A 144,179-nucleotide genomic window follows, 5' to 3' on the forward strand; every position below is an offset into this window, starting at 1 on the left:
CAATGCGGGTTCGGGATTTTTAGAATCCTCTGTGGTGCAACGACTCGCACGAGAAAATAATTGAGAAATCAAATATGAGGCTCTGGGTATACCTAAAAGAAGGTATATGTTACCGGACCCCTCGTAGTGTGATAGCTCGCACTTGGTTATAAAGAAAATTGTAAAATGAAATATAAAACCTTTGAGACTCTGGGTATACCTGAAAGACGGTATATGTTACCGGATTCTTCGGGCTCTGGGTACACCTGAAAGATGGTGTATGTTACTGGACCCATGATCTACCTCGGAGAGGGTAGGTGGTACAAGCTTCGTGGACATTCTTGTTTTCGTGAGAGCTAGGCGTCTCACTGGGTCCCCAGTCCACGAAGTTAGGGGACCAGGACTACCAGTGCGTCCTAGGTGGTAGATCCAAGTCTTCTGCAGAAGTACAGGGTGCATCCTAATTTTTGTTCTAGCCACTGGGGAGTTCTCTCTCGGTCACTGACCGTCCCCTTTGGATATCCGTACGGCTAGTCATACGGGTTATTAAAAAAAAAAACACCCGTATGGTCTCGGTCCGCTACGAGGTCTATGCCTGTGCGTACCCACAGGGTAAGAGTAAGATAAACATTAAATATATTAAGTTAAATGAAATACTCATTCTTGAGGAATCGTGAATTGTTGATATGTCTTTCGTAAAACTTGTAGAATCTACAGATTATGCTAATGTGAATAATTGTATCTTTAGTTCAGTCATCTTTTGCACTATATCATGAATTAGAAAGTATAATCATTTTCTTAGAATGATATAAATTTCTATGCTGGTTATATCTGTAGTTGTTGCACATACTTGTACACAGGACACTGAGCACCACATATAAATATAATGCTTCTTACGCAGACAGGGGAGTCTGACCCCTTCTGAATTAATATTTTTCAGGAAACCAATAAAGATGGGCAATTGCAGTCGTCGTTGTGGATGGGCCATGAGACCATATCTTCTTTGGATGTCCTGAGGAACTCTGTCTTCAATAAATTCATTAAATTTGTCATTTATGACTTGTAAAATTTCAAGGCAAGGTTTTAATTCGCCTAATATTATTGAGTCTGTATTATCACCTGTAACTTGCCCAAATTATTTGACTGATGGATTAATAAAACATTTCCGTTGTGGTTTTAGAAAAAAAAATTATTCCAAAATTTTCAAGTTAAATATTTGGGGCGTTACAACTATGGTATCAGAGAGGACAAGAATATATGGTTCACGACCTTCCAGCGACCCTGCAAGAGCTCTGTAAGTATATAGTATATGAATTATGTTTTTATTTCCTGAAGAAATTGATTTATTGTGTGAAAATCGAGAACGTAGATATATTGCTAGGAACATCATTTGATATATGTTGTGATCAAGATAAGCGAGAGACATAAGTTAGTTTGTTGTTCTAATAGATGGCCTGGGAAGCTAGGTGTGACGCTCTTCTCGAATCACTAAACAAGCTAACTAGTCTTCGGAGAACGAATAAACACGGAAGGTCAACCTCGATAGTAATTGCATCAACAACCACAAATGTTAAGTCAGAATAAAGGACGAAGAGTCTTTAGAGAATAGACTAGACTTAAAGATTTTATTATCCATGTTGTCGAGAGCCAAGATGAATATCTGGTTTAAATATTCAATGGAATGATTTTAAGTTTAATACTTGGACTTGTCTAATCTAGAATTCTATACAAGATCATAACAAATACTATCAGGAATATAGGGTCTAACGACTCAAGTTTCGATACACAATGAATATTGAATCATAGTTGACCCAATTGATATATAGAGGTTATATGTATATATATATCACTTTCTAATGGTGAAGGCTATGCCATTAGGGGCTTCAAATAGGGAATTTCGCTTCACTAAATAGGACCCTAATACGAGATGCAGGGTTTATACTTCAATTGGTTTTGAAGTATCATCTAATATAACACACATAGTTAGATACTCCAATCCATTTCATTGGTCTTTTCAACGAATTTCGCGGACGAAATTCCTTTTTTAGGGGGAAAGGATGTAAAACCCGCAAAATTTCAATAATTATCAAACTAAATAAAGGATAAAATCCTTTGAAATAAATACGATAAAATGATATAGATTCGATCCAAATGGATCTTGAATCCAAACTGGATCCAATATCTGGATTCGAATACGACGAATGGATTCATATCCTGGATGGATCCGAAACCCAATTATAATCCAATTGGATCTTAAGGGATCCAAATGGGGTCGAACCACAATCAAGATCCAGAAACGTAGTTAGAAAGTTCAGAAGATCTAAAATATAATTTTTATCCAACTCGTATTTTGAGATTCGTCGAAAACCAGTTTATATATAAAAGAATTTAGTTGCAAGAAGGAGAAACTAAAGAAGAGTTGGTGCAGTGGTCAGGACAATGGACTCACAGGGTAGAGGTCTCAAGTTCAAATCCCTTGAGTGCTAAAACATTTTTACTAAAGAAAACATTTTATTAACTTAAGTGATTCCGCCATAACGAGGTTAAATATAATTTGGTTGCACGAATTTACAACGAAAAATAGTGTAGCACAAGTGGTGGGGCTCGTTACCCCGTAGGTTGATGACCCCGGTTCAAAACCCCTTGTGCATGGATTATTCCTTTTTGCACAAAAAGGGGATAATGTAGGGAAAAAAAAACTGCTATCTCATAACCACCTCCCACCAAAAACGTGTGGGAGTTGGTTTGAACTCCGCTTTTTTCAAGAAATAAGGAAAATCCCACCAAATGGGGGAGGGTACCAATAAAGCAAACAACAAAAGTAGTTAGAGAAACTTGTGTTGAAGGTAAGTGGGGGCAATTTAGGAAATGTATACACCCACCAAAAACGTGGGATGAGGGTTGAGAATTGAATATTTGAAACTCCCCTAAGAAGGGGGGGAATTAAATGAGAACATTAATTATGATGGGGAGCCACACGAGACTACCCATCTCTCTCTCTCTCTCTCTCTCTCTCTCTTGTGTACAACCACCATTGTTGGAAGGTGAAAGTTTTCTTCTTCGTGACCAAGTGTGCTCCAACGTGGGGAAAAAAAAAACCACCATCGTTGTCGGTCAAAGCTTCGAACGAGGTAAGGAGTATTATATTTTATTTGTGCAAGTGTTCGATGTCCTGTAGCACAACCTTGTTGCAGCACCACCTTGTTGCAGCACCACCAAGGTTGTTTGCGACAACACCATCGACTTATGCAGACCATAAGATTATTGAGGCCACTTGTGTTTGGGGTTGAGCCACCTATCCGTCTATATGATGGAACGCAGTGGTCCTGCCAATGGTTTTGGCCATGATGGGCATTGAGTAAGCTGGGTCTTACTGCTACACGCTTATACCCGAGTCAACACTGTGAGTGGGCGTTGATTTGGTTACGCTATATGTATGGGCGTGCACCTGTATGCCAATCACTATGATGGAGTTAAGCATTCAGCAGTATATGCAAGCTGGTTTGCATATTTTGTAATGAATACAGACCAAGACAATTCTGGAAAAAAAAAACGTTAGGTAGAATCTTACCTACGCACAACCTTATGCATGCTGAACATTATAAAATTTCATATATAAAAAAAAAAATTAAAACAATAACAGGCTGAAGGGAGCCGTCACATGCCATCGTGTAACCTTATTGATGCTGGTGTAAAACTACTATACATATAATAGATATATATATATATACAAGAGTACCAGGATAGAAATATATAGATCTTCAAGTTTGTAAGTTCAGAAATTTATATATTAGAAATATAGCACAAACAACTTGTTTCATCCCTGTTGTATCATGCTAATGCACAGGTCGATTACGGTAGTTCTTGTTTAATGAAATCTGCAATTTAGGAAAGCATTAAAGAGGTTTATATGTGTATGACATAGCATTAATTAAATGCTTCTTTTTCTTCACCTATGGCTGAACGTTGGACTGTCATAAAGGTTCTTGTTTTCAATCAAAGAAAATTATGTGCATAGATGTAATTGTAAAAGCATGTATATTAGCTCCTTGTTGTAACATGCATTGTGGTGATTACGTTACCACCATTTAACATGAGAAGTGAAGATTTCTTTTATGCTGTGTATGACAACCAACATATATAGTTAAGTTGGATTGGCATCAGCCATACAACTATCCACCTCGAAGGGGTGTGACTGATGATATTAAAATATATATATATATATATATATATATATATATATATATATATATATATATATATAGTTATCTACCTATACTATTGTTGTTAAAATCGGTTCTGTACATAGGTGCAGGGAGATCGGGCTGGTTCGCTTGTTCCTTGTTGGAGTGAACCCAACCCACTGTGGGGTTAAATCGGATGGTGGCTCCTACCATCGTGTGGGGATAGTAGGCTAAATTAGTAGTATTTCAGCATTGGTGATGAAATTGGCCATGCCAAAGTAGGACTGGAACACCAATCTTTTGTGACGTGTTGGGCTGAATACCGATGCTAAATTTTCAATAGGTATGGGTGTGCCATAGTTAGCGGTGCTGTTATCGTCGTGAAATTTTTCCCCCGCCTTCCCTTCCTTGCGGAAGAGAAAAAGAGAGAAACGCTTTCGCGCCTCAAACTTTGACCGGATTTTGGAAATTGTTTTGAAATACTCGCCTCCGTTTTTGAAAATTGCGGGAAAATCCATGGGATGGGGCTCGACCTGTCGGTACGAGGTTCGACCGTTCCTGCCGCCTTTAACAGGGGTAATCGAACCAAGGACCAAAACTATGCTTGACTTGGTTAAATTATCGAAGTTATGTTCTATCTTAAATGCACAGAGAATTCAGGCATGTGCTATGAGATCTTGGAAAATGCCAGTTGGAAAACATGATGTATGCTTAGAAAACATTTGGAGTTGGAAAGAATCTCTCAGGAAAAAGGTCAATTTCTCAGGAAACTCAGATAAAAAAGGGGTTTTTGAAAACATGAGAAAGTTTATAAAGATGTGAGAAAATCAGGAATAGTTGAAAATCTTGGGAAAATGGAAGTGATTCTTGAGAAAAGATGGACTTTTTGAAAAGGGAAGCACTTCTTAGGAAAATTTGGACTTTGAGAGTTTTCTTAGGAAAATGATGGAAGATTTATAGGAAAACTCATTGGAGAAGGAAATTCAAAACTTGGGGAATCGAAATCCTGGGAATTTTACCTTTTGAAATACTTGGAAATCGATTTTGGATCTTGAAGAAAGATTGGAAAACTCTTTTGAATATCTTAAGAAAATATCATTTTCCTGGGAAAACTGTGGAAAAACTTGTCTTTGGAAAACCGATTTTGAAAAATCCTTAGAATTTCTTGAGAAATCGATTTCTTGAGAATGAAGTTAGTTTTCTTGAGAAAATCAATGATTTCATGATGCAAATGATATGAATGAAAGAATGCACTTTGAAAGGTTTTCTAGGGAAATTTGTTGGAAAAATATGCATTAAGTCAAGATAAATCCTTCACATATCCTGACTGTGGCCATGAATATGTTCAGAATTTAGTTGATTTGATGCACATGATTTTGAAAACTTTGGAAATATGATGTGCATTTTAAGATAGCCTAAGAGTGTAGGCTCAATGTGACTAGTAGAAAGATGATGGATCTGGGTCTCGTCCATATTCCGACTAGGGCCGTAAATATGGATCCCACCGAGTCCATCAACTCCCTAAGAGTTGGTGCACGTGCCGCCATTCGTGAACATCCATAGTGCTTTTGAAATAAAATGCATGAATCATAGAAACAGGATATTGCATAAAATCAAACTATATGATATGCATCCTAGTCTAAACAGAAAATTAAATCTCTTATTCCAAAATTTATATTATTACATCACTAATCAAATGAAATAAATGAAAATTTGCAGACTTCAGCTCCTTCATTTGAATGTCCCTGCCAAACTTGGAGTAAGGTTAGCTCAAATATGTGGGTTTTTCCAAGATTTCCCAATAATATTATGAAATTATTGGATTTAATTGGATATAAACCCTATTCTCATGCTTCCTTGATATTTTGAAATGATGAAAATGCTAGAAATTCAGTGAAAAATAGTTTGAAATTCGGAATTGGGGTCAAAATGACCAAAATACCCCTAAAATTAAAGTTACACCTTTAAAATCAGGGTTTTTGAAGGAAAACTTGGTAAAATTGAGATTTTAAAGTTCAAATTGAATCAAATGATGATGAAATGCAGTAAGAGATATGATGACATGCTGCTAGACACATTAAGACTGTAAAATCAGAATTTGGTATTTTGCAATTTATCAAAAATAACGAATTTCGCTTGTTTTTCGCTTGGATCGGGGTCCTGCGGGACCCTGTTTTGGTATTGTGGATAATCCGAACCTCAAATGGATTCCAAATTGCACCAAATTCGGTATGAAGCATCTACTTACTCTGATAAACAACCTAGAATGCTAAAAATCATGAAATGATATGATTTAAATGCCAAAGTTTAAAGAAAGTTCTAAAATGGTGGATTTTGCCTATGGATCCGAACCAAATGCAATGTCTAATATGATAATGCAAGATTTACACCATGGAAACTTCTGATATTTTGCAGACTGCTAAAAGACCCGAAATGGAACATTTTTGGTTTTTACAGCCTCGGGATTTGAGCCATGGTGAGTTCAATAACAGGGATTTAGTTCAGACAGAGGTAAAAATCACACTAATCTTATGTAAAATGCTAAAAAAATACAGAACGTCCATGGAAATTTATGAAATTAATCAGAGCTATGCATGACACCTACATGAACAACTTTCATGTTTATGACTTTGGCATTTGATCAACGTACACACAGATAAAAATATAACTATTTCTACCTAAACTAACAGAACAGACAAATGTAGCAAAACAGGGGGATGACAAGAAAAATCCGAAGCAGGGATCAACACTATTCTAAAAATTTCAAGCTTTTAGATGCAAACAGAGGACACCACGTACATAACTTTCACTTTTTACAGTTTCGGATTTGGAGCAACACACAAAGAGAAACCATAGACCTAAGTCGATTCAAGATCTCAGAGGCCCAAATTAGGCTCTGACACGTGTACCGACATCTCGGATTTTTTTCAGACATAAAAAAAAATCAGAAAAATCTGATAAAATCATATTAAAAACTAGACATTCTCCCGAGTTCAAAAGTATTTCGGATCGAAAATCGGATCTTCCATGAGGGATATCTCGATTTTACAAGTCGGAAAATGATTTTCAAAACGTATCCCGGGTAACAAAACCCGACTTGCCATTTTGAATGTTTACCGCAGTAAACAAATTCAAATGCCTCCGAATTTTTGGCAAAATTTCCGGGACACCTAAGGGCGCATTCCGTGATTTTTTTGGGATTTTTAATAAAAAACAAATGCATGAAATGACGTGTGGACTGACTGACAAAAACAGAGACCTACTGAAAATAAGCAGAATTGAAATAAAGGCTAAATTAATCCTAATTAATTCATGAAATATGCTAAATGAATGAAATAAAATGCAAATTAAACCTAGCTAACTATATGAATGTTAAAATCATCAAGGAAGCATAATGAAACATTTTTATATATGTCGTTTTATGAGAATAGCTCAATCCATCCCTCGGATGAGCTTTTTCTTCAAACGACTCCCGATTCGGATTATAGAATCACATCAAGGGGAAAAGAAGTGCACCTTGTTTCGTTACGCAGCGTAGGAGCTCTTGAAATGGGCAGCTATCACGAGCTTCCTTCGTCCTTCGCTCCAAGCTTCGGATGGTTCACAAAAATCGACCTCTGTTGGAATCGAATTCGCCACAGCACGAGCTCTACTCCACCTTTCTTCAATAAGCCAAAGGGGGGGGCACGATTTCCAAGGTTCAAAATCAGATGTTAGGAAGGCTAGGTTGGATTTTGCAGATTCACAAGAGCTAAAAAAAATCCTCTCCTTTAGGCTGGGCGTGAACCCTTGTTTTTATAATTTTTCTGAAAATTTTTGAAATTCAAACAGGTTCAATCTGAGCCCTCCATGTGGCGCCATCTCAGGGGGTGCCATCTGGGGGTTTGAAATTCGAATTTGGCTTTTGCAGGGAGCCCTCAGGTGGCGCCACCTCAAAAGGTGTTTTAATTTTTGAGAAAAATAAATAAAAAAAAATGGAAATTTTGTGGGTGAGACACCTCAGCAGGGGGAATTTGGAATTTTTCAAAAGTTTGCTTGATTCTCTCTGCAGGAAACTCCCAGAAGGCGCCACCTCAGAGGGTGCTCTCTTGGAATTTGAAATTCAAACTCACCTTTTGTAGGGAGTCTCCAGGTGGCGCCACCTCATGGTGGGCTACCTTTATTAAAAATAAAATAAAAATAAAAATGGAGCCAAGTGGAGTCCTGGAATGGTGCCACCTCAAAAGGTGTTTGACACATGTCAGAAGGACAGAGCAGTGGGCTCAGAAGGCGCCACCTCAGAGGAATTTGAATTTTGTTTTTTCTGGTGAAAGGAGATCTGGACATGTGGAGGACAAGTGTCAGCTGTCTGGAGAGGCTTTCTCAAATGGCGCCACCTCAGGGGGAAGTTTGAAATTCAAATGGAGGTTGGCCCTGGAGGAATGGAGGATGGACATGTGGCGCCACCTCAGGGTGGCTCCTACAATGCCATGTGGCAAGAGGGAGAAAAAAAAGAGAGAAGGGACATGTGGCGCTCTCTTAGGCCATCTGGGAAATCAGAGCTCTGGATTTTCGCCACCTAGTGCCCTGTTTGAATTTTAAATGGTTTGCTTTTTCTGAAGAAGGCCAGGAGTGACATGTGTCTCCTACTTTTCTGAAAGAGGTAGGGAGAAGACATGTGTCCTCTACTTTTTCTGAAAGAAGCAGAGAATGACACGTGGCAGAGGGGAGAGAAGGTGGGCCAAGCCATGTGGCGCCATCTCAGACAGGATGAAAAAGGTAGGAGTTCTGGATCTGCGCCACCTATGAGGAGATTTGAACTTTTGAATTCTAATTTTTCTGAAGAAAGCAGGAAATGACACATGGCACTTGCTTTTTTCTGAGGAAATGAGGACTTGCCATGTGTCCTCTGCAGGAGACACTCCAGATGGCGCCACCTCAGAGGAGACAAGCCTACCTTTTCTGTAGGAATTTAGGAGTGACACATGTCTCCTACTTTTCTGAGAAAAGTAGAAAGAGACATGTGTCAGGCTACTTTTCTAGAAGGAAGGAGGGGTTGACACGTGTCCCCTGCAGGAGACACTCTAGATGGCGCCACCTCAGAGGAGACAAACTCCACTTTTTCTAGACAGGACAACCTATGACACTTGGCATCTCCTGGTAGTCTTTGAAATGACACATGGCGCAGGATGGATAGGGTGACACATGGCAGACAATTGGGATGACATGTGGCGGCTTCTGAAGGTAGCCCCACACTGACACTTGGCATGGAACTGGGAGGAGAGAGAAAAGACAAGTGGCACCAATCCAGGGGACAAGGCTCCTATATTTTTGGTTTTTTCGAATTTCAAATTTTCAAAAGAAAAGCCTGTGTGACACCACCTCAATGTGGGTCCCACATTGCTTCTTTATTGAAATAAGGATAAAACAACAACTTCTTTTTGGAATTTTCATAAAATCTGGACTAATGGGCAAAACAGGAATTTTGAAAAGAGTTTGCCCTTGTAGGGCGATTTTATAAAAGAAAGATATTTGAAATTGTCAAAAAGGGCAAAATCTGAGGTGAAGTGACTGAAATCCATATTGAAAACTATCCAGATGGTTTTCCTGAGGAAATATTTTGAAATTCAGAGTCCTGGGGGTAAAATGGGAAAAATTGATAATTTTGAAGACCCAGGGTTTTGAAATCAATTTTGAAAAGAGTTGAAATTCTAATCTGGATTGAAAAATTTGAAATCAAGAGTTCTGGACCTCGAAATGACATGCTGTGCAGTGCAGTGATTTGAAATGCTCATGCAATGATATGCAATGTCATGTCTTATGAAATGCAATTTTGAATCAAGACTTGGAAATGTCTGTCTCCTGTCAGGAGTAAAATTTTGAACATCTGAGCTAAAATTAGAGAAATTTTGAGAGTTGCAGATGAAATTTGGACTTTTGCAAGGTCCGGCTCAGAAAATGACCATTTTGCCCTCCAGCGATTTCAGAGGCTGGATGTTGATGCTTGGTGGAAATGTTGGGGAGGTGAGTGAAAATTTGGGGTGTTTACAGATGCCCCTCTTTGCTACTAAGCCGGCTCATGGCCGAGCTTAGTGGCAAAGAAAACACACCAAATTTGGGCTATACGAAAAAAATGCCCCAGTTAGAAGGATCTGACTGGGTGTGAAGAAATTAGCCCGAGGAAGATGGTAGATATGAAGCGAAGAATGGAGAGAAAAGATTCACTCTATGAGAGTGAAGTTCAGGTTTATGCCCTTAACCTGGATGGGACAAAAATACCTCGCATGGAACGAAGCTCAGGTTTGACCCTTAACCTGATGGGACAGAAATAGCTCGCATGGAACGAAGCTCAGGTTTTGACCCTTGACCTGATTGGGGAATGGAATATCTCATCGAAATGAGACTCAGGTTTGTACCCTTAACCTGATCGAGCGGAAGATGAAATACCTCTTTGATTGAGGCTCAGGTTTGTACCCTTATCCTGATCGGGCGGAAAATGGAATACCTCTTTGAATGAGGCTCAGGTTTGTACCCTTATCCTGATCGGGCGGAAAATGGAATACCTCTTTGATTGAGGCTCAGGTTTGTACCCTTATCCTGATCGGGCGGAAAATGAAATACCTCTTTGAGTGAGGCTCAGGTTTGTACCCTTGACCTGATCGGGCGGAAAATGAAATACCTCTTTGAATGAGGCTCAGGTTTGTACCCTTATCCTGATCGGGCGGAAAATGGAATACCTCATCAAAGGAGGCTCAGGTTTGTACCCTTATCCTGATCGGGCGGAAAATGAAATACCTCTTTGATTGAGGCTCAGGTTTGTACCCTTATCCTGATCGGGCGGAAAATGGAATACCTCTTTGATCGAGGCTCAGGTTTGTACCCTTATCCTGATCGGGTGTTGAAATGGAATACCTCTTTGATCGAGGCTCAGGTTTGTACCCTTATCCTGATCGGGCGAAAAATGAATGGAATCCTCGAAGGAAGAGACCATGATGGAACCTTTGGATTTTGCACAATAAATCCAATAGGGTTTTTGCAAAAGGAAGGAAAATGGGGTCCCTAAAGCTTGAAAAGGGATTGGTTTTGGGCGTCTCATTGCTGAGACTAAAATTAGCTTTTGAAATTGCCTTTTGCGGGAAATGATTGGTGGTTCGACCTCGAACCGAAATGGGACTGTCTATGGTGGGACAGTGGGGACACAGGGAAGTGTGCAAATTTGAGAGTTCATGCTCTCAAAGAAGGGAAGGAATCAAGTCCTTAGGAGGGATTTAAAATTGGTGTCAGGATGCATCGAAGACGGATATCGAGCTCTCACTTCATGTCAGGATAGCTAGAAAATATTGTCAAAATGTTGGAAATTTTGCTGTTGATTCAAAATTTTTGAAAATGTTGCACATTTTTGCAAAGATATTCTTTCTTTTCTACCTAAAGCATTACCTCCAAATAAGGTTCACTTCGTAGAATCAAGATTTAGCATCCAAATTGCTTGCGATTGACCTTCTTCAAGGAAGCTATCAATTTCCTTGATATGAGCAGAAAAGAGAATTTGATATTATGAAAGCAATTGATGAAAGAATATTGATAATAGAATTTCACAAAGTTAAAGAGGATTCTTGATAAATTTGGCAGTTTGATATCCTGAGAGCTTCTCTCTTGATAATCTTTCTGCACTCTTTTGACTCTCTGGGTTTTTCTACATTCTCCTTTATTTTGGAGATGTTCTGATTTTTTCTCTCTTTCTTTTTCCTCTCTTTCTCTCTTTTGGGAAGGGTACGTCACAAACTCCTTCAACTTGGAGATGTTTCGATCCTTCTTGGGCGATGGGTTTGGAGATCTTTGGGTGATAGCTGAAATTAAATATCTTTTAGGGATTGTCGAGAGGTTCATCGCATCTGCCTTCATCTCGACAGTGCTTTGGACTTTCCCTGGAAGGATCCGTCACAAACTCCGTCATCTTGGAGATGTTTCGAATCTTCTTTGGCCCCGGGGGTCTACTCGCCTAATTCGCCTTCATCTTGACGACAGGTGAGAGATCCCTTTTGCGGATATTTAATTGCAGCTTAGGTGATTCTGAGGAGACAGGGTTTGGGTGAATTCTCTCTTTTCTAGTACTCAGGATATTTCCACTGCCTCGTCTTTACAAGAATAGCCTTTAAAGATGCGCCATTGATTGTGATCAATATCAATCATCCATGGCTTTTCACTAACATTGAATCTTCTTTTCTGGCCATATCGAGGATTTATCCTTCAACCTTTTGGTTGGTCAATAGAAAGAATTTGAGTTTTGAATCTCTTTTCGCAAAAGCTTCACTCTTTTGGAAGCGATGCTGAAGGTAAATTAAGATAGGGATTAGTGCAATAAAGATTCTTAAATCAACAAATAATTTGATTGACAAATTGACAAAATTTTCTTGAAATCCTTAGTGAAAGTGAGTATTTGAAATCCGGCTCAACGCATCCGTGACGAAAATTCTCCTCTCTTTTTCCCCAAAAAGAGAGACTCAGGCTTAGCCCTTACCTGAATGGGAAATGGGAAATACTCCTCTCTTCCCTAAAGAGGAGGTGTTTGCAAAACGAACTTTCGAAGAGAAATTGAGCTTTCGTCAAAGCTCTCTAATATTAGGCTTCTCTTATGGAAAGGGGGCCGATAATAGTGAGGTCTGAAAATTGGGTCATGAAAGGAACGAGTCCATCACACTCTCCCTGCAAAGAGGGTCTTTTCATGACGAAAAATGGCCTAGTATGAAATTGGGGGGTCACAAGAAAAGCGAGTCTCCGTCGAGTCTCTCCCTTAAAAAGGGTTTCTTGTGTGAAATTGGAAATTGTTTTGCAAACGGTTCACAAAGACGCGAGTCCCTTCAAACTCTCCCTGAAAAGGGGCTAAGTGAACGAATTGGATAGCATGCGAAAAGAACGAGCTCCCTCGAACTCTCCCTAAAAGGGTCTTTCGCAAGAGAAAATGATTGAAATTGGATATTGAGATTGATTGACCCAAAGGTCGAAATTGAAAATTGGAAAATTGGTTGCTGAAAATTGAATGACCCAAAGGTCGAAATTGGATGACCTGACGGTCGAAATTGAGAATTGATTTGACCAAAAAGGCCAAAACTGAGAATTGATTGACCAAAAGGTCGAAATTGGGTGACCCGAAGGTCGAAATTGAGAATTGAGTGACCTAAAGGTCGAAATTGAGAAATGAAGGTCAAAGATTGGAAATTGATTTACCCGAAGGTCGAAATTTGGAAATTGATTGACCCGAAGGTCGAAAATTGGAAATTGAAGGTCGAGAATTGGAAATTGATAGACCCGAAGGTCAAAATTTGGAAATTGATTGACCCGAAGGTCGAAAATTGAAAATTGAAGGTCGAGAATTGGAAATTGATAGACCCGAAGGTCGAGAATTGGAAATTGATTGATCCGAAGGTCGAAAATTGGAAATTGAAGGTCGAGAATTGGAAATTGATAGACCCGAAGGTCGAGAATTGGAAATTGATTGACCCGAAGGTCGAGAATTGAGATTGGTAATTGAAATTGAGAATTGAAAATTGGGTGACCCAGAGGTCGAAATTGGAGAATTGCCTGATTTGAAGATTTAAATTGGAATTTGGAGAGTAAAATATCAAATTTGAGCAATTGACAGACCCTGATGATTGAAATGACTTGGATCAATAAAAGAGAATGATGAGTTCGAGTCAGAGCTCGAATAAAATATAGAGATCACGAGTCGGAACCCGAATCAATAGAGGAAAATGGAAGACTCGAATCCGAGCTCAAATAAGATAATGAGATCACGAGTCAGAACCCGGATCAACAAAGGAAAATGAAGGACTCGAATTAAAGCTTGGATAAGATAAAGAGATCTCGAGTCGGAACCCGGATCAACAAAAGAAAATGAAGAACTCGATTCAGGGTTCGAGTAAGGTAATGAGATCACGAGTCGGAACCCGGATCAACAAAAGAGAATGACAAGCTCGAAAAGATCTCGAGTCGGAACCCGGATCAACAAAGGAAAATGATTTGTTCGAGTCTAGGCTCGAGTAAAGTAGAGAGATCACGAGTCGGAACCCGGATCAACAAAGGAAAATGAAGAGTTCGAGTCAAGGCTCGAGTAAGGTAGAGAGATCACGAGTCGGAACCCGGATCAACAAAGGAAAATGAAGAAATCGAGTCAAGGCTCGAGTAAGGTAGAGAGATCACAAGTCGGAACCCGGATCAACAAAGGAAAATGAAGAAATCGAGTCAAGGCTCGAATAAAGTAGAGAGATCACGAGTCGGAACCCGGATCAACAAAGGAAAATGATTTGAATAAAAACCCGAGTCGGAACTCGGTTTTCCTAAAAGTTGAAAATGTGCCAGCTTGAATACTGGATTTTGAAATAATACCAGTTCAAGCGCTGGGTTTTGGTTCAGTATTGGCGATGATCTTTGGATCATTAGGAATTGTGGTAGGACTGTTTGTTAAAATCCCAATACTGACCGGATTGTTGTTAATGCAAATGAATATGAGTTGATGCATATGAATGCACATGTGCATGAAATGAGGAATTTGTTTATCCTGCATGCATATAGAACAAAATTTTAAAATGCCCCAGTGTAACTGGGAAAGAAAGTTGGATCATTATTTGAAAGAAACAGGAAGGATTACAAGAGGAGAATAAATGTTTCAAGTATAAAACTTTTTCAAGTGTCGAGCATTAATAGGATCTGGCAATTCTACTCCATCGGCATTGATGAGCCGATATGAGTTGCGGGGTAATGCTTCTTTGACAACATAGGGACCTTCCCAATTTGGCGACCATTTGCCGCCAGGACGATGCTTGAGATAAGCTGTGGATCGAAGTACTAAATCATTGACTTTGAATCTTCTTTCGATGATAGACTTCGCATATTGCCTGGCTACTCTCTGGCGATAGGATTGAGCATGCTCTGCTGCTTTTAGCCTTCTCTCGTCGAGTAAGTCTAGTTGCACTAGTCGCTGCTGCTGGTATTGATCAAGAGGTAATTGCAGAAGTGAAGCAAATTTCAAGGCGGGTTTCTGAATATGTAGCGGCAATACTACTTCTGTCCCATAGACCAGCTCTGATGGAGTAGCATTCGTTGGTGTACGAATGGTGGTCCGATAGGCCCACAGTGCATCGTGGATCTTCTCATGCCAGTCACGGCCTGTTTCCACAGTTCGCTCCAAAATACGAATTAAAGTCTTGTTGGTGGCCTCTGCCTGACCATTCCCTTGAGGATAATATGGAGCGGAAAAATGGTGATAGATCTTGAATTTTGAGCAGAATGTCTTCATCTTTTCATTCTTGAAATGACTGCCGTTGTCTGACACAATGTCATGCGGGACGCCGAAACGGCAAAGGATGTTCTTGTGAATAAAAGAGACCACGTGTCGGCCTTCTACTGTGCGGAGACTGATGGCTTCTACCCACTTGGTGAAGTATTCTGTTGCGGCAAGGAAATATTTGTGGCCATTTGAAGCTGAAGGAGTGATGGGACCTACGACATCGAAGGCCCACATGGAGAAAGGCCATGGAGAGACAACAGACTGTAAATAAGTTGCCGGAGCATGGATGGAAGGTGCATGTATCTGACATTGCACACACTTCTTCACATAATGATAACAGTCTTGTTGCATAGTCTTCCAATAGTACCCTGCTCTTATGATTTGCTTGACAAGGGTTTGGTAGCCAACGTGACCACCACAAATGCCTTCATGTGCTTCTCGCACGACTTCTTTGGCTTCGTCTTCATCTAAACATCTGGAATACTCTGAACTGAATCCGCGACGATAGAGGACATTGGCCAAAATGAAGTATCGAGTAGACATACGCTGGATTGCTCGTTGCTCTTTTTTTGAGAGTTCTGGAGAAAATTCGCCAGTTTCTATGAAAGTTTTGATGTTGTAATACCAGGGCTTTTTCCTTTGCTCAGCCTGGTTTACCTGTTCCGCTGGAATGAAAGCAGGTTGGTCAAGTCTGCCAATTTCAAAAGAGCGACAAGATTCTCCATTCTTGAATGCCATAATGGAGCCTAAGCTGGCTAGGCTATCAGCCACTTGATTGAAATCTCTCTTGATATGGAAGAGCTGGAATTCTTCAAACTCGCTGATAAGAGCTGAAACAATTTTCTGATAGGAAAATAGCTTCTGATCTTTGACCTGCCATTCGGCTCGAACTTGATTAACCACGAGTAAGGAGTCGCCATAGGCATGCACTCTCTTAACATTGAAGTCTAGTAGAATCCTTAGACCTTGAATCAGGGCTTCATATTCAGCCATGTTGTGAGTGCATTGAAAGTCTAGCTTGAGAGAAAATGGAATCATCTCCTTTTCTGGAGTGATTAATAGGATCCCGATGCCTATTCCTGCTATATTCTTAGAACCATCGAAAAATAAATTCCAGACTGGAAATTGCAGGGTATTGCAAATTTGCTCATCAGGGAAGTCATCTTCGGCTTTCACTTCTTCGGCCAGGGGAAAATCCGCCAATTGATCTGCAATTGCTTGGCCTTTGATTGATTGCTGCGAGACATATTCTAGGTCATACTGCATCAGTAATACTTGCCATTTTGCGACTCGTCCGCTGAGGAAAGGTTGCTCTAAGATATACTTGAGAGGATTGAGTTTAGACAAGATTTTGACTTCTGATGCTAGCAGGTAGTGTCTTAGCTTCTGACACATCCATACCAGAGCTAGGCAGGTCTTCTCTATTTGAGAGTATCTCTTTTCATAATCTATGAAAGTCTTGCTCACGTAATAAATGGCGTGCTCTATCAGGCTGCCTTCTTTGTATTGTGCCAAGAATCCGCCGCATGCAACTTGATTGACTGAGATGTATAACAGAAGGGGTTTTCCCAATTCTGGCGGCTTCAGGATGGGAGGATTAAGAAGATACTTCTTGATTCGATCGAACGATTGCTGGCACTCGGGTCCCCATTCGAACTTAACTCCTTTTCTGAGTAAGTGGTTGAAGGGCTCACATCTCATCGCCAAATTGGAAATGAATCGCCGGATTGACTGCATACGTCCTTGAAGGCTACGTAGCTCTTTGAGATTCTTCGGGGGTGGCATATCAATGATAGCCTTTGCTTTGGCCGGGTCAACTTCAATTCCCTTTTTGCTGACCAGAAAACCCAACAGTTTGCCTGATTCGACTCCAAAGACACACTTTTGCGGGTTAAGCCTTAACTTGTAAAGAATAAGTCTTTTAAAGACTTGATCAAGTGCTTCGAGGTGATCTTCTTCCTCTTTAGATTTTACGAGAATATCATCAACATACGCATCCATGATTTTGCGCATCTGATCGTGAAAGATGACAGCCATTGCCCGTTGATACGTTGCTCCAGCATTCTTGAGCCCAAAAGGCATAACCGTGTAGCAGAAAGTGCCCCAAGGCGTAGTAAAGGAAGTTTTTGATTGGTCGCGGGCGGCCAACTTAATCTGATTGTAGCCGGAATATCCGTCCATGAAAGAAAACATGGCATGTCCTGCCGTGCTATCGACTAGAAGATCGATGCTTGGAAGTGGATAGTCATCCTTCGGAGTTGCCTTGTTGAGGTCTCTGAAGTCTATGCAGATCCTCACTTTGCCACTTTTCTTTGGGACAACGACGATATTGGCTAACCAATCCGGGTAGTCAATAGTTCGGATAAATCCTGCTTTGAACAGATCTTCAAGTCCTTCTTTGACTTGTTGTTCTATTCTGGGATCCATTTTTCTCAGCTTCTGCTTGACTGGCTTAGCATCCGGCTTTAAGACAAGACGGTGCTCGACCAATTTGGGGTCTAAGCCCGGCATGTCTTCATATGTCCATGCGAACACTTCTTCATGCCGCTTGAGAAAATCTATAAGCCTTTTCTTTTCTTCTGGACTCAGACTGGTTCCGATCTGGAGAATTTTTGGATCTTCCTCTGAACCGATATTGACACCTTCAGTTGGATCTTGTACTAGAGGAGATGGTTCGTCCTGCTTCTGAACTGCGGCGAACTCCGGTAATTCCTGAAGAGACTGATCATATTCCGCACAATCATCAGACTACTTTGCACTCTTGTCATTTTCGGTGCTTGCTTTGATTCTGTGAATTGCTGTCGGCTTCTGAAAGGCCTTGGGATTGAGAACGAGCTTCTTGATTGTCCGAGAGGTCATTCTGAAATTTTGGAGAAGAAATTTTGGTTCAGACAAATTGGCCTATAGTAAGACAAGCAATCATTTGAAGAGAACCATACATAAAATGGCATTGAATGATAAAATGATGAGATAGACAAAAAGGGAGTGGATGGCATTCGGATAGACAAAGAAGCTTGGAATTTTATTGATTGAATGGATCAATGACATTGGTAAAATGAGACATTTATTTGGAAAAGAATAGAAAGGAAATAACAAATGGTCTTCATTGTGCCCTTTTGACAAAAACAGTCTTCCTTGCTGCTGCTCTCGACTCTTCTCAGATCGAGGGGAACTCATCTCTTCTTCCGAGGCTGACGAGTACTGGGATGCTGTGGTTCTTTTGCCTGATCTTGTCTCAACCATCAAATGATATGGATGCTCTCTGCAGGGCAAAAGACTTGATTAGATTTTGAGGGAATTAGATTTTGGAGGAAATATTTGCTGAAAATATGGTAGACAATTTGGAAAAGATGCCCCATTACTAGGGACTGAGTCGTCGTGGGAATCACGACAATTGTGTTGCCATTCCTTCTACAAAAGAAATAAACAACGAAAATATGCCTTGTTACCTAGGCGAGGTCGTCAAACCATACTAGAAAGAAGGAGAAATTTAAAATGAGAAGAATAAGATTTTATTGATCTTGACAAAGAGGTGGGGGACAAACAATTTGCCACCATTCACGATAGTCGGCAGACACTCTAGGACCTGGAAAGATTTTGAGAGAGACAAAGGAATCCCAGCCGTAGCGGGCAGAATGATATGCCCCGGACCATTGTGCGGAAGTGAGATCAAACTCTGCCATAGCTCCTGATAACAAGCGGGCTTCGACGTACTGCTGCCTTTGAGAGAATTGCCGAACACATCTCTCTGGTTGATAATAAGTGCAGAAGAATGGTCCTAACAACTTGAACCGCTTGCCATAAGCGTAGGTATATCTGGGAGGAGACAGCTGCCGATCAAAATAGTCCCAAACAACGTCATCCTCTTGAATGTTGTTGATCATAGACCGGTACTGCGCCACTGGAAGGAGTTCTTGACCATTGTATCTGAAAGAACTTGCTCGGGCTGGAACGTGCTGGAAAAACCAGGACTGAAGTGCGTAGATGCATCCTTCAACTAAAATGGACTCTCCAAGTGAGAATCGAGTCAGACCTCGATAAAGGAAGGCGAGCGCTGCCATGGCTATAGAGAGGCGATTGGTTTGCCGACTTCCCCATCTTCTCATAAGCTGGATTATCCTGATGTCCATGTAGTTCTGTCCATCTGGGAAAAGGGACAGTCCTACAGTGCATAGAACCATTGCATTCTGAATCTTTTCTTTGGCTGTTCTTGAAAGCGAGCTGACTTCGACGAAGGTCCCGTACTGACGGTACAACTCAAGTAGGTCAACATATTCATCTCCTTCTAACTGGATCAGGGGCCAAGATCGGCGGCCTGTCATACGGGCTAAGGAGTCTCGGGGGTCCAAACCCTTGACATTGATAAGGAATTGATGCTCTAATGGGTCGCTTGGTCGACCAGCCGGTTCTGGCAACCCCATGATTTCTGAAAATTCATCCATTAAAACAGTCATCTCTCCCCACGGGAACCAGAAGGTACACGTCCGAGGATTCCATCGCTCCGCCATTGCATGGATCAGGTTGCCATTGATGGTCTGCTTTCCGACTGCTGATGCCAGCTCTAATCCGCACGCGCTCAAATGGTCCGGGAACATTCGGGAAAAGCTCTTTAACCAGGAATAATACCACTGGGGAATGAAAGTTCCGGTGCTAAGGGCTCGATGTTCAGGACGACCTTGTCGCACCTCGAAGGAGATGTGACCTTCAGGAAAGATAGGATCGACTTGACTGGATGCCATCGAACTGAAAGCAGAGAAAGACTCAGAATGAGACTTAGGAAAATGTGGAAATTTTTTGAAAAAAATTTTGCAGGCAGGATAAAAATGCAGCTAGAAATTCGAGATCCAGTAGAATGGTAGAATGTAAAATCGCCTGGAGTTTTGAAAGAAAAGGGATATTTGGGAAAAACCATCCAGGGTTTTAGAAAATAAAGGAAAATATGAGAATATGGATATTTGGAAAGATATTTTTGAAAAAAATATGAGAGAAATAAAAGTACCATACAAACTCACATCCTGCATAGACATTTATGCACATTCAGCACTCCCTAAGAAGCTGACTCTAGATGCATCATTTTGAAAACAGCTGTAGGACCTTAATCCTAACTCTAAGTTCAGATCATCTTTGTCCAATTCAGTTATGCCGATATACCCGAATCGAAATCCGAGGTACGTGGCATAGAATTTCAACTCCGGTTCTAAGGTAAGGTTTTCCAACATCCTTGAGCGCCTACCGATATACTTCGGACTGTGGCCCGCGGTACGTGGTAGGGGGGGGTTAACCCAAATAGGTGGCCCAGTTGTGAGGCTCTGTCCCGAACTATGGTTCTGGAAGAGAGCCCAGCAACGTGAAGACCGGGACAATATAGGTAAGGGAGGTTTTGAAAAATGATCACATGCAAGAAATAGATGGCTCTAAGTCCTAGAGAGATAGACTTTTGAAAATCTTTGAAGAAGCATACATTGTTTGCATTCAGATCCTAAATTGAGGGGAGTTGTATTTAGACCTAAGTCTATGTGAGCATGAAAATTTCTCCTCAATCTGGTCCTACCAAACCATGCCTAAGCTATATGCAATCAATGTCAGCTAGGTCAGAATCTAGGCTCCTAGGCTCACATGATATTGAAAGTAAAGGAGCTGACATTTTGTGAACATAATTTCGATAATTGAACTAAGTCAAGCATAATTTAGGTCAGACAAGAACAGTCCCATCACGGTCGCCAAACCTGTTATCGTCGTAAAATTTTTCCCCCGCCTTCCCTTCCTTGCGGAAGAGAAAAAGAGAGAAACGCTTTCGCGCCTCAAACTTTGACCGGATTTTGGAAATTGTTTTGAAATACTCGCCTCCGTTTTTTAAAATTGCGGGAAAATCCATGGGATGGGGCTCGACCTGTCGGTACGAGGTTCGACCGTTCCTGCCGCCTTTAACAGGGGTAATCGAACCAAGGACCAAAACTATGCTTGACTTGGTTAAATTATCGAAGTTATGTTCTATCTTAAATGCACAGAGAATTCAGGCATGTGCTATGAGATCTTGGAAAATGCCAGTTGGAAAACATGATGTATGCTTAGAAAACATTTGGAGTTGGAAAGAATCTCTCAGGAAAAAGGTCAATTTCTCAGGAAACTCAGATAAAAAAGGGGTTTTTGAAAACATGAGAAAGTTTATAAAGATGTGAGAAAATCAGGAATAGTTGAAAATCTTGGGAAAATGGAAGTGATTCTTGAGAAAAGATGGACTTTTTGAAAAGGGAAGCACTTCTTAGGAAAACTTGGACTTTGAGAGTTTTCTTAGGAAAATGATGGAAGATTTATAGGAAAACTCATTGGAGAAGGAAATTCAAAACTTGGGGAATCGAAATCCTGGGAATTTTACCTTTTGAAATACTTGGAAATCGATTTTGGATCTTGAAGAAAGATTGGAAAACTCTTTTGAATATCTTAAGAAAATATCATTTTCCTGGGAAAACTGTGGAAAAACTTGTCTTTGGAAAACCGATTTTGAAAAATCCTTAGAATTTCTTGAGAAATCGATTTCTTGAGAATGAAGTTAGTTTTCTTGAGAAAATCAATGATTTCATGATGCAAATGATATGAATGAAAGAATGCACTTTGAAAGGTTTTCTAGGGAAATTTGTTGGAAAAATATGCATTAAGTCAAGATAAATCCTTCACATATCCTGACTGTGGCCATGAATATGTTCAGAATTTAGTTGATTTGATGCACATGATTTTGAAAACTTTGGAAATATGATGTGCATTTTAAGATAGCCTAAGAGTGTAGGCTCAATGTGACTAGTAGAAAGATGATGGATCTGGGTCTCGTCCATATTCCGACTAGGGCCGTAAATATGGATCCCACCGAGTCCATCAACTCCCTAAGAGTTGGTGCACGTGCCTCCATTCGTGAACATCCATAGTGCTTTTGAAATAAAATGCATGAATCATAGAAACAGGATATTGCATAAAATCAAACTATATGATATGCATCCTAGTCTAAACAGGAAATTAAATCTCTTATTCCAAAATTTATATTATTACATCACTAATCAAATGAAATAAATGAAAATTTGCAGACTTCAGCTCCTTCATTTGAATGTCCCTGCCAAACTTGGAGTAAGGTTAGCTCAAATATGTGGGTTTTTCCAAGATTTCCCAATAATATTATGAAATTATTGGATTTAATTGGATATAAACCCTATTCTCATGCTTCCTTGATATTTTGAAATGATGAAAATGCTAGAAATTCAGTGAAAAATAGTTTGAAATTCGGAATTGGGGTCAAAATGACCAAAATACCCCTAAAATTAAAGTTACACCTTTAAAATCAGGGTTTTTGAAGGAAAACTTGGTAAAATTGAGATTTTAAAGTTCAAATTGAATCAAATGATGATGAAATGCAGTAAGAGATATGATGACATGCTGCTAGACACATTAAGACTGTAAAATCAGAATTTGGTATTTTGCAATTTATCAAAAATAACGAATTTCGCTTGTTTTTCGCTTGGATCGGGGTCCTGCGGGACCCTGTTTTGGTATTGTGGATAATCCGAACCTCAAATGGATTCCAAATTGCACCAAATTCGGTATGAAGCATCTACTTACTCTGATAAACAACCTAGAATGCTAAAAATCATGAAATGATATGATTTAAATGCCAAAGTTTAAAGAAAGTTCTAAAATGGTGGATTTTGCCTATGGATCCGAACCAAATGCAATGTCTAATATGATAATGCAAGATTTACACCATGGAAACTTCTGATATTTTGCAGACTGCTAAAAGACCCGAAATGGAACATTTTTGGTTTTTACAGCCTCGGGATTTGAGCCATGGTGAGTTCAATAACAGGGATTTAGTTCAGACAGAGGTAAAAATCACACTAATCTTATGTAAAATGCTAAAAAAATACAGAACGTCCATGGAAATTTATGAAATTAATCAGAGTTATGCATGACACCTACATGAACAACTTTCATGTTTATGACTTTGGCATTTGATCAACGTACACACAGATAAAAATATAACTATTTCTACCTAAACTAACAGAACAGACAAATGTAGCAAAACAGGGGGATGACAAGAAAAATCCGAAGCAGGGATCAACACTATTCTAAAAATTTCAATCTTTTAGATGCAAACAGAGGACACCACGTACATAACTTTCACTTTTTACAGTTTCGGATTTGGAGCAACACACAAAGAGAAACCATAGACCTAAGTCGATTCAAGATCTCAGAGGCCCAAATTAGGCTCTGACACGTGTACCGACATCTCGGATTTTTTTCAGACATAAAAAAAAATCAGAAAAAACTGATAAAATCATATTAAAAACTAGACATTCTCCCGAGTTCAAAAATATTTCGGATCGAAAATCGGATCTTCCATGAGGGATATCTCGATTTTACAAGTCGGAAAATGATTTTCAAAACGTATCCCGGGTAACAAAACCCGACTTGCCATTTTGAATGTTTACCGCAGTAAACAAATTCAAATGCCTCCGAATTTTTGGCAAAATTTCCGGGACACCTAAGGGCGCATTCCGTGATTTTTTTGGGATTTTTAATAAAAAACAAATGCATAAAATGACGTGTGGACTGACTGACAAAAACAGAGACCTACTGAAAATAAGCAGAATTGAAATAAAGGCTAAATTAATCCTAATTAATTCATGAAATATGCTAAATGAATGAAATAAAATGCAAATTAAACCTAGCTAACTATATGAATGTTAAAATCATCAAGGAAGCATAATGAAACATTTTTATATATGTCGTTTTATGAGAATAGCTCAATCCATCCCTCGGATGAGCTTTTTCTTCAAACGACTCCCGATTCGGATTATAGAATCACATCAAGGGGAAAAGAAGTGCACCTTGTTTCGTTACGCAGCGTAGGAGCTCTTGAAATGGGCAGCTATCACGAGCTTCCTTCGTCCTTCGCTCCAAGCTTCGGATGGTTCACAAAAATCGACCTCTGTTGGAATCGAATTCGCCACAGCACGAGCTCTACTCCACCTTTCTTCAATAAGCCAAAGGGGGGGGCACGATTTCCAAGGTTCAAAATCAGATGTTAGGAAGGCTAGGTTGGATTTTGCAGATTCACAAGAGCTAAAAAAAATCCTCTCCTTTAGGCTGGGCGTGAACCCTTGTTTTTATAATTTTTCTGAAAATTTTTGAAATTCAAACAGGTTCAATCTGAGCCCTCCATGTGGCGCCATCTCAGGGGGTGCCATCTGGGGGTTTGAAATTCGAATTTGGCTTTTGCAGGGAGCCCTCAGGTGGCGCCACCTCAAAAGGTGTTTTAATTTTTGAGAAAAATAAATAAAAAAAAATGGAAATTTTGTGGGTGAGACACCTCAGCAGGGGGAATTTGGAATTTTTTAAAAGTTTGCTTGATTCTCTCTGCAGGAAACTCCCAGAAGGCGCCACCTCAGAGGGTGCTCTCTTGGAATTTGAAATTCAAACTCACCTTTTGTAGGGAGTCTCCAGGTGGCGCCACCTCATGGTGGGCTACCTTTATTAAAAATAAAATAAAAATAAAAATGGAGCCAAGTGGAGTCCTGGAATGGTGCCACCTCAAAAGGTGTTTGACACATGTCAGAAGGACAGAGCAGTGGGCTCATAAGGCGCCACCTCAGAGGAATTTGAATTTTGCTTTTTCTGGTGAAAGGAGATCTGGACATGTGGAGGACAAGTGTCAGCTGTCTGGAGAGGCTTTCTCAAATGGCGCCACCTCAGGGGGAAGTTTGAAATTCAAATAGAGGTTGGCCCTGGAGAAATGGAGGATGGACATGTGGCGCCACCTCAGGGTGGCTCCTACAATGCCATGTGGCAAGAGGGAGAAAAAAAAGAGGGAAGGGACATGTGGCGCTCTCTTAGGCCATCTGGGAAATCAGAGCTCTGGATTTTCGCCACCTAGTGCCCTGTTTGAATTTTAAATGGTTTGCTTTTTCTGAAGAAGGCCAGGAGTGACATGTGTCTCCTACTTTTCTGAAAGAGGTAGGGAGAAGACATGTGTCCTCTACTTTTTCTGAAAGAAGCAGAGAATGACACGTGGCAGAGGGGAGAGAAGGTGGGCCAAGCCATGTGGCGCCATCTCAGACAGGATGAAAAAGGTAGGAGTTCTGGATCTGCGCCACCTATGAGGAGATTTGAACTTTTGAATTCTAATTTTTCTGAAGAAAGCAGGAAATGACACATGGCACTTGCTTTTTTCTGAGGAAATGAGGACTTGCCATGTGTCCTCTGCAGGAGACACTCCAGATGGCGCCACCTCAGAGGAGACAAGCCTACCTTTTCTGTAGGAATTTAGGAGTGACACATGTCTCCTACTTTTCTGAGAAAAGTAGGAAGAGACATGTGTCAGGCTACTTTTCTAGAAGGAAGGAGGGGTTGACACGTGTCCCCTGCAGGAGACACTCTAGATGGCGCCACCTCAGAGGAGACAAACTCCACTTTTTCTAGACAGGACAACCTATGACACTTGGCATCTCCTGGTAGTCTTTGAAATGACACATGGCGCAGGATGGATAGGGTGACACATGGCAGACAATTGGGATGACATGTGGCGGCTTCTGAAGGTAGCCCCACACTGACACTTGGCATGGAACTGGGAGGAGAGAGAAAAGACAAGTGGCACCAATCCAGGGGACAAGGCTCCTATATTTTTGGTTTTTTCGAATTTCAAATTTTCAAAAGAAAAGCCTGTGTGACACCACCTCAATGTGGGTCCCACATTGCTTCTTTATTGAAATAAGGATAAAACAACAACTTCTTTTTGGAATTTTCATAAAATCTGGACTAATGGGCAAAACAGGAATTTTGAAAAGAGTTTGCCCTTGTAGGGCGATTTTATAAAAGAAAGATATTTGAAATTGTCAAAAAGGGCAAAATCTGAGGTGAAGTGACTGAAATCCATATTGAAAACTATCCAGATGGTTTTCCTGAGGAAATATTTTGAAATTCAGAGTCCTGGGGGTAAAATGGGAAAAATTGATAATTTTGAAGACCCAGGGTTTTGAAATCAATTTTGAAAAGAGTTGAAATTCTAATCTGGATTGAAAATTTTGAAATCAAGAGTTCTGGACCTCGAAATGACATGCTGTGCAGTGCAGTGATTTGAAATGCTCATGCAATGATATGCAATGTCATGTCTTATGAAATGCAATCTTGAATCAAGACTTGGAAATGTCTGTCTCCTGTCAGGAGTAAAATTTTGAACATCTGAGCTAAAATTAGAGAAATTTTGAGAGTTGCAGATGAAATTTGGACTTTTGCAAGGTCCGGCTCAGAAAATGACCATTTTGCCCTCCAGCGATTTCAGAGGCTGGATGTTGATGCTTGGTGGAAATGTTGGGGAGGTGAGTGAAAATTTGGGGTGTTTACAAGTGCCCATACCAGGTTTTGGGCTGGGGTCGTTTTGACTCCAGTCTGGTTCGGCTCATACCATGGCCGCAATACTGAATGGACCATGTGGGCAGTAGGCATCCGGAATATGGTTAGGTATGGTGCAGCCACAGCGTCTAACTCTTCTCAAACCGGTAGTTGTAGCCTTGTACCAGTGAGGGTGATAACCATACCAAGTGGTCCAACTCCTTCTGAACCAGTGGCGTTAAAGAGGTTACATGTTTCGGGTCTCCTACATCATGGTGGTAACTATAAGACCACCTCTAGTCAATGGTTCATGGTGCTGGAGCGTGCCTAAGGTTTTACCAAATCATGCAGAAGCCTGTAAAATATATATATATATATATATATTAAGCCGCGTGGGTGGCTTGGTACGCGGGAGGCAAGTGCATACACCCTTGCTCCTAACTTAGATGATGACTGTGGGCTCCGAGTCAAGCCTTATTCCGAGAGATACTATCTTGATGGTGTTCATGGCACCCTGACAAAAACAAAAAATATAAGAACATATGATGTGTGTGAACCCCAATGCGGGTTCGGGATTTTTAGAATCCTCTGTGGTGCAACGACTCGCACGAGAAAATAATTGAGAAATCAAATATGAGGCTCTGGGTATACCTAAAAGATGGTATATGTTACCGGACCCCTCGTAGTGTGATAGCTCGCACTTGGTTATAAAGAAAATTGTAAAATGAAATATAAAACCTTTGAGACTCTGGGTATACCTGAAAGACGGTATATGTTACCGGATTCTTCGGGCTCTGGGTACACCTGAAAGATGGTGTATGTTACTGGACCCATGATCTACCTCGGAGAGGGTAGGTGGTACAAGCTTCGTGGACATTCTTGTTTTCGTGAGAGCTAGGCGTCTCACTAGGTCCCCAGTCCACGAAGTTAGGGGACCAGGACTACCAGTGCGTCCTAGGTGGTAGATCCAAGTCTTCTGCAGAAGTACAGGGTGCATCCTAATTTTTGTTCTAGCCACTGGGGAGTTCTCTCTCGGTCACTGACCGTCCCCTTTGGATATCCGTACGGCTAGTCATACGGGTTATTAAAAAAAAAACACCCGTATGGTCTCGGTCCGCTACGAGGTCTATGCCTGTGCGTACCCACAGGGTAAGAGTAAGATAAACATTAAATATATTAAGTTAAATGAAATACTCATTCTTGAGGAATCGTGAATTGTTGATATGTCTTTCGTAAAACTTGTAGAATCTACAGATTATGCTAATGTGAATAATTGTATCTTTAGTTCAGTCATCTTTTGCACTATATCATGAATTAGAAAGTATAATCATTTTCTTAGAATGATATAAATTTCTATGCTGGTTATATCTGTAGTTGTTGCACATACTTGTACACAGGACACTGAGCACCACATATAAATATAATGCTTCTTACGCAGACATGGGAGTCTGACCCCTTCTGAATTAATATTTTTCAGGAAACCAATAAAGATGGGCAATTGCAGTCGTCGTTGTGGATGGGCCATGAGACCATATCTTCTTTGGATGTCCTGAGGAACTCTGTCTTCAATAAATTCATTAAATTTGTCATTTATGACTTGTAAAATTTCAAGGCAAGGTTTTAATTCGCCTAATATTATTGAGTCTGTATTATCACCTGTAACTTGCCCAAATTATTTGACTGATGGATTAATAAAACATTTCCGTTGTGGTTTTAGAAAAAAAAAAATTTATTCCAAAATTTTCAAGTTAAATATTTGGGGCGTTACAACTAAAGTGATTCAAAATTTTCTAACAATCAAATACTATCTTTTCTTTGAATTTTCTCATAAATATCTACTCTATTTGAGTCAGTTCAGAAAAAAAGATTTACATGGGGCTTAAAAATTTCTAAACTATTAGATTATGCCAAAAACAATCATATATGTGATCATGCATATATTTCAGGGTTAATTAACATTAAATATGCATGATTTTATGAAAAAAATATTTCAAAACCCCAATTTTATGTTAGTTTTCAGTAAATGAGCTAAAAGGATTGAAAATTAGAAAATGCTTGAAAAAGTAGCTTTAATTTGTAATTTAGTTAATAAAATAATTTTGGTTTTCTTTATAGAAAAGAAGAAAAAAAAATTTATTAAATATATAGATTAGAATAGTTATATTTTTTAGAAAAAATAATCAAATGAAGTTTTGAGGTTTTTAGCAAATATAATTGCTTTAAATAGTTTTTTTTTTAGATTTTTTTTGAAAATAATAAAACAAACCATTACACGGTTTGTGATTTTTGAAAATTGAAAAAACTGAAAAAAATATATAATAACAAACCGGTTTAACCGGTTTGGGTTTTTTTAAAAAAACTGAAAAGAATCTGTTACAAACCGGTTCAAACCGGTTTGCTTGTTTTTAAAACCCAAAAAACGAAAAAAAAAAAAAGGGGCGTCTCCCCCATTCACGCCAGAGCTTCCCTCTTTCCCCTCTTTCCCTCTCTTCCCTCTCTTCTCACCCTTCTCCATTGCCGGATTTCCCTTTGCCCTTTCTTTTCCCTCTCTTTCCTCTTCCTCCTTTTTCCCTTTCTTCCCCTTCTTCCTCCTTCTCATCTTCCTCAATCCGGTGGTGGTGGAATCTCTTCAGTCCGGTGACGGCGTGGTGGTGGAGGCCGCCATTCTTTTCTAACCCTTCTGTTCACGGTAAGTTCTCTGAATCTTCTTCTTCTTCTTCTTCAGATTCCTCATCTTTATCCTCTTCTTTTTGCAATATGTTTCAGAAAAAATGAAAATGAAAATAAAAAAATCAAACTCTGTATTGTGTAATTTCTATTTTGATTTTATGCATTCTGAAATTCTCGGTTGATGATTTCCTGTAGTCATTTTATTTTCTCTATAAATTTCTGTTTTCTTTAGTGTCTTCATTCTTCGTCTTTGTCGTTTCAATTGGTGCTGCGTTTATTTCAGAAAAGAAAAAAAAAATATATCGATCGTTGTTTTTTTTCTGTAGTTAATTCTTCCCTCGCATATTGATTTTCTGTTTTTAGTTTTGCATTCATTTGTTTGTCTATTTGTTTTTCATTCATTGTTTGTGATTGATTCATCACATTAAACTCTAGTTCATGATTTCGTGCATTTCCTGTTTTAATTTTTTTCCTGTTTTAATTACATTGCATTTGTTGTTTCATTTTCTCATTTACTGTTCTTTCTTAAGTCATTTCCAGTTCTGCATCTGATTAGCTTTCCTGTTTGTTATACGTTTCAATTCTTGGTAGGTAATTTTTATTTTTTATTTTTTTTGTGTTGTCTGTTTTCTTTATGCAGTAAATTCCAGTGTTCACAATTTGATTTCTGTTTTTTTTATTTGATCCTAATTACCTTTTTTTTTTTTTTCAGTCTTCCTGTCTTCACTGTTGATTCCTGTTTTTGCTTTTGTTCAATTTTCTTCCTCTGCAATATTTTTTTTTTCTCTGTCATTCATTCAATGTATTTCAGTTTTCCTGTTTTGTTTACAATTTGTTTTCTGTGTTATTTCAATCTTTGAGTTACTGTTTTGTTTTTTTTCAAATTACAGATTTCCTATTTTGTTGAATCGTTTCTAATTCCTGTTGGTTTAATTCCTTTTCTTTTCCTGTTGTCGTTTCTTTCATTAAAATTTTGTATAGTGTTTTGTTTTTTTTCCTTACTGAATATGTGTGTTTCAAGTTTTATTTTTATGTGATTTCCTATTTTCAGTTTACAAGTATTCTTGTTTCATATTAATTCCTGTTCTTTATTCATCATTCCTTCATTTTTATTGTTTTCAATTCTTTAGTCGTGTGTTTTCATTAGTTCATTTTCATCTGTTTTGTTAATTAGGTTAGTTGTTAATTGAATTCTCTGTTTTGTGAGATTTGATTAGTTGTCTTTTATGTTACTCTTAGTTTTAGAATTACTTAGTTAATTACATTAGTTTAATATAGTTCTAATGGTCATTAGATTCTTTTGATGATATATTTTAGTGTTCTTAGCATTTAGCTAGTTTAATATTGTTTTTATTTCTATATCTGGTACTGCTCGTGTTCATTTGATTTGTGCAGGATAGCACAGGAGTGGAGCAGGAGTGATTATGTGACACGAAGTATGAAGAGTAGAGCTTCTTTTTACTTTTCAGTTTAGAATTAGGAATTTAATTGAGTTTGTAAATATTGCACTTTACGCCCTCTGCGAAGGGTATTCATTCGTTGTAATAGTTAGTTGATTTTACATTTCTTGAACATTTTACATTTTAATAATACGGCAATAAAGATTAGTTTAGAATTATGTGTTTGAATACGAAATATTCCCGTTCCCTGAGTTCGACCCGCTCTCATCCACTAGTGAGAACCGGTTTTTATTATTTGATGTCTGGTTTTCACATGTTTTTCATTTAAAAATCTTTTCAAAATTACAATGATTATAAAGAAGACATCAAATTTTTTGGCGTCGTTGCCGGGGAACGGCGTAATATTAGTATTCACTTTATTGCCTAGTGTTTGCTTGCATTTAGGTTTAGAACCACGTATGTGCATATCTTAGAGACGAGCTTACTTTTTTGCACAACCCACCTACTAGGATCCCCTTAGAGGTGACTGTGTACGATTGGTACCGTACACATAGATTTCATATTTCTTTTGCATAATCTCTGTTATGTGTAACTGCGTGGTGTTTGTTGTTTTTAGTCTACTCGCTTTGTTGTTTGCGTGGTTTGGCCGCTTAGTGCGTTAGTTAGGTAGAAAACCCAAAGTTAGGACGTGTGCTACACCGGTCTACTCCAAGGTGTACGCAATGGCTGACGATCATCATTTGATCCGTCCTTTGAGGGAGTACTTCATGCCAAATACGTATACTCCCGCCTCCTGCATCACAAGACCTGATGTAGGAGCGAGCCATTTTGAGATTAAGGCCAGTGTGATTCAAATGTTACCCTCGTTTTATGGCCTTAGCAATGAAGACCCATATCGTCATCTCGACGAATTCCTTGAGATTTGCTCGACTGTGCGAATCAATAACTTTGGAGATGACGCTATGAAGTTAACTTTGTTTCCGTTCTCTCTCAAAGATAAAGCCAAGCACTGGATAAAATCTCTTGAGACGGTTCGTATTACTACTTGGGAAGGAATGCAGCGCGAATTTCTCAAAAAGTACTTCCCAATTGGTAAAACGAATCAGTTTCGTAAAGCTATAACCAGTTTTTCCCAAATTGAGGGAGAACAGTTTCACGAGTCTTGGGAGAGATTGAAAGATCTTCTCCACAAATGTCCCCATCACCAGGTGCCTCGTTGGCAGTTGGTGCAGTATTTCTATGACGGGCTTACTGAGAAGCACCGTCAAATGGTTGATTCGTCTTGTGGGGGCATTTTTATGCTCAAGAGTGAGGACGAGGCGTGGTCTATATTAGAGACCTTAAGTGAAAATACGATGCATCATGCCTTGTCTTCACAGCTCGATAGGACTACATCTCTGTCTAGTGGTCCTAGGAAAGTTGGGATTTCCAAAGTTGGGTCTGAGTTAGATTTGCGTACCAAGGTTGACCAGTTGACTAGGAAGTTAGATCAATTCCTAGCCAATTCCTCGAGAAATCCAGTAGAAAGAGTGTGCGAGCTATGTGCTAGCCCTGCACATTGTGTTTCAGATTGTCCGGCAGCGCCATTATATCCTGAATTCGTTCAGGAGCAGGTGAATGCTGCCCAAGGTTTCGCTAAACCCATGCCTGATTTATTTGCACCATCATATAACCCAGGTGATGATGCATGAAATGCACATCATGTTAACAAGTTTTTCATGCATTTTGTAACAAGTTTAAGGTTTTAAACCCATGTTTAGATGCATTTTGATAGTAAGGGGTTATGATTCGAATTTCAGAGAAATCGGAGTTAAAATGAGAGAGTTATGGCTATTTCAGTGTTCAGGCATGGATTTTGAGGTGGATTGGATCCATATCCGACCCAATTAGGCTGTTTGGACCTTGGATCAACCGTTAGAAATCCCAAAAATCCAACCCACACGCATATCCATATCCATTTCAAAAAGTTTTGCAGAAAACCCCCCAGAAAGTGGCGCATAGAAAATTATTTTTTTATAACCTTCTTTCTGAAAACTATCAAAAGTATAAATAAAATATTCCAGCAAACCCTAGGCATCTTTGGCTTGGATTTGACGCCCCCTACAGTGCCTCTAGCTCCAGCACCTTCTCCCTTTCCACTCCATCTCGTTTTGGCCATTGAAGACCGGTTTATGCTTGGAAATCAAGCATCTTTCGATCTCCCTTGTTATTTCTTTACATTTCTTCCTATTCCTTGCTGCATTTTTCACCATTTTCTGTGTTTTTGCAGGTGTAGCGAGGTGGAGACTACTAACCTTGATCCGTAGTGCGAAACACACATCAAGGTGAGCCGGCCCTACCTCCATCCGGTTTTCTGAGCCCTCCGATCTCGAATCGGCGCACATTCCATCCTCGGTAGATCTCCAATGTGTTGCAGCTGCAAAAGTGCTGTTCTTGGTGAAGTTTCAGCATCCTCGAACCGTTCGAGACGTCAAGGCCAAGCCACTGTCCGCTCTTCTTCTTTCCCATGATCGTCGGATCACCCGAGAGGTAGGTCTTCTTCCCCCATCTCTTCTAGCTAAAACCGAATTGTGTGTTGATTTTCTTTTCTTATTTTTTGTGTGTTTCTTATTTTTTCTTTTTGTTTCAACCCTAGAATAGATTCCGTGCATAGACCAGCGTGTTAGATTAGGTTTATTTTATTGATTGATTCGGTTGAATCTTGCTTTTTAAGATTTTTCACCCAAATCGTGAAAATCGGCTAGATCTTCATCTAGCCGATTCTTCTAGTCGGTCTAGTGGGTTTGTGGGTCTGTTCTACAAAAAAACCAATAAAAAAAGGGTTCATTTTTATTCAATTTAGACGTTGGGATTGCTTGTTTTGTGTTTCAAGTAAATAAAAAAGAAAACACAAAAATCGGCTAGACTATTTCTAGCCGATTCTTGGGTTTTATAAAATTATTCGTGTTTTGTTTTTTTTTTCCTATAGGTTGCTGTTTGTTCTGAGTGTGCTTTGTTGATTCCAGTATCATTCATTTTCGTTTTAAGAGAAGTTGGATTTCTTAGGTGGCGTGTGAGAGTTTATCTCAAAATCGTTGAATGTGAAAGGGAAATTAGTGAAGTGCGTGTGCTTCCATTGTGGATGTCGTGTAGTTTATTCTTTCAATTGCAGTTTATCAGTTTGTAAGGTTGTGTGATCCAAGTTCGTCATGTTTGAGTCTTTGTAAATTCAGTTTTGATGTTTAATTGTTTTAGGTGGTTTATTTCATTGCGAAAGAAAAAAATACAAAAATCGAGTTTTATTTTTTTTGTGTTTTTAATTGATGTATTCATCCGGCTGCATGTTTGATATTTAGTTTAGTTTGTGTTCTTGTGTTCGTGATTGATTTTATTCTTGAAATTAGATAGTTTTAGAAAGAGATTTAGTCGTTTGCATTTTTGATGCTTTGTTCATTAAAATAATGTTTAGATAATTTAGTGTTTTTCGGTATTTTATGATTTCCAGCATAGTGTTGTTCATGTTTTTATTCGTGTAATTAGGAGTTTGTGATTATACATTACTTTAGTTTTAGCAAGGTACTTGTCATTTAGTTTAATCGTTTTTTTTTTTTTTTAGTTAGTAGTTTTAGGTCTTCTTCTTCCCCAAGGTGGGGCGGCAGCCATTAGAGCTCCATTCGAGCTCTAGGCTATTTTTGGTAAATCTTAGAAATTAGGTAAGGTCATTAAGGTGTCTAGGTTCAATGAATTAGGTCTAATGCCTTAGGCGGTTTTAGGGTTTTATTTAAGTCAGTCTTGATTTAGGTGTAGCATTTAATTCTAAGAAATTGTGTTTTCTAATTTAGTCTTTTCATTACCTAGGTAAGTTTCAAATTCCTTAGCATAGAAAGTAGCTCAATTAGGGTTGACAAATTTTGAGAAGGAAGGCAATTAAGGTAATTGCATTTGAAAACGTTTTTGGAAATAGGGGAGTCTTCAAAAATCGTGTGGAGCATTTAAAGAAAGAAATAATTAAATTTTGATTGCCTATTAAAAGGGGGTTATTCATTTAGCTTTGGAAAGAGATTTTGAAATTCAATTAAATTTCCAATTTAGGTGTTCACGATTTCAAGAAAGAAATAAATGCAATTTAATTCAATCTTGGAAAGCAAAAATCGTGGGTTCTCTGGGTTGGACTTTTCCTTTTTCCAAAGTGAACTTTAAATCTATTTAAGGAGTGTAACTCCCTATTTAATTGGACGATTTTTGATAATCCAACTATTCCAGAATTTGATAATTGTCATTTATTACCTTCTTTTTCCAACCTTCTATATTAAATTCGTTTAGATGTGAATTAATTCCAGAATTAAATATGTCTTAAATAGGGTTCAACCTAGTCAATTTAGTTGACCTAATTAGTTGAGTCAAACCTAACATAACCTAGTCAAAACCGAACCTAGTTGAGTCAACCGAACCTAGTTAGCTAAGTCAAACCTAGTCCGAGTCACAACCTAGTCTAAGTCAAGTCCTAGATCAAACCTAACCCAACCTTAAGTCAATCGAGTCTACCTCTCCTAACCTAACCTAGTCAATCTAATTGACTTAGTAGAGGAGTCGTGTACCTAACCCAAACCAACCCTAGCTAAGCCAAGACCGAGTCTACCTAAGTCAACCGAGCCTAGCCGAGTCAACCCTAGTCGACCCTAGTCTTATTGTTAATCTGCACCTTTTTGTTCTTTAGTGGCCTCATTCCCTTTAGATTTAATTCATATTGCCTTTAGAATAGCTAGTGTAGTTACTTACTTAATCGTTTTAGTTAAAGTTTATCATTGTTAGTTTAACGTGTGATTGTTAATTTTTTATATAGTATTAATTTAGTTAGTTCCGTTGCATTTAGTTTATATTTAGTGCATTACTTAGTCATATAGTTAAATGCATGTTTTAGTACCTTAGTTATATTTGCATTATTAGCTCATTTAGTTTATAGTCATAAAATGCATATCATATTTCATTTAGATTGCATTTAGCTTCATCGTAGTTAATATCAACATATCATCTGTCATTTAGGGTCATTTAAGTCTGTATTGTCATTTAGGGGCAAAGCTTTTGAAAACCAGTGAAAATGAAGTGAGAAAATCAATTTTGGATAGAGTCCTACTTCGATCAGGACTCTGGGGTAGAGTCCTGATTTGATCAGGACTCTGAGATAAAATCTCAGAATTTTGAAAAAGTGTAATAGTTTTGGTAGATTGAAAGATTTCTGAAAGATTCTCTCAAAATTGAAATCATGATCAGAGTCCTGATCCAACTAGGACTCTCTGAACAGAGTCCTGTTTTGACTAAAACTCTGAGTTTCTGACTCTTTTTGAAAGATTTTGAAAGATTTGATTGAAAATGGATAAAAATAGTTGTAAAAGATTAGAGTCCCAATCCAATTGAAACTCTGAAGAAGAGTCCTGATCCGACTGGACTCTTGAAGAAGAGTCCTGATCCAACCAGGACTCTGAGATTTTGGCCAAAATAGAAGATTTTAAAAGGTTTTCTTCAAAGACAGGTAAAAAGGTAGTGAAAAGTAGAGTTTTGATCCGACTAGGACTCTGGAAAAAGAGTCCTGATCCAACTAAGACTCTAAAATTTTTGAGATTTTTGATAAATGAAGGAATCCAGAAGCGACACCACCTAAATGGGCCTCATCTGAGAATTGAAATCAATTGAAATTGAGTTTGAAATGAATCCAGATCATTTTTCTAAGAAAGTATTTCAAAATATAAGGTCCCGGGGGTTGGAAAATGACAGAATGTTGAATAAAAACTCAGGTTTTAAAATTGTTTTTGAAAGAAAAGTTTTAAAAACCCGAATCTGGATTGAATATTTTAAAAACAAGAGTGCTTGATCTCGAAAATGAGATGGGATGACATGCAATGCTATGCAATGCAATGAAATGGTATGCCGAATGCATGCAATGATATGCAATGACACATGAAATGTAAGTACTGGATGAGGGTGAAAATTTGGGGTGTTTATAGATGCCCCTCTTTGCTGCTAAGCCGGCTGAAAGCCGAGCTTAGTGGCAAAGAAAACATACCAAATTTGAACCATAAAAATGCCCCAGTTAGATAAATCTGACTGGGTATGAAAGAATTAATTCAAATGATGATGGTAGTTATAAAATGGAGAATTTTATTTCAAAAGAAGTGAGATTCAGGTTTTGCCCTTAACCTGGATGGGATGGGAAATACCTCGTAAGGAACGAAGCTCAGGCTTAACCCTTAACCTGACCGGGTTGAAAATGGAATACCTCATCAAAGGAGGCTCAGGTTTGTACCCTTGTCCTGATTGGGTGGAAAATGGAATACCTCATCAAAGGAGGCTCAGGTTTATACCCTTAACCTGATTGGGTGGAAAATGGAATACCTCATCAAAGAAGGCCCAGGTTTATACCCTTAACCTGATTGGGTGGAAAATGAAATACCTCATCAAAGGAGGCCCATGTTTATACCCTTAACCTGATTGGGCAGAAATGAAATACCTCATCCAAGGAGGCTCAGGTTTATACCCTTATCCTGATTGGGCAGAAATGAAATACCTCATCAAAGGAGGCTCAGGTTTATACCCTTATCCTGATTGGGCAGAAAATGGAATACCTCATCAAAGGAGGCTCAGGTTTATACCCTTATCCTGATTGGGCAGAAATGAAATACCTCATCAAAGGAGGCTCAGGTTTGTACCCTTAACCTGATCGGGCAGAAAATGAAATACCTCATCAAAGGAGGCCCAGGTTTATACCCTTAACCTGATTGGGCAGAAAATGGACGGAATCCTCGAAAGAAGAGACCGTGATGAAACCTTCGGATTTCCGCACAATGAATCCGATAGGGGTTTTGCAAAAGGAAGGAAATTGGGGTCCCTAAAGCTTGAAAAGGGATTGATTTTGGGCGCCTCATTGCTGAGACTAATTAACTCTTGAAATTGCCTTTTGCTGAAACTGGTGGCTTAACCTCAAGCCGAAATTGGACTGTCTATGGTGGGACAGTGGGACACAGGGAAGTGTGCGAATCTGAGAACCCAGGCGCTCAGATTATGCCGAAGAAGGGAAGGAATCATGAAAACTCCCATTATCAAGTCCTAAAAAGGTATGGTGTCAGGATGCGCCAAAGATGAACCTCAAGCTCTCGCTTCATGCCAGGATAACTAGAAAATATTGTCAGAATGTTGAAAATTGTTGTTGATTCAAAATAATTGAAAATGATGCATATTGTTTTGAAAGTATTCCTTCTTTTCTACCTGAAGTATTACCTCCAACTGGGCTTAACTCTGTAGAATCAAGATTCAAATTCAAATTGCTTGCGATTGACTTTCTTTCAAGGAAGCTATCAATTTCCTTGATATGGAAGGAAAAGAAAGTATTCTTGATATTGCGAGAGCTATTGGTGAAAGAATATTAATAAAAGAATTTCACAAAATTAAAGAAGATTCTTGATAGATTTGGCAGTCTGATATCCTGGGATTCTTTTCTCATGATGATCTTTCTGCACTCTCTTTTTAGCAGATTGGAGCTCCCTTGTATTTTTCGAGAATTACATCATCCTTCATTTTGGAGATGTCCTGACTTGTCTCTCTCTTTTTTTTTTTGAAAGGGTACGTCACAAACTCCTTCATCTCAGAGATGTTCCGATCCTTCTTTTCTCTCAGGGATTATTATGATGATTATTGGCTCTTTGGTAGGAAATCTCTTGATGATAGCAGAAATTAAATATCTTTTAGGGTTTGTCGGTAGGCTCATCACACTCGCCTTCATCTCGACGGTGATCTGAACTTTCCCTGGAAGGATCCGTCACAAACTCCGTCATCTTAGAGATGATCCAAAACTTCTTTGGCCCCGAGGGTCGACTCGCTTAATTTGCCTTCATCTTGACGACAATTGAGAGATCCCCTTTGCAGATATTTAATTACAACTTAGGTGTTTGAGGAGATATGGAGATTGAGTGGATTTTTCTGTATCCCCCAGGATATTTCGACTGCTTTATTTTTCAAGAAAGGTCTTTAAAAATGTGTCATTGACTGCGATCAATATTAATCACTCATGGCTTTGCAACAACATTGAATTTTCTTTGCTGGCCATATCGGGGATTTATTCTTCATCCTTTTGGTTGGCCAATAGAAAGATTTTGAATTTTGAATCCTTTTTGCGAAAGCTTTGTCCTTTCGGAAGTAATACTGAAGGTATTTTGAAGTAATGTTTTTGTGCAATAAAGATTTTGAAATCAACAAATATTCGACGACGAATTGGCAAAATTTTCTTGAAATCCCTTGTGAAAGCGAGCATTTGAGGCACAACGCAACCCATTCATGACAGAAATTCTCTTCTCCTTTCCCCAAAGGAGACGATTCAAAAATTGGAAATAGGATATTGGATGACCTGGAGATCAAAATTGAGAATTGGTTTACTGGGAGCGACATGGGTTCCGTAGGGATTCATCCTAAGAACGACATTGGTTCAATTGAGAACGACATTGGTTCGATTGAGAACGACATTAGTTCAATAGGGATTCAGCCTAAGAATGACATTGGTTCAATTGAGAACGTCATTGGTTCACTAGGAACGACATGGGTTCAATAGGGATTCAGCCTAAGAACGACATTGGTTCTATTGAGAACGGCATTGGTTCACTGGGAACGACATGGGTTCAATAGGGATTCAGCCTAAGAACGACATTGGTTTAATTGAGAATGACATTAGTTCAATAGGGATTCAGCCTAAGAACGACATTGGTTCTATTGAGAACGACATTGGTTCAATAGGGAACGACATGGGTTCAATAGGGATTCAGCCTAAGAACGAGATTGGTTCACTGGGAACGACATGGGTTCAATAGGGATTCAGCCTAAGAACGACATTGGTTCAATTGAGAACGGCATTGGTTCACTGGGAACGACATGGGTTCAATAGGGATTCAACCTAAGAACGACATTGGTTCAATTGAGAACGACATTGGTTCACTGGGAATGACATGGGTTCAATAGGGATTCAGCCTAAGAACGACATTGGTTCAATTGAGAACGGCATTGGTTCACTAGGAACGACATGGGTTCGATAGGTATTCAGCCTACGAACGACATTGGTTCAATTAAGAACGACCTTGGTTCACTAGGAACGACATGGGTTCGATAGGTATTCAGCCTACGAACGACATTGGTTCAATTGAGAACGGCATTGGTTCACTGGGAATGACATGGGTTCGATAGGTATTCAGCCTACGAACGACATTGGTTCAATTGAGAACGGCATTGGTTCACTGGGAACGACATGGGTTCAATAGGGATTCAGCCTAAGAACGACATTGGTTCAATTGAGAAAGACATTGGTTCACTGGGAACGACATGGGTTCAATAGGGATTCAGCCTAAGAACGACATTGGTTCAATTGAGAATGGCATTGGTTCACTGGGAACGACATGGGTTCAATAGGGATTCAGCCTAAGAACGTGGATCAGGAGGACTTCAACCTACAAATCATATATCTAAAAAATACCAATCCAAAAGGAGTTCGACCTAAGGACTGTAAAGAATATCGGATCAGGAGGACTTCAACCTACAGATCGAAATTTTGAGAACGAGATTGGTTCGAAAGGGGTTCAACCTATGAGCCGTATTGGTTTGACAGACGTTCAACCTACAAATCACATTGACTCTGCAGGGGTTCGACCTACGAACTACCAATTCCATAGGGATTTAACCTAAGGATCACATTGGTTCTGCAGGGGTTCGACCTACGAACTATCAATTTCATAGGGATTTAACCTAAGGATCATAGCTTAAGAAGGAATGATTCGAACTTGTGAGCTTTGAATGGACCAGGCGCTAAACTGGGTTTTTCAGGGAAGATTCGAATCGGAATTCAATTCTTCAAGGAAAACTAGATGAATTGGATTTTGAAAGACAATTCGAGTCGGAACTCGGATCTTCTAGACCAACTCGCAGGATAGTTTGAGTAGAAGTTCAAACTTGTAAAGGAAAGCTAAGCGAATTGGATTTGAAAGAAAATTCAAGTCGGAACTTGGATTTTCTAGACCAACTCTGAAGGAAAAGAAAACTCGAGTCGGAACCCGAATCTTCGAAGGAAAACCCGGTCCATTATGGAAGGAAAAGAAATCCGAGTCGGAACTCGAATCTTGAAGGAAAGGTAGATCAATTTGGAAGGAGAAGAAATTTGAGTCGGAACCCGAATCACGAAGGAAACTAGATCAACTCGAAGGAAAGAAGATTCGAGTCGAAACTCGAATCCTGAAGGAAAACTAGACCGGTCGGAAGGAAAAGAAATTCGAGTCGGAACTCGAATTCCGAAGGAAAGAAGATTCGAGTCGGAACTCGAATCCCAAAGGAAAACTAGACCGGTCAGAAGGAAAGGAAATTCGAGTCGGAACTCGAACCTCAAAGGGAAACTAAACCGGTTAGAAGGAAAAGAAATTCGAGTCGGAACTCGAATTCTTGAGGAAAACTAGATTAATTATAAGGAAAGGAAATTCGAGTCGAAACTCGAATTCCTGAAGGAAAACTCAATCGATTAAAAGGAAAGGAAATTCGAGTCGGAACTCGAACCTCAAAGGAAAACTAAACCGGTTAGAAGGAAAAGAAATTCGAGTCGGAACTCGAATTCCTGAGGAAAACTAGATTAATTAAAAGGAAAGGAAATTCGAGTCGGAACTTGAATCCCAAAGGAAAACTAAACCGGTTAGAAGGAAAAGAAATTCGAGTCGGAACTCGAATTCCTGAAGGAAAACTCGATCGATTAAAGGGAAAGGAAATTCGAGTCAGAACTCGAATCCCAAAGGAAAACTAAACTGGTTAGAAGGAAAAGAAATTCGAGTCGGAACTCGAATTCCTGAAGGAAAACTCGATCGATTAAAAGGAAAGGAAATTCGAGTCGGAACTCGAATCCCAAAGGAAAACTAAACCGGTTAAAAGGAAATGAAATTCGAGTCGAAACTCGAATCTCGGAGGAAAACTAAATTAGTGGACACTGAATTTTAAAGTGTACCAGTGCAAACACCGGATTTTGAAAATGTGCCAATACAAGCATTATGTTTTGAAAAATTACCAGTACGAATACCGGGTTTTGGAAGATTACCAGTACGAGCGCTGGATTTTAGAAAATTACCAGTACGAGCACTGGATTTTAAAAGGTTACCAGTACGAGCGCTGGATTTTAAATGGTTACCAGTACGAGCACTGGGTTTTGGAAATTTACCAGCACGAACACTGGATTTTTGAAAAATTACCAGCACAACACTGGATTCTGAAGAATTACTAATTGATTTTGATGGAAGATTTTCAGTCTTCACCCTTACGACAACTTCGACAATTGTCGGGGCCTCAGGATTTATCCCTTATCCTGAATGGGTAATTCGATGCAAATGCAGATGAATGCAAATGAATGCATGCAAATGCAAATGAATGTAAATGGGTGCACATGCGTGCAAAATGAGAGATTTGTTTGATCCTGCCTGCATACAGAAAGTTTTGAAGATAAAATGAAAATTTTAAAAATGCCCCAGTGTAACTGGGAAAGAAGAATTTGAACAAAAGGATAAATGATTGATGTTCGAAGAGCGCACTCTGAAGGTGACACGACAACTGGCTTTTGATTGATTCAGAAGAGACTCGGAAGAGGTGTAAACACCCCAAATTTTCACTCACCTTCTTGACATCACCCTCAATCGGCACATTTCAGTTCTTTAGAAGCAATAAAGGGCAAAATGGTCATTTTCCAAGATTGAACCTTGCAGAAAGTCCAAAATTTCATTCTTGAGCCTCAAAATTTCTATATTTAGGTTCAGAGACATCTTCAAATTGCGAAATTTCAAAATCCTTTTTCTGGACAAAAAGCTAAAATTTCCAAGTTCGAGCTCAGAGTGACATTTCATAGAACATGTCTTTGCATAGCATTGCATCATTTCACTGCACAGCATGTCATTTTGAGATCCAGAACTCCTGATTTTCAAAATTGTCAATCCAGATTTGATTTTAAACTTTTTCAAATTGATTTTTAAAAACCCTGGGTATTCAAAGTTACCAATTTTTCCCATTTTACCCCCAGGACGTCGAATTACAAAATTTTTTCTCAAGGAAAACAATCTGGATATTTGGATATTGATTTTAAAATTTTTATCTCAAGACTTTTTGCAAAAAAGATTTTAAATCTCTTTACAATTTTTTTTACATTTATCCATATTTTTGCCCTGAAAACCCAATTTTTCCAAATTCTTGAAAAACAAATAATGTTGTATCTCGTATTTTCAAATAAATGGAGTGGGACCCGCCTTTGAACTAGCATCATACTCCGGCTCCCAGGTAAATTTCTTATTCTCAAGCGGGACCCACCCGGAGATCGAACCAATTTGCAAATTCTTCTTAATATTATTTGTTTATTCATTTTTTTTAGTTAGTGGGCCCACACACATGTGGCACCTCCATTTAAAATAAAAGATTTTCCAAAACAAAATAAAACTTTATTTTCCAAAAGGATTTTAAAAGTAGGTTGAGGTGGCATTTCCATAAAAGCCTCTCATTTATTTCAACATTCATTTATTTTATTCCTTTTTATTGATTTGTTTAAATAAAAAAAAAAAAAATTTAAAGAATGATGCCGCCTTAAATGGCACAGCCGAATTTCCCTAAAGAAATAAATTTAATTTTGCCTAAAACTTAGGGAAATGAAACCAAAATTTTGAAAAATCATAAGGTGCGCCCCTCTTGAAACGGCTATTTCAAAAAAATTTCAAAATGAGGTAACGGAACCTCATGAATAGGGGTTGCGTTTTCTTTTTGAAGGGAGATTCAAAATTCTTTAAGAAGAGGGGAAGGCTATGGATTCAAAAGGGGAGGAAGGAGCTGGCCGATTGAGGCTGAAGAGAGGGGAGAGCCAATTGGTGATTATTTTTTTTTTTTTCTATTTTGCAGGTGTTTCCTGCTGAGCGTGGAGCCCTCTTCCACCTCCCACAGCAGCTGTCTTTCACCTTCCTTCAGCCAGCGCAAGTCAATCCAATAGGAAGCTCCACCTCCCACGGCTGCCACCTTTCTTCAGCCAGCCGCAGCCCAGCCACAGGAAATCCAACGATTGCTGCCCCTCATTTCTTCAACAGCTGCCGCACATCCACCATCAGCAGAGGTCCAGCAGCTGCCCATCGTCCTTCAGCCCACCAGCAGGAAGCTCCAGCCAGCCGTCTCATCCCCTTTCTTCTTCTCTCATCCAGCAAGATCACTTGACGCAGGAGATTTGCCAAGCTTTTACCCATGTCTTCAGCCTAACATCAAGTCCCACAGCGCAGGGAATCCATCAGGGCTGCTGCCCATTCTTCTTCAGCCCAGCAGGAAACTCCAGCTAGCATCTGTCTTCAGCCCAGCCGTAGCAGAGGACATCCAGCGTGAAGATCACCTTCTTCAGTCCAGCCACAGCAGAAGATCCAGCCAACTTTTATCAAGATTTATTTTTTTACAGAGCATCCTCGTGATAACCATCCAGATTTTCAAACAAGGTAGTAATGATTCATTTCAAGTTGTCCACAGTTTTTTTTTTATTGAAAGTTGAAGGGCTGATGTCAAATATCCTATTGCATCTGGAAATATATTTTCTATCTTTCTACTGTCTATGTCTGTTTCCCTATAATGATCTTTTAAACCTTCTTTCTTGTAAGTTTCAGCTACTTGAAGTTTAGCAGGCATTTGCTCCACAATTGCTATTATATATATATTTTATATTGGTCAAAAGTGCTTTGCACAATCAATTTTGTTCATGCATGAGGTGACAACTGAAAGAATCTAGCACAAGTGAAAAGATTGCTCGAGATTCCAGGTTCGAAGCTGCTGTTTGGGGGTGAACCTTTGGAAAACCATGATATTCCAAAATATATGGTGCTATTAGGCTAACTGCTATTTTTATTCCACTTGATGAAATGCTTAAAGATGAAAACTTCCAGATTGTGACCACAGAAATAGTTGGCCCCTTCCATGATATATTCATCTAAAAGTTGAAATTTGAGCAGTTCAGCTTCGGTTGTGCTTGCATCAGCAGGTGCTTATGGCCAAGGTAAGACTTGCAATGGAGCAGGCTCAGGCCTAACCTAGGTTGGTCCAGATTATCTATAATTAGGCCTCACAGAGGCAGGTCTTTCTGGCTTCTCATGAAAACAGAGTTAGTTGGTTAAGGACCTTATTTTTAACAACTATATATAAAGGGGGTATATCTTGGATTTCAAGTTGGATTGTTTCATGTTTGCACACACCTAAACCAGCTCTCAGTCCTTTCATAATATCCTTGAAGACAGCCCATTATTCCCATAATGCCTTTCTTACACATCACGTATGTGTTGTATTTACCATTTTCTGCAGGTATGCAGTCTTGACATTCAGCTATGTTCATGAACGGATATATCCATATCCGTTCATGATCTCTATGCCATCTTTTGCACGCTTCATTATTGATATATAGAGAAGCTCCATACCCATTTTTATTGAAAATTATCTTGTAATTTGGGAAATACAGCTGTGCGAAATCACCTACAGAAACTGTATATACCTGTATTTTCTGATTTTACCCATTATATGGAATTTCTATTAATATGTATATTTTCTCATTATAGGTAGATATATATCTATATATATATGTATATTCATGTATATCTACCTATATGTATACGTATATATGTATATATATATATGTATATATATATATGTATATATATATATATATATATATGCATATGCTTATATATATTTATATCCCTTCATGTGTATTTGCTATTACATATATTTTTCTTTTCTCTTACTTTTGTAAATATATCTTCATTATCATATATCATTCATCATAAATTCAAGTATTTTTATATCTACATCTATATCTTTGTTGTATATAGTATATATATACCCATTTCCTTGGTTATCTTGTACTAACTCTCATTTTGCAGGAAAATCTAGAAGATGCTGATTCCTTGGCTCCATTTCATTTTTTTTTTTTTACTTTATGTTAGCAATGTAACAATCCAATGTAAACCTTAGAATAAGATTTACTTTTACTGCTTAGATTAGGCCGCATCTCATATAGTTTGATTTCAGTAATATCCTGATTCTATGATGCATATATCTAAATTTTCAAAATTCACCGTGGATGAACAGGAATGGCACGTGCACCAACTCTTAGAGAGTTGATGAACTCGGTGGAGTCCATATTTACGGCCCTAGTCGGAATATGGACGAGACCCAGATCCATCATCTCTCTACCAGTCACATTGAGCCTACACTCTTAGGCTATCTTGAAAATGCACCTCATATTTCCAATGTTTTCAAAATATTGTGAATTAACTCAAATAAACCCTGAATATATTCATGGCCACAGTCAGAATATGTGAAGGATTTACTTTGGCTTAATCCACATTTTTCCAACAAATTTTTCAGAAATCTTTTCAAACTGCATTCATTCATTCAAATCATCTGCATCATTTGTTTTTCTCATGATTTTCTCAAGAAATTTTCACTTCATGGAATCGATTTCTCAAGAAACTATGATGATATTCGGAGTTGGATTTTCCAAATCAAAGTTTTCCTGTGATTTTCCTTGGAAATGTTATTTTCTTAAGATTCTTTTCAAAAGGAATTTCTCATCTTTCTCAAGAATCAGAGTTGATTTTCAGACATTTCAAAGACAAGGTTCTCAGGATTTCAATTTCCTAAGTTCTAAATTTCCTTCTCCAATGAATTTTTCCTATAAATTTTCTATCCTTTTCTTAAGAAAATTCTCAAAGTCTGAGTTTTCCCAACAAGTGCTTTCCTTTTCAAATGTTTATCTTTTCTCAAGAATTTCTTCCATTTTTCCCGAAAGTGTCATCTTTTCATGGTTTTCCAAGTCTTTATAAACTTTCTCAAAATTTTCCTGAGATTCTCATTTCTTCATGGTTTTCCAAGTCTTTATAAACTTTCTCAAAATTTTCCTGAAATTCTTATTTCCTCATGGTTTTCCAAGTCTTTATAAACTTCCTCAAGATTTTCTTGAGATTCTCATCTCTTCAAGATTTTCCAACTCTTTATAAACTTTCTCGAGATTTCAAACCTTCTTCGTCTGAGTTTTCCTGAGAGATTGATTTTCATCTTTTCCTGAGAAATGCTTTTCAACTCCAAATGTTTTCTAAGCATATATCATATTTTCCAATTTACATTTTCCAAAATTCTCATAGCACATGCCTGAATTCTCTGTGCATTTAGGATAAAATACAATTTCAATGATTTTACTAAGTTAAGCACAATTTTGGTCCTTGGTTCGATTACCCCTGTTAAAGGCGGCAGGAACGGTCGAACCTCGTACCGACAGGTCGAGACCCATCCCATGGATTTTCCCGCAATTTTCAAAACAGAGGCGAGTATTTCAAAACAATTTCCAAAATCCTGTCAAGTTTGAATCGCGAAAGCATTTCCCTCTCTCTTCCGCAAGGAAGGGAAGACGGGAAAAATTTTGCGACGATAACAAGAGGTTATTCCTCATAAAAGAACATTTTGCCAAGGAGAATAAAAAAAAAAAAAATGGCACCGAGCTTGCGAGAAAAATTGACAACTTTATTGATGTATTGAAGAAAAGGTAACAAATAAGGGAAAGACAGACGAGATTATATCATCCATTTGAAATAATAAAAGCAAGATGAGAAATTGGGAAAGCGCTAGTGTTATCAATTTTTTGAATGATTGGGGAGAAACATGATCAGGATGAATGGTCCTCCTTTTCATCTCCAACGAGAAGATTCTTGTCAATGCCGTCTTGGATAATATTTTTAAGGATAAAATAATGCTCGGTATCGTGACCCATTTCCCGATGAAATTTGCAGAACTGATCTTTAAACCTTCCCATGGTCACAGGAGGATTTGCTATCTTGGGGAGTCTAACCTTCCCTTTGGCTATCATGTATTTCAGAACTTGCTCCAGTGGCTGTCCTAAGGGAGTAAAATTGCGATCGTATCCCCAACCATCATGCTTTGGTTTTCCTTGGAATTTTAATTCGAATTGGACACTTGAGGAAGACTTGTCATCTCGCTTGTCCATTTTATCCTTCCGACTTGCGAGGTCATTTCTCTCTGAGTTTGGATTTCCTGAGCCTCCAGTATAATTTTTTCTACCTCTTCTTTTGTTTTGTCCATTGCTGCTTCTAGTGGAATTGATGGAAAATGTGGAGTAAGCCTTCAGAGACCCGATTGTATCTTTTGTGTGCATGTATTCCAAGAAACTCCCGAGTATTTGATCTAACGGGGCCATCTTGTGATCCTGGTTCGGATCATCACGCTGCACCTCTTGTCGAGCACTTGATTTTTGCTGAGACTTGGATAAGACGGTTGACCAGTACTCTCTCTCATTTTCAATGAAGGGATTCTTGTCAATATGATCTTGGACAATGTTTTTGAAGACGAAACAGTGGTCGGTGTCATGCCCTACTGCCCGATGGAATTTGCAGAACTGGTCTGTGAATCTTCCCATGACTGTGGGAGGATTTGAGACTCTTGGAAGCTTTACCAATTCCTTGGCCAACATATATTCAAGGATTTCATCGAGAGACTACTCGAGAGGAGTAAACTGGCGATCGCAATCCCAGCCATCCCGCTTTATCTTTTCTTTCTGTTGACTCAATTTTCCACTCTGCTTTAAAGATTTCTCTTTCTGACTTATGTGATTGCCTTTGTTATCCTTGCACCCCTCGCGGTGGGCCTTGACGGAATTTGCCTCTTTTGAATCTTGATCATTCCTGACGGGAGTCATGCTATTGTAGAAATCTTTGCTATTGAAGACCTTCTTGCCCTTGTCGCGGGCTTGCAAATCTTTAATCTTCTTTGCCATTTCCTTCAGCTGTATTTGGATCGGATTGTCCATTGCTTGATTTTTCCATTTATAGGTTGTCCCTTGCCTATGAGGGGATCTTTGAAATGCTTGCCAGACTTCATACTCTTCATCAGTGCCACCTACTGATTCAGATTCATCAGATGTATCCTCGTGTTGGAAAACTTTCTTGGCTGACCGGGCTTTTGCCCTCTGCTTGACCTGGATCTTTTCTGTACTAGCTTCAGCTTGTTCTGCCAACATTTTGGTCATCACCTCTTTGAACATAGCATATATCTGGGGATCAACATCATCCTCTGCTTGCTGACCCTGACTTCTGACTGATCGAGGTGAGTCCATTTCCTCTTCTGAAGCGACTGAGTATGCAACGCCTTCAACTGATGAGGTTTTCTTTTCGGACCTTGTCTGAACCATCGAGTATCACAAATGCTCTCCTGAATGTTACTGATGCTCTCTGCAAGGTAGAACTGATGGTTAGGCTTTTGAAGGAAATTTGGTTGGAGGAAAATATTTGTTGAGAATTTTGGTAGACAATTGAAAGAATATCCCATTACTAGGGATTGAGTCGTCGCTAGAGTTACGACAATTGCGTTGCCATTCTTTGCAAAATAAACAACTGAAAATACGCCTTGTTACCTAGGCGAGGTCATCAAACCAAGATGAGATGTGAAATTTTATTGAGAGGAAAAACATGATTTTATCAATAATACACTTGACAGAGGGGAGGGGGATAGACAATTTTCCACCACTCCGGATAATCAGAAGACACACGAGGGCCAGGAAAAATAGTAAGATTGACAAAGGAATCCCAGCCATGTCTGGCAGAATGGTATGCTCCGGACCACTGATCTGATGCGAGGTCGAATTCTGGCAGAACCCCTGCTAGTGGACGAATCTCTATCCGCTTTTGCCTCTGAGAGAACTGCCTGACACACCGCTCTGGATGATAGTATGCCCTGAAAAATGAGCCAAGTAGTCTGAACCGCTTGCCGTAAGCGTAAGTATATCTGGGAGGTGATTCCTGACGATCAAAGTAGTCCCATACAACTTCTTCCTCCTGAAGGTTGTCAATCAAGAATCGGTATCGCGCAACTGGCAGAAGCTTTTTACCATTGTATCTGAAGGAACTGGCTCGGGCTGGTACATGCCGGAGGAACCAAGACTGCAACGCGTAGGTGCACCCTTCGACTAGAATTGATTCTCCGAGTGCGAAACGAGTCAACCCTCGGTATAGAAAGGCGAGTGCGGCCATGGCTATCGAGAGGCGGCTGGTCTGTCGACTTCCCCACCTCCTTAGAAGCTGAACTATTCTGATATCCATATAATTCCGTCCATCGGGAAAGAAAGCCAATCCCACCGTGCACAGAACCATCGCATGTTGAATTCTTTCTCGAGCTGTCCTGGACAACGAGCTGACTTCTACGAATATCCCATACTGTCTGTAGATTTCGAGCAGGTCCACATATTCGTTTCCATCCTCCTCTATCAATGGCCAAGACTTGCGTCCTGTCATGCGAGCTAAAGCGTCTCGGGGATCCAGACCCTTGACATTGATAAAAAACTGTTTCTCCAATGGATCTCCAGGCTGACCGGCTGGCTCGGGCAATCCCATAATCTCTGAAAATTCATCTATCAGTACTGTCATCTCGCCCCACGGGAACCAGAAGGTAGAAGTGCTCGGATTCCACCGTTCTGCTAGTGCATGGATCAAGTTGCCGTTGAATGTCTGCTTTCCCACTGCGGACGCCAGTTCTAACCCACAATCGTCCAAGTGGTCTGGAAACATACGAGAGAAATTCTTGAACCATAAATAGTACCACCGGGGAAAGAAAGATCCGGTGCTGAGGACTCGATGTTCAGGAAGACTTTGTCGCACCTCGTAGGAGATGTGACCCTCAGGAAAGACTGAATCAAGCTGACTGGATGCCATCGGACTGGAAATCATGGAAAATTGGAATAAGACTCGGGAGAATATTGGAAATTTGAGAAAAATGCAGGCAGGATAAAAATAAAGCAGGAAATTCGAGATCCAGAAGAAAGGAAAGATAGAAAATCACCTAGAGTTTTGAAGAAAATGGAGGAATTTTATGAAATCGTCCAGGGTTTAATGAAATATAAGGAAGTACTTCATAAAATGAAGTATTTTGAAAATCGTCCAGGGTTTAAAACATGGACAGTACATGGACATGGATTGGAGATTTTTGGAAAAATCGTCCAGTATTTTGGAAAATTGGGAAAATATGAAAAATAACAAGGAAATGACTATAACACATTCTGCACAAACAAGTATGCACATACAACATTCCCTAAAAGCTGACTCTAGATGCACAAGTTTTGAAATAGCTGTAGGACCTTAATCCTAACTCTAAGGTTCAGATCATCTGTGTCCAATCATGCTATGCCTATATACTCAAGCCAAGGCTCGATGTACGTGGCATAAAATCAATTTCTCCGGTTCTAGGTTCAAGTTTTCCAACATCCTTGAGCACCTGCCGATATACGTTGGACTATGGCCCTTGGTACGTGGCAGGGGGTGTTAACCCAAATAGGTGGCCCAGTTGTGAGGCTCTGTCCCGAACTATGGTTCTGGAAGAGAGCCCAGCAACGTGAAGACCGGGTAAAAGTAGGTGGGGTGGTTTTTGAAAATATGAGCACATGCAAGCAAACAGATGGCTCTAAAACCTAAAGAAATAGAGATTTTAAAATTTTTGAAGAAGCAAACATTGTTTTCATACAATTCCTAGATTAAGGAGTGTTGTATTAGACCTAAGTCTATGTGAGCATGAATAATTCTCCTCAATATGGTCCTACCAAACCATGCCTAGTCTACATGCATTCCATGTCAGCTGGGTTCAAGTCTAGGCTCCTAGGTTCACATGATATCATGAAACAAAAGCTGACATTCCATGGAACACGATTTTGACAATTTGAACTAAGTTAAGCACATAATTGATCAGGCGAAGACAGGTCCCATCACGGTCGCCAAACCTGTTATCATCGCAAAATTTTTAACTTTTGCGAGTCAAACTGACCTTTGAAAAAGTTTTTGAAAATGACTCACCTCCGTTTTAAAATGCGGGAAAATTCCGTAGAATGGGACTCGCCTGTCGGTACGAGGTTCGACCGTTCATGCCACCTTTAACAGGGGTAATCGAACCAAGGATCAATCTACTGCTCTGCTCTATTCAACTTATCTAAATCATATTCTAATTTCTAAATGCACATAGAATCAAGCATGTGCTATGAATTTTCTGAAAATGCATATTTGAAAACATGATGTTTGCTTTGAATAACTAAAACACTTAGAATAGACATCACATGGGAAATCGTGAATTGGGATTTGAAATGTGCTTCTGAGAAAGTAAAAATCGATTTTTTGCAGAATCTAGAGGTTTTTGTGAAAATCGATTTTGAGAAATGTGAACTAACTCTGGAAAACTTGATTTCTTTGAATTCAAACTTTGAAATTGAAAATCTAACTTAGAAAATCGAATTTGAAACTTGGGAAATACTTGAAATGTCATTGGCAAATCCATATTTTGAGAAAATCGATTTTGAATAAGACTTAGAAAATTTTGAAGAATTTGATTTCTTTGACTTGGAATTTGAATTGGACTTGGGAAATACATGAAATGAATGAATATGATTTTGAGGAATTGAGAAATACTTTTTGTATTTTTAAGAAATGCAGTGCATTTTGAAGTTAGCCTAAGAGTGTAGGTTGAATGTGGCTAATGTGAAGATCATAAATCTGGGTATCATTCATATTCTGACTATGGCCATAAATACGAATTCCACCAAGTTTATAAACTTCATAAAAGCTAGTGCATGTGCCATTCGTGTAGACCATGGTGAGTTTGAATATGCATGAATCATCATCCATCACACATTAACATTATTAAAAAGAAAATAAACTATATGCAATGCAGCCTAAGCTAAGCAGGAAATGTAAATTCTTATTCCAAAGTTTAATTACAAATTACATCACTATTGAAATTTAAATACATGAAAAATAAAGTCTTCAATATACCTGCAAAACTAGAAAGTTAGGTTAGTGAATATATGTTGGCTTTTCTAGATTTATCCAGCAATATCTGGAAATTGCTGGATTTTGCTAGATATAAGCCTTTTCCATGATTCCCTTAAATAAAAATTGATAAAATATGAAATAAAATTGAATAAATATGAAAATGAAATTTGAATTTTTGAAATTTGGGTCAAAATGACCAAAATACCCCTAATAACAAGACTATGGCCTTGAAATTAGGGTTTTCAGAAAGATATTTGGTAGAATGCAAGTTTTGAAGTTCAAATAAAAATATATCAAACCAAATATGCTATGACATGAAAAAATATGAAAAATTAGGGTTAGAGATTTTGAAATTTAGGTCAAATGACCAAATTGCCCCTGATAGCAAGACTATGGCCTTGAAATCAGGGTTTTCTAAAATAAATTTTGGTAAAAACTTAGGTTTTATGCACAAAATGAAATCAAATGAGCATCAAATTAAACCTAAAGCATCCTAATATGATTATGAATATGATTAAACCCTAAAAATATATGCTTATGCACGAAAATCCAAGAATATCATAAATTTTGTGATTTTTACAGTGTTTTGGAATTCTTCGGGTGCCCTGTTTTGCAATTTAAGCCATTCAAGCATCAAACGGATTCTAAAAATCCTCAAAATTGGTACCTGCACTTGTTATAACCCTAATATCAAATTAGAATTATAAAAAAATTTTTTTGGCATTGAATTAATCCAAAAATAGCATCAAACCCTAAAAATATGCTATTTTTGACCTAGTTCACCAACTAGTCTCAGTCCAAGACCCGAACCAGGGGTCAAACCTCCATGAAAATCTATGAAATTTTGCAGAGACTAAATCGGATATAGGATGAGAAAAATATCATCACAGCAAGTTACCTTCTTGATTTTAACAACGATTTTAAAGATTTAAAACCCAATTTGATGTCTGATTTTTCTAACAGGGTTCCCGAAGTCCAAAATCTCTGATTTTTTTACAGTAGTTCAATCACATATGCATGCATCACATATAAAAAAATCAGAAATTAACAACACATATTTCAATCCGAAACAGCATGCTCTTTTCTGTTCTAAACTAAAAACACACAGAAATCTAATAAACTTGAGAAAACATGCATTAACTAATGAAAAATAATAAAATAAACCATAAAACAGTAAATAAAAATTATTTCTATGCTGGAAAACGTGTAATAAACATGGATAAACAAATAAATAAATAAATAAAATACAGGGAATACATGGTTGGAATTTGCTTTCACCTTTGAAATCATGGATTTAACCCATTTAACAGGTAAATCTCACGTTTCGTCGGTTAAGAACATGAAAAATGTACCTCTCATCGATTTTAATGGATTAGAATCCTTGAAATCACCCTCAAACTGAGTTAGATCATCTTCTTGGTTCGATTTTGGGGTTCTTGGATGAAATCCATGGTTAAATCCATGAACACAAGAGTTTCCATGGTGAAATCTATTGAAAAATCATAAAAAAACTAATAAAATAATATTAAATAAACTCACCTTGGGGCTGCAGCTGCAATGGAGGAAGGTGAAGGTGCTGGAGAGGAGAGAGAAGCCACGAAAATTTGAGAGAAAAAAGAGTTCTCCTTTGACCCCCCTTAGGTCCCTTTTTATAGTTTTTCAAAAAGTCACTTAATTAGGGTTAATTAAGAGGTTTTTCATTTTTTCAGGACTCTTTCTAATAAATCCACTAAGGGCAACGATTTTTTGTGGTTTCCTAACCCTAAATGAACTCTAATTAAACTCTAATTAATACCTAATTAAACCCTAAAAAGTCCAAATGTGACACCACCTAGTATGGACCCACATTTGGCTTTTAAAACCTTTAAAAACCAATGGTTTAAAAGTTAAATAAAATGGATTTTTAAAATTGATTTGACTCCTCTAAACCCCTAACCTAACTAGGACAATGACTAACCCTAGTCTAACCTTGACTTATTCAAATGTGGCGCCACCCCGAGTGGGCTCCACTTGAATTTTCAAAAAATGATTAAAACTTGAAAATGAGAGGTTTTTGAAAAGAAATTCAAAAGTAGACTTTGAGATTGAAAGTTTTGAAATGGTACAGAGTCTTGACTGAGTCAGAACTCCTCTAGATACGGTGCCAACGGGGTGGGCCTCACATCGAAGTTTTGAAAAACTTGAAATAAATACTGAAAATGGCTTTGAAAAGGGGTTAAAATCAATAGTTGAAATTCAAAGATTTTTGAAAATAGAGTCTCAAGCGAACTGGACTCTGGGCTAGAGTCCTGGATTTTTAGGACTCTATGATTTTGGTTTTTAAAAGCCAAATAAAGAAATTTTTAAAAAGATTTCATCAAAAATGGTGAAACAAGTCAGAAAATACAGTCAGGGTTAGACTCCTAACTCGATCAGAACTCTAAATTAGAGTCCTGGATTAACTCGACTCTACAAAATGACCTAAATTTTGAAAATAAATGGAAATAAATAAAAAATGGAAATGACAACGGACTTCAAAACAGACTCCTGACTGGACTAGGACTCTGGGACAGAGTCCTGATCGGACTGAAACTCTAGATTTTTTTGGTATTTTTCTGAAAAACAAATGAAAGAACTTGTCAAAACAGTGAAAACAATAACGAATATTGAAATAAAATAGAGTTCTGATTCAACTAAGACTCTGAGGATAGAGTCCTGATTGAACTAGGACTCTCAGATTTTTGGATTTTCTGAGAAAACAAATGAGAGAATTTTGAAAAATAGTTAAAAACAGGATGAAATTGAATTTTTGTTCAGAGTCCTGATCTGATTAGGACTCTAAGAAAGAGTTCTGATTCGATCAAAACTCTAAACATTTTGGTTTTTCTGGTAGGCAAATGATGAAATTTGGGCAAAGCTTTTGAAAACCAGTGAAAATGAAGTGAGAAAATCAATTTTGGATAGAGTCCTACTTCGATCAGGACTCTGGGGTAGAGTCCTGATTTGATCAGGACTCTGAGATAAAATCTCAGAATTTTGAAAAAGTGTAATAGTTTTGGTAGATTGAAAGATTTCTGAAAGATTCTCTCAAAATTGAAATTATGATCAGGACTACTCTCTGAACAGAGTCCTGTTTTGACTAAAACTCTGAGTTTCTGACTCTTTTTGAAAGATTTAATTGAAAATGGATAAAAATAGTTGTAAAAGATTAGAGTCCCAATCCAATTGAAACTCTGAAGAAGAGTCCTGATCCGACTGGACTCTTGAAGAAGAGTCCTGATCCAACCAGGACTCTGAGATTTTGGCCAAAACAGAAGATTTTAAAAGGTTTTCTTCAAAGACAGGTAAAAAGGTAGTGAAAAGTAGAGTTTTGATCCGACTAGGACTTTGGAAAAAGAGTCCTGATCCAACTAAGACTCTAAAATTTTTGAGATTTTTGATAAATGAAGGAATCCAGAAGCGACACCACCTAAATGGGCCTCATCTGAGAATTGAAATCAATTGAAATTGAGTTTGAAATGAATCCAGATCGTTTTCTAAGAAAGTATTTCAAAATATAAGGTCCCGGGGGTTGGAAAATGACAGAATGTTGAATAAAAACCCAGGTTTTAAAATTGTTTTTGAAAGAAAAGTTTTAAAAACCCAAATCTGGATTAAATATTTTAAAAACAAGAGTGCTGGATCTCGAAAATGAGATGGGATGACATGCAATGCAATGAAATGGTATGCCGAATGCATGCAATATGCAATGACACATGAAATGTAAGTACTGGATGAGGGTGAAAATTTGGGGTGTTTACAGAAGGTGCCATAAGGACATGTAAATGTAGTCTTTTCTTGGTCGTCAGGATGGACAACTACCTGATTTTATCCTGAGTATCCATCTAAAAAGCAGTAGTAGCTCTGTCCTGCGAGTCTCTCTAAGATCTGATCAATGAATGACAATGGGAAATGATCTTTCCTAATTGCCACATTCAGCTTTCGATAATCGATACAGACTCGCCATCCTGTAGTGGTTCTCATCGGAATTCTCTCACCCTTCTCGTTCTCCACAACAGTGAGTCCTGACTTCTTCGGCACAACCTGAATCGGACTGACCCACTGGCTATCAGAAATAGGGTAAATGATTCCGGCATCCAACCACTTCACCACCTCATTCTTCACCACTTCCTTCATGTTGGGATTTAGCCTTCTCTGCATATCTCTCACTGACTTAACTTCCTCATCGCAATGAATTCTATGCATGCAAAATGAAGGATCAATCCCCTTCAAATCAGCAACTCCCCAGCCAATCGCTGCCTTGTGCTCTCGGAGAATAGTCAACAATCTCTGCTCCTGCTCCTCAGTGAGCAGGGACGAGATGATCACAGGCAGAGTCTTATCATCTCTGAGGTAAGCATACTTGAGTGAATCCGGTAAGGGTTTTAACTCGAGTTTCGGAGGTGATTCGATCGAAGATTTAGCGGGGGTCTCCGCAAGCGGTGGGAGAGGTTCAATGATAGCTCCCACAGGTAATCTCTCTGACGACACTCTAGACACATCTACGCTATCTATACAACTATTCTTCTCTATATGGTACAATTCTAAAGAATCCTCAGTAATATACAACTCGGGCTGCTCCTCTACTAACTCATGTGCAATATCTACATGAAAGCAGTCCATGTCTCCCGCTGGTCCCATCGCGGCATTGAAAATATTCAACTTGACCTTCCTTTTGCCGAATGAGAGATCCATGGCTCCGGTCCTACAGTTGATACAAGCATTGGCAGTCGCCAAGAATGGTCTACCCAAAATGATTGGAGTCTGGTGCTAGCTATCTACTCCTTCCATATCCAGAATGATGAAATCGACGGGGAAATAAAAGTCATCTACCTTAACTAGCACGTCCTCCAAGACACCTCTCGGTACCTTGACAGAACGATCTGCCAGTTGATGTGTAATAGGAGTCGATCTCATCTCTCCTAGCCCGAAAGAATCAAAGAAATACCCGGGCAGAATGTTCACGCTTGCTCCAAGATTGAGCAATGCGCATTCTATCCGGATGTTCCCTATGGTACAAGCAATGATCAGGGCTCCAGGGTCTTTGAGCTTTGGTGGTGTCTGATGCTGAAGTACTGAACTCACCTGCTCAATAAGATGGACCCTGTTAGGAACTCTCTCTCTAGATTTCTGCTTCTGCGTACATAGCTCCTTCAGGAATTTGGCATATGCCGGCACCTGCTGAATCACATCAAGCAAAGGTAAGTTGATCTGCACATGCTTGAATATGTCAAGCATGTCCTGGATCTTCGCACCTTGCTTCCCTCTAAATCCGGGAGACTCTAATGCTTTGGGATAGGGTGGTGGGGGAATATACTCGGGTGGGTCCTCCTCTTTGTGAGAAGGCTCACTCCTATCCTTCTTCTGCACTGAGGATGAAGAAGATGAAGGTGAAGAAGATGATGGTGGGGATGGTGATGATGGCTGAGCCGACAAAGGTGAAACAAATGTTCGCTGGCTCCTCTATCTTCTCTCTACTCTCTCTCTCTCTGCTAGCGACGTGATACTCACGTCCACTCCTCAGGGCCATAACAGATTTGGCCTGCTGCTGTGACTCAGCATGAAACAGACTTCCATTCATCTGGTCCTTGCCCTTCGGGTTCATGACAGCCTGGCTCGGCAGTGTACCCTCGGGTCTCCTACTGATAGCCTCTGCTAACTGTCCAATTTGTGACTCTAACTTCGCAATGGACTGCGTATGTGAGCTTAATATCTGGCTACACTTCTCGAAGGTGTTCTGATTAGAGGTTTTCACATCTTGGAATGCTTGGAGAAGTCTCTCCTCAAAAGATGTCTGCGGGGCAGACTCCTGCTGAATCGGGGAAGGAAATGAGGTAGAAGACTGAGAATAACTCGGCCTTTGGAATGTCTGAGAAAAAGATGGTGGTCGAGCTGGCTAGGAGGAAGTAGGCATCTGCGTGGAAGACTGTGGATTCTTCCATGAAAAATTGGGATGGTTACGCCAACCCGGATTATATATAGATGAGAATGGGTTATTCGGCGGTCTGACGTAACCCTGAGCTGCCTGAACTTGTTCATGAACAAATTCAGGGTACTGAGCTGCCGAAGGGCACTCAGTGATATTGTGTGCCGGACTGGCACATAGAGTACACACCTGCTGAGTCGTAGGTGGTCCTGAGAGAAGCTGGTCTAGCTTCTGAGCAATCATGTCTACCTTGCACTGTAGTGCAGTAGATGGACTAATCTCAAGAACACCAGCTTTCTTCTGAATGCTGGGTGTGGCTCTATCCGAATGAGAGCTCGAAGCATGGTGGAGAGAATTCTCGGCCAATGTATCAAACAACCTCCATGCTTCATCCTCGCTCTTCAGCATGAATGTCCCTCCGCATGAAGAGTCGATCATCTGACGATTCCTGTCAGACAATCCATCGTAGAAGCTCTGCACCAGTTGCCATCTCGGCACCTGATGATGAGGACAATTCCTGAGGAGATCCTTCATTCTCTCCCAGGTCTCATGGAAGTGCTCACCATCTAGCTCCGCGAAACTAGTGATGGCTCGACGATATTGATTTGTACGACCAATGGGAAAGTATTTCCGAAGAAACTCCTGTTGTAACTAATCCCAAGACTCTATTTCTATAGAATCTAATGACTTTAGCCAATACTTGGCTTTGTCCTTCAATGAAAAGGGGAATAGAGTCAACCTCAAAGCATCATCATCGAAATTCTGTATCTTTACAGTAGAACAGATTTTGAGGAATTCATCTAAATGCCGGTAGGGATCCTCGTGACTAAGGCCATAAAAAGATGGGAGCATCTGAATAATGTTGGCCTTAATCTCATAATGAGGCGCTCCTACATCGGGTCTCCGAATGCAGGATGCCTGGACATAATCTGTGGGAATGAAGTATTCCCGCAGAGGACGTGGATGAACTGGGGGTGGGGGATCCATGTCAGCCATTGTTGTTGAACTTCGATGAGAATGTAAAATTCTCTCAGGGTTATCAACAAATGGATGTAATGTTGGCCTTATTTCTTTCTTGAAATCGTGGACACCAAATTTGGAAATTTAATTAAATTTCAAAATCACTTTCCAAAGCTAAGTAAGTAACTCCTTTTTAAAAGACAATTAAAATTTAATCCTTTCTTTAAATGCTCCCCACGATTTTTGAAGAATTCACTATTTCCAAAAATGTTTTCAAATTCAATTACCTTAATTGCCTTCCTTCTCAAAACTCGTCAACCCTACTTGAAGCTATTTTCTAGGCTAAGGAATTTAAAACTTACCTAGGTAATGAAAAGACGCAAATAAAAAACACGATTTCCTAGAATTAAATGCTACACCTAATTCAAGACTTACTTAAATGAAATCCTAAAAACGTCTAAAGCATTAAACCTAATTCATTGAACCTAGACACCATAATGAACTTAGCTAATTCTAAGACCTACCAAGAATAGCCTAGAGCTCGAATGGAGCTCTAATGGCTGCCGCCCCTCCTTGAGGAAGAAGAAGACCTAAATAACACTAGAAACTTTCAGTTAATTAAAATAGAATTGCAAAACTAATCAAAGGAAATTATGCTTAGGACAAATCTAACTTACACAAGACCCTAATGAATCTAATTACACTAAACAAAAACACATTATCTAAATATGATGCTGGAAATTACATGAACAATAAACAGCCACCTAAATACACGCATAGACTAAAATACTCAGACTTTAAACTAATCACTAATAACTCTATTACACAATGAAAATCTAACTTAAGCTTGCATCAACAATTATACTAAAAAAAAAAAAACTAAACTAAACTAAATAGCAGACCTACAGCCGGCTGAACACATCAATCAAAAACACAAAGAAAAGTAAACTCGATTTTTGTATTTTTAGCAATGAAACACACTACCGAAAACATTTAAACATCAAAACGAAATTTAAAAAGACCCAAACATGTTGAACTTGAATCACACAAACTTACAAACTGACAAACTGCAATTGAAAAACAAACTTCACGACATCCATAATGGAATCACACGCACTTCCCTAATTTCAACTTCTCATTCAACGATTTTGGCATAAACTCTCACACGCCACCTAAGAAATCCAACTTCCCCTAAAACGAAAATGAATAATACTGGAAACAACAGAGTACACACATATCAAACAGCAAAACTACAGAAAAAAAAAAAACCATGAATAATTTTATAAAACACAAGAATCAACTAGAAATAATCTAGCCGATTTTTTTTTTATTTTCTATTTAATTGAAACACGAAACAAGCAAACCCAACGACTGCACTAACATGAAATAAAACTTTGTCAAATGCTTTTTCTGTAAAAACAATACAGTAAAACACGCTGGACAGACTTGAAGAATCGGCTAGATGAGGATCTAGTCGATTTTCACGATTTGGGTGAAAAATGTTAAAAATCAAGACTCAAACTATAAGACCCACAATTTTTCAGGAAATATCTGAATAAAATTCATGAAGCATTTACCGGTAGAAATAGCATTTTTCTCAAAATGCGAAACGAATCAATTCCTGCGAGCCAATTATACGTAAGATATTTGTGACGCCCCAAAACCCCGACCTTGTAAAAACCTTTGGTTTTTGAGCAATTTTTTTTTTTTGAAAGGATTTAAAACGAATAGCGGAAGTATAAAGGGATAAGCAAAGGCCGCAAGTCTGAGCGGGCCACAGTAAAAGATACAAACCACATATCCATTCCTATTACATATAATATCAGAGTCTTACAAAATGAGACTAAAAACATTCATACAACAAGTCTCTCCCAAAATGAGGGGAAAACTCCCCTCAAACCCCAAAACAAGACACAGACCAAGATCTGCAGCTAAGTGTGGGTCTCAAGTCTCCAACCGTACACCGTCGCATCGCCACTGCGCCTACTCATCACCTGTATCCCCATAAAACGGGGTCAGAACTCTTGCGAGTTGGTGAAGAACAACAACATTGTATATCCATTTTATCAAGAAAAGGCACATATCATGCAACAGGTAAAATGACAGATATATGTGCAAGTGTCAGGTAAGTGCTCGTGCTAGAAGACTGTAAAACTACAAGTAAGTAGCAGTGCAACAACTGAAACGGAGCAGCAACTAACCAATAAGGTACAACAGTCTAATAGAAGTGCAAGCAGTGCTAAAGTAAGCAAGTAACCAACTACTATACGTCAGTCTGTTTGGTTAGTCTTTATGTTCTTCTTTTTAACCTCCTTCGGGTACGCGAAGGAAAAACCCTCGAGTTCTGTGAGACATGCACTCGGCGTCTGTTATTAAATTTCTAGTGTGGTAACCGGGGATGCTACAGAACGAGAAAAACCACCTGCGGGCGACACGCAGCCAGGAGAAACCTTTCGCAGGGGCAAAGGATTGCAATCCGTACTACTGCAGTAGCAAAGGTGTAAGACCCGCAATTTTTCAGAAAATATCTGAATAAAATTCATGAGGCATTTACCGGTAAAAATAGCATTTCTTCTCAGAATGCAAAACGAATCAATTCCTGCGAGCCAGTTATACTTAGGATATTCGTCGAATCGCGAATATATGCTCAAACACTCTGGAAGCCATAACTTCCTACCTGAATGAAATCAAAGGATTCCCATGAGCCAACTTTCTTAGTTACGTCAATACGAAGAAAATGGCGTACTCAGAATTTTTCGGAAAAAAATCGCCGGAAACCCGAAATTCTTGCGGGACCCACGGAAATATTGGTGGGACCCACAGAAATATTCCTCAGAAAACATCTGGTGGGACCCACAAAAATATCCCATGGAATATCCAAGTGGGCCCCACACCAAGGAACCTCTTGGAATTAAAAAGAAGCCAAGGGGGTAGAAGGGGCATGAGAAAATCCAAGAGGAGGTGGGCTTGGGCTATAAATAGCCCTCCCCACTCTCTCTCTTCTCATAAAAATCGACCCCCTCTCTCTCTTGCCTTCTCTCTCTCTCCTAAACCTCCCCTACCTAGCCTAGCCCACCTGAGCCCACCTGACCTGGTCTGAGCCTGCCTGACTTAGCCTGAGCCTGCCTGACCTGGTCCTAACCCACCTGACCTGGGTCTGAACCCACTTGACCTGGTCCAAACCCAGTTGACTTGACTTGAACCTAGTTGGGTTTAAAGTCAAAGTCAAAGTCCTTTTTGGTCCAGATTCCGGTTTGGATTTCTGAACCCAGACTTAGCCTACTTGAGCTGAGTTCGAACCTGCTGAACCCAGTTGACTTGGATCGAACCCTGTTTGGTTCAAACCACTTAGGTTGAGTAGCTTGACCTACTCTACCTCTTTCTCAACTAAGTCAGCTTCATCTGACTTAGTCTGACCTCTCGAAGGAAGGCTCGAAGCTAAAGAAGCAACCCGGAGCCGTTTCTTCCACGATTTGAAGTAAGTTCGCTTCGTTGATCCATCTAGCTCAAGTATTTGACTGTTTGTATATAGAATATACTTTCTGAAGTAGTATCTTGCTTTAGTTCTTGATTGAGCCCTTTTTGGACACTTCGGTGTTCACCCGCTCGTCTCGTAACTATCGTCGGATATATCTATGTTCAAACACGCAGTATTTGCGTTCTTCAAAATGGTATCTCGCTTTAGTTCTTGGTTGAGCTCTTTAGGACACTTCGGTGTTCACCCGCTCGCCTCGTAACTATCGTTGGATGCGGATCTAGGTGTATATCTGCTGATTCTGCCGACGCGTCTTATATCGCACAGGCTATGTAATTTACCTTTGCCGTCGCGTCGTATGATGCCAAGGCTCCTGCTTTCTGCAATGTATTTACTTACGCCGTCGCGTCGAACGATGCCAAGGCTTCTGCTTTGTTATATATGTAGAATATTTCGTTCAGTTACACACCCTGAACAATAGTATATGCATTTCTTTACGCCGCCGCTGTATAAAGCACAGGCTTCTGCTTATACTACATATATAGCGCATAAATGAGCGTTCAAATGGAGATCAAACTCCAAATCGCCCATGCGATTCCTTGACCGCTCCTCGTTCAAGATTCTGCTTGACGAATGAAGCCCCTATTGGAAAGGCTTCGGTTTTTGGCAAAATGCTCTTTACGTAATGACTAAGTCAATTTCGTATGGCCTGGCTATGGCCAAGGGTTCCTGCAACCCTGATGGATGCAAAGTACGCACAACGGTGCGCATCCATTTCCCGAATTAAGCGTGGCGATTTCCTACCAAAGAGGGGAGATGCCGCTGAAATGGATAAAAGAAACACACGCTTTCTCCGTAAAAGAGAGGAAGTGCTGCTGAAATTTCTGAAGAAGATAAGAATAGCTCAGAAAGAACGTAGCAGGATACTCTGACATATAGCAGAGTGCTACCCAGTTCATGGTTTGCCTCTACAACGTAGAAGGGTTCGTCGCACAACTGCCGGTAGAGCAGGGGAGGTGCTGACGAAATGGTTGGCAGAAGAGCTGCCGGAACCAATGGAACGGCATAATGATGTCCGTTGATGGAACGATGCCAGATCGGCTCGTATCCTTGTGCCTGCAAGGGCACCTTGCTCGTAAGGGCCGCTGAGCCGGAGTAGAGGTTGCGCCTTGGCTAGGTTTGGACTCGTTGCGTAAAAATACGCCGAGTAGCCGATCTATTTAGATCGAGTCATATGCATGCTCATTGAGAACGGTTACACAACCAGACTCGTAAGGGCCGAAGAGCCAGAGTGTGTTGTTTCCACCCAAAGAGGTGTGATGCTCGTGGTGGCCGAAGTGCCAAAGAGCGGTGTTCTGCATGCATATGAATAAGACTTAAGGTCGCACATACCCCGCGGTTGAAGATCGTGTTAGGGGTACCCCCTCAGTAATGACTGTGTTGGGGAAGACTGAATGGGGTCGGGTACATACTCCCGTAGTGCTGAAAGCACGGGCTGCCTAAATGGCATGCAGATTCTGTCCAAGTAATTGTAAGACTGGCAGACCCCTTCAGGAATTATGCTCACTGTGGAATGACAGTGATGGTACAGCCTTGAGTGACATGTATTTTACTTTGGACCTGATAGAGTCCACGATGGCCTCAGTCACTCATGGGTTTTGGGGTCGTGGTTATCCTTAAGATCTAAGGATTGAACCCAACTACTGCAAGTAGAGGATGCATCCGAATATGAGCCTAGTAGGATTCTCCCAGTTGAAACACACTGCCCTACTATGGATAGGGTCAACAGGCCTCTGGGGTATCTAAAATACATAGAATAATCAACCCCCAGAACGTCGCGTTGATGCCCGGACAATAGCTCTACCTGCGTACCAAAGGCGGGAGCGGTTAATTATCAAACAATGCATTAGCTCTAGGTACAGCGATGCTTTGAATGTATGAGTGGATGACGTGTTGAGTCAGTCCTGCATAACCTTTGTGAAGGTGTCATGTTCGGTATACTACTGGACCGACTGGGCAAAGACCCGTGTTGTATCCGCACGACTAAGCGAAGCTCGAGGAGTTGTCCTTAGATGCGTGGGATACTGATGTGCCAAGTATGAAGACTTGAGCTAGACATCACTTTGAGACCCGAAAGAGGTCATGGCTAAGTCGTGGAGACTTAAGCGGCTATTCAAATCACAGCCCTGAAAAGGCTTGCTCTAAGTCATGAGGACTCGAGCGGATGTTCAACTCATAGCCCTGAGGAGGCTCTTGCGATATACGCTAAGTCTTGGAGGCTTGAGCGTCGTTATTGCGCATTGCGACCCTGAGTGGTCATTATTGTATTTGAGTTGAATGGATGTATGACTGCATGCTTACCAGACCATCAGTGGTTCTGACCCCGTTTCATGGGGATTTCAGGTGTTGTACCTGCGTGGCGATATGCGGAGCAAGGCGGCGTCGAGTTCCAGGGTTTCTCTAGACAGAGTTGTACTGCTTCCTTTTTATTGAACCTACACTGCTTTTCTAAGCAGTAGTGTTGTAATAAACAAGTGGTTTTCGATAAATGGAACACTTTGGTGGTCAATGAGTTGCTTGGCCACATACCTGCAACGTGCTCGGAGTTTTCTAAAACTGACGACTCATTATCGTCTGATTCCGTTGCTAAAAGCTTTTCTAAATTCTGCTGCAAAAAAAAAAAAAAGAAATTCATGAAAATTTTAACTTAGCTTTGTTTTGGAAATCCGGGGCGTTACAGAATTGGTATCAGAGCATGTGTCTGAGAAACCTGGTTCAAGATCCGTCATGGTCCCGATATCGCACTGTAAGTATATGTTTTTATACTTTTGTTCTGATCTGGGTGCATCTTTGTATAGATGGCAACTCATGACTCTCGTGGATACTACTATCGCTGCAAGGTCATGCACGATGAGTGGATATGCCCGTATGAAGTCCAAGACTGCCAATACTGTGGCGAAGATGGGCATTCCGCCAACGAATGCCAAAGGAAATGTACCGCCGATATGGGTCGGCGGGCTTCAAAGGGTCTCAGGGATGAGACTTCGCGTGCCAGTGGACCGCATCACTCTAGTGTTGGGAGCAACCATACCCCAACATCTTTTGATGAATTACCAAGGCTGAGGGATTTTGATTTGAACTTCCCTGCGGAGGTCTATCACTCGCCAAGCTACCATCCGGCATCACATATGCCGAGCTTAAATGGTAGGAACAAAAGAGGGGATTCTTTCTGTTCGCCAATCATTATTCCAGACTCCCAGAGTCTTGATCTTGCTGACTGGGAAAGTGGACTGGAGTCTCTCATATATCCCCAGTATTCGCTTGCTAGTGCGGAAGTGCCGCCCAAGCCAAAGCTAGTAGTGCCTGCACCAAGGCCATGTGGCAATAGATGGACCTTTTGGAGTTCGTCTTCATCAAAGAAATCCAAGTCTTAAAGAGACTGGTGATGTTTTGGAGTCAGTAGACTCATGTATATAGTTTCTCAACGCCTAAAGTCTGCCAGTGCGGCATGACGTTTTGTTTAAGGCGATGCTTGTGTAAATGTGATGTATATTAAGTAAATAAAGCTTTTACTTCCTCATATACATCGAGAAACTAAAAACAAGTGCTTATGTGTGCATAGATAAATGGCTCCTACGACGAGGAGAACCATACCAAGCGAGGAGTCCCATACGCAAGGATTCCTGTTGGAGACACTCAACAACCTGGTTACAGCCATCCGTGAAACGAGGCGAGAACCAGTCGCACCACGAAACGAGCACCTGGGAGGAGTGACTTATGAGAAGTTCCTCAAGCTTGACCCGCCAGTTTTCATTGGCAGAGCCGATCCTGAGCTCGCGGAGAGTTGGATCGAAGAGACAGAACGTGCCTTCTCAGTACTGGGAGTACCAGAAGAGAAGAAGACCAACTTTGGCACGTATCGATTAAAAGATAATGCACGGAAGTGGTGGGATACCACTAAACTTATCCAGTTCTCACAAGTCGAAGTCATTCCTTGGACTGACTTTCGGAGGACTTTTATGGATAACTACTTTCCGTTGCATTCCAGAAACAAGAAAAAGATGGAGTTTCTGGAGTTGGAACAGGGCGGTATGAGTCTAATGGACTATACCACCAAATTTCAGAATCTAGAGCGCTACTGCTCTCGATTGTTCGAAACAGACCAAGAAAGGGCCGACAAATATGTGAATGGTCTGCGCGAAGGGCTGCGATCTCGAGTGATAACAAGCATGCCTTCGACTTTTCAGGCTGCGGTAGCAGCAGCTTCAAAAATCCAAGAGGACTGGGCACGATCTAAAGTGATCGTAGCAAAGAAGCCCATAGTGAATGGTGGGAATCGTAAAAGGACGTTCCCAAGTGGTCAGGGTTCACGACAACCCTTTCAAAAGAAGAAGTTTCAAGGAGGGAACAACACTCAACAAGTCGTGAGGCCAAGACAGAACCCAACTCCGAATGGTCAGCAGTCCAACTTCAGCTGCCCAAGGTGTCGTATGAACCACCCTGGAAAGCCATGTCCTCGTGACATTGGTGGGTGCTTATATTGTGGCAAGATGGGCCACTTTATAAAGGATTGCGCCAAGAAGGCTGCAGATGAACAGAGGGGTAATGCCGGATCTGCCGGACCCTCTCGACCAGCGCCACAACGTTCTCAGTTTCAACGACCTCCACCTAGAGTAGAACAAAGGCCTGCTGCAGGTCGTGTATATGCTGTAACGACTGAACAAGTCGAAAATGGTGACCTGATTGAAGCCACCGTACCTGTTAATGGACATGCAGCTTACGTCTTGTTTGATTGTGGTGCTACTCATACGTTTATCTCTGACGATTTCACCGAACAACTCCACGCTTCGGTGCAACTGATTGATAAAATGATCGAAGTATATAACCCGTTGGGTTCACGCACCAAATGTATCCGGTGTGTGAAAAATTTGGATATTGAGATAGCAGGGCAACACTTGCCTACTGACGCCATCCTGATCGATATGGTACAGTACGATGTCATTCTGGGAATGAATTGGTTGGCTCAGAATAATGCCAAGATTCTGTGCCACGAGGGCAGAGTGATTCTATCTCGACCCGGATTGCCTAAGATGGAGTACCGGTTATCCAAACCAGTTCCACAAAAAAGGCTCATATCAGCACTTAAGGTACAAAAATACCTTAGGAAGGGTTGTGTGGCCTTCCTGTTGAGTCTCTCGGTGGAAAAATCCAATGACCAACCCCTTGAGAGTTTGGAAGTGGTGCGGGAGTTTCCCGATGTGTTTCCTGAGGAATTGCCAGGACTTCTGCCACTTCGTGAGGTTGAATTTGGAATTCAATCCTTACCTGGAACAGCGCCGATATCCAAAGCCCCGTATCGAATGGCGCCAGCTGAACTCAGTGAGTTGAAGTGTCAGTTGGAAGAACTGATGTAACAAGGGTTCATCCGTCCTAGTGTGTCACCGTGGGGAGCCCCAGTGCTGTTTGTAAAGAAGAAGGATGGATCCCTTCGGTTATGCATCGATTATCGGATGCTTAACCAGGCAACTGTTAAAAATAAGTACCCGTTGCCTCGGATTGAGGACTTATTCGATCAACTCAGAACAGCGAGAGTGTTCTCCAAGATCGACCTCAGGTCTGGGTACCATCAACTCAGAGTAAAGGAAGAGGATATACCCAAGACAGCCTTCAGAACGAGATACGGCCATTATGACTTCGTAGTAATGCCCTTCGGACTCACTAATGCGCCTGCTGCCTTTATGGATCTAATGAACCGGATATTCAGACCATATTTGGATAGCTTTGTCATCGTCTTTATTTATGACATTCTCGTATATTCTGAGAACAAGGAACAACACGTGGAGCACTTGAAAATCGTCTTGAAAACCCTTCAAGATAACCAACTCTATGCTAAGTTTTCAAAATGTGAATTCTGGCAAGACAAGGTGATGTTCCTTGGTCATGTGATCTCGAAAGATGGAATCGCAGTAGATCCTGCGAAGGTGGAAGCTGTGATGGACTGGAAGCAGCCAGAAAATATCACTGAGGTCCGTAGCTTCCTTGGACTTGCCGGATATTATCGGAAGTTCATACAAGACTTCTCCCGAATCGCCGTACCGATGACGAAATTACTTAAAAAGGGAGTCAAGTTTGAATGGACTGACCAGTGTAAGGAGTGCTTTGAGGTTCTCAAACAGAGGCTTACCACTGCCCCTGTCCTTACCTTACCTTCTGGTCAGGGAGGCTTCGTGGCTTATACCGATGCCTCGGGAACAGGTCTGGGTTGTGTGTTGATGCAGCATGGCAAAGTAATCGCCTATGCGTCACGACAATTGAGAGTCCATGAGAAAAATTATCCAACCCACGATCTTGAGCTTGCTGCGGTAGTCTTCGCACTTAAAATTTGGCGACACTACCTTTATGGAGAGAAATTTGAGGTCATGTCGGACCATAAAAGCCTAAAATACCTCTTTTCTCAAAAAGAACTCAATATGCGGCAACGGCGATGGCTGGAATTCCTCAAAGACTATGAATTCACGCTTTCCTATCACCCTGGAAAGGCGAATGTTGTGGCAGATGCCCTTAGTCGCAAGACTGTTGGCACTCTGGCCAGCCTAACCGGACAATGGAAGTTGATGGAGGATTTCGTCAAGTGGAAGCCATTTTTGGCTGATTCTGGCAGAATCCAAATGTCATGTTTGACGATCCACATTGAGTTCCTTGATCGCATCGTAGCCGAACAGTTCAAGGATCCCCAGTACTTAGAATTGAAAGCTCGTGCTGAAAAAGATGATACTTTCTTCCATTTGAAAGAAGATGGAGGAATATGGATGGAAGAAAGGATTTGGGTTCCAAATAACCCTGAGCTAAGACAGGAAGTACTCCAGGAGGCCCATAGTAGCAAATATACTATCCACCCTGGGGGTACGAAGATGTTCTGAGATTTACAGAGAAAGTACTGGTGGAGGGGTATGAAACGTGATGTGGCTACGTTTGTCTTGAAGTGTTTGATCTGCCAGCAAGTTAAGATCGAACATCAGCGCCCTGGTGGAAAGATGCAACGGATCGAGATTCCAGAATGGAAATGGGAAGGCATTACGATGGATTTCATCGTTGGATTGCCTCGATCCAAGAGACAACATGACTCAATATGGGTGATCGTGGACAGACTCACCAAGTCTGCTCACTTCCTGCCAATCAACACTCGATACTCAACTGAACGATTGGCGGAGATCTACATTCGGGAAATCGTTAGACTCCATGGAGTGCCGATTTCGATCATATCCGATCGTGACCCGAAGTTCACCTCTCACTTTTGGGAGCAGCTTCAGAAAGCCCTGGGGACGAAACTCAAGTTCAGTACAGCATTCCATCCCCAAACAGATGGGCAATCAGAACGAACCATACAGACTCTTGAAGATATGCTAAGAGCCTGTATGCTGGAATGGAAAGGTGATTGGGATTCCCACCTAGCGTTGGCTGAATTTGCTTATAATAATAGCCACCACGCTAGCATTGGGATGGCACCGTATGAAGCCTTGTATGGACGACCCTGTAGATCACCAATCCATTGGGGTGAAGTGGGTGAGCGAACCTTGGACTCGCCCATTGTGTTGCAGCATTATACTGAGCAGGTCCACATGATCAGAAAGAAGCTACTGACTGCTCAGAGTCGACAAAAGAGCTACGCCGATCAGCGGCGTAGGGAACTCACTTTTGCGGTTGGAGATAAGGTTTTTATCAAGGTCTCTCCAACCAAGAGTGTGTTTCGTTTTGGAAAGAAGGGGAAGCTCAGCCCAAGATTCGTTGGTCCCTTCGAAGTTTTGAGCCGGATCGGAGAGACTGCCAACCGAGTAGCATTGCCACCACAATACGCGCAAATACATGATGTATTTCACGTATCAATGCTTAGAAAGTACGTTCATGATCCTTCTCACGTCATTCAACATGAAGACATTGACATCCGAGAAGATATGACGGTAGAAGAAAGGCCAGTGGAGATCATGGACCGACGGGAGCAAGTGCTAAGAACGAAGGTCATTCCACTTGTTAAAGTGAGGTGGCAGCATCATGGAATCGATGATTGCACTTGGAAGCCTGAATCGGATATGCGGGATAAATATCCTGAACTCTTCACTTTGTACTCTTAGCTGAATTTCGCGGACGAAATTCCTTTAAGGGGGTAATGATGTAAGACCCGCAATTTTTCAGAAAATATCTGAATAAAATTCATGAGGCATTTACCGGTAAAAATAGCATTTCTTCTCAGAATGCAAAACGAATCAATTCCTGCGAGCCAGTTATACTTAGGATATTCGTCGAATCGCGAATATATGCTCAAACACTCTGGAAGCCATAACTTCCTACCTGAATGAAATCAAAGGATTCCCATGAGCCAACTTTCTTAGTTACGTCAATACGAAGAAAATGGCGTACTCAGAATTTTTCGGAAAAAAATCGCCGGAAACCCGAAATTCTTGCGGGACCCACGGAAATATTGGTGGGACCCACAGAAATATTCCTCAGAAAACATCTGGTGGGACCCACAAAAATATCCCATGGAATATCCAAGTGGGCCCCACACCAAGGAACCTCTTGGAATTAAAAAGAAGCCAAGGGGGTAGAAGGGGCATGAGAAAATCCAAGAGGAGGTGGGCTTGGGCTATAAATAGCCCTCCCCACTCTCTCTCTTCTCATAAAAATCGACCCCCTCTCTCTCTTGCCTTCTCTCTCTCTCCTAAACCTCCCCTACCTAGCCTAGCCCACCTGAGCCCACCTGACCTGGTCTGAGCCTGCCTGACTTAGCCTGAGCCTGCCTGACCTGGTCCTAACCCACCTGACCTGGGTCTGAACCCACTTGACCTGGTCCAAACCCAGTTGACTTGACTTGAACCTAGTTGGGTTTAAAGTCAAAGTCAAAGTCCTTTTTGGTCCAGATTCCGGTTTGGATTTCTGAACCCAGACTTAGCCTACTTGAGCTGAGTTCGAACCTGCTGAACCCAGTTGACTTGGATCGAACCCTGTTTGGTTCAAACCACTTAGGTTGAGTAGCTTGACCTACTCTACCTCTTTCTCAACTAAGTCAGCTTCATCTGACTTAGTCTGACCTCTCGAAGGAAGGCTCGAAGCTAAAGAAGCAACCCGGAGCCGTTTCTTCCACGATTTGAAGTAAGTTCGCTTCGTTGATCCATCTCTCTCAAGTATTTGACTGTTTGTATATAGAATATACTTTCTGAAGTAGTATCTTGCTTTAGTTCTTGATTGAGCCCTTTTTGGACACTTCGGTGTTCACCCGCTCGTCTCGTAACTATCGTCGGATATATCTATGTTCAAACACGCAGTATTTGCGTTCTTCAAAATGGTATCTCGCTTTAGTTCTTGGTTGAGCCCTTTAGGACACTTCGGTGTTCACCCGCTCGCCTCGTAACTATCGTTGGATGCGGATCTAGGTGTATATCTGCTGATTCTGCCGACGCGTCTTATATCGCACAGGCTATGTAATTTACCTTTGCCGTCGCGTCGTATGATGCCAAGGCTCCTGCTTTCTGCAATGTATTTACTTACGCCGTCGCGTCGAACGATGCCAAGGCTTCTGCTTTGTTATATATGTAGAATATTTCGTTCAGTTACACACCCTGAACAATAGTATATGCATTTCTTTACGCCGCCGCTGTATAAAGCACAGGCTTCTGCTTATACTACATATATAGCGCATAAATGAGCGTTCAAATGGAGATCAAACTCCAAATCGCCCATGCGATTCCTTGACCGCTCCTCGTTCAAGATTCTGCTTGACGAATGAAGCCCCTATTGGAAAGGCTTCGGTTTTTGGCAAAATGCTCTTTACGTAATGACTAAGTCAATTTCGTATGGCCTGGCTATGGCCAAGGGTTCCTGCAACCCTGATGGATGCAAAGTACGCACAACGGTGCGCATCCATTTCCCGAATTAAGCATGGCGATTTCCTACCAAAGAGGGGCGATGCCGCTGACATGGATAAAAGAAACACACGCTTTCTCCGTAAAAGAGAGGAAGTGCTGCTGAAATTTCTGAAGAAGCTAAGAATAGCTCAGAAAGAACGTAGCAGGATACTCTGACATATAGCAGAGTGCTACCCAGTTCATGGTTTGCCTCTACAACGTAGAAGGGTTCGTCGCACCACTGCCGGTAGAGCAGGGGAGGTGCTGACGAAATGGTTGGCAGAAGAGCTGCCGGAACCAATGGAATGGCATAATGATGTCCGTTGATGGAACGATGCCAGATAGGCTCGTATCCTTGTGCCTGCAAGGGCACCTTGCTCGTAAGGGCCGCTGAGCCGGAGTAGAGGTTGCGCCTTGGCTAGGTTTGGACTCGTTGCGTAAAAATACGCCGAGTAGCCGATCTATTTAGATCGAGTCATATGCATGCTCATTGAGAACGGTTACACAACCAGACTCGTAAGGGCCGAAGAGCCAGAGTGTGTTGTTTCCACCCAAAGAGGTGTGATGCTCGTTGTGGCCGAAGTGCCAAAGAGCGGTGTTCTGCATGCATATGAATAAGACTTAAGGTCGCACATACCCCGCGGTTGAAGATCGTGTTAGGGGTACCCCCTCAGTAATGACTGTGTTGGGGAAGACTGAATGGGGTCGGGTACATACTCCCGTAGTGCTGAAAGCACGGGCTGCCTAAATGGCATGCAGATTCTGTCCAAGTAATTGTAAGACTGGCAGACCCCTTCAGGAATTATGCTCACTGTGGAATGACAGTGATGGTACAGCCTTGAGTGACATGTATTTTACTTTGGACCTGATAGAGTCCACGATGGCCTCAGTCACTCATGGGTTTTGGGGTCGTGGTTATCCTTAAGATCTAAGGATTGAACCCAACTACTGCAAGTAGAGGATGCATCCGAATATGGGCCTAGTAGGATTCTCCCAGTTGAAACACACTGCCCTACTATGGATAGGGTCAACAGGCCTCTGGGGTATCTAAAATACATAGAATAATCAACCCCCAGAACGTCGCGTTGATGCCCGGACAATAGCTCTACCTGCGTACCAAAGGCGGGAGCGGTTAATTATCAAACAATGCATTAGCTCTAGGTACAGCGATGCTTTGAATGTATGAGTGGATGACGTGTTGAGTCAGTCCTGCATAACCTTTGTGAAGGTGTCATGTTCGGTATACTACTGGACCGACTGGGCAAAGACCCGTGTTGTATCCGCACGACTAAGCGAAGCTCGAGGAGTTGTCCTTAGATGCGTGGGATACTGATGTGCCAAGTATGAAGACTTGAGCTAGACATCACTTTGAGACCCGAAAGAGGTCATGGCTAAGTCGTGGAGACTTAAGCGGCTATTCAAATCACAGCCCTCAAAAGGCTTGCTCTAAGTCATGAGGACTCGAGCGGATGTTCAACTCATAGCCCTGAGGAGGCTCTTGCGATATACGCTAAGTCTTGGACGCTTGAGCGTCGTTATTGCGCATTGCGACCCTGAGTGGTCATTATTGTATTTGAGTTGAATGGATGTATGACTGCATGCTTACCAGACCATCAGTGGTTCTGACCCCGTTTCATGGGGATTTCAGGTGTTGTACCTGCGTGGCGATATGCGGAGCAAGGCGGCGTCGAGTTCCAGGGTTTCTCTAGACAGAGTTGTACTGCTTCCTTTTTATTGAACCTACACTGCTTTTCTAAGCAGTAGTGTTGTAATAAACAAGTGGTTTTCGATAAATGGAACACTTTGGTGGTCAATGAGTTGCTTGGCCACATACCTGCAACGTGCTCGGAGTTTTCTAAAACTGAAGACTCATTATCGTCTGATTCCGTTGCTAAAAGCTTTTCTAAATTCCGCTGCAAAGAAAAAAAAAAGAAATTCATGAAAATTTTAACTTAGCTTTGTTTTGGAAATCCGGGGCGTTACAAAAGGTCCCTGTGGAGGGCAACCTTGACCTCCCTAACTCCGAGTGACTGGAGGTCAGAGGGCACATCGGCTCCTCAAAAGAACAGGTCGTAGGAACGACACGTCACTCGGGGCTGTACCATTCACCCTCTCCCTGGGTGACCAAATTTGTGAATGGGGCGCGGCAGGATTATCTTATTGAGGCTTATTCTTCAAGTCGTACCTCCCTTCGAGGTAGTTGTGCCTCGTGGTCCCCGCGGGGTACGCAAACAAGGACTTGGCCTGCCCATCCACGTGCTCAGCCTCTCACGGCCACCACGAGCACATCGCCTGTGAAGACGATATTATAACATTTTCATTTTTATGCCTACGGTGACACAAGGTGTGAGTACACTCTCACAAACCCGGGCCACTGCCCGAAGACTCCAACCGAGTCCCAAACCTCAACAGGTCAAAAGTGTCATACCCTATAGTGCTTTTAGTTCTTTCCAGGAGTATGTCACATCGAGTACAAAACACACCTCTGGTGCGTCGTATATCATTGATATACGAATATGAGCCAAAACAAGAAGTACTCGACGGACCCGAACGGGTGACATACGTGTCATGATGTGCCACGTGCATAAACCACACATTATCACGATTTGGAACACATATTCATAGAGGCACAAATCTGAGCGATAACGGGCTCAAAATATATATATATATATATATATATATATCAACACGTTCGTACGACAACCATTTTCCAAAGCTTTAAGCACAGGTCTCCCAAATACACATATTTCCGCCGCCCTACGTCGGCTACAACACTTAGCGAAACCATTTGCTTAGGGAAGACCGTAGTGTAGACACTGATGAGTGTCGAGAAAGGTTCTTAAAGTAACCCCATGTGTACGGGGATTACGTTAATACATCCGTGATGTGCCACCGCACTAGCAAAACTCAAAAAAAGTCAAAACGACGGTTTTCTGCTGAAAACGTCGAAAGACCCAATACTTGGGAAATGTAATAAGGTACATGGGCAGCGTACCGCTCGCCACACTATACCCCTTTCCAAACTCACCACGATGTGGCAGCGAAGGCTAAGGTGGTCATTCTGGACCACTGACGTGACGGCAAGGGTATGATGGCACAATGTGTGCCGAAATGCCAAAAGGCTAATCGTAGCCCACCAGGCCCTATAGGCAGTTCCGAACCATGCACCGTTGGTGCCAAGTGTACAAAACGGCTGTTTGGACATCATACACGTGCTACAAGGAGTCTATTAGTGACTCTCTATCGGTTTTGCCTTCATGCGTGCATTTTCGTGCTTTTTGAAATGGCGGCAAGTGGAAATCGCATATATAGGTAGTCTAGGCCTATCGTCCCAAACTCATAGGGCTGTGACAGCCACCAACACGAGCTTCACTAAGCTCTACACGAGGCTACTGGGTGGGTGCAGCAGGTCACGCAACCACCTAGTGGTTGGCTAAGCTTTGCGGGCGCACTTAGCACCCGCCGCCACCATAAGGCTCCCACCGGGGTCATTTGGGCAGCCTGGTCTGCTGGACCAGACCCGGACCTACCTTGGTCTGACCTATGTGTCAGACCCTAGGCTGCTAAGGCAGCAGCTGCAATGGGCCGCGAGCAGCCTGCACCATGGGGTGCAGCTAGGGTGCGGTTGGAAGGCGACGGCCAGCGACCAGCTGGTCTGGTCCACGTTGGACCAGACCCTGCCGGGTCTAGGAGGGAACCTCCTTGGCCAAGGGACATCCAGCAGCAAGGCTGCGGCCTGCTGGCTGCTGGGGCGTGTCCCAACGAAAAGGGTGCTCCGGGTGTAAAGCACACCCGGTTACCCAAAACCGTGGGCGTCCCGTGTGGCGCCCCTTCCCCATATGATTGGGGAAGTCCCAATAGGTGGGTCCGAACCCCGAAGTGGGTCAGACCACCCTGCCATACCGAACGCTGCAGAGGTTGCAGTGGGACACGGCGAGTCCCGATCGATCTCTCTCTTCTTTTTTTTTTTATACATATATATATAGTTATATAGTTATTTACATGGCCCAAAAATAGCCTAAAAGATGACCCGATTTGGGGTCCGTCCGCACCAAAATAGCAAAAACTGCAAACACGGAACTCGTAGATCCGCGTCTCGGCTTCGCACAGACACCAAGATCACTCTGATCCGACCATCGGTCTGGAAAAGGGCGCTGTGTTACCAGACAGTGTCTGGAACTTTCTGGACCACTGTCAAAACACTGTCAGTCTGCTAAAACCTGACTTTTTGAAGGGTTTACAAAACGAATCAGGGAAAATTTCCAACATCGAAGTCGTAGATAATCATTTTACCTTTCCGAAAAGTTATAACATGAAAAATTTCGACAAACGGTTTGAGAAATACCACCGGATTACCGGATGATGTTCAGGACTTCCTGTACACTGACAGAAGTTCTGAACGTCTGCTAAAAATGAGGCTTTTTAGGGATGGTTGCAGACCGAACCAGCCAGTGAAAACTGAAAACACGAAGGTTGGAGAACGTCATCTCCCCTTTCCGAAAAGTCCAAGAACGCTCCATTCGGACCAGTATCGAGTGAGATACGGTCTTTTGAGCAGAGGAGACTCCGGAGCTCCAGAACTCCGAAATCGCCTAAGGACAGTCCCATTGCGTGGAACGTCCGGTGTGTGCGTGTTTACCACAACGATGTGTCGATCCCTCTAAAACACACCCACACTCATACAAGTTTCATGGTATAGAAAAAAAAGAAAAACCCAAACCAACCATAACAATTTTTACATGCATTTTTCAAAAGAAGTGGAATGCAAAGTGGAAGCTCTTCACCTTCGGGGTTTTCCGGCGTAGGGACGGAGATGGTTCCGGCGTGGTGGTGCTGGTGCCCTCACTTGCACTCTCTCAGCCACACTCACCTCACTCTCTACACTCTCTTCACTCTCACACTTGAGAGAGGAGGGGAAAATGGAAGGATGGAGGGAGAGGGTTGAGGAGGAGGAAGAGAGAAAAATGAATTTCTCTCTCCTCCCTCCCTTAAATAGCCACTCCAAGAGATGGAGGGCTGGGATGAGAGGGGAGGAGATGGAGGGTTCTCCTCCCACATGCCCCCCCTTCCTTTAGGTGCTATAAGGCTAGCCCAAGGGGATTTGACCCCCTTCATGATGGGCCTAGCTCAAGGGTGTACAACCCTTGAGCCTAGCCCACAACTACTCTCCCTAAATTAGGGAGACTAGGTCTCCCCATAGACCACCTTTTGACCCTAAGGTCAAACCCTTTTTTTGAAATTCAAAATTTTTTTTTTTTATTTATTTTATTTTTTTTTGAGTTGATGGGCTGGAGCTACCCCCTAAGGGGCGTCCAGCCTATGGGGGCTAAGCCTCCCACTTTCCTAAATTCCAAAAATCAACCCCTTTTTTGAAAATTTTCCTCCTTTTCAAAAATGCCTATTAAATACCATTTTTTTGTATTATATTTTTATTTTTTTGAAAAGTAGCAAAGGCTGAGCTCATGCTCACGTGGGCCCCATGCTAACTACCTTTCCTAAATGTCCAAAACCAACCTCTTTTCAAAACTTTTCGAAAAACCTCTTTTAGGTTTTATGAAATTTATAATTTACTTTATGTAAAAACCCTAATTACTTATTATTTAAATGGACACATTTAAATTAATTCCAAGGTTTTATTTCTAATTTATTTTTCATGTATGAAGGCCAATATACTAATAATATATATTTAAATTTCCAATTTTGATAATTTTGGGCCTCGATCCGACCCATATTTACCAATATACCCTTTTTGTGTCAATTCTATGAAATAACGAGATATATTTCTCGTTTAGATCCCAAATTTGGGGTGAAACTAATTTAGTATAATATAACTATACTCTAGGAATATCAAGGCTAGATTCATCTTGGTTAGCCCTGAATCGCCTCGTAAAGCGAATTTACGCGATTCAGAACCTCCGAAAACAAAATACACCAAATATTATGAGCGATTCTCGCCTTGAACACGAAATTTTCAACACTAAAGCATACTTCATATTAAGTTTCCTTAGAAATGCAATGGATCTTACATCCTTCCCTCCTAAAAAGGGATTTCCTCCGCGAAATCACGAACGCTAGGGCACAAAAAGATCAGGGTATTTCTCCCTCATGCTGGCCTCCGGCTCCCATGTGCATTCTTCAATGCCATGGTGTTGCCACTGTACCTTAACCAACGGAATGGTCTTGGTACGTAGAACCTGATCACGACGATCGATGATCTCAACAGGCCTCTCGGCCACAGTTAAGTCCTCTTGTACCTCGACATCTTCGTATCAGATGACGTGCGATGGGTCCGGAATGTACTTCCTCAACATCGACACGTGAAAAACATTATGAATTTGAGCATACCGCTGCGGTAGCTCAATACGATAGGCTGCTCCACCGATCCTCTCGAGGATCCTGAACGGCCCAACATATCTAGGACTCAACTTTCCCTTCTTTCCGAAACGAAAGACGCTCTTCGTCGGTGATACTTTCACGAAAACCATGTCGTCCACATCAAACTGAAGCTCTCGCCGCCTCTTATCGGCGTAGCTCTTCTGCCTGTCCTGAGCTGCCTTCAGACGTTCTCGGATCTTCTGCACTTGCTGAGTGTAGTGCTGAAGAACAATCGGCGATTCACTGGATCGATCGCTGATATCGTCCCAATATGACGGTGATCGGCAAGGTCTCCCATACAAAGCCTCGTACGGAGCCATACCGATACTAGCATGATAACTATTGTTGTAGGCAAACTCGACCAAACACAAGTGTGAATCCCATTCACCCTTCCAGTGGAGCATACATGCCCGCAACATATCTTCTAGTGTCTGAATCGTCCTCTCTGACTGGCCATCAGTCTGAGGGTGAAGGCTGTACTGAACTTTAATTTCGTTCCCAAAGCTGACTGCAACTGTCCCCACAGTCGCGACGTGAATCTGGGATCACGATCCGAAATGATAGATGTAGGTACGCCATGTAACCGTACAATCTCTCGGATATACAAGTCTGCTAAGCTCTCAAGCGGCTGACTAATCCGGATAGGTAAGAAGTGAGCAGACTTGGTGAGTCTGTCCACAATCACCCATATCGCGTCGTGCTTTCTCCTGGTTCGCGGTAAACCTACCACAAAATCCATCGTGGTATCCTCCCATTTCCACTGAGGAATCTCAATCCTCTGCATGGAACCACCGAGACGTTGGTGCTCGATCTTGATTTGCTGACAAGTCAAACACCTCGAAACATACGCTGCGACTTCACGCTTCATCCCGTTCCACCAATACCGTCGTTGAAGATCCTTAAACATCTTAGTACCACTAGGATGGATGGTGTACTTCGATAGATGTGCCTCATCAAGAATCTCCTTCCTCAACTCAGGGGCATTTGGCACCCAAAGTCGATCCTTCATGCGGATACAACCGCTGTCATCAATACGAAAGACTGAGCCGTCTTCACGAGCTCGGTCAACAAACTTCTGATACTGAGCGTTCTGCTTCTGCGCCTCGATAACTTTAGGCAAGAACTCTGACCGAATGGCCAACCCCGACAATCTAATCGTTCCGCTTTCGACTGCAAATGGCTTCCAAGCCACAAAATCTTTGATCAACTTCTGGCTCCACACAAGGCTAGCTAGAACACTGCTCGATTTGCGGCTAAGCGCATCTGCCACAACGTTCGCCTTACCAGGGTGGTAAGACAATGTAAACTCATAATCCTTGATAAACTCGGGCCAACGACGTTGTCTCATATTTAGCTCCTTCTGGGAAAATAAATACTTGAGACTCTTATGGTCAGAAAAAACCTCAAACGTATCTCCGTACAGATAATGTTGCCATGACTTCAAGGCGAACACCACTGCTGCTAACTCCAAGTCATGAGTCGGATAGTTCCTTTCGTGAATCTTCAGCTGTCGCGAAGCATATACAATAACACGACCATGCTGCATGAGCACGCATCCCAGGCCTGTACCTGAAGCGTCTGTGTACACCACAAAACCGCCTCTACCAGACGGTAAAGCTAACACCGGAGAGGTAGTCAGCTTCGTCTTCAGGATCTGGAAACTCTCTTCACACGAGTCGGTCCACTCGAACTTGATTCCTTTACGCAAAAGCTTCGTCAAAGGAAGCGCGATCCTGGAGAAGTCCTGAATGAAACGTCGGTAGTAACCAGCAAACCCGAGAAAACTACAGATATCGGTAACAGACTGCGGCTGCTTCCAGTCCAACACCGCTTCGACCTTTGCTGGATCAACTGACACACCATCACTGGATATCACATGACCCAAAAACATAACTCGTCGAAGCCAAAACTCGCACTTGCTTAACTTGGCGAACAATCTGTGCTCCCGAAGTACTCCCAACACGATACGCAGATGCTCTCGGTGCTGCTCAGGGGTCTCTGAGTAGATCAAGATGTCATCGATGAAAACGATCACGAACGTGTCCACGAATGGACGGAAAATACGATTCATCAGATCCATGAATGCTGTTGGTGCATTCGTGAGCCCAAAAGGCATCACAACGAACTCGTACAACCCGTACCTAGTTCGAAAAGCTGTCTTTGAGACATCTTCTTCTCTGATCCGGAGTTGATGATAACCCGATCTGAGGTCGATCTTCGAGAATATCTTCGCCCTCTGCAACTGGTCAAAGAGATCTTCTATTCTCGGCAACGGATACTTATTCTTAATCGTTGCTTGGTTGAGCATTCTGTAATCAATGCACAACCTCAGGGATCCGTCTTTCTTCTTCACGAATAACACAGGTGCACCCCACGGCGATGCACTGTTTCTGATAAATCCTTGCTCCATCAACTCTCCCAACTGACGCTTCAGTTCTTCGAGTTCTGCTAGAGCCATACGATACGGTGCCTTTGAGATCGGAGTTGTTCCAGGCAACAACTCAATACAAAATTCGATCTCACGCTTCGGAGGTAGTCCAGGCAGTTCCTCAGGAAACACATCGGGGAACTCCCGAACTACGTCAAGATCCTCAATAGGGGTTAACACCGAGTCAACTGGGGCGATACTGACCAAGAAAGCAGTACCCCCATTCCGCAAATACTTCTGAACTTTAAATGACGAAATCATACGACTGTCTCGAATAGGTCAAGCAAGGCTGATCTCCAAAACTGGACGATCAGGAGGGTACAGAACCACCTTGCTCTCCCTGCACAAAACTTGAGCATGATACTCAAATAACCAATCCATGCCTAGAATGACATCAAACTCCGTCATGTCTAGCAGGATTAAGTCAGCTGGCAAGCTCTGACTTGCCACTGACACCTCTATGCTCGGAATGTACAAAGTACATAAGGATTGATTACCAGTCGGTGTACGCACTTCTAATGGGCATTTCAGCAACACAGCAGTCATAGGCAAGGAACTAGCAAATCTAGAAGCTATAAACGAATGCGAAGCACCACAGTCGAACAGAGTAAAAGCTGCATGACCAGCGACTGGAATAGTACCTTGGACCAACTCTCCTTTGGTCACTTGCTCGATAGTGGCTGCGTAGGCACGCCCTGCCACTGTCTTCTGGTTACCCGTCTTCTGCTGAGAAGATTGCTGCGGCGGGTACGATTGCTGCAGCTGCTGAGGAGGTCGCTGAGGTGCTGGCTGCGACGTTCCTGGTGTATTCCTCCTTAGATCATCGGACTGCTTCTTCCGACAATCCTTGATGTAGTGGCCCATCTTGCCACAATAGATACATCCTCCGACGTCACGAGGACAAGGTCGGCCTGGGTGATCCATACGACACTTCGGGCATCCCGATGTCGCCACTACCTGATTCTGCTGCTGCTGCTGACGATTCTGTTGCTGACGGTTGTTGCGGTTCTGATGGTTCCTCTTTGCTGGCGGGGCAGACTTCTTTCCACCCGAGTTCTGCTGATAGGATCTCTTCTTAGGCCAACTATTTTGGCCTATGTGTTGCGGTTTCCCTCTGGACTGTGGAGTCTTCTGGGATTCTATCCATTCCTGCTCCAGGAGTGTAGCCGTCTCCAGGGCTTCCTCAAGAGTCGAGGGCGCGTGCGTGATCACTCTCAGGCGCAGTGCTACCTTCAAACCGCGAGCGAACTTCATCGCTCGTTCCTTCTCAGTCACGTATACATGCGGACAGAAGCGCTCTAGGCTTCTGAACTTCGTGATGTAGTCCGCCAAAGTAGAGTTCCCCTGCTGAAGGTCGAGGAACTCTTGCATCTTCCGACTGCGCTCGTGGGTCGGGAAGTAGGCCGCGTAGAAAACCTCCACGAACTGCTCCCACGAAACGGCTCCGCCCGCAAACCTGACATCCCAGGTGGTCGCCCACCACCTTTCGGCATCCTTCCGGAGCCGATACATGCCAAAATCCACCTTTCGGTCATCACTGACCTGCAGCACACGAAAGATTCTCTCGATCTCTCGTATCCAGTCCTCGGCTGCCTCAGGAGAAGACTTCCCATCGAATGACGGAGGGTTCATAGCCATGAACTGCTTGTAGGGTACGGCTGTCGCTACTAACACCGGGGAAGGAGTAGGAACAGGAGTCTCTCGTCCCTGAGAGGCTTGCATGTTCTCCCCCATGGCACGCATGGCCTCGGCCTGCCTGCCTACAACCTCAGCCAGGTTGTTCAAGGTGTCCATGATGTTGTTGCAACGTTCACGCCAAGCCATCTTGACAACAATGAGACTCGTATAAGCAAAGAGTAGATACCAAAACAAGATTTCATTATACGATCAAAGATGCATACATATATGTAGTAGAATCCAAAATTACCCTCTATAACAGGGTTACATGATACATTCCTCGGTAACAACCGCAGACACTGACTCAGTGTCCTAACAAAACATTTATATCCGTGCGACCGCTCTCACTTTCTACTAGTGTAGAGGTCACGGTAGTTGTTCCGGTTTCCGCACCGTCTTCGCTTCGGACAAGGAGTTGAAGAAGGTGTGCACTTGGGTAAACCTGATGAAGTATGCACCCCTTCCACTGGGTCAGCTGCCAGGTCTTCCAATTTACGCTGGCACTCAGCCTCAATATGCCCTTTAAGGCCACAACGAAAGCAGTGACACCATTCCCGTGGGCAAATCTGCCCCTCATGGCAGACTTTACATCTCTCACACGGAGGTGCCGGAGGCGCCATCATCTGAACACCTCGTGCCAAATGCTTCACAGCATGATCTAGGGATCTTACGCCCTGACTTAGGTCACGTACTGCTTCTAGGATCATTTCGTACCTTGGGTCTGACGACATCTATCAAACCACATTCGAAGCATGCCTATGTATAAACTAAGTAGCACAAGAAACAACGATAATCAACATAATTAACCGAGCCAAACATACTTACAGTGCGATGAACGATGCACGCAGAAGTCTTGGACCACACTTAAAGCTGCTCTGATACCAATCTCTGTGACGCCCCAAAACCCCGACCTTGTAAAAACCTTTGGTTTTTGAGCAAAAAATTTTTTTTTGAAAGGATTTAAAACGAATAGCGGAAGTACAAAGGGGTAAGCAAAGGCCGCAAGTCTGAGCGGGCCACAGTAAAAGATACAAACCACATATCCATTCCTATTACATATAATATCAGAGTCTTACAAAATGAGACTGAAAACATCCATACAACAAGTCTCTCCCAAAATGAGGGGAAAACTCCCCGCAAACCCCAAAACAAGACACGGACCAAGATCTGCAGCTAAGTGTGGGTCTCAAGTCTCCAACCGTACACCATCGCATCGCCACTGCGCCTACTCATCACCTGTATCCCCATAAAACGGGGTCAGAACTCTTGCGAGTTGGTGAAGAACAACAACATTGTATATCCATTTTATCAAGAAAAGGCACATATCATGCAACAGGTAAAATGACAGATATATGTGCAAGTGTCAGGTAAGTGCTCGTGCTAGAAGACTGTAAAACTACAAGTAAGTAGCAGTGCAACAACTGAAACGGAGCAGCAACTAACCAATAAGGTACAACAGTCTAATAGAAGTGCAAGCAGTGCTAAAGTAAGCAAGTAACCAACTACTATACGTCAGTCTGTTTGGTTAGTCTTTATGTTCTTCTTTTTAACCTCCTTCGGGTACGCGAAGGAAAAACCCTCGAGTTCTGTGAGACATGCACCCGACGTCTGTTATTAAATTTCTAGTGTGGTAACCGGGGATGCTACAGAACGAGAAAAACCACCTGCGGGCGACACGCAGCCAGGAGAAACCTTTCGCAGGGGCAAAGGATTGCAATCCGTACTACTGCAGTAGCAAAGGTCCCTGTGGAGGGCAACCTTGACCTCCCTAACTCTGAGTGACTGGAGGTCAGAGGGCACATCGGCTCCTCAAAAGAACAGGTCGTAGGAACGACACGTCACTCGGGGCTGTACCATTCACCCTCTCCCTGGGTGACCAAATTTGTGAATGGGGCGCGGCAGGATTATCTTATTTAGGCTTATTCTTCAAGTCGTACCACCCTTCGAGGTAGTTGTGCCTCGTGGTCCCCGCGGGGTACGCAAACAAGGACTTGGTTTGCCCATCCACGTGCTCAGCCTCTCACGGCCACCACGAGCACATCGCCAGTGAAGACGATATTATAACATTTTCATTTTTATGCCTAGGGTGACACAAGGTGTGAGTACACTCTCACAAACCCGGGCCACTGCCCGAAGACTCCAACCGAGTCCCAAACCTCAACAGGTCAAAAGTGTCATACCCTACAGTGCTTTTAGTTCTTTCCAGGAGTATGTCACATCGAGTACAAAACACACCTCTGGTGCGTCGTATATCATTGATATACGAATATGAGCCAAAACAAGAAGTACTCGACGGACCCGAACGGGTGACATACGTGTCATGATGTGCCACGTGCATAAACCACACATTATCACGATTTGGAACACATATTCATAGAGGCACAAATCTGAGCGATAACGGGCTCAAAATATATATATATATATATATATATATATATATATATATATATATATATATATATATATATATATATATATATATATATCAACACGTTCGTACGACAACCATTGTCCAAAGCTTTAAGCACAGGTCTCCCAAATACACATATTTCCGCCGCCCTACGTCGGCTACAACACTTAGCGAAACCATTCGCTTAGGGAAGACCGTAGTGTAGACACTGATGAGTGTCGAGAAAGGTTCTTAAAGTAACCCCATGTGTACGGGGATTACGTCAATACATCCGTGATGTGCCACCGCACTAGCAAAACTCAAAAAAAGTCAAAACGACGGTTTTCTGCTGAAAACGTCGAAAGACCCAATACTTGGGAAATGTAATAAGGTACATGGGCAGCGTACCGCTCGCCACACTATACCCCTTTCCAAACTCACCACGATGTGGCAGCGAAGGCTAAGGTGGTCATTCTGGACCACTGACGTGACGGCAAGGGTATGATGGCACAATGTGTGCCGAAATGACAAAAGGCTAATCGTAGCCCACCAGGCCCTATAGGCAGTTCCGAACCATGCACCGTTGGTGCCAAGTGTACAAAACGGCTGTTTGGACATCATACACGTGCTACAAGGAGTCTATTAGTGACTCTCTATCGGTTTTGCCTTCATGCGTGCATTTTCGTGCTTTTTGAAATGGCGGCAAGTGGAAATCGCATATATAGGTAGTCTAGGCCTGTCGTCCCAAACTCATAGGGCTGTGACAGCCACCAACACGAGCTTCACTAAGCTCTACACGAGGCTACTGGGTGGGTGCAGCAGGTCACGCAACCACCTAGTGGTTGGCTAAGCTTTGCGGGCGCACTTAGCACCCGCCGCCACCATAAGGCTCCCACCGGGGTCATTTGGGCAGCCTGGTCTGCTGGACCAGACCCGGACCTACCTTGGTCTGACCTATGTGTTAGACCCTAGGCTGCTAAGGCAGCAGCTGCAATGGGCCGCGAGCAGCCTGCACCATGGGGTGCAGCTAGGGTGCGGTTGGAAGGCGACGGCCAGCGACCAGCTGGTCTGGTCCACGTTGGACCAGACCCTGCCGGGTCTAGGAGGGAACCTCCTTGGCCAAGGGACATCCAGCAGCAAGGCTGCGGCCTGCTGGCTGCTGGGGCGTGTCCCAACGAAAAGGGTGCTCCGGGTGTAAAGCACACCCGGTTACCCAAAACCGTGGGCGTCCCGTGTGGCGCCCCTTCCCCATATGATTGGGGAAGTCCCAATAGGTGGGTCCGAACCCCGAAGTGGGTCAGACCACCCTGCCATACCGAACGCTGCAGAGGTTGCAGCGGGACACGGCGAGTCCCGATCGATCTCTCTCTTCTTTTTTTTTTATACATATATATATAGTTATATAGTTATTTACATGGCCCAAAAATAGCCTAAAAGATGACCCGATTTGGGGTCCGTCCGCACCAAAATAGCAAAAACGGCAAACACGGAACTCGTAGATCCGCGTCTCGGCTTCGCACAGACACCAAGATCACTCTGATCCGACCATCGGTCTGGAAAAGGGCGCTGTGTTACCAGACAGTGTCTGGAACTTTCTGGACCACTGTCAAAACCCTGTCAGTCTGCTAAAACCTGACTTTTTGAAGGGTTTATAAAACGAATCAGGGAAAATTTCCCACATCGAAGTTGTAGATAATCATTTTACCTTTCTGAAAAGTTATAACATGAAAAATTTCGACAAACGGTTTGAGAAATACCACCGGATTACCGGATGATGTTCAGGACTTCCTGTACACTGACAGAAGTTCTGAACGTCTGCTAAAAACGAGGCTTTTTAGGGATGGTTGCAGACCGAACCAGCCAGTGAAAACTGAAAACACGAAGGTTGGAGAACGTCATCTCCCCTTTCCGAAAAGTCCAAGAACGCTCCATTCGGACCAGTATCGAGTGAGATACGGTCTTTTGAGCAGAGGAGACTCCGGAGCTCCAGAACTCCGAAATCGCCTAAGGACAGTCCCATTGCGTGGAACGTCCGGTGTGTGCGTGTTTACCACAACGATGTGTCGATCCCTCTAAAACACACCCACACTCATACAAGTTTCATGGTATAGAAAAAAAAGAAAAACCCAAACCAACCATAACAATTTTTACATGCATTTTTCAAAAGAAGTGGAATGCAAAGTGGAAGCTCTTCACCTTCGGGGTTTTCCGGCGTAGGGACGGAGATGGTTCCGGCGTGGTGGTGCTGGTGCCCTCACTTGCACTCTCTCAGCCACACTCACCTCACTCTCTACACTCTCTTCACTCTCACACTTGAGAGAGGAGGGGAAAATGGAAGGATGGAGGGAGAGGGTTGAGGAGGAGGAAGAGAGAAAAATGAATTTCTCTCTCCTCCCTCCCTTAAATAGCCACTCCAAGAGATGGAGGGCTGGGATGAGAGGGGAGGAGATGGAGGGTTCTCCTCCCACACGCCCCCCCCTTCCTTTAGGTGCTATAAGGCTAGCCCAAGGGGATTTGACCCCCTTCATGATGGGCCTAGCTCAAGGGTGTACAACCCTTGAGCCTAGCCCACAACTACTCTCCCTAAATTAGGGAGACTAGGTCTCCCCATAGACCACCTTTTGACCCTAAGGTCAAACCCTTTTTTTGAAATTCAATTTTTTTTTTTTTATTTATTTATTTTTTTTTTTGAGTTGATGGGCTGGAGCTACCCCCTAAGGGGCGTCCAGCCTATGGGGGCTAAGCCTCCCACTTTCCTAAATTCCAAAAACCAACCCCTTTTTTGAAAATTTTCCTCCTTTTCAAAAATGCCTATTAAATACCATTTTTTTGTATTATATTTTTATTTTTTTGAAAAGTAGCAAAGGCTGAGCTCATGCTCACGTGGGCCCCATGCTAACTACCTTTCCTAAATGTCCAAAACCAACCTCTTTTCAAAACTTTTCGAAAAACCTCTTTTAGGTTTTATGAAATTTATAATTTACTTTATGTAAAAACCCTAATTACTTATTATTTAAATGGACACATTTAAATTAATTCCAAGGTTTTATTTCTAATTTATTTTTCATGTATGAAGGCCAATATACTAATAATATATATTTAAATTTCCAATTTTGATAATTTTGGGCCTCGATCCGACCCATATTTACCAATATACCCTTTTTGTGTCAATTCTATGAAATAACGAGATATATTTTTCGTTTAGATCCCAAATTTGGGGTGAAACTAATTTAGTATAATATAAATATACTCTAGGAATATCAAGGCTAGATTCATCTTGGTTAGCCCTGAATCGCCTCGTAAAGCGAATTTACGCGATTCAGAACCTCCGAAAACAAAATACACCAAATATTATGAGCGATTCTCGCCTTGAACACGAAATTTTCAACACTAAAGCATACTTCATATTAAGTTTCCTTAGAAATGCAATGGATCTTACATCCTTCCCTCCTAAAAAGGGATTTCCTCCGCGAAATCACGAACGCTAGGCCACAAAAAGATCAGGGTATTTCTCCCTCATGCTGGCCTCCGGCTCCCATGTGCATTCTTCAATGCCATGGTGTTGCCACTGTACCTTAACCAACGGAATGGTCTTGGTACGTAGAACCTGATCACGACGATCGATGATCTCAACAGGCCTCTCGGCCACAGTTAAGTCCTCTTGTACCTCGACATCTTCGTATCAGATGACGTGCGATGGGTCCGGAATGTACTTCCTCAACATCGACACGTGAAAAACATTATGAATTTGAGCATACCGCTGCGGTAGCTCAATACGATAGGCTGCTCCACCGATCCTCTCGAGGATCCTGAACGGCCCAACATATCTAGGACTCAACTTTCCCTTCTTTCCGAAACGAAAGACGCTCTTCGTCGGTGATACTTTCACGAAAACCATGTCGTCCACATCAAACTGAAGCTCTCGCCGCCTCTTATCGGCGTAGCTCTTCTGCCTGTCCTGAGCTGCCTTCAGACGTTCTCGGATCTTCTGCACTTGCTGAGTGTAGTGCTGAAGAACAATCGGCGATTCACTGGATCGATCGCTGATATCGTCCCAATATGACGGTGATCGGCAAGGTCTCCCATACAAAGCCTCGTACGGAGCCATACCGATACTAGCATGATAACTATTGTTGTAGGCAAACTCGACCAAACACAAGTGTGAATCCCATTCACCCTTCCAGTGGAGCATACATGCCCGCAACATATCTTCTAGTGTCTGAATCGTCCTCTCTGACTGGCCATCAGTCTGAGGGTGAAAGGCTGTACTGAACTTTAATTTCGTTCCCAAAGCTGACTGCAACTGTCCCCACAGTCGCGACGTGAATCTGGGATCACGATCCGAAATGATAGATGTAGGTACGCCATGTAACCGTACAATCTCTCGGATATACAAGTCTGCTAAGCTCTCAAGCGGCTGACTAATCCGGATAGGTAAGAAGTGAGCAGACTTGGTGAGTCTGTCCACAATCACCCATATCGCGTCGTGCTTTCTCCTGGTTCGCGGTAAACCTACCACAAAATCCATCGTGATATCCTCCCATTTCTACTGAGGAATCTCAATCCTCTGCATGGAACCACCGAGACGTTGGTGCTCGATCTTGATTTGGTGACAAGTCAAACACCTCGAAACATACGCTGCGACTTCACGCTTCATCCCGTTCCACCAATACCGTCGTTGAAGATCCTTAAACATCTTAGTACCACCAGGATGGATGGTGTACTTCGACAGATGTGCCTCATCAAGAATCTCCTTCCTCAACTCAGGGGCATTTGGCACCCAAAGTCGATCCTTCATGCAGATACAACCGCTGTCATCAATACGAAAGACTGAGCCGTCTTCACGAGCTCGGTCAACAAACTTCTGATACTGAGCGTTCTGCTTCTGCGCCTCGATAACTTTAGGCAAGAACTCTGACCGAATGGCCAACCCCGACAATCTAATCGTTCCGCTTTCGACTGCAAATGGCTTCCAAGCCACAAAATCTTTGATCAACTTCTGGCTCCACACAAGGCTAGCTAGAACACTGCTCGATTTGCGGCTAAGCGCATCTGCCACAACGTTCGCCTTACCAGGGTGGTAAGACAATGTAAACTCATAATCCTTGATAAACTCGAGCCAACGACGTTGTCTCATATTTAGCTCCTTCTGGGAAAATAAATACTTGAGACTCTTATGGTCAGAAAAGACCTCAAACGTATCTCCGTACAGATAATGTCGCCATGACTTCAAGGCGAACACCACTGCTGCTAACTCCAAGTCATGAGTCGGATAGTTCCTTTCGTGAATCTTCAGCTGTCGCGAAGCATATGCAATAACACGACCATGCTGCATGAGCACGCATCCCAGGCCTGTACCTGAAGCGTCTGTGTACACCACAAAACCGCCTCTACCAGACGGTAAAGCTAACACCGGAGAGGTAGTCAGCTTCGTCTTCAGGATCTGGAAACTCTCTTCACAAGAGTCGGTCCACTCGAACTTGATTCCTTTACGCAAAAGCTTCGTCAAAGGAAGCGCGATCCTGGAGAAGTCCTGAATGAAACGTCGGTAGTAACCAGCTAACCCGAGAAAACTACAGATATCGGTAACAGACTGCGGCTGCTTCCAGTCCAACACCGCTTCGACCTTTGCTGGATCAACTGACACACCATCACTGGATATCACATGACCCAAAAACATAACTCGTCGAAGCCAAAACTCGCACTTGGAGAACTTGGCGAACAATCTGTGCTCCCGAAGTACTCCCAACACGATACGCAGATGCTCTCGGTGCTGCTCAGGGGTCTCTGAGTAGATCAAGATGTCATCGATGAAAACGATCACGAACGTGTCCACGAATGGACGGAAAATACGATTCATCAGATCCATGAATGCTGCTGGTGCATTCGTGAGCCCAAAAGGCATCACAACGAACTCGTACAACCCATACCTAGTTCGAAAAGCTGTCTTTGAGACATCTTCTTCTTTGATCCGGAGTTGATGATAACCCGATCTGAGGTCGATCTTCGAGAATATCTTCGCCCTCTGCAACTGGTCAAAGAGATCTTCTATTCTCGGCAACGGATACTTATTCTTAATCGTTGCTTGGTTGAGCATTCTGTAATCAATGCACAACCTCAGGGATCCGTCTTTCTTCTTCACGAATAACACAGGTGCACCCCACGGCGATGCACTGTTTCTGATAAATCCTTGCTCCATCAACTCTCCCAACTGACGCTTCAGTTCTTCGAGTTCTGCTGGAGCCATACGATACGGTGCCTTTGAGATCGGAGTTGTTCCAGGCAACAACTCAATACAAAATTCGATCTCACGCTTTGGAGGTAGTCCAGGCAGTTCCTCAGGAAACACATCGGGGAACTCCCGAACTACGTCAAGATCCTCAATAGGGGTTAACACCGAGTCAACTGGGGCGATACTGACCAAGAAAGCAGTACCCCCATTCCGCAAATACTTCTGAACTTTAAATGACGAAATCATACGACTGTCTCGAATAGGTCAAGCAAGGCTGATCTCCAAAACTGGACGATCAGGAGGGTACAGAACCACCTTGCTCTCCCTGCACAAAACTTGAGCATGATACTCAAATAACAAATCCATGCCTAGAATGACATCAAACTCCGTCATGTCTAGCAGGATTAAGTCAGCTGGCAAGCTCTGACTTGCCACTGACACCTCTATGCTCGGAATGTACAAAGTACATAAGGATTGATTACCAGTCGGTGTACGCACTTCTAATGGGCATTTCAGCAACACAGCAGTCATAGGCAAGGAACTAGCAAATCTAGAAGCTATAAACGAATGCGAAGCACCACAGTCGAACAGAGTAAAAGCTGCATGACCAGCGACTGGAATAGTACCTTGGACCAACTCTCCTTTGGTCACTTGCTCGATAGTGGCTGCGTAGGCACGCCCTGCCACTGTCTTCTGGTTACCCGTCTTCTGCTGAGAAGATTGCTGCGGCGGGTACGATTGCTGCAGCTGCTGAGGAGGTCGCTGAGGTGCTGGCTGCGACGTTCCTGGTGTATTCCTCCTTAGATCATCGAACTGCTTCTTCCGACAATCCTTGATGTAGTGGCCCATCTTGCCACAATAGATACATCCTCCGACGTCACGAGGACAAGGTCGGCCTGGGTGATCCATACGACACTTCGGGCATCCCGATGTCGCCACTACCTGATTCTACTGCTGCTGCTGACGATTCTGTTGCTGACGGTTGTTGCGGTTCTGATGGTTCCTCTTTGCTGGCGGGGCAGACTTCTTTCCACCCGAGTTCTGCTGATAGGATCTCTTCTTAGGCCAACTATTTTGGCCTATGTGTTGCGGTTTCCCTCTGGACTGTGGAGTCTTCTGGGATTCTATCCATTCCTGCTCCAGGAGTGTAGCCGTCTCCAGGGCTTCCTCAAGAGTCGAGGGCGCGCGCGTGATCACTCTCAGGCGCAGTGCTACCTTCAAACCGCGAGCGAACTTCATCGCTCGTTCCTTCTCAGTCACGTATACATGCGGATAGAAGCGCTCTAGGCTTCTGAACTTCGTGATGTAGTCCGCCAAAGTAGAGTTCCCCTGCTGAAGGTCGAGGAACTCTTGCATCTTCCGACTGCGCTCGTGGGTCGGGAAGTAGGCCGCGTAGAAAACCTCCACGAACTGCTCCCACGAAACGGCTCCGCCTGCAAACCTGACATCCCAGGTGGTCGCCCACTACCTTTCGGCATCCTTCCGGAGCCGATACATGCCAAAATCCACCTTTCGGTCATCACTGACCTGCAGCACACAAAAGATTCTCTCGATCTCTCGTATCCAGTCCTCGGCTGCCTCAGGAGAAGACTTCCCATCGAATGACGGAGGGTTCATAGCCATGAACTGCTTGTAGGGTACGGCTGTCGCTACTAACACCGGGGAGGGAGTAGGAACAGGAGTCTCTCGTCCCTGAGAGGCTTGCATGTTCTCCCCCATGGCACGCATGGCCTCGGTCTGCCTGCCTACAACCTCAGCCAGGTTGTTCAAGGTGTCCATGATGTTGTTGCAACGTTCACGCCAAGCCATCTTGACAACAATGAGACTCGTATAAGCAAAGAGTAGATACCAAAACAAGATTTCATTATACGATCAAAGATGCATACATATATGTAGTAGAAGCCAAAATTACCCTCTATAACAAGGTTACATGATACATTCCTCCGTAACAACCGCAGACACTGACTAAGTGTCCTAACAAAACATTTATATCCGTGCGACCGCTCTCACTTCCTACTAGTGTAGAGGTCACGGTAGTTGTTCCGGTTTCCGCACCGTCTTCGCTTCGGACAAGGAGTTGAAGAAGGTGTGCACTTGGGTAAACCTGATGAAGTATGCACCCCTTCCACTGGGTCAGCTGCCAGGTCTTCCAATTTACGCTGGCACTCAGCCTCAATATGCCCTTTAAGGCCACAACGAAAGCAGTGACACCATTCCCGTGGGCAAATCTGCCCCTCATGGCAGACTTTACATCTCTCACACGGAGGTGCCGGAGGCGCCATCATCTGAACACCTCGTGCCAAATGCTTCACAGCATGATCTAGGGATCTTACGCCCTGACTTAGGTCACGTATTGCTTCTAGGATCATTTCGTACCTTGGGTCTGACGACATCTATCAAACCACATTCGAAGCATGCCTATGTATAAACTAAGTAGCACAAGAAACAACGATAATCAACATAATTAACCGAGCCAAACATACTTACAGTGCGATGAACGATGCACGCAGAAGTCTTGGACCACACTTAAAGCTGCTCTGATACCAATCTCTGTGACGCCCCAAAACCCCGACCTTGTAAAAACCTTTGGTTTTTGAGCAAAAATTTTTTTTTTGAAAGGATTTAAAACGAATAGCGGAAGTACAAAGGGGTAAGCAAAGGCCGCAAGTCTGAGCGGGCCACAGTAAAAGATACAAACCACATATCCATTCCTATTACATATAATATCATAGTCTTACAAAATGAGACTGAAAACATCCATACAACAAGTCTCTCCCAAAATGAGGGGAAAACTCCCCTCAAACCCCAAAACAAGACACGGACCAAGATCTGCAGCTAAGTGTGGGTCTCAAGTCTCCAACCGTACACCATCGCATCGCCACTGCGCCTACTCATCACCTGTATCCCCATAAAACGGGGTCAGAACTCTTGCGAGTTGGTGAAGAACAACAACATTGTATATCCATTTTATCAAGAAAAGGCACATATCATGCAACAGGTAAAATGACAGATATATGTGCAAGTGTCAGGTAAGTGCTCGTGCTAGAAGACTGTAAAACTACAAGTAAGTAGCAGTGCAACAACTGAAACGGAGCAGCAACTAACCAATAAGGTACAACAGTCTAATAGAAGTGCAAGCAGTGCTAAAGTAAGCAAGTAACCAACTACTATACGTCAGTCTGTTTGGTTAGTCTTTATGTTCTTCTTTTTAACCTCCTTCGGGTACGCGAAGGAAAAACCCTCGAGTTCTGTGAGACATGCACCCGGCGTCTGTTATTAAATTTCTAGTGTGGTAACCGGGGATGCTACAGAACGAGAAAAACCACCTGCGGGCGACACGCAGCCAGGAGAAACCTTTCGCAGGGGCAAAGGATTGCAATCCGTACTACTGCAGTAGCAAAGGTCCCTGTGGAGGGCAACCTTGACCTCCCTAACTCCGAGTGACTGGAGGTCAGAGGGCACATCGGCTCCTCAAAAGAACAGGTCGTAGGAACGACACGTCACTCGGGGCTGTACCATTCACCCTCTCCCTGGGTGACCAAATTTGTGAATGGGGCGCGGCAGGATTATCTTATTTAGGCTTATTCTTCAAGTCGTACCTCCCTTCAAGGTAGTTGTGCCTCGTGGTCCCCGCGGGGTACGCAAACAAGGACTTGGCCTGCCCATCCACGTGCTCAGCCTCTCATGGCCACTACGAGCACATCGCCTGTGAAGACGATATTATAACATTTTCATTTTTATGCCTAGGGTGACACAAGGTGTGAGTACACTCTCACAAACCCGGGCCACTGCCCGAAGACTCCAACCGAGTCCCAAACCTCAACAGGTCAAAAGTGTCATACCCTACAGTGCTTTTAGTTCTTTCCAGGAGTATGTCACATCGAGTACAAAACACACCTCTGGTGCGTCGTATATCATTGATATACGAATATGAGCCAAAACAAGAAGTACTCGACGGACCCGAACGGGTGACATACGTGTCATGATGTGCCACGTGCATAAACCACACATTATCACGATTTGGAACACATATTCATAGAGGCACAAATCTGAGCGATAACGGGCTCAAAATATATATATATATATATATATATATATATATATATATATATATATATATATATATATATATATATATATATATATATATATATATATATATATATATATATATATATATATATATATATATCAACACGTTCGTACGACAACCATTGTCCAAAGCTTTAAGCACAGGTCTCCCAAATACACATATTTCCGCCGCCCTACGTCGGCTACAACACTTAGCGAAACCATTCGCTTAGGGAAGACCGTAGTGTAGACACTGATGAGTGTCGAGAAAGGTTCTTAAAGTAACCCCATGTGTACGGGGATTACGTCAATACATCCGTGATGTGCCACCGCACTAGCAAAACTCAAAAAAAGTCAAAACGACGGTTTTCTGCTGAAAACGTCGAAAGACCCAATACTTGGGAAATGTAATAAGGTACATGGGCAGCGTACCGCTCGCCACACTATACCCCTTTCCAAACTCACCACGATGTGGCAGCGAAGGCTAAGGTGGTCATTCTGGACCACTGACGTGACGGCAAGGGTATGATGGCACAATGTGTGCAGAAATGCCAAAAGGCTAATCGTAGCCCACCAGGCCCTATAGGCAGTTCCGAACCATGCACCGTTGGTGCCAAGTGTACAAAACGGCTGTTTGGACATCATACACGTGCTACAAGGAGTCTATTAGTGACTCTCTATCGGTTTTGCCTTCATGCGTGCATTTTCGTGCTTTTTGAAATGGCGGCAAGTGGAAATCGCATATATAGGTAGTCTAGGCCTGTCGTCCCAAACTCATAGGGCTGTGACAGCCACCAACACGAGCTTCACTAAGCTCTACACGAGGCTACTGGGTGGGTGCAGCAGGTCACGCAACCACCTAGTGGTTGGCTAAGCTTTGCGGGCGCACTTAGCACCCGCCGCCACCATAAGGCTCCCACCGGGGTCATTTGGGCAGCCTGGTCTGCTGGACCAGACCCGGACCTACCTTGGTCTGACCTATGTGTCAGACCCTAGGCTGCTAAGGCAGCAGCTGCAATGGGCCGCGAGCAGCCTGCACCATGGGGTGCAGCTAGGGTGCGGTTGGAAGGCGACGGCCAGCGACCAGCTGGTCTGGTCCACGTTGGACCAGACCCTGCCGGGTCTAGGAGGGAACCTCCTTGGCCAAGCGACAGCCAGCAGCAAGGCTGCGGCCTGCTGGCTGCTGGGGCGTGTCCCAACGAAAAGGGTGCTCCGGGTGTAAAGCACACCCGGTTACCCAAAACCGTGGGCGTCCCGTGTGGCGCCCCTTCCCCATATGATTGGGGAAGTCCCAATAGGTGGGTCCGAACCCCGAAGTGGGTCAGACCACCCTGCCATACCGAACGCTGCAGAGGTTGCAGCGGGACACGGCGAGTCCCGATCGATCTCTCTCTTCTTTTTTTTTTTTATACATATATATATAGTTATATAGTTATTTACATGGCCCAAAAATAGCCTGAAAGATGACCCGATTTGGGGTCCGTCCGCACCAAAATAGCAAAAACGGCAAACACGGAACTCGTAGATCCGCGTCTTGGCTTCGCACAGACACCAAGATCACTCTGATCCGACCATCGGTCTGGAAAAGGGAGCTGTGTTACCAGACAGTGTCTGGAACTTTCTGGACCACTGTCAAAACCCTGTCAGTCTGCTAAAACCTGACTTTTTTGAAGGGTTTACAAAACGAATCAGGGAAAAATTCCAACACTGAAGTCGTAGATAATAATCATTTTACCTTTCCGAAAAGTTATAACATGAAAAATTTCGACAAACGGTTTGAGAAATACCACCGGATTACCGGACGATGTTCAGGACTTCCTGTACACTGACAGAAGTTCTGAACGTCTGCTAAAAACGAGGCTTTTTAGGGATGGTTTCAGACCGAACCAGTGAAAACTGTAAACACGAAGGTTGGAGAACGTCGTCTCCCCTTTCCGAAAAGTCCAAGAATGCTCCATTCGGACCAGTATCGAGTGAGATACGGTCTTTTGAGTAGAGGAGACTCCGGAGCTCCAGAAATCGCCTAAGGACAGTCCCATTGCGTGGAACGTCCGGTGTGTGCGTGTTTACCACAACGATGTGTCGATCCCTCTAAAACACACCCACACTCATACAAGTTTCATGGTATAGAAAAAAAAGAAAAACCCAAACCAACCATAACAATTTTTACATGCATTTTTCAAAAGAAGTGGAATGCAAAGTGGAAGATCTTCACCTTCGGGGTTTTCCGGCGTAGGGACGGAGATGGTTCCGGCGTGGTGGTGCTGGTGCCCTCACTTGCACTCTCTCAGCCACACTCACCTCACTCTCTACACTCTCTTCACTCTCACACTTGAGAGAGGAGGGAAAAATGGAAGGATGGAGGGAGAGGGTTGAGGAGGAGGAAGAGAGAAAAATGAATTTCTCTCTCCTCCCTCCCTTAAATAGCCACTCCAAGAGATGGAGGGCTGGGATGAGAGGGGAGGAGATGGAGGGTTCTCCTCCCACACGCCCCCCCCTTCCTCTAGGTGCTATAAGGCTAGCCCAAGGGGATTTGACCCCCTTCATGATGGGCCTAGCTCAAGGGTGTACAACCCTTGAGCCTAGCCCACAACTACTCTCCCTAAATTAGGGAGAGTAGGTCTCCCCATAGACCACCTTTTGACCCTAAGGTCAAACCCTTTTTTTGAAATTCAAATTTTTTTTTTTTTATTTATTATTTTTTTTTTGAGTTGATGGGCTGGAGCCCTAAGGGGCGTCCAGCCTATGGGGGCTAAGCCTCCCACTTTCCTAAATTCCAAAAACCAACCCCTTTTTTGAAAATTTTCCTCCTTTTCAAAAATGCCTATTAAATACCATTTTTTTGTATTATATTTTTATTTTTTTGAAAAGTAGCAAAGGCTGAGCTCATGCTCACGTGGGCCCCATGCTAACTACCTTTCCTAAATGTCCAAAACCAACCTCTTTTCAAAACTTTTCGAAAAACCTCTTTTAGGTTTTATGAAATTTATAATTTACTTTATGTAAAAACCCTAATTACTTATTATTTAAATGGACACATTTAAATTAATTCCAAAGTTTTATTTCTAATTTATTTTTCATGTATGAAGGCCAATATACTAATAATATATATTTAAATTTCCAATTTTGATAATTTTGGGCCTCGATCCGACCCATATTTACCAATATACCTTTTTTGTGTCAATTCTATGAAATAACGAGATATATTTATCGTTTAGATCCCAAATTTGGGGTGAAACTAATTTAGTATAATATAAATATACTCTAGGAATATCAAGGCTAGATTCATCTTGGTTAGCCCTGAATCGCCTCGTAAAGCGAATTTACGCGATTCAGAACCTCCGAAAACAAAATACACTAAATATTATGAGCGATTCTCGCCTTGAACACGAAATTTTCAACACTAAAGCATACTTCATATTAAGTTTCCTTAGAAATGCAATGGATCTTACAATATTCATCGAATTGCGAATATATGCTCAAACACTCTGGAAGCCATAACTTCCTATCTGAACGAAATCAAAGGATTCCTGCGAGCCAACTTTCTTAGTTACGTCAATACGAAGATAATGGCCTACTCAGAATTTTTCGGGAAAAAATGCCGAAAACTCAACTTTTTTGCGGGACCCGCAAAAATATTGGTGGGACCCACAGAAATATTTCTCAGAAAATATTCTAGAATATTATAGAATATTCCAGGACCTTCCAGCACCTTCTAGGGAATATTCCATGGAATATTCCTTCTGGATAAGATCAAACAGTCAGATGGATAAGATCAAGCTGGATTTCTGAAAAAGCCCAAGGGCATTTGGGTAATTGGGGTTGCTTAGCCCCTAAGCAACCTCCCCTATAAATAGAGGACCCCCCCTCCTTTAGAAAATCGCCAACCCCTCTCTCTCTCCTCCTTTTTCCAAACCTCCTCTACCTAGCCCACTTGGTCTGAGCCTGACTTAACCTGAGCCTGCCTGACTTGGTCCTAATCCACCTGACCTAGGTCTGAACCTACCTGACCTAAGTCCAAACCCAGTTGACTTGACTTGAACCTGGTTTGGTTCAAAGTCAAAGTCCAAGTCCTTTTTCGTCCGGAGTTCGAAGTTGATCCTTTTCGGAGTCGAGCCTCGTTCGAAGCATCAAAGCATTTCGGAGTCGTTTCTTACGCAAATTGAAGTAAATTCGCTTCATTAAACCATCTCTCTCAAGTATCTGATTGTTTGTATATAGCATATACTTTCTGAAGTAGTATATTGCTTTAGTTCTTGGTTGAGCCCTCTACGACGCTTCAGTGTTCACGCGCTCGCCTCGTAACTATCGTCGGATATATATGTTCGAATACGCAGTATATGCGTTCTTCAAAATAGTATCTCACCCTAGTTCTTGGTTGAGCCCTCTAGGACACTTCGGTGTTCACGCGCTCGCCTCGCAACTATCGTTGGATACAGATCTAGGTGTATATCTGCTGATACTGTCGACGCGTCTTATATCACACAGGCCATGTAATTTACCTTTGCCGTCGCGTCGTATGATGCCAAGGCTCCCTGCTTTCCGCAATTTCCAATTATGCATTTACTTACGCCGTCGCGTCGAACGATGCCAAGGCTCCTGCTTTCTGCAATGTATTTACTTACGCCGTTGCGTCGAACGATGCCAAGGCTCCTGTTTTGTTATATATGTAGAATATTTCGTTCAGTTACACACCCTGAACAATAGTATATGCATTTCCTTTACGCCGCCGCTGTATAAAGCACAGGCTTCTGCTTATACTACATATATGGCGCGTAAATGAGCGTTCAAATGGAGATCAACTCTAAATCGCCAATGTGATTCCCTTACCGCTCCTCGTTCAAGATTCTGCTTGACGAATGAAGCCCCTATTAGAAAGGCTTCGGTTTTTGGCAAAATGCTCTTTACGTAAAAACTAAATCAATTACGTATGGCCTGGCTATGGCCCAAGGTTCCTGCAACCTTGATGGATGCAAAGTACGCACAACGGTGCGCATTCATTTCCCGAGTTAAGCGTAGCGATTTCCCGCCAAAGAGGGGAGATGCCGCTGAAATGGATAAAAGAAACACACGCTTTCTCCGTAAAAGAGAGGAAGTGCTGCTGAAAATTCTGAAGAAGCTAAGAATAACTCAGAAAGAACGTAGCAGGATACTCTGACATATAGCAGAGTGCTACCCAGTTCGTAGAATGCCTTCCACAACGTAGAAGGGTTTGTCACACCACTGCCGGTAGAGCAAAGAAGGTGTTGACAGAATGGTTGGCAGAAGAGATGCCAGAACCAGTTAAGTGGCACAACGATGCCGTTTGTTGGAACGACGTTAGAATGACTCGTCTCCCTGACACCTGCAAGGGCACCATACTTGTAAGAGCCGTTGCGCCAAGGTAGTGGTAGCGCCTTGACAAGGTCCTGAGCTCGTTGCGTAAAAATACGCCAAGTAGCCGATCCGTAGAGATCGAGTCATGTGCATGCTCATTGAGAATTATCAGACAACCAGCCTCGTAAGGGCCGCTGAGCCGGAGTGTGTTGTTTCCACCGAAAGAGGTGAAATGCTCGTCAAGTCCGAAGTGCCGAGAGCAGAGTTAAGCATGCATATGAATAAAACCTTTGTTCCACGGTGAAAACCGTGTGGTTGATTGGGGTCAGGTACATACTTCTCAAAGGCTGCCCTATAGGCATGCAATGTTCGTCAAGTAATTGTAAGACCGGCAGGCCCCTTTCAGGATTTCTCACCGAGGAAGACGGTGATGGCGCAGCCTTGAGTGACATATATTTCACTCGAACCTGATAGAGTTCATTGATGGCCTTCGTCACTCAGAGGTATGGAGGTCGTGGTTATCCTTAAATATCTAAGGATTGAACCCAACTACTGCAGTAGCAGAATACATTCGGATACCTAGTAAGGATCTCTTCTGGTATGTTGTACCGTCCTACTAGGGGGATGGGGTCAACAGGCCTCTGGGGTATCTAAAATACATAGAATAATCAACCCCCAGATCGTCGCGTTGTCGCCCAAATATGAGTCCCCTAAGCCCAGGGGGAGGTGCAATTATCGAAACAAAGCATTAGCTTAGGTACAGCGCTACTTTGAATGTATGAGTGGATGACGTTGTTGAGTCAGTCCTGCATAACCTTTGTGAAGGTGTCATGGTTGGTATACTACTGGACCGATTGGGAAAGAACCCCATTGATATTCGTACGACTAAGCGAAGCTCGGAGAGCTGTCCTTAGATTCGTAGGATACGGATGTGCCAAGCATAAAGGCTTGAGCTAGACATCCATTTGTGACTCTGAAGAAGTCAAGGCTAAGTCGTAGAGACTTAAACAGTTATTCTAACTCACAGCCCTGAAGAGGCTTATGCGAAGTCATGAAGACTTGCGTGGATGTTCAACTCATAGCCCTGAGGAGGCTTTTGCGATACACGCTAAGTCATGGAGGCTTGAGCGTCGTATTACGAACTGCGACCCTGAGTGGTCTATGCATTTACTTGAGTTGAATAGATAGGTGTTTGCCTACTTACCAGACCATCAGTGGTTCTGACCCCGTTTAATGGGGATTTCAGGTGTTGAACCTGCGTGGCGATATGCGGAGCAAGGCGGCATCGAGTTCCAGGGTTTCTCTAGACAGAGTTGTACTGCTTCCTTTTATTGAACCTATACTGCTTTTCAAAGCAGTGATGTTGTAATAAACATGTGGTTTTCGATAAAATGGAACACTTTGGTGGTCAATGAGTTGCTTGGCCACATACCTGCAACGTGCTAGGAGTTTTCTAAAACCGACGACTCATTATCGTCTTATTCCGCTGCTAAAAGCTTTTCTAAGTTCCGCTGCAAAGAAAAAAAAAAGAAATTCATGAAAATTTTAACTTAGCTTTGTTTTGGAAATTCGGGGCATTACAGAATTGGTATCAAAGCAAGAGTCTGAGAAACCTGGTTCGAGATCCGTCTTGTCCACCATATCGCACTGTAAGTATATTTAATACTTCTTGTGTTCTGATCTGGGTGCATCTTTGTATAGATGGCAACTCACGACTCCCGAGGATACTGCTATCGTTGCGGGATCATGCACGATGAGTGGGTATGCCCATATGAAGTCCAAGACTGCCAATATTGTGGCGAAGAAGGGCATTCCGCCAACGAATGCCAAATGAAACATACCGCCGATATGGGTCGGCGGGGATCGCTTGGTCTTAGGGATGAGACCTCGCGTGTTAGTGGGCCACATTACTCCAGTAGAGGGAGTAGCCGTACTCCAGCAACTTCTGATGAACTACCGTCTCTGGTAGGATTTGATTTGAACTTCCTTGAGGGATTTGGTCAATCGCAAGGCTATCAACAGGCATCATGTACGCCTAGCTTGCACAGTTGGGAGGAGGGATGCAACAACTCCTTGTATAATCCCATTATGATTTCAGATTCCTCGAATCATAGTACTATTATATGGGGGAACAGAGCGGCTTCACCAACGCCGAGCCTGAATGGCCAAGGAGAGGGATACAACCTATATCATCCCATTATGGTCTCGGATTCCCCGAGTCATGATGCCACTGAATGGGCAAGTGGACCGGCATCACTGATCTATCCACAAGAGTCGCTTGAAAGTGCGGAAGTGCCGCCCAAGTCAAAACTAGTAGTGCCTGCACCAAGGCAATGTGGAAGTAAACGATACTTCGGGTTCTTTGGGTCAAGAAAGAAATCCAGTTCCTAGAAGAGACTGGTAGTGTTTTGGAGTCAATAGACTCATGTACATAGTTTTTCAACGCCTAAAAGTCTGCCAGTGCGGCATGACGTTTTGTTTAAGGCGATGCTTGTATAAATGTGATGTATATTAAGTAAATAAAACTTTGCTTCGAAATATATACATTGAGAAACTAAAAACAAGTGCTTGTATGTGATAGATTAATGGCTCCTACGACGAGGAGGACCATGCCAAGCGAGGAGTCCCATACTCAAGGATTCCTGCTAGAAACGCTCAACAACCTGGTTACTATCATTCGTGAAACAAGGCCAGAACCAGTCGCACCACGAAACGAGCATCTGGGAGGAGTGACTTATGAGAAGTTCCTCAAACTTGACCCGCCCGTTTTCATTGGCAGAGCCGATCCTGAACTGGCAGAAAGTTGGGTCGAAGAGACTGAACGTGCCTTCTTGGTACTGGGAGTACCAGAAGAGAAAAAGACCAACTTTGGCACGTATCGGTTGAAAGACAATGCACGGAAGTGGTGGGATACCACTAAGATTATCCAGTTCTCGGAAGTTGAAGTCATTCCTTGGACTGACTTCCGGAGAGCTTTCATGGATAATTATTTTCCATTACACTCCAGAAACAAGAAGAAGATGGAGTTTCTGGAATTGGAGCAGGGTGGCATGAGTCTGATCGACTATACCACCAAATTTCAAAATCTCGAGCGGTACTGCTCCCGGTTATTTGAGACTGACCAAGAAAGGGCCGACAAGTACATCAATGGACTACGAGAAGGGCTAAGGTCACGGGTTATCACCAGCATGCCCCAAACTTTTCAAACTGCTGTGGCAGAAACTTCGAAAATACAAGTGGATTGGGAGCGATCAAAGGTGATTGTAGCAAGAAGGCCCGTAGTTGATGGTGGGAACCGAAAAAGAACGTTCCCAAGTGGCCAGGGTTCACGACAACTCTTTGAAAAGAAAAGGTTCCAAGGTGGGAATGTTACTCAACAGGTCATGAGGCCAAGGCAGAACATGGCTCCAAACAATCTGCAGTCCAACCCAAACTGCCCAAAATGCCATGTAAATCACGCAAGAGGACCATGTTCACGTGACACAGGTGGTTGCTTCTACTGTGGCAAAGTGGGCCACATTGCAAGGCAATGCAGGAAGAAGCTTGCTGATGAGCAAAGGAGGAATGCCGGATCTGCCGGACCCTCTCAACAAATACCACAGCGAACACAAGTCCAACGACCCCCACCTAGAGTAGAACAAAGGCCCGCTGCAGGTCGTGTATACGCTGTAACGACTGAACAAGTCGAAACCGGTGACCTCATTGAAGGCACCGTTCCTGTTAATGGACATGCAGCTTACGTCTTGTTTGATTGTGGTGCTACTCATACCTTTATCTCCGATGATTTTACCGAACAACTCCACGCCTCGGTACAACCGGTGGATAAAATGATCGAAGTATACAACCCGTTGGGTTCACGCACCAAATGTATCCATTGCATCAAGAATTTGGATATAGAGATAGCTGGGCAACACTTACCTACCGATGTCATTCTAATCGATATGGTACAGTACATTGTCATTCTGGGAATGAATTGGTTAGCCCAGAACCATGCCAGGATCTTATGCCGAGAGGGCAGGGTGATTCTAGCACGACCAGGAATGCCTAAGATAGAATACCGGATATCCAAGCCAGTTCCACAAAAGCGGCTTATATCAGCTCTTAAGGTTCAGAAATACCTTAGGAAGGGTTGTGTAGCCTTCCTACTTAGCCTTTCCGCTGATGGCTCAAATATCCAATCCCTTGAGAGTTTGGAAGTGGTTCGGGAGTTTCCCGAAGTGTTTCCTAAGGAATTGCCAGGACTTCCACCACTTCGTGAGGTTGAATTTGGAATTCAATCCTTACCTGGAACTGCACCAATATCCAAAGCCCCTTATCGTATGGCGCCAGCTGAACTCAGTGAGTTGAAGTGTCAGTTGGAGGAATTGATGGAACAAGGGTTCATCCGACCAAGTATGTCACCTTGGGGAGCCCCGGTACTGTTTGTAAAGAAGAATGATGGATCCCTTCGGTTATGCATCGATTATCGGATGCTTAACCAAGCAACTGTTAAAAATAAGTACACGTTGCCTCGGATTGAGGACCTATTTGATCAGCTCAGAACAACGAGAGTGTTCTCCAAGATCGACCTTAGGTCTGGGTACCATCAGCTTAGAGTTAAGGAAGAGGATATACCTAAGACTGCCTTCAGAACGAGATATGGCCATTATGAGTTCGTAGTAATGTCCGTCGGACTTACTAATGCGCCTGCTGTCTTTATGGACCTGATGAACCGAGTGTTCAAGCCATACTTAGACACTTTCGTCATCGTCTTCATTGATGACATTCTCGTGTATTCAGAGAATGAGGAACAACACAAGGAGCACTTAAGAATCGTCTTGAAAACCCTTCAAGATAATCAGCTATATGCCAAGTTTTCAAAATGTGAATTCTGGCTAGACAAAGTGATGTTCCTCGGCCATATGATCTCAAAAGATGGAATCGCAGTAGATCCTGCGAAGGTCAAATCTGTGATAGACTGGAAGCAGCTAGAAAATATCACTGAGGTCCGCAGCTTCCTTGGACTTGCCGGATATTATCGGAAGTTCATACATGACTTCTCCCGAATTGCCGTACCGATGACAAAATTGTTGAAAAAGGGAGTCAAGTTCGAATGAACTGACCAGTGTAAGGAGTGTTTTGAGGTTCTCAAACAAAGGCTTACCACTGCCCCTGTCCTTACCTTACCTGTTGGTCAGGGAGGCTTCGTTGCTTATACCGATGCCTCGGGAACAGGTCTGGGTTGCGTATTGATGCAGCATGGCAAAGTAATCGCCTATGCATCCCGTCAGTTAAGAATTCATGAGAAAAACTATCCAACCCACGATCTTGAGCTTGCCGCGGTAGTGTTCGCGCTTAAAATCTGGCGACACTACCTATATGGAGAGAAATTCGAGGTCATGTCGGACCATAAAAGCCTAAAATACCTCTTTTCTCAAAAAGAACTCAATATGCGGCAACGGCGATGGCTGGAATTCCTCAAAGACTATGAATTCACGCTTTCCTATCACCCTGGAAAGGCGAATGTTGTGGCAGATGCCCTTAGTCGCAAGACTGTTGGCACTCTGGCCAGCCTAACCGGACAATGGAAGTTGATGGAGGATTTCGTCAAGTGGAAGCCATTTTTGGTTGATTCTGGCAGAATCCAAATGTCATGTTTGACGATCCACATTGAGTTTCTCGATCGCATCGTAGCCGAACAATTCAAGGATCCCCAGTACTTGGAATTGAAAGCTCGTACTGAAAAAGATGACACTTTCTTCCATTTGAAAGAAGATGGAGGAATATGGATGGAAGAAAGGATTTGGGTTCCAAATAACCCTGAGCTAAGACGGGAAGTACTCCAGGAGGCCCATAGTAGCAAATATACTATCCACCCTGGGGGTACGAAGATGTTCCGAGATTTACAGAGGAAGTACTGGTGGAGGGGTATGAAACGTGATGTGGCTACGTTTGTCTCTAAATGTTTGATCTGCCAGCAAGTAAAGATCGAGCATCAGCGCCCTGGCGGAAAAATGCAACGGATCGAGATTTCGGAATGGAAATGGGAAGGCATTACGATGGATTTCATCGTTGGATTGCCTCGATCCAAGAGACAACATGACTCGATATGGGTGATCGTGGACAGACTCACCAAATCTGCTCACTTCCTGCCGATCAACACTCGCTACTCAACTGAACGATTGGCGGAAATCTACATTCGGGAAATTGTTAGACTCCATGGAGTGCCAATTTCGATCATATCTGATCGTGACCCGAAGTTCACCTCTCACTTTTGGGAGCAGCTTCAGAGAGCCCTGGGGACGAAACTCAAGTTCCCAAACAGATGGGCAATCAGAACGAACCATACAGACTCTTGAAGATATGCTAAGAGCCTGTATGCTGGAATGGAAAGGTGATTGGGTTTCCCACCTAGCGTTGGCTGAATTTGCTTATAATAATAGCCACCACGCTAGCATTGGGATGGCACCGTATGAAGCCTTGTACGGGCGACCCTGTCGATCACCAATCCAATGGGGTGAAGTGGGTGAGCGAACCTTGGACTCGCCCATAGTGTTGTAACATTATACTGAGCAGGTCCACATGATCAGAAAGAAGCTACTGACCGCTCAGAGTCGACAGAAGAGCTACGCCGATCAGCGGCGTAGGGAACTCACTTTTGCGGTTGGAGATAAGGTTTTTATCAAGGTCTCCCCAACCAAGAGTGTGTTTCATTTCGGAAAGAAGGGGAAACTCAGCCCCAGATTCGTTGGTCCCTTTGAGGTTTTGAGCCGGATAGGAGAGACCGCCTACAGAGTAGCATTGCCACCGCAGTATACTCAGATACACAATGTATTTCACGTGTCAATGCTTAGAAAATACGTTCACGACCCTTCCCACGTCATCCAACATGAAGATATTAACATCCAGGAGGATATGACTGTGGAAGAAAGACCTGTTGAGATCGTGGACCGTCGGGAACAAGTGCTTAGGTCAAAGGTCATTCCACTTGTTAAAGTGAGATGGCAACATCACGGAGTCGATGATTGCACTTGGGAGCCCGAATCGGATATGCGGGATAAATATCCTGAACTCTTCACCTTGTACTCTTAACTGAATTTCGCGGACGAAATTCCTTTAAGGGGGTAATGATGTAAGACCCGCAATTTTTCAGGAAATATCTGAATAAAATTCATGAGGCCTTTACCGGTAGAAATAGCATTTTTCTCAGAATGCGAAACAAATCAATTCCTGCGAGCCAATTATACGTAAGATATTCATCGAATTGCGAATATATGCTCAAACACTCTGGAAGCCATAACTTCATATCTGAACGAAATCAAAGGATTCCTGTGAGCCAACTTTCTTAGTTACGTCAATACGAAGATAATGGCCTACTCAGAATTTTTCGGAAAAAAATGCCGAAAACTCAACTTTTTTGTAGGACCCGCGAAAATATTGGTGGGACCCACAGAAATATTTCTCAAAAAATATTCTAGAATATTCTAGAATATTCCAGGACCTTCCAGCACCTTCCAGGGAATATTCCATGGAATATTCCTTCTGGATAAGATCAAACAGTCAGATGGATAAGATCAAGCTGGATTTCTGAAAAAGCCCAAGGGCATTTGGGTAATTGGGGTTGCTTAGCCCCTAAGCAACCTCCCCTATAAATAGAGGACCCCCCTTCCTTTAGAAAATCGCCAACCCCTCTCTCTCTCCTCCTTTTTCCAAACCTCCCCTACCTAGCCCACTTGGTCTGAGCCTGCCTGACCTGGTCTGAGCCTGCCTGACTTAGCCTAAGCCTGCCTGACCTGGTCCTAACCCACCTGACCTAGGTCTGAACCTACCTGACCTAGGTCCAAACCCAGTTGACTTGACTTGAACCTGGTTTGGTTCAAAGTCAAAGTCCAAGTCCTTTTTCGTCCGAAGTTCGAAGTTGATCCTTTTCGGAGTCGAGCCTCGTTCGAAGCATCAAAGCATTTCGGAGTCGTTTCTTCCGCAAATTGAAGCAGTTCGCTTCATTAAACCATCTCTCTCAAGTATCTGATTGTTTGTATATAGCATATACTTTCTGAAGTAGTATCTTGCTTTAGTTCTTGGTTGAGCCCTCTAGGATGCTTAGGTGTTCACGCGCTCGCCTCGTAACTATCGTCGGATATATATGTTTGAATACGCAGTATATGCGTTCTTCAAAATAGTATCTCACCCTAGTTCTTGGTTGAGCCCTCTAGGACACTTCGGTGTTCACGCGCTCGCCTCGCAACTATCGTTGGATACAGATCTAGGTGTATATCTGCTGATACTGTCGACGCGTCTTATATCGCACAGGCCATGTAATTTACCTTTGCCGTCGCGTCGTATGATGCCAAGGCTCCCTGCTTTCCGCAATTTCCAATTATGCATTTACTTACGCCGTCGCGTCGAACGATGCCAAGGCTCCTGCTTTCTGCAATGTATTTACTTACGCCGTCGCGTCGAACGATGCCAAGGCTCCTATTTTGTTATATATATAGAATATTTCATTCAGTTACACACCCTGAACAATAGTATATGCATTTCCTTTACGCCGCCGCTATATAAAGCACAGGCTTCTGCTTATACTACATATATGGCACGTAAATGAGCGTTCAAATGGAGATCAACTCCAAATCACCAATGCGATTCCCTTATCGCTCCTCGTTCACGATTCTGCTTGACGAATGAAGCCCCTATTGGAAAGGCTTCGGTTTTTGGCAAAATGCTCTTTACGTAAAAACTAAATCAATTACGTATGGCCTGGCTATGGCCCAAGGTTCCTGCAACCTTGAAGGATGCAAAGTACGCACAACGGTGCACATTCATTTCCCGAGTTAAGCGTAGCGATTTCCCGCCAAAGAGGGGAGATGCCGCTGAAATGGATAAAAGAAACACACGCTTTCTCCGTAAAAGAGAGGAAGTGCTGCTGAAAATTCTGAAGAAGCTAAGAATAACTCAGAAAGAACGTAGCAGGATACTCTGACATATAGCAGAGTGCTACCCAGTCCGTAGAATGCCTTCCACAACGTAGAAGGGTTTGTCACACCACTGCCGGTAGAGCAAAGAAGGTGTTGACAGAATGGTTGGCAGAAGAGATGCCAGAACCAGTTAAGTGGCACAACGATGCCGTTTGTTGGAACGACGTTAGATTGACTCGTCTCCCTGACACCTGCAAGGGCACCATACTTGTAAGAGCCGTTGCGCCAAGGTAGTGGTAGCGCCTTGACAAGGTCCTGAGCTCGTTGCGTAAAAATACGCCGAGTAGCCGATCCGTAGAGATCGAGTCATGTGCATGCTCATTGAGAATTATCAGACAACTAGCCTCGTAAGGGCCGCTGAGCCGGAGTGTGTTGTTTCCACCGAAAGAGGTGAAATGCTCGTCAAGTCCGAAGTGCCGAGAGCAGAGTTAAGCATGCATATGAATAAAACCTTTGTTCCACGGTGAAAACCGTGTGGTTGATTGGGGTCGGGTACATACTTCTCAAAGGCTGCCCTATAGGCATGCAATGTTCGTCAAGTAATTGTAAGACCGGCAGGCCCCTTTCAGGATTTCTCACCGAGGAAGACGGTGATGGCGCAGCCTTGAGTGACATATATTTCACTCGAACCTGATAGAGTTCATTGATGGCCTTCGTCACTCAGAGGTATGGAGGTCGTGGTTATCCTTAAATATCTAAGGATTGAACCCAACTACTGCAGTAGCAGAATACATTCGGATACCTAGTAAGGATCTCTTCTGGTATGTTGTACCGTCCTACTAGGGGGATGGGGTCAACAGGCCTCTGGGGTATCTAAAATACATAGAATAATCAACCCCCAGATCATCGCGTTGTCGCCCAAATATGAGTCCCCTAAGCCCAGGGGGAGGTGCAATTATCGAAACAAAGCATTAGCTTAGGTACAGCGCTACTTTGAATGTATGAGTGGATGACGTTGTTGAGTCAGTCCTGCATAACCTTTGTGAAGGTGTCATGGTCGGTATACTACTGGACCGATTGGGAAAGAACCCCATTGATATTCGTACGACTAAGCGAAGCTCGGAGAGCTGTCCTTAGATTCGTAGGATACGGATGTGCCAAGCATAAAGGCTTGAGCTAGACATCCATTTGTGACTCTGAAGAAGTCAAGGCTAAGTCGTAGAGACTTAAACAGTTATTCTAACTCACAGCCCTGAAGAGGCTTATGCGAAGTCTTGAAGACTTGCGTGGATGTTCAACTCATAGCCCTGAGGAGGCTTTTGCGATATACGCTAAGTCATGGAGGCTTGAGCGTCGTATTACGAACTGTGACCCTGAGTGGTCTATGCATTTACTTGAGTTGAATAGATAGGTGTTTGCCTACTTACCAGACCATCAGTGGTTCTGACCCCGTTTAATGGGGATTTCAGGTGTTGAACCTGCGTGGCGATATGCGGAGCAAGGCGGCATCGAGTTCCAGGGTTTCTCTAGACAGAGTTGTACTGCTTCCTTTTATTGAACCTATATTGCTTTTAAATGCAGTGATGTTGTAATAAACATGTGGTTTTCGATAAAATGGAACACTTTGGTGGTTAATGAGTTGCTTGGCCACATACCTGTAACGTGCTCGGAGTTTTCTAAAACCGACGACTCATTATCGTCTTATTCTGCTGCTAAAAGCTTTTCTAAGTTCCGCTGCAAAGAAAAAAAAAAGAAATTCATGAAAATTTTAACTTAGCTTTGTTTTGGAAATTCGGGGCGTTACACAAACGAATCAAACAATGAAATAAACCTAATCTAACGTGCTGGTCTGTGCACGGGATCTATTCTAAGGTTGAAACAAAAAGAAAAACAAGAAACACCCAGAAAATAATAAAAGAAAATCAACACACACAATTCGGTTTTAGTTAGAAGAAAAGGAAGAAGAAGACCTACCTTTCGGGCGATCTGACGATCGTGGGGAAGAAGAAGAGCGGACAGTGGCTTGTTCTTGACGTCCCAAACGGTTCGAGGATGATGAAACTTCACCAAGAACAGAACTTTTGCAGCTGCAACACGTTGGAGATCCACCGAGGATGGGATGGGCGCCGATTCGCGATCAGAGGGCTCAGAAAACGGGATGGAGGTAGGGCCGGCTCACCTTGAGGGTGTGTTTCGCACTACCAATCAAGGTTAGTAGTCTCCACCTCTGCTACACCTGCAAAAATACCAAAAATGGTGAAAAACACAGCAAGGAAGAAGAAGAAATGCATAGAAGTAACAAGAGAGATCAAAATATGCTTGATTTCCAAGCATAAACCGGTCTTCAATGGCCAAAACATGATGGAATGGAAGAGGAGACAATGCTGGATCTAGAGGCACTGTAGGGGGCATCAAATCCAAGCCAAAGACGCCTAGGGTTCTTCTAAAAAGTATATTTATACTTTTTGGAATTTCAGAAGCAAGGTTATAAAAAATTATTTTACTAGGCGCCACTTTCTGAGGGGTTTTCTGCAAAACTTTCTGAAATGGATATGGATATGCATGTGGGTTGGATTTTGGGCTTTCTAAAGGTTGATCCAAGGTCCAAACAGCCTAATTGGGTCGGATATGGATCCGATCCACCTCGAAATCCATGCCCAAACACTGAAATCGCCATAACTCTCTCATTTTAACTCCAATTTCTCTGAAATTCGAACCATAACCCCTTACTATCAAAATGCATCTAAACATGGGTTTAAAACCTTAAACTCGTTACAAAATGCATGAAAAACTTGTTAGCATGATGTGCATTTCATGCATCATCACAAATCAAAATTTTGTTGGTGGCTTCTGCCTGGCCATTTCCTTGAGGATAATAAGGAGCTAAGAAGTGGTGGTGAATCCTGAAATTCGAGCAGAAGGTCTTCATCTTCTCATTCTTGAAATGGCTACCGTTGTCTGTCACGATATCATGTGGGACGCCAAAGCGGCAAAGAAGATTCTTATGGATAAACGAAACCACATGTCGGCCTTCCACTGTCCGCAAAGTGACAACTTCGACCCATTTGGTGAAGTATTCTGTAGCTGCGAGAAAATATCGGTGGCCATTAGAAGCCGCAGGAGTGATCGGGCCAACTACGTCGAAGGCCCACATTGAAAAGGGCCAAGGAGACACCACGGATTGCAAGTAAGCGGCTGGCGCATGAATGGAAGGTGCGTGCATTTGACGCACTTCCTTACAAATTGATGGCAATCCTGCTGCATGGTTTTCCAGTAATATCCCGCCCAGATAATCTGTTTGACGAGCGTTTGGTTGCCGACGTGACCACCACAAATCCCTTCGTGTGCCTCTCGGACAACTTCCATGGCTTCATCTTTATCTAAGCATCTGGCATACTCAGAACTGAATCCATGATGATAAAGAGTATCGGCAAGGATGAAATAACGGGCTGACATGCGCTGAACCGCGTGTTGCTCCTTTCTTGGCATTTCCGCTTGGAATTCACTAGTTTCAATGAAGCTTTTGATGTCTTGATACCAAGGCTTCTCTTTTTGAGCGGCTTGGTTTACTTGCTCAGCTGGGATGTAGGCAGGTTGATCAAGTCTGCCGATCTCGAAGGAACGACAAGATTTACTATCTTTAAAAGACAAAATGGAACCCAGACAGGCTAGGCCATCAGCTATATGATTGTACTCCCTCTTAACATGGTTGAGCTGAAATTCTTTAAAGTTGTCTATGAGAGCTAAGACAATCTTCTGATAAGGGATCAACTTTGAATCCTTGACTTGCCATTCGGCATTAACTTGGCTTATGATGAGCAATGAGTCGCCGAAGGCGTGTACTTTCTTGACATTAAAGTCTTGCAAAATCTTGAGACCTTGTATCAGAGCTTCATACTCGGCCATATTGTGAGTACATTGGAAGTCGAGTTTGAGGGAATAAGGGAGAATCTCCTTTTCAGGAGTGATTAGCAAGATCCCAATCCCTATACCAGACATATTTCTAGCTTCATCAAAGAATAGAGTCAAAACTGGGGATTCCTGAACACTGCAGATGCGGTCGTCAGAGAAATTGTCTTTGGCTTTGATCTCTTCTGTCAACGGGAAATCTGCCAACTGATCTGCGATGGACTGACTTCTGAGAAACATATTCCAAATCGTACTGCATCAGGAGGACTTGCCATTTAGCAATCTGCCCCGTAAGAAAAGGCTGCTCAAGAATGTACTTGAGAGGGTTAAGTCTTGACAGAATTTTGATTTCTGATGCCAACAGATAATGCCTAAGCTTTTGACACATCCATACTAAGGCTAGACATGTCTTCTTCATTTGAGAGTATCTTTTCTCATAATCAATAAAGGTCTTGCTGATGTAGTAGATGGCATGCTCTATCCGACTTCCTTCCTCGTACTGTGCAAGAAATCTGCAGCAAGCATTGTGATTGACGGAGACGTACAAGAGAAGCGGCTTTCCAAGTTCTGGTGGCTTCAAAACTGGTGGATTGAGAAGATACTGCTTGATGCGTTCAAATGAGAGCTGACATTCTGGTCCCCATTCAAATTTCACTTCTTTTCTCAACAAGTGATTGAAGGGTTTGCATCTCATGGCCAAATTGGAGATAAAGCGACGGATAGACTGAATGCGACCCTGAAGGCTCCGCAGCTCTTTGAGATTGGTGAGAGGTGGCATATCAATGATTGCCTTTTCTTTGGCAGGATCCACTTCTATGCCTTTCTTGCTAATCATATAGCCAAGCAGCTTGCCTGACTCTACCCCGAAGACACATTTCTGCGGATTGAGTTTCAACTTGTAGAGAATAAGTCTTTCAAAGACTTGGCCGAGATCGTCGAGATGATTCTCTCCTTTTGACTTGACTAGGATGTCATCCACATATGCATCCATATTCTTGTGCATCTGGTCATGAAAGATAACTGTCATTGCTCTCTGATAGGTCGCCCCAGCATTCTTGAGCCCGAACGACATGACCGTATAGCAAAACGTACCCCAAGGCATGGTGAAGGAAGTTTTGGATTGGTCACGAGCGGCTAATTTGATCTGATTATAGCCTAAGTATCCATCCATAAAAGAAAACATGGCATGGCCTGCCGTGCTATCGATCAAAAGATCGATGTTGGGGAGTGGATAATCATCCTTCGGGGTTGCTTTGTTTAGATCTCTGAAATCAATACAAATCTGGACTTTGCCATTCTTTTTGGGAACCGCCATGATGTTCGCCAACCAATCTGGGTATTCGATAGTCCGAATGAATCCTGCCTTTAACAATTCTTCAAGTCCTTCTTTAACTTGCGGTGCTACTCGGGGATCCATTTTTCTGAGTTTCTGCTTGATTGGTTTGCAATCCGGCTTCAGCACGAGGCGATGCTCAACCAGCTTGGGATCTAAACCTGGCATATCCTCATAAGTCCAAGCAAAGACTTCTTGGTGCTGTTTGAGAAAATAGACGAGCTTTTCCTTCTCATCTGAACTCAGACTAGAACCAATTTTGAGGATTTTCGGATTATCTTCTGAACCGATGTTGACATCCTCTGTTGGATCTTGAACCAATGGTGATGGTTCATCCTGCTTCTGAATACTGGCAAATCTTGAATCGTTGAGTCGATATCTGCCAACTCTTCGATCTGCTCTGTCATTCTACTGACTTTTGCCCCTGCCTTTGCCTTGCAGATTCTGGCCGGTTTGGATTTATTTTGATAAAAATTGGTATTGATGACGAGCTTTTTGAGCGATTTAGGAGCCATGATTTTGGCAATCTGAAAGCGCAAAGAAAGTTTTTGAGAAAAAGGGTAAAAGGTTTTGAAAAATAGCCTTTTGTACAAAAAAGAATGACAATCATGGAAAATGATGTAAGCAAAGAATTTGTGTACACCAAGATGAGAAATAGGAATCAAAATTTCATTGATTTAAGTAACTTTGATATTTACAGACGATTGAAGGAAAGAAAGAAACTGGGGTGGATCTTTTGCCCCTACAAGAAAGAAAAAGAAAGCAGAAAACACTGGCATTGTCTTCATTGTGCTCCTTTGATGAAAGTGGTATTCCTGCCGGACGATTGACTCGTGAAACCCAAGCCTGCACCTTCAATATGGCAAGCGGAGCCGATCGGCTCCAGAATGTCGTCTTTATTTCTGCCCAGGCCCCTGAAGGGCTTATAATCGTGCTTCATCAGAAGATCAAACCCACTCTTAGTTTTTGAGAACTGAGGGAAAAGAGGGTGATCCTGAAAGGAAGTGCAGTCGAGGCGCCCACCTAGCTTGAAGAAGTGAGACCCTTGCCACTGGGTTACTGCCGTTACGCTTTCTGTTGGCTGAATTTCTTTCAATTTTAACATGTCCAGGCTTTCACTTAGATTGATCGCATCGACTTCCCTGATGCTTGGGATGTCGGCAGTGAAAGTAGGACGGGGAATCATTGGCTGTGGGAGTCGCTCCACCGGGTCCTCTCCTAGGACCGTAGTGATCATGCCTCCCTTCGACCATTTGATACACTGGTGAAGGGTTGAATGAACAATGTTGGTATTGTGGATCCAAGTGCGTCCGAGCAACAGATTGTATGTGGGCGGCACATTGACCACATGGAAGAGCACGGTGTGTACCGAGTAATTGATGAAAATTTCGAGAAATATCTTCCCCTTTGCTGTCTGCCCGTGGTTGTCAAAACCGTAGATCGTGATTGGATCCGGGATATATTCCTCTTCTTTTAGGCCTAATGCCTTAGCCGTCATTTCAGGACAAATATTGAGGTTGCTGCCTCCGTCGACGAGCACATGAGGGACTGTCATGCCCCTGGTTCGCACTACTATATATAAGGCGTTGTTATGAAATGAATGAGGTTTTGGCAAATCCTCATCCGAGAATGTGATCGGTGCGTTCGTCATGGCCTGATTGACGATTTGGGCCATGTCTTGCGGCGTGGTGCTAGGCTTGACCTTGATCTTTCTGAGCAGGTCTTCTAGCACTTGCTGGTGCTCGGGCGAAGCGTGGGTCAGATCCAGGATGGAAATGTTGGATAGAGTGGTGATTGGCTTCTGAACTGACCCTCAAGCCTCTTCTTCCTTCGAAGCCGCCTTGACGAAGCGCTTCAGAATTCTGGGAACTATCTTGGCAATGTCTGCCGTTACTTTTGCTGGTTTCTTGTTGCTGGAGAATGCAGTAATATCCACCCTCTTGGCAGAAGACTGCGCTTGGCGAAGGACCAGGACCTGATGTTGATCCTGAATGTCCTGACTAGAACACGGCTGAATGCTATCTTGAAGAGAGAATGTCTGTTCTGTGATGACTGAAGCTGAATGCTTGGGAAATGGCCTAAACAAGATTTCCGGTTGTTCTTCCTCATCCTCGATCAATAAATTTTTGTCAATGCAATCTTGGATGATGTTCTTAAGAACAAAGCAATGCTCGGTATCATGTCAACAGTCCGGTGGAATTTGCAAAATTTGTCAGTCCATTTGCCCATAGTGACCGGAGGATCTGCCACCTTGGGGAGTTTGATCATTCCCTTAGACATCATATATTCCAAGATGTCTTCGCGGGATTGTTCTAAAGCTGTGAACTCTCGATCATAACTCCAACCCTTGTGCTTCGGCTTCTCTGGCTGTTTCGCTTCTGGCTGCGGTGCTGACTGAACGGGCTGTGGCTTGACAAATTTTTCTTTCTGAGTTGCCGAGTTTGTCCTTTCAGCCCTGAGTTCTTGCTACGATTTTTCTTGCTCTTCTTACGGTTAGGGCCACTGCCATGATCTGAATACTCTGTAGAATAGGCAACGTGCGCCTTCTTCTTCTGATCAGGATTCCCTCTGACAAAAGGATATCCTTCGTACAAACCATTGTCCAAGCCAGTCTCGAGCCATTCGGCTCTCTCAATTAGTTTGATGAATGATTTGGCGGGCGAGGTAGAAATGAGGTTCCTCAGGGGCTGGGCGAAGTTGTTCAAAATAATTTGTAGGGCATGCTCCTCTGGGATGGGAACCTTCATTTTGTTATAGATGCTTCTCCACCTGTGGATGAATTCGCTGGCTTTCTCATTCTCATTCTGTTTTAAATTGTACAGATGGTTGATGGTTGGTGAGGCTTCGATATTGAACATGAAGTGCTCAATGAATAGATTTACGACCTTATTGAACTCTCGTAGTTTGATAGGATTAATGTGGTCTACAAACCACCTGGCCGCTACACCCTCTAGGCTACGAAGAAAGCAAATGAATAACGCCCGGTTGTCTTTCCTGAAACGGCCACACTCAGCATAGAAAGTGGCCAAATGAGCCTTGGGGTTGCTTGTTCCATTGAACTTAAGGAACTTGCGAGGGAGATTTTCCAGATTGTCATCCCCATCTAGGCCATGGTAAAAATCTTCACCAGAATATGTCTGCTTGCCCTTGCTTTTGGCCTGAATATCCTTGATGACTCGATTCATTTCTTTCATCTGCTCTTGCATTGGATCATTAGCCGGAATGGGCTTGTTTATTGATTCGGGCTCTGCAGCAGTCTTTACAGGCAGAGGATTCTGATGATAAACAAATTGTTCTTCCTCTTCTGATTCCTCTTCAGCTGATTCTGTTTCTTCAGAAGTGGTGTCAGGCTGCACTTTCTTCCTAACGATCCTGACTAGTTTTTTCACATCCTTCTTCTTTGGTTTGCTTTTTTTAGCAACCTCCTTCTGACTGACCTCAGCCTGTTCTGCCATCATTCTGGTCATCATTCTTTTGAACAGATTATACATGACAGGGTCTATGTCATCCGTTTGGTTCTGATTCTACCCTCTGACCGATTTGGGAGAATCCATTGCTTCGATTTCGTTGTCGCTGTGTTGAGGAGCAGTCTCTTTTCCAGCTCTGGTTTGCACCATTTTTGACAATGCCAGATGATTTCTACAGAAAATAGAGGAATGGTTAGAGCCTGGAGGAATTTTTGAAAATGCGACCTTTTGAGAAAAAAGTCATGAAAGAAGGAATTGATAGATAATTTAGACAAGTTATCCTATCACCAGAGATTGGGTCATCACAAATTTTGCGATAATTGTGTCCCCATTTTGCGGTGACAAAAATGCGCCTTATGACCTAGGCGAGGTCGTCCATCACGATGAGAGACAATCGAAGAGAGAATATAAGAAAGAGGTCTCATCACCGGGGATAAAGTTGTCACGAGAATGATGACCATATAAAATTTGGCCATAAAGAGCTTTTTATCAGAACAAAAAGTTGCATTTTTATTGATGACAAAATTTAAATACAAAGAGAAGGTGGGCAGACAGTTTGCCACCATTCTAGATACTCCGACGATACATTAGGAACAGGAAACATAGACAAAGGAATGAAGGAGTCCCAAGTGTATTTGGTGATGTGGTATGCCCCAGACCACTGATCCGACTGCAGATCGAACTCTAGCGCTGCGAGAACTGTCTAAGACACCTCCTTGGCTGATAGTCGACACAGAAGAAAGGGCCGAGCAATCTGTAACGCTTGCTACGAGCATAAGTGTAGCGAGGAACTGATTCTCGTCTGTCAAAGTAGTCCCAGAGGATCTCTTTCTGGTGCAGACTCTCTATCAAGGCTCGATACTGATCGATAAATTTCGGCTTCTTGCTGTTGAACCTGAAGGAACTGGCCTTTGATGGAACATGTCGCAGGAACCACGATTGCAAGGCATACGTGCATCCTTCCACCAAAATGGTCTCTCCGAGGGTGAAACGAGCTAAGCCTCTGTAGAGAAAGGCTAGAGCAGCCATGGATATTGAGAGCTGACAGGTTTGCTTGCTTCCCCATCTTCGAAAGAGTTGGGCGACTCTAACATCGATAAAATTCTGACCATCCTGAAAGAACACTAGTCCCACTGTGCACAGGACCATGGCATGCTGGATTCTTTCTTTCGCTGCTCGAGACAAGATATCGACTTCTTTGTAGGCCCCATACTTGCGATAGAGCCCAAACAGGTCGATGAACTGACTTCCGTTGATCTCCGTGAGAGGCCAAGATCTGCTCCCTGTAGCTCTGGCCAATGCTTCTCGAACATCTATCCCCTTGACATTGATTAGGAACTGCTGCTCGTCCGGATCGTCTGGCTGACCAGGTGGCTCTGGCAATCCCATGATGTCGCTGAATTCGTCCATTAGCAGAGTCATTTCTCCCCACGGAAACCAGAACGTGCAGGTACATGGATTCCACCGTTCTGTCGTAGCTTGAATCAGACTGCCGTTGATGGTTCGCTTGCCAACTGCCGATGCCGTCTCCAATCCGCAATCATCCAAGTGGTCTGGGAACATACGCGAGAAGGTGGCGAACCAAGAATAGTACCACCGAGGAAAGAAGGTACGAGATTGGATGACACGATGATCTGGGGTTCCATCCCTTATTTGATAGAAGACATGATCCCTGGGAAAGATAGCATCGGGAGATTCGGACGCCATCGGAATGATACTGAGGCAAGAGAGGAAGAGATTTAGATAGACTGCAGGACTTATGGACAGACTTTGATGAAAGAAGAGGATAGACACAAATCCTGGAATTTTTTTTTGAAAGATCAAGGGACTTTAGGAAAAGACTTTCCAGTGCTTTTAAGAAAATTTTTGACACAAAAGAGAAAAGAAAGTAGCTAAAGGAAAAATATATACCTGGGGTTTTTGAAAATAGAGGGAAATTTTGAATAGTACACCCAGGGTTTTGAAGAAGGTTTGATATATACAGGAGAATACAAGAAAATATTACAATCATAGCTGCACAAACAAGGATGCGCACACAACACTCCCTAAAGACTGACTCTAAATGCAATATTTGAAATAGCTTGTAGGACCTTAATCCTAACTCTATGGCTCAGATCATCTGATTTCAATCAAGGTACGCCGATATACTCAAGCCGAGGCTCGAAGTACGTGGCATATAAGATATCTCTCCAGTTCTAAGGTAATGGCTTCCCAACATCCTTGAGCACCTACCGATATACCTCGGACTATGGCCCTTAGGTACGTGGTAGGGGGGCGCGAACCCAAATAAGTGGTCCAGTTATGAGGCTCTCTCCCAAACTATGGTTCAGTGAGACAGCTCAGCAACGTGAAGACCGGGACAATATAGGTAGGGATGTTTTCAAAATATGATCAACATGCAATAAAATCAGAAGGTTCTAATGCAAGTCCTAAAGAGATAGATTTAAATAAAGAGAAGCATACACTTGCATACATTGTTTATATTCAATCCCTAAAATTGAGGAGAGTTGTATTTAAGACCTAAATCTAACGTGAACATGGAATAATCTCCTCAATATGGTCCTACCAAACCATACTTAGATCCTATATGCAATGATTTCAGCTTTAGGACAGAGTCTAGGCTCCTAAGGTTTGCATGAAAATGTAGCTGACATGGGAGAATAAAGACTTAGATGATATTAAAGCAAAGCAAAGGCATAGATTCAACCAGACGAAAGACGGGTCCCATCACGGTCGCCAAAACTGTGATCATCGCAAAATTTTTCCTCTCTTGTGGTTTCTCTCTCTTCCTTCTCTTTTTCCTTTCTAACCTTTATTTTCCTCCTTTTTGAAGGGAGAAGAATAAAAGAAAGAAAAGAAAGAGAGAAGAGAAAAGAAAGAAGAGAAGAGAGAAGAGGAACTCTTTTGCGCGGTCTCACTTGACCTTGATTTGAAAATATTTAGCAAATTTAACTCGCCTCCGTTTTGAAATATATTGCGGGAAAAATGGAGATACGGGGTCCGCTCGTTGATACGAGGTTCGACCGTTCCTGGCGCCTTTACCAGGGGTAATCGAACCAAGGGTCGAATTCATACCTTTTGCTTTGCCTAAATATTATCTAAGAATTTATTCTAACTCTAAATGCACAAAGAATCATGCTTGTGCAATGCAGGGATGTATGCTCTTTTTGAAAGATGTTTTTGAAAATTTCCAAGTATTTCTGAGATGATCTTGATAATGGAGTGAAGAAATGATTGAATCTAACTTAGAACTTGAGATAGATCAGAGGAGTTCTAAGTCTTTGAAGTAAATCAGAGTTGGAAGAATAAATCTTGATTTTGAGAAAGAATGATTTGAAGCTTTGAAACGAAAGGAAATGAAGTTTCAAAGTCAGAAATGGACTTTGAATTTAATCATGGATTTAGGAGAAGAAGATGAAATTTTGAAGTGATATTGAATTCGACTATTAGAATGGATCTGAGAAAGTCAAATGGTATTTAAAAAATAGGAAGGGATTTAGGAAGTTCAGATGAGATTTGAAAATGAAATTGGATTTGAAATTTAGAGTTGGGAGTGGAATTGGATCTCAAAATGGATCCAAAATCTGAAATCTGAGGTCCGTTGTAAAATTGGGTTCTGGATCCTAAGATGGATTTGGATCTGAAGTCTGAGATCCAATGTAGAATTGTGTTCTGGATCCTAAAATGGATTTGGATTTGAAGCCTGAGATCCAAAGTGGAATTGGATTCTGAACCCTAAAATGGATTTGGATCTGAAGTCTGAGATTCAAGATGGAAGTTGAGTTCTGGATCCTAAAATGGGATTGGATCTGAAGTCTGAGATCCAAAAGTGGAATTGGATTCTGGATCCTAAAATGGAATTGGATCTGAAGTCTGAGATCCAAAAGTGGAATTGGATTCTGGATCCTAAAGTGGAATTGGATCTGAAGTCTGAGATCCAAAAGTGGAATTGGATTTTGTGTCCTAAAGTGGAATTGGATCTGAAGTCTGAGATTCGATATGAATGTTGAATCCTGGATCCTAAAATGTATTTGGAGTTTGTTAAATTCAGAAGATGAATCAAGAATTTCCAAGTTTGAATTGAATTTGAAAAATGAGATTTAGAATATGAATCTTGAATATACAAATGAATTTCAAAGCTAAATTGGACTTGAATTTGGAGCTTGAATTCAGAATTTAGAAAATGAATCAAGAATCTCAAAGTTAAATTGAACTTTGAGTTTGATTGGAGTTTTGAATGAATTTTGAATTTCAAAGTCAAATTTGAATTTTAAAATCTGATTTGAATTTGAATATAAAATGAATTTGAAATCTCAAAGTTAAATTGAACTTTGAGATTGAAAATGAAATAGAATTTGAAAAATGAAAGGATGAATTGGATTTGATAGGAATTAAAGATAGATTGAGGAAGATATCTGCATTACTTGGAATTTTTGAAAAGGGAACTTTGAAAATATGAGGTAGTTCTATCCTAAATGATGAATGAATTTAAAGAATTTAAAATTTGGGTTTTTGAAAAGCTATTTCATTCTTTAAATGAATTAAAATAAGATTGAAGATATAATACATCCTTGACTATGGTCATTGAATGTATTATATAATAATCTATATTTAAATTCGGGTGAAGAATGAAACATATTTTGTGCTTTTATAGAGTTTAAAATGAAATTAACTCTCAATATACCCTGACTATGGCCATTGGTATATATATTGAATTAATTTTAAGTTAAACCCTGATAAAAGATGAAATATTTGAAAATATGATGATTTTTTAAAAGGATCCAGTGTGGATCGAGTGTTATTTTATAAAAGATAAAAATTCTAAGTTTTGTTTATATCCTGACTATGGCCATTGATGTAAATCATCAACTTAGAATTAATTTACCTCTTACGAAATGGTGCACGTGCCATTCGTGTTCCCATTTGTGAGATTTTGGAAAATAAAGGTGAAAAATATGAGAACAAGTAATTCACGATATTTATAATGCTCATTCATTCTATCTAAAACAGGAAATGTAAATTCTCATTATAACTAGTTATTACAAGTTTTGGAATAAAAAGAAATGATAACATCCTAAATCTAAAGAAATTTAGCAATTTTTGGACATTTCCTGCAAAACGAGGTTAACATAAAAAAATGCTGAATAGTGGAAAATATATTGTCAAAAATCCATAGGCCTATGGCTAGATGAGATGTCTACATTGATGAGAGACATATATGCTAATTACTACACTCATACCAACATGGAAGTTGCATGCGTATGTACATCTAAGTATAATTAATGAGAAGATGTATGTATAATAGAGGCATATGTAAATCTATATGTGCTTGCCTAAAACATTTATGTCTTGTGCAGATGAAGGATGCTTATGAAGAAGATACCATGGTATGGTGGAAAGATGTGGGAGCACCAATGCTGATGATGAGGTGTTGTGCACAACGTAGTTGTGAATAGTGAATAGTGAATAGTGCAGAGGATATTATGCAGTGCTGAGTGAATAGTGCAGGGGATAATGAATGCCTATGGAGCTATAGTAGTGAGATGATGCAACTGGAGACAAGTGCAAAGTAACAGGCTGATCCTAGTGTGACTGTCAAGTAACAACAGACCACTTTTCATATCAAACCTAGCAAAATGGTGTCCACATAGTGGTTTGTGAAAGACAGCATCAGTGAGTTATTTTGGCAAAGCAAGTGAAGATCATTGGTGTGTAATGATCTGGTAATCACAAGTGTAACAAAAGATGAATATATGTGTATGTATGAGGTGTTATGGGATGACAATGGTGAATTGCAAGATATAAAATGCAATATATACTAACCTATATACAGGATATGAAGAAGACAAAAAAAAAAAAAGAATCTTTACAGTAAGTATGCTGTACAGTGATGGTGAATAGGCTGACGCAAAAGTGGAAGTAGAACGATGTGTGGTGTGCGAGTTATAATGAAAGTGCAGTGGGCCACTGTGTAAGTGGGTGTGCTGAACCGAGCGGAGGCAGCTGTGAAGGGAGGGTGTAGCCCTGAATGATGCTACAGAGCACAGTAAGAAAAAAAAAATTTGTGGGATTACAGGTGCAGTTATACACCTATATCTCTGCAAACATAGAATGTCTAAATACTGTAAGCTACAGGGAGTGCCAAAACAACAACAAAAAAAAAAGGATAATAGTGTAACAGGTACACTACCTTGGTGAGAGACAAGTGGTGTGCATAGTAACTCACAAAGAAATGAACTAAGGTGTTGTGCATTTGCACAACAACCTACTGAAAGAAAAGGATAAAATGATGTGCATTTACACAGCCACTTACTAAAGCAAGAAAATGAGGTATTGTGTGTTGGCACAGTGACTTCTAAAAAAAAAAAATTCTATACAACAGTATACTGTAAAACTAAAACATGTTGAATGATTCCCATCTTAATGCACAGAACTATAAAAGATATATATAGAAATAGGGGTAAATTCTAAAACAATGCAGCAAAGGGATCTAACCTCCATGACAAGTACGAATCAATCTAAGTTCCCATCTTAAGACGATTAAAGGCATATTCAACAGACATTGATAGACCACCTACTTACCACACATGTACATATACATACATATTTATATATGTATATATATATGTGTGTGTGTGTGTGGTGGAGATGCGAAAATGCAACAGTACAAAGGGGATATGGAGGTGAGGTGTTATAGCAGACGAATGTAGTTAGCAAATGGTTCCTGCATACCTGAATTCAGCAAGTCATCTCCGATGGTATAGATGAAAGGAGCTTGACAATATCAGTAATATCAACCAACTAATTTCAATCAAAGGACTTCAAATGCCCAACACACCAGAATATAGGAAACAATATGATCGTATACAAAAAAAAAAAAATTTCAATAACTGTGAGCATATACAATGGATGTACACACAATGAAGCCATGAACTGGAGCAGTCGCCATGAGCCTGGCGCTAGTTCGAACTTTGGTGACATGCATGAATTGATAGCACCCAGCTGCTACATAATGGACCATTATGTTTCACCTACATGTCAGCGTATTTTCTGTTATTGCTTTTAATTCCTTACCTTCTGATAGAATCTGAAGTTCCCAGCCCCAAGCTATCTGTATAATGCCAAACAAACGGTAAGTATGACTGGATCATCAGGATACGCTGAAACTGTTCAGCTGACACTTACATACCACATGGACTCCCAATTATTTTGACTTGGAATGAGAGGTGTCCAACATATATGCAAGATTCACAAAATTTGATCAAACTGGGATTTAATGATTCTTCTTTTTACCATTGCTGTTACTCTTTCCATCAGGTGGCATGTCACGTACAAAACAGGATGCTGTAGAGGGATAAACAAACAAGGATAGGTCTATTCTACCTATGAATTCCCGATGAATCAAATGGGATTTCCTCACGGGTTGGGTTGGATGCACAGGGGACTGTAGCAAAGAGGTGGCGACTGAGACCCATCGCAATATATATATTCATATATTAGTAATGAAACAATGCTTCAGAAATAACAGTATATTATTAATTAGATCAACAGAATATTAGAACAAAGTGACGATAAATATATATATATATATATATATATATATGTTGAAGACTAATGAAGGTTCAAAGATACAAAAAAAACCCGAAATATCTGCAGTTCAAAATACAGAAAACTCAAAATATATAGAAGGCTAAGTTTAATGAGAGGTCATGATGGGATTTAAACATAAATTATGCTGGGCTAAAAGAATGTGCCTGGATTTTGGGGTTTTAATCACAGATGTGAGCTGTTGTTTCAACCACCAACTACAAATTTGATTCATAAATTTAATTGATCACGACAGTAGGAAATGGAGTTATGAGAGATTGAATGAAATGCCATAAAGAGACGCAAACGAGGTATGAAGGCTATATCATGACGGTGGGTATCCAATAATGTGCAAAGTAGTGTGGACGTGATCCCCAATAGCACTGTGGATGAGATGATGTGAGAAAATGATCGTTGGAATCCATATCATTGTTACTTTCATTACTTAGTGCATAGAACATGATCCCTCCTATTGGTCATGCTCTAGTTCAAACTCTGCATCAAGCAGGTAGGCACTCTGACTCCTACTGTACAGAGAGGAGTCATGCTTGACAGCAGCGGTCACCACTCCTGACCGATCCAGGGAAGTTGGGGCTGTTGATGATGATTTAGATTCTTCGCAAAGTTTCAGGTATCTCTTACTTATCAATAAACATTATTCTTTCAATGGCATTTGCTGAACAATAAACAGGCAAACTTCCAGGGAGAGGGGAGGTGATCATTTACCACGCTCATCATGATACAGGTCTCAGTCAGTAAGAAGAAAGAAGAAAGAAGAAAAAAAAATATATATTTACCAGACACCATATACGATGGTGAACCGATGCACATGAACGATATGGATGATAAAACAATTAAGACCTATGCTTTAAAAAAAGAAGAAGAAGTGATCACTATTGGAAATAATATATAATGGATGCTTATGCAACACTGAGATGACAATGAATATCATGCAATAGAAGGATAACAAAGACTTTACACCAGATTCTTGCTCTGGGTCTGAATCAACTCATGATGCGATCCTATATAACATACCATAAGATGCGATGTTATTTAAAATAAAACTGATATGATTTTACAACAGATGGAGTCATATGTCATAATGAAGGGGAAAACACAAGGCCAATCGTTGAAGGAGATGTCGGATCCTGATGCACAAATGGTATTGGCAGATTTGTGCCATTTCTCTTAGACTCTGAATGAATAATCATTCAGCAACAGATTAAGGATCTTGACACTCACAGTAAGGTGGTTCAACCGAACCTCATACATGCCTGACATAAACCATATAGGCATTTGATGTTGGATGGGATCAGAAATACAGACAATCAATAGCAGTGTAATGAAATGAATTCGAAGTGTTAATATGCAGGAACACAATGCCTAAAATGCGGGAATATAAGGGAAGAGCATAAAAAATATATATATATATATATATATGGATCTAATCAATATCGCAGCGATCATTATAAGTGAATTAAGAGAGAATATCGAGACAGAGGATACTCCATGTACTGAAGAAACAAAAGAGAAAAGAAAAGAAAAAAAAATTCCAGATGTTGGAATTGATGGATTCCGTTAATGCTATCGCACGAGATGAGTTGAAATTGCTAAATGCAATCCAACACCACCTATAGTGCGTAAATGGGAAGAGGAAAAAAAAAACTCGTAGAAATTCAAGAAAGAAAGAAAAAAGGGACTGACTTACTTACTTCTGTAGAGGTTCTGAAGGAGGGAGTCATGCTCTTCTCTTTTATTATGGAGGTCTTCTGCCCCTAAAGTAAAGGAGATGATCCGGGGGAAGAGGGCGATCAGCGAAAGATGGATGATGTGCGCCACCAAAAAAAATGGGGATTTCCCCTCCTCCCCTTCGTTGTTGTCTTTATATAGAGAAAGGAGAAGAAACGAGAAGGGGAAGCTATTGAGGAAGGCTCGAGAAGGAGAAGGTTAAGGATCAATGGTTGAGGTGGAGCGATCGTCGATCAAAGGGTGGAAGCTGATGGATGCCCATCGAACGAGGGATCGAGACCGCGAGAGGGGAAGGAGGCAGGGCCGTTGGAGATCAAGGGTTTTGGGGCGTGAGGAAGAAGGCTTCTGGAAGGTGGAAAAGAGGGGGAACCGTTGGAGATGGACGAGCGATCTGCGAAGAGGAGGAGTTCGTTCAGGATGAATGGAGGAGCCAGGTTTTCAGGTGATCGAGGGTGGAGAAGGAAACCTCGCGAGCCTGCAGCTGTTTATAAATTTTTTCTCTTTTTCAAAAAGGCGGTCCCTTTACAATGATTTTCAAAAAAAGTGGTTTTAAAGAGAAGTTTTTAGCAAAAAAAAAAACAAGTTTCAAAAAGAGTTTTGAACAACATAGTTCCTGATTTTTTTGGTTTTTTTGTGATTTTTTCTATTTTTTGTATTTTTGGAATAAAAATCTAAGATTTTACGAAAAACAAAGATTAAACCCTAATTTTTTTGTATTTTTCTGGGAAATATTTATAAAAGTGTTTTTCTGAGAATTTCAGGCCATTTTGGGGAAATTTCTTCAAAAGAATGGGCTTTGGACCCAAGTCTTTGAGAAAACGTTCAAGTTTTAAACCTTGAATCGAGGAATATAACACGATGGGTCCAAGCGGATACCGGACGAAGTGTCTGAGCCTTTCAAAAGTTATTTTGGAAATTTCGAGATTTTGATTTTAAACATTGGACAACGAAGCTCAGATTTGGATCTTTTATCTGGATCCGGATCCGAAATTGAGTCAGATATACAAAATGAATTTAATTTCAGAAAACTTGAGAAATAAAATGGGATTTAGATTTAAAAACTGACTCTATTGCTCAGAAAATGGAGATAAAGGCCAAAAGAAAATATTTACCACATTTTGAAAAATTTGGGGTGTTCACAACTAAACTTCAACTTCGTCCCCAAAGCAGATTGCAACTGACCCCACAGTCGCGAAGTGAATCGGGGATCACGATCAGAAATAATAGACCTCGATACACCATGAAGTCGAACGATCTCTCTAATCTACAAGCCAACTAGGCTCTCAAGAGACTGACTGACCTTGATCGGCAAGAAATGGGCAGACTTGGTGAGTCTGTCCACGACTACCCATATCGCATCGTGTTTACGCCTAGACAGTGGCAATCCTACCACAAAATCCATCGTAACATTCTCTCATTTCCACTAAGGAATCTCAATCCTCTGCAAGGTACCACCGGGACGCTGATGTTCCGCTTTAACTTGCTGACACGTCAGGCATCTCGCAACGTAAGCTGCTATCTCGCGCTTCATACCACTCCACCAATACTTCCGCTGTAAGTCCTTGAACATCTTTGTTCCTCCGGGATGAATCGTATATCTTGACATATGAGCTTTGTCAAGAATTTCTCTCTTCAGCTCAGGGTTGTTCGGAACCCAAAAGCGATCTCTCATATGAATGCTGCCATCTCTAGACACTCTGAAAGAAGAATCTGCTCGCTCGGCCAAGGCTAGAAACTTGTCATACTGGTCGTCAAGCTTCTGAGCCTCTACAATCTTTGGCAAAAACTCGGATCGAATGGTTAGACCAGACAACCTGATCGAACCACCACCAATAGAAAAAGGTTTCCAAGCAACGAAATCATCGATAAGCTTTTGGCTCCACACAAGACTAGCTAGAACGCCACTCGCTTTGCGGCTAAGCGCATCTGTCACAACGTTCGCCTTACCAGGATGATAAGACAACGTGAAATCGTAGTCCTTGATGAACTCAAGCCATCGTCGCTGCCTCATATTCAACTTCTTCTGAGAGAACAGATAATTGAGGCTCTTGTGGTCTGAAAAGACCTCAAACGATTCCCCATATAGGTAATGTCGCCATGATTTCAAAGCAAACACGACTACTGCCAACTCTAAATCGTGTGTCGGATAGTTTTGCTCGTGAGTCTTTAATTGTCTGGAAGCATAGGCAATTACTCGGCCATGCTGCATAAGCACGCAACCTAAACCGGTACTAGAGGCATCTGTGTACACCACAAAGCCACCTCTGCCAGAGGGTAAAGCCAATACCGGCGAGGTTGTCAACTTCATCTTCAGGATCTGGAAACTGTCCTCACAGGCACTGTTCCACACGAACTTAATACCTTTACGCAACAACTTCGTCAAAGGTAAAGCGATCCTCGAGAAGTCTTGGATAAAACGTCGATAATAACCGGCCAATCCAAGAAAACTACGAATCTCAGACACATTCCGGGGTTGCTTCCAACCCAAAATTGCTTCGACTTTCGCTGGATCAACGGATACTCCGTCCTTCGATATCACATGGCCAAGAAACATGATGCGCTCGAGCCAAAACTCACACTTAGAGAATTTGGCGAACAACTGATGCTCGCGAAGAGTACTCAACACAATCCGTAGATGCTCTCGATGCTGCTCCGAACTCTCCGAATAGACCAAGATGTCATCGATAAATACTATCACGAACGAGTCCACATATGGACGAAAAATCCGGTTCATCAAATCCATGAATGTTGCTGGAGCATTCGTGAGGCCAAAAGGCATCACCATGAACTCATACAACCCATATCTCGTTCGGAAAGCTGACTTCGCAATATCATCCTCTCGGATACGAAGCTGATGGTAACCCGATCTGAGATCGATCTTCGAGAAGACCTTTGCCTTCTGCAACTGATCCAAAAAAACTTTGATTCTTGGCAACGGATACATGTTCTTAATTGTCGCTTAGTTGAGCATCCGATAATCGATGCACAACCTCCGGGATCCATCCTTCTTCCGTACAAACAGTACTGGTGCTCCCCAAGGTAAAGCACTAGGCCGAATAAAACCCTGATCAAGGAGTTCTTCCAACTGACGCTTCAACTCTTCAAGTTCCGCTGGAGCCATACGATATGGTGCCTTGAAAATTGGTGTCGTTCCAGGCATCAATTCGATACCGAACTCGATCTCTCGCCTCGGAGGTAACCCAGGTAGCTCCTCCGGAAACACATCAGAAAAATCTCGGATCACATCCAAGTCATCAATCAAAACCATCTCATTTTCAACTAAGGCAATACTGACTAAGAATGCAGTACCTCCGTTTCGCAGATACTTCTGAGCCTTGAAAGAAGAAATCATGCAGCTATCGCGCAAAGGTCGAGGAAGCTTGATCTCCAGAACAGGACGATCAGGCTGAGAAAGAACGATTTTGCCTTCCCAACAAGAGACTTGAGCATGGTACTCAAAAAGCCAATCCATGCCCAAAATCACGTCGTACTCTGTCATGTCTAACAGGATAACATCAACTGACAGGTTTTGCCCTACCACTGACACTGCGATGTTTGGCATATACGAGTCACAAAAAGACTGCTCTCCAGTCAGAGTGCGAACCTCTAACAGAAAAATCAAAGGCTCAACTGACAAAGGCAAGGTACGAGCAAATCTAGCTGCTATAAACGAATGAGTAGCTCCACAATCAAACAATGTAAATGCTTCATGACCGGCTACCAAGATCGTACCTTGGACCAACTCCGCCTTGGTCACCTGCTCGACTGTTGCCGCGTATGCTCGACCGGCAATGATCTTTTGGTTTGTTGTCTTCGGTGGATATGACTACTGCTGCTGCTGCTGCTGTGTCGCTGGCTGTCGTTGCGGCGCCGACTGGGAAGTACTCAGCGTATTCCTGCGCTGGTCGTCTACATGCTTCTTCCTACAATCCCGGATGTAATGACCCATCTTCCCGCAATATAAGCATTCGCCTGTGTCCTGTGGGCAAGGTCGCCCTGGATGATCTATAGTACATTTCGAACAACTGGCCGCGGTAAGCTGCTTCTGCTGCGGTTGTTGGCATTGCTGGTACTGGGGTCTATGGTTCTGATACTGATTCTGGCGGGTGTTGCTGTTGTTGTTGTTTCGCTGCTTCTTTGACTGAGGATGGAACTTCCTTCCATCCTGATTCCTCTGAAAATGTCCCTTCCTTGGCCAACTCCTTTGGCAAGGATTCTGCTGCTGCTGACGCGATGCGGGAGTCTTTTGCGATTCTGTCCAGTCATGTTCAAGCAAGGAGGCCGTCTCTAAAGCCTCATCGACCGTCATAGGTGCACGTGTGTACACCTTCATCCTTAAGACTGGCTTTAGACCTCGAGCAAATTTAAGAGCTCGCTCCTTTTTTGTCGTATATAAGTGCGGACAAAACCTCTACAAGGTTCGAAAACGCGTGACATAATTAGAGAGAGAAGAACTACCCTGTTGGAGGTCAAGAAACTCCTGCATTTTCTGGCTCCTCTCGTGAGCTGGAAAATAGGTTGCGTAGAACATTTCCATAAATTGCTCCCAATCAACTGGCTGGTTGTCGAACTTTACCTCCCAGGAGGTCGCCCACCACCTTTCCGCATCCTTCTTGAGACGATATGTCCCAAAATCTACTTTTCGATCATCACCAACTTGTAACACCCGGAAGATACGCTCTATTTCTCTGATCCAATCCTCTGCTGCTTCCGACGATGACTTTGCATCAAACGAGGGAGGGTTCAAGCTCATAAACTGCTTATATGGGACTGCTATAACAGAAATCTGGGCAGGTGTTCCTTGTCCCTGGGCGGCTTGCTGGAGGTGCTCGCCCATGTTCCTCATGGTTTCTGCTTGTCGTCCTACAACCTCTGTAAGGTTGTTCAGTGTCTCCATCAGGTCGTCACATCTGGTGCGCCACGCCATCTAAATACACAACAATCTATACATAAGTAACCAACAACTACACGGAGATAGGCAAATTTCTATTTCATTAATAAAGAAAACTGAAACATTACATAAGCACCTTTCATCAAGATAGGGTTAAACAAGCACTGCCAACAATTTAAGCACGACAAAAGCAAAAACGAAACACGGACTCAGTGTTTCCAACATCTAAGCATCATAATTTTACGGCTTGCTAGTGTAGAAGTCCCTGTAGTCTTTCCGACTACCATAGCGCCTCGGCCTAACACGTGGAGGAGAAACAACATTCCTCAGCGGCGTGTCAGAGATCTCCAGGACTTCCTTCAGAATCGGCGGCACGTACTCCGAAGAAACAACATAGGGGTAGGACTCGAGAGAATATTGGGGAGAATCGATCGCTCCTCGCCTTTCTCCGTCCTGGCTATCCACTTCCAGAACCAAAGGTCCAGAGACCGAAGAAACATCCTCGATGTCTTCCGCATTGCTCTTCCAGAGCTCATCCCTCTGCTTCGTCTGGCATTCCTCTTTGACATGCCCACGAAGACTACAGTAGGGGCACTCAGCCAACTCACAGGGACAGATCTGTCCCGCGTGATCTTCCAAACACCTTGCACATGGAGGTGCCAACATGTGCACATTACGTGCCAAATGTCGCACAGCTCCACTCAGGGCCTCTTCGCCTCGAGTCAGGTTTTGGAGAGCCTCCAAAATCTTGCCGTAGGTCGGGTTTGTCGACATCTATTACATACACAGAACCACAAGCACAAACCATCTAAAAAAATGGGAAATGAAGGAAATAAAGAAGTTAAACTTATACTTACAGTGCGATGGATGATGCACGATGAAGCTCTGACCACACACTAAACATTGCTCTGATACCAAACACTGTGGCGCCCCAAACGCCGACCTTAGAAAAAGCTTGAGATTTCTATGGGAAATTTCTTTTTTTGAAAGTTTAAGCAGAAAATCATTTGAAAGTAAGCGTGGGAAAACAACAAAGCCGCAAGTCTGGGCGGCCGCCACAGATAAGGAATAGTGTAACCAGACAGGGTAACTACGAAGTAAAGAGGGGAAACACCCCAATAGTTTTAAAGAGTTTACAGATAATAAGTACAAAAGGTACAAAATAGGGAGTACATCCCTTCAACAACCAAAAACCCAAAAACCACCAGGTACAAGAACTGCAGGTCAAGTGTGTGGGTCCTCTGAGCCTCCACCGTGTATCATCGCATCTGCACTATACCTGTTTGTCACCTACATCCCCATAAAACGGGGTCAATCCTCTTGCGAGGTGGTGAAGAAACAACCACAAGCAAATGTATATATATATATCACGTACACAGGAAAGCAGGAAATAAGCTGACAAGTGTAAGTGCCTGTGTCAGGTAGGTGTAAAGTGACAAGTACTAGCCAAACAGCTATAGTAACAGGAAAAATAAGTAGCTAAAGCAACGAACCGAAACGTAAGTGAACTGAGCAGCAAGTAACCAAAGTAACACTGAAGTGACTGTAGCAACTGAACTAAGTCTACAACACAAGTAAAGCAACATCTACTGTAAGTCAGCTGTTTGGTTAGTTCTTAAGTTCTTCTGATTACTCCTTCGGGTACGCGAATAAAACCTCGCATTCTGTGAAACATGCACCCGGCGTCTATTATTTAAATTCTAGTGTGGTAACCGGGGAAGCTACAGACCAAGTCAACCTTATGCGAGCAGCACACGACTAGGAGAAAACACTCGCATAGGCAAGGATTGCAATCCATACTACTGCAGTAGTGAGGCCCTAAGAAGGTAACCTCGACCTTCCTGACTCTGAGTGACTGGAGGCCAAAGGAACGCTACAGCTCCTGTCAAAACACGTGTCGTAGTAACGACAAGTCACTCAGGGTTGTACCATCCACCCTCTCCCAAGGTGAACCGTTTTGTGAATGGGGCGAAGTAGGTTTATCTTTCTTAAGGATCAAGTTTAATCATACCTCACAACGAGGAATCTGCCTCGTGGTCCCCGCAGGGTACGCAAAAGGAGGACTTGGCCTGCTCAGCCTCACACGGCCAACGGAGCACACTGCTCGTGAAAACAGTCAAATCACCATATTATTTTATCTTCTATTAGGGTACATCATACAAGAGTCCACACAACACAAGGGTCACTGCCCGCAAACTCCAACTGAGCCCACAACAAGTAATTTCAATATTCATACCCTATGGTGTTCTATTTTCTCTCTTTTCGTAAATGCACCTAATGCGCTTACTGATGCCTCAACGTTGTACCTCCTCACAACTGTGTCAAGATGTGCCAAGTGCAAAGTGTAAGAGTAATTACAATTTCTACCTTTTGCACAAATGTAACTACAGAGACATTAAATGATATTTAAACTGCACTATATTTAGTATTGCATTATCAACATTTTCATACTCAAGGGTCGAAATTGAATTTAACCCATCATTCTGTCTAATGGGAATAACATTGGTTTTTCCCAAGGTGAATCGTTGCTCTTGTACGGAAGATGCAACTGCGACTCAAAGGATCATTACACATGGTTCAACGCACTTACATGTTTATGGTGAAATCTGAGATATTCCCATCTTATGGGAACCACATTAGCTATTTTCACGGTATGGGGAGCCTCGCCTGGGGTCCCGAAACAAACCGTTTGTCAAAATGAACGTAGGACAACACTAATCGATTCAAAATGTAACATCATCAAGAGGAAATGCTTGGGCGGGACACAAGAGTGCCGCATGTCCATTCGGTCATGCTGAAACAGTCATCATGTATTCTGGTATACCGCTGTGTACAAACCTATACCTATGTACATATGTACATATATCCATTCACACTCAAGTACATATAGATAACCTATATATATATATATATATCGAACTCGATAAAACCCAAGGCATGTAAAGTTTGCCAAAACCCTAACCGAATGCACGGAGGGTGCAGGGCAAAGCAATTACTAGTTGAACCGAATGTGGTTCAGCTTGAAGTAGCCACGGACTGGTTTTTGATAGGAAGGCATTGACGGCCATCATGGTGGCTCTACGAGGCTGCAAGGGTGCCAACGTGGAGGCCACACGCTTGCTGCCCAAAAACCCAAACCAACAGATGGTTTGGTCCCACGAACCAGACTATCATACAACCTAACCGAATCTGATCAATCTTGTGGATCATTCCAAAATCATAACAGGAAATCGGTTGTGAGTGGTCCAAGCCCCGACAAGGGTCAACTGAAAGTCTCATGAAAAGGTGCACTCTCTGCGGTGTCAAAGTGTCGGGTCCCTAGGACCAAACAGCAACTAGAACGGATTAGGGTCTCAACCGATTGGGTTCAAACCCAAACCTAAGGTGGTTCAGCCGAAAAGGGGTTCTCGTGAGTGTCCAACATCAGTTGGCTGACAAACTGCTCCAACTAGGTAGAGCCGCGGCTGGCACTAAGTGCTAGCCGGCCTGCCAAGGAGTCCAGGTCTGAACCATGGTTCAGACCAGCACTCACTGGGTGCTAACCAGGTAATAAGAGATGCACAGCACCCACGGTGTGCATGCCCAGCTCCAGCCAGGTGGAAACTGGCTGGGCTAGGTTCGCCCAACTCGGGTCAACCGGCTATGGGGCAGGTCTGGACCCTCGGTTCAGATCCGCACCCTGACCCATGCCATCTAGCACTATGCGTAGCACAGACATGTAAGGAAATGCATCTAACTGTATAATATAATTATTACTATATAATATTTATTATTATTTTTTTCTTAAACTACTCCTACTGGGCGCAGGGGCCACCGCACAGCGCCTGCTCCATTCTTAGAGCAAAATGGAGAGAAAAGAAAAAAATGGGGGTTTGGTCCACTAGACCAGACCAAGTCACCCTTGCCAACGTGAACCAGAGCACAAGGGCTCGGTTCACAGCAGCTAAGAGGGTGTGCTGGGGACGCCTGAGGCCGGCCCAGCTGCTCCAGTCCGGGTCTCAAAAGGAAAAACCGAAAACGAAAAAAAATAAGAACAACATCATAACTAAAAGAAATACCAGAGGTTAACACCTTAACCATTGACATCCTGTCCTTTGCACGTCTCAAAGAAAGTGGTCACATAGTGACCCAGGCTCAAGGCTAGTCTGCAACACCAGTCCCATTGTGTTGGGACTGGGTTTAGCCGAAAACCCAAAAAGAAAGAATGCACAACAAAAAAAAGAACAAGAAAAGAGAATGAAAAGGGGGCTGACGGGTTGGGTGTAAGCTGGACGAGCCCAGCTCGGTCCAGCACACCCCTATGATGAGGATGCCATGAAATAAATCAGCAAACAAAAGAAAACCATGGCATAACAGCATTATCATGGAAAATGAACAACTAACATGTATAGGAGAAACAAGAACAAAGACGCCAATGTAGGAATCAAAAGGAAATCTATTTCCAAGGCATGCAGTACAAAAGCTTATGAAAACAATGAAAATTCAATAATCAAAGCTGCTTTTCTAACTAATCCGTCACTTGGGCTTGCATGCATTGATGCAAGGCGCCAATGGCTTCATGTAAATCCGTAATCGACAAGAAGGTGAGTCTTCACCTTAACTTCTTGGAGAATATGAGGGATGATGCAGCAACACTCCACGCCCAGGTGGTTCCCACGGTTCGGAGGGAGGAAACAAGAGGAGAAGAAGGAGGTTTGAGAGAGAGAAGAGAGAGAGTAAGTTAAGAAAAATCGCCCATTAGAGAGGGCCCCATTTTTATTTGAGTTTTATAGAATGTGCTTTAGGGATGTACGACTGGGGTTGTTCCTTCCAAGATGGAGGGCTGGGGAGCTCCACGCCCCCCAACAACCAATGCATGTAGAGCTTTCCAAAAGATTTTAGAAAACTTTCTAGAATGCCACTATTAAAAGCCTTTAGAACTTTAAACAATTACAATGGGGCACCCTTGGTTGCCACCCAACTCCACCTATCGATTTTGAGGGTTTGAATCTTTTTAAAAACCGTTCAAATCTGCCATGGGGCGCCAGCCCCATGGCTCTTTTTTTGAAATGACGCCCCTCATGATAGAGCCTAGGCTTCATCATGAGGTTTCTTGAAAAGATGAGTGGCCAATGAAGGCCTTCTTTTAAATACCATGCAAAAGTATTTCAAAATCGCCATCCAGTTGGTCAATCCTTGATCAGCTGGTCAACTATGGACATGAATGTCCACTATAGGGTCGTCCAAGGGTTTTGGATCCACTAGATGCTCCGGATCTAAGTCCCAAAACCGCATGTTATGTATATCGTAAAGAAACGCCTAATTAATGCATTAAAATAATAATTTAATTTCAAAAATTTATTTTGTTCTCTTTATGACCTTAATTATCGTAGGATGGTCAATGCCTCTTAAGAAAATTACCTCTCATTAAGCGTTTTAAGATTCGGGTCCAATCGTAGATCAAAACGCGAAATTCACATGCACTGACGAGGTTCCTTCGTCATTCAGATCCCAAATTCTGGGTGTATCACTACAACCCTATTCCAAACTTACCCTAAAAGTTTCAGAAATTAATTTGCCCTAGATTTCCCGAAATCACTCTTTTTACATAAAATTACGCAATTTTACCCGATTCTCAAATTAAGCAAATCATCAGAAATTGCCAAAACATAAAAATTCATCGATTCCCATATAATTACACCACATACATCAAAATTAGAGTCGTGGATCTTACAGTTCTATCATGCTAGTTATAGTCTGGTACTTAGCACACTTGTAGCATGTCGTTTACCTTCTGCTTTTCCTTAAAAATGATAATGTATGGATGGTTTGTCTCACCAACTCGCAAGAGTACTGACCCCATTTTATGGGGATACAGGTGACGAGTAGACGCAGCGCGATGCGACGGCGCACAGCAGGAGCCTTGAGACCCACACTTTGCAGCAGATTCAGGCTTCTTCTGGTTTTGGGGTTTGAGGGGTTGTTCCTCTCCTTTTTATGAGAATGTTCCTTTTTGGTACCCAGTCTCCTTTTTGTATCATTGTAAATATTGTGGAAATGAAAAGTACTTTACTTGTTTTGTGGTTTGATTTTCTCACTGTGGCTCACTAAGACTTGCGGCCTTTGCTTTACCCCTGTTTCCCTCCTTTACTTCCGCTAGTTGTTCTTCACTCGGTATATCATTCAAAAAAAATTTTTTTGCTCAAAAACCCAAGATTTTATAAGATCGGGGTTTGGGGCGTCACAACATCACTCGTGAAAGCGATCATAACACCATATTATTCTCTTTCATAATTAGGGTATAGTCATAAGTGAGTTCACTCACAAACAAGTGGCCATCACCCGGAGACTCCGACAGAGTCCAAACCACAAGAGTGCTACTCGTACTTAATGGTGTTCAAGTTTTTGTGTGTCAATCTGCACTTCATGCACTCATCAATGCCTCAAGCATGAGTCTCATAATGTACCAGCTGATGTACGCACTAAGCAATACGAGTGTCAAGATGTGCTATGTGCAAGGTGTGAACTAAGTACCACATGATCTCGAGTTAATCGCACAATATACGAAATAGAGGCATGATACAAATGCATAACTGAGAAACATAATGCAATTACATGATAATGTGCGTGTGAGTGTACAATTACATAATTACATAATGTGAACATATTTGCAAGTTCATTAAGTTGGAATAGGTATTGCAAGCCTTTACCATTCAAGTAGTCAGAACTACGATGTCATAATTTTGGCAATTCTTACGCAGAGAGGCCACTCACATCGAAAAGATTCATGATCTCGGTCCATTCAAGTGCTGAGATGGAAATCTAAGTGATTCCCATACGTATATGAATCACATTATCGCACATGGTGTGTCGCCGCTCTTGCGGGAGAACCAATGTGTTTAAAATCATGAAAGATATGTGTAAGTATTTCACCTTTCTAGGTTACGTAGTTCGACACACTTACGTGTCAAGGATGGAATCTAGGATATTCCCAACTTATGGGAATAACATTAGCATTTCCATGGTTTTGGGTGCCGCGTATGCGAAACCTACTAATGATATGGCGAAAGATTCTAAGTTTCATAACTAGCAAAAAGGGGCTTCATGTCTGTGTGGATGGCACAGAGCTCACCCGATTACTCATATTAAACTATTGAAACGGAAACCAAGGAAGGTACAAGGTTTACTACGAATTCATAGTAAAAATTTGGGCCATCTTACTGGACAATTACAAGGTATAACACCTATGTGGCACAAACTCACACTGGAGTCTAAGGGTTATCGCGGAAACACTTAGATCAAGCACGAAGGTGCCATGTGTCCGACTAGTTTCCCATAGGTTGTTGACCCACATCGTCCAACCCTATACTTATACATATATATATATATATACATAAATATATTTACTTATATGTATATATATTATTTACACATTATACATGTATATGCATATATATACATGTGTGTGTGTTAGTTGATTGCTCGCATCCGCATTCACATACATAGTGCCCTAATCGGCTCACAAATAAATACGGGGAAAAAGGGGAGTTCGGGTCTGGTCATTTGGACCAGACCATGGTCTAAGTTACGTCATAACTCACTTGTCCAATCTCGGACCAGGTAGCTGCGGGTGGTAACAGCCAACGAGAAGGTAGGGGCACCCGAATAGGGACTGCATCCGGCAACCCACTGCTGCGCCCGGGTGCTCCAAGCAATGCCAAGTGGGTGCAGGTCTGGTCCTTTGGACCAGATCGTGGGTGTACATGGGTTCTGGTCTGAACCCACGGTTCAAATCAGATGCCTATATAAGGCAAGGTAAACCCGAATCCGGCTACCGAGGCGGATAACACATGGGAGGCGTCGCGGTGCCAAGGTAAGGTGTAGGGGGTTTGGTGTAGGTCTGGTCCTCTGGACTAGACCGTGCTGCCAACCAACCACATAGGTTTGAACCCTGGGTTCAGACCGGAGCTAAAGGAGGTAGCCTGGGCGGCTCGAGTGCCTAGCACCCGGCAGCTCGCACCAAACTAAAACTGGGTCAGGCCTAACACACTACAAACCTGGAGTGAGTATGGTCCCCTGGTCCAGACCACTAGGTCTGACACGGCACTGGTATGAACTCGTGGTTCAGACCAGTAGCCCAGACCAAAACACAAGCCCCGAAACTGGGCTACCCACATGTGTAGCAGATAACCCGCTGGGTGCCATAGCGCCTCAAAAAAAAAAACAAAATAAATATTTTCAAGGGTTTGGTCATTGGGTCTGGTCTGTTGGACCAGACCACTCGACCACCTAGACCTAAGAGTCTGAGCCCATGGGCTTGGACCATCCTGCCAAAAGTGCCAGGAGCCTGCTACAAGCTCCCCCACCCGGCTAGACCACCCGGGTGCCTTTGGTACTCGGTGGTCGGCCACACACCAAGCACCAAATAAAGAAATATGATAAAAAAAAACCTTTTTTTTTAGGCCCTCCATGGCCAAGGAGCGGGGTGTCTCTAGTCGAGCCTTGCTCGGACCAGAGAGCACCTAGTTGGTCTGTCCCAATAGGGGGACAGTCCAAACGGAAGAACCAAAAATGAGTGCAACAACCATTGACTAACTCAAAATCATTTCGGAAGGTGTAAGGGTGTGTGCAAAAACTGTGATTAGGAGCAGACCCTACAAAAAAAATCTGGATAAGGCTACTATGCAACAACAAAAAGAAAGAAATAAAAACGTGAACAAAGGCCAATAAACCATGGTTGGTTGAACACCCTCGGTTTCCATGGGCTGGAAGGAGAGATGCTTCACAAAAAAAGAAATAAACAATCTAAACTCCACCAAGGGACGTGCATGCATGGATGCCATCGATCCCTTGGCTTCATGTACCCAAACCATATGCACAAGTATACATACATTTTATTTTCTTTTCCAGCAAGAAACGAGTATGTGGAGAATGAAGCTTCACCTTGCAAGTCCGAAAGGAAGATGTCTCGGTTGCAAGGGTTCTTCCTCAAGGATGGTTGATCCACACCTCACGGCTAGGGAAGGAGAAGAGTGAGAAAAGAGAGAGAGAGAGAGACTGAAAGAAAGAGAGTCTAGAAGAAAAAAAATCGCCCTTTTTGGGCTCTCATTTTTTTCCAAAAGAGGTTTTAAGGAGGTAGGTGGGTGTACGGACGGTGGGGATTGGCTTCACCAAGATGAAGGGCTGAGAGTGGGTCACGGTTTTCCACAGCCGTCCAGCTCCTCCATTCAGCTCTAAGGATTTGAAATGGCCTTCACAAATTGCAATGGTGCCATGAGGCTGCCGCCCCATGCACCCAATGAGGCGTCACCAACCTCATTATGACGTTCCCCTTGGGAAGATTCATTGGCATTTCTTGAATCCCAAGACTCATGACCCCTCCTTATGTCATGATGGTGCCCCCACTTGCACCATTCATGAAGGGAATGTCGACCCCCTCTTCTTTAATTCCATTTACACTTTACTTTTTTTTTTTGTGTAGGGCCAATCGTGGCCCTCCCTTTGAAATCCGTCCCACACATATTACCAACCTGCCACCATCCCAGCTGGTCTCATGGCCAAAATCCACCCAATATAGACCTAAGTGGTCGACCAAGGGCTTGGTCGACCCTTGACCAACTATCTCAAAGAAAGTGAAATGTTTTATAATTCCCCTTTTTTTTTCTAAGTAAGATCCAAATGATCTATACCATATATATATATCACTTTTATTTTAAATTTTTAATGCAATTATCTTTCCGAAGCCTATCCAAGAGGAAAATTTCCTTTTCATTCAAAATGGCTCTCGTATAGCCCCTCATTAATTTTCTAGGCGATCTCCCATAAATCACATGCACTGACAGGGTTTTTCCGTCGTTTAGGTCTCAAACTTGCACTTAAAATTTTAGAGGTTAACTCGTCACAGATTTCCCTCAATTGCTATTTACATTAAACTTATGCGATTTCCAACTTCGTGATCTTACAAAGGTACAAAATGAAAAGTCCTCAAAATTATCGTGGACCTTACATCCTCCCCTCCTTGAAAAGGATTTTGTCTACGAAATCACCCAAACTAGGTTACAAAAAGATCCAGATATTTCTCTCTCATGCTCGCTTCTGGCTCCCATGTGCATTTTTCGATGACATGGTGCTGCCAACATACTTTAACTAGCGTAATAGTCTTCGTACGCAACACTTGATCTCGTCGATCAACAATCTCAATAGGTCGTTCAGTCAGTGTCAGATCTTCCTGAACTTCCACGTCTTCGTAACGAATGATGTGCGAAGGGTCAAGAATGTATTTCCTTAACATCGACACATGAAAGACATTGTGAATGTGGGCATACTGTGGAGGTAGCTCAACACAATATGCCACTTCACCGATCCTTGCTAAAATCTCGAATGGTCCTACATACCTAGGACTCAACTTCCCTTTCTTACCGAAACGGAACACACTCTTGGTCGGTGAAACTCTGACAAAAACCATATCACCAACCTCGAATGATAACTCATGTTGTCTCTTATCATCATAACTCTGTTGTCTATCTTGTGTTGCTTTTAAACGTTCTTGGATTTTCTGTTGTAAGCCCCACTATTTTTCTGAAGAATTTTAGTTGATATATATATTCCATTATGAAAAATTTCCTGTTTTGGCACAATCATTGCTTATAAATCTGGCATTTATCGCTTTCAGAGGTTCTGAATCGCGTAGATTCGCTCTACGAGGTGATTTGAGGCAAATCATGAGGAATCGAACTCCAATACTTGTAGATTAGATTTATATCATATTCATTTGGGTTCGCTTCGAATTTGGAGCCTAAACGAGAAAAATATCTCGTTATTTCATGTATTTTGGCAAAATAGGGTATATCGGTAATTATGAGTCATACCGAGGCCCAATTT

This window comes from Nuphar pumila, chromosome 1 (assembly GCF_984573655.1).
Source record: "Nuphar pumila chromosome 1, dmNupPumi1.hap1.1, whole genome shotgun sequence".
Lineage (NCBI taxonomy): Eukaryota > Viridiplantae > Streptophyta > Magnoliopsida > Nymphaeales > Nymphaeaceae > Nuphar > Nuphar pumila.